The sequence below is a fragment of the Tubulanus polymorphus genome, chromosome 7, assembly GCF_964204645.1.
Source record: "Tubulanus polymorphus chromosome 7, tnTubPoly1.2, whole genome shotgun sequence".
Classification (NCBI taxonomy): Eukaryota; Metazoa; Nemertea; class Palaeonemertea; order Tubulaniformes; family Tubulanidae; genus Tubulanus; species Tubulanus polymorphus.
Window position 1 is genome coordinate 6,281,996 of NC_134031.1, and position 141,140 is coordinate 6,423,135.

Consider the following 141,140-nt stretch of genomic DNA (forward strand, 5'->3'; position numbering starts at 1 on the left):
AAAGAAAAAATAACAACATGAAATTGTATCAAATTTCGCAAAATCTTGACCCAAATCATTTTGACACTGACTCTGATGAAGGGCGCTTTAAAAATTTTAGGGGGTTCGTTCGCTACCCCCGAACCCCCACTCGGCACGGGCTTGAGTATACTACTCGGTAAAAGATTTCTACCGCCGCAGTGACTGCAAGAATCGAAAGGAATCTCCGAACGCGCCAGCATTCGAAAGAGAAAGTACGCCATTCCTCTTTTGAAAAAATTACAATCGAAAAAGGCCTTGTCCATTAGTTTTCGATAGGGTATCGTTTCTTTATAGGTTTGCCGAGATTTTACATTGTCAAAGTCGTTTGAATGTCGTCGTGAATAAACTAAACATACAGTCCATTCTTCTTGTTAATATATTCAACTCGTTTTGTGAAATGACTGTTTTGTAATAGTAGATGTTTTATATACATTTGATATAATGCTATATTTCAATACAATTTCATATTAACGAGTTTCGTCTGATTTTTTCTATGATCGCGTATAGACTGCACCCTAGGTGGCCAGACAGCATTCACGTCACTTTTATATGAAGAAAAATGCTTACGTAAAGAATCGTTCCTTTTCATTCTTGCATATTATCTTAGCTTTAGCATGGAGATATGAAATAAAATTCTATACACGCGCTTTACTGAGTGAGGAGCCCGCGTTTCGGTGGAAAGATTTAAAGTTTATCAGTAATTGTGTTATCATGACTAATCAGGGCCGTACCTAGCATTTGAATGGGGACAGAAAAACCCGAAAAAGGACAGTTACCTAAAGTCTAAAACCGATATAGCGATTCTCCTGATCAGTCCTAAAGAGAACTCTGTTAGGCCTATAATACTATCATGCCTGTCAGTCCCAACTGAAGGATTGGGCATTAAACTTCTATTGGAGATAAAACAAATGCAAAAAGGGCACTTTTCAATTTTCGAGGGGCAACTGTCCCCCGCTGTGTACGGACCGGCTAATGGAACTTCAAGTCATCCCGAGTCCATTTCACAGAACGACTCCGACGATTCATTAGACATGAAAAAAGAATACTAATGGAACGTTAGTTAATGCCAATTAAAAGTCGCGAGTTATTTTGTTACATGTCATGCATATCGGTGGAACAGTAATTCGCAAATAACATATGTACCGCATTTCGTGAAATTATGGCTTGCAACCAAATGTAAATAGATCTGAATTCGACCGCGATTGAAGATCGAATTTTCAATTGTTCCTTAAGACATGGTTTGAAATGGTCTTTATCATTTTACATTTCGTCGCCCAATAAAATCTGGCAGATTGATTCATCAGGGCTAATAAAATACGTTATCATTTTGATGACGCTCTAAGCAGTCGATGTCCCGCCCATTCGCCTTTTGTCGGCACGTCAATAACGTGCTACCGATTTTGACTGCGTTGTGGAGATGTTCCCGTCACGTGCCTGTCCGTATCCGGCACGCGCCCGTACGGGCCGGTTTCCGTATATAAGCGAAATGCGGCGATACGATGGATGGAGAGATACGACGCGGCCACGATGATGATGATGATGGAATCGACGTCCGCCCAAGGAGCGACTCCAGAACGGGTCATATCTCAAGAATTATTGAAACATTTCCTCTATGGGAAACGGAGTCCGAAAATCGATTACGAATTTAGTGGTGAGTTTTTTAAATTCAGTGAGGGTGATTTAATGGGAATTTTTGCAGTTCATTTTAGAGCATTAAATTGTGTGCGCTGCTGTTGGTAAAAATACGCCATTTTAACTGAAAAGTGAAATGAACTATAAGTTTCAAATTGATGTGGAAAAAATCCCGAAGTTATTTGACGTTTTCGAAGTGAGAACCCGTATAGAATATTCGAATTCAACGCACTCGAAAATCTCTAGAAGAATATTTTCATTATAACATTGAAACATTGATTTATAATTGACTTCACCGAACGATTAACGAACAAGATGGGGAATATTAATTGAAATGGATGATGTCAAAACAGCCCAATTCCTAGGGCTGGGGAGGGGGTCCGGGGTAGCGAACGAATCCCCTAGAATTAAGAATAAGTGCCCTTGAAAAAATGTCAGTTAAAAAAAAATTCGGGTGAAGAATTTTTGAAAATTTGATCAATTTTCGTGTTATTTTTGGAAAATGAAAAGTGGTTATTCCGTAAAAGTATTTAATTACGTGTAAACATATCTAAGGTCATATTTAAGATATATACTTTTTCAATAGGAAAGTGCCCCTTTTCACGGTGAAAAAGTGCCATTTTTCTTGAAGTAGCACTGCCCCTTGAAACATTTCGGCACTCTTCTGCAAAATGACATCAAGTAGTCAATATCGTTCGGTATACTCCATTCTATGTGGATCAAGAATACATAACGTAATTTAATTTTTCAATCTAATTTAATATCAATCGTGTATCTTTATAAGATGCTGTAACCAAGCAAAGCGATCCAGTAAATAAGATAAAAACCCGCTATAGAGATCAAAAGTTAAAGATTTAAAAATCGACGTGATGATGATCTGTAGTGTGAGATCGAAACGTCGTGTCATTTCATTATTTTTTGGAATAAATTCTCGATTTTCAAAACTTTTAATCTGTATATGGGTTTATATCTTGTTATTTGTTCTCCACGTTTGAGTGTGGTTATTCTACTAATAATAGTCAATTTATCAATTGATAGTCATGTGGCGATTCGACATTTTGACCATTTCCCTATATTCCCGGTGAAACAAAAGGGCTATTTCCTTTACTTTTCTTAATCATTGCAGCTTCTGTACCGCCGGTAGTCTGTCCACCCCAGGTTCGAATTTCGCAGTCGTCTCAACCAGGGCAAAAGTGGGGAATGTTCAGCACGGTATGGATGAAAGAAGGCACCGAGATGGGACCGTTCCTCGGCACAGTTATCCCCGCTGCTAACATTGATAGAAATGTGCTTCACAACGAACCTATTTGGGAGGTAGGCATTAGTTAGCGATATTCATCAAAGCTTACTCATTTGAATGATTAATTTTCATTTTTGATTTGTGTGCGCCTTACAAATTCACCACGCACCTACCAGCAATGAAACAGGGCAGTTTCCTTTTAGCATAAATCAATATTTTTCAACCTCTTTCATCAATTTAGCAAATTAGCACCAATTATGTTTCTTTCAGTTGTTCGACGAGCAAGGAGAAGTGACGTCAATGGTGACGGGCAGCCCCACTTGTTGGCTTTCGTACGTGAATTGCGCAAGACACACGAATGAACAGAATCTCGATATCATTCAAGTTCATTCTTCAAATTTATCGGAAGAAATCTATTTCAGAGTGACAAAGGTGAGGAATGAATCCGGACGCGGATGTTTCTTATAGTAACATCTTATCAAATTGCTTATCTTAATCAACTGACAATAAAACCATTAGAATCTCCCGTAAAAACTAAGCCTTCTCAATATTTTTCTTCATCCGTAGCCGATATCGCCGGGACAGGAGCTGTTGGTTTGGTATGGCAAACAGCATAATCTATTCTTCGGAATACCGATTCCAACTATCTCGAATCCAGATGATTTGGACGTTCGATGTACGTATAAATATCTCTATATATCGAGATAATACGGTTGCTTATACTATTTCAAAACGTTTTAAGACTGAGAAAATAAGATTAAGCAGTGGGTGTTTTTCTAACGTAGATTTGTAATTTCATGTTTCAGTGACCGAGTCGGCGACTTTGGACAATAAGCCTAATAATGCGTGTAAGCTCCGCTGCGTCATTTGTCATCGCGGCTTCAATTCGAAAAGCAACCTACGATCGCACATGCGCATTCACACTCAAGAAAAACCGTTTATTTGCCGGTTCTGTAAGCGAAGTTTCAGCCAATCGTCGACGCTCAGAAATCACGTTCGTCTACACACTGGTACGTATAGGTCTATATCAATATAACCAGATCTTAGATACAATACAATGCAATGCAATGCAATAGCAAAAAATGAGTAACGATCAATAACGCCATTTTTTATCATTAGTTGGTTTACGGATCCGCCGCAAGATTTTTCCAATTCAGGTATAACAAGAAGATTTTATTTTTATTATTTTTCCGCCGCCCCCTTATTTTCAAGCATACATATGGAAATAAAAAGAAACATTTATAGTTTCTTTCCACTACCATAACATCTTTTGATATCCCACACAAAAAATCTCTGTAGACAATTGGTGTCCTAATGGGTATGTTTGTCAGGTTGTTCAGCGTGACTTGCAAGAATGGTGGCGTCAGTTATGTGGGTAGGCAGTATATAGACAATATTCGAGTATTATAATCCCAAAACATCATCCAAAATAAAGCAATTTTTATTCTTTGTCAAATCCCGCCTTCGATCACTAAATCAGTAATGATAGCAATGTTTCGAGAAAGAAATATTTTTTCTTCATTTTCCCGCGGTTTTTATTCATTTTCCCGCCTCTGCAATCATTTCAAGTCCATAAAATCCGTAATCCAACTTACCATAAAAAAACATCCTAAATTACATGTCCAATATATACCTGATTATACTAACCGCACCCATTCCCGAATTGACTGTATAATTTAGGCTAGGTTTTGTAATGGTGGCTGAACCTTTTGATATATATATATGTACAGTGTGGACATTCTTTTTTATTTCTTTTTCTCTAAGTAATGTGCCTTCGTCTTTACGGTGCGTGACGTTTAATGTCTCAATCCATTCAATCTTTTGGTTCATGAAGCAAGGTCACGCGTGAAATGTGCTGAATTATGTCTCGGTATGAAATGAAAAAAACAAGGGCGCCTTTTTCATTCTCGTAAACGTTTTTGTGATGTCGAACACGTTGTTACTCAACATTACATGTACTTTCGACGGAGTTACTTCGTAAATCACGACATCGATTAGCTCCAATCGAATCCATTCGAATTATTTCAGCCCGAATTTGGCGCGAATAGAATCGTAAATAAGAACAATTGTTAGTTATTCTTTCACGTGCGGTTGGGTTTATTTAGTTTTCCATAAAATACCAGTAAAGACGTTTTATACGATGCGGGTGTAGAAGTTTGTTTTCGTGCGGTTTCAATTCAAAGAGAAAGAATTAGGTTATTTTTGTAGCCTTGTTAAGAATACGCGACGGCCTACTTAAAAACATGTATTTAGCTGTCTGTGCGAAGGAAGTGTATTCTTTATCGATTTGATCGAACAAAGGTCGTAATTTCTCCTTTCAGGCGAGCGCCCATATCGATGTACGTATTGCCAATGCGCGTATTCCCAACTAGCTGGATTACGCGCCCACCAGAAAAGCGCCCGGCACAAGCCCTACGTTCAACAGCAAACGCCAACTGCCGAGAAGCACCGTCTTATCCACCAACAACCTTCATCATCTGCTTCGTATCACCAACGACAGATTTGAATTGTTTAGCATCATCTAAATATCAAAGCATTTACTGTGATCATTCTCAAGCAATTTGTGTATATACATGATATTCGTATTCGTTTTTTGTCTATAAATAAACTCCAAGCTTTACTTCTATAATGATAGAATAATGTTATTGAAATAACTATGTAACGAGGCAGAATTTACTGAGATCTTGGGCTATTCATTTTCCAAGGCTTCCTAGAACCGGTTGGACATTCCTTGACGTAGGATCGTTGTTTTTCTGAATGGAAAACTGCGAAAATCAACCATGAACTCCGAAGTAAGACGGAATTAGAACGAAAATAACTTACTGGCCGCGAATGATGGATGGCTTTTCATTTGAGAATATTCAGTTGCCCTTGGCTTATACGGACAAAGAATGAAAACAGGTTTGACGTGGCCCTACTTAAAAACCGTAGAAGACTTTCTTTGAAGAATTCTGTTATTAATTGCATTTCTTATTTTCCAAGTATTCCTTATTTCTAAAGTTTGGAGGATACCGTGTGCGTCACGTCGCAAAGACGAAACGGTCAACGAAAGTCGGAGATAAGTAAAAATCCCGCTGCTTAGATAATTAGCAATAATACGACGAGTTCCGCTGATTCGGAATCGGCTGCGCGAGCGCGTGTCAACGCTGGTCAGTAATACGCGGGGGGCACGAAAATGGAACGGGCGAAAGTGGCCTCGGGGTATATCAATGGACCAAGGTAAAATGACAATTGTAAAACGATCTCGATCGCACAATAGTTGGTCATCTCGAAGTGTCAAACTCGCTGATAATTAGCCGAGAAATGCGACAAATACACCGTTTAACGGTCATTGTAAATCACGTGTAAATTGACACTTGAAATTATAATTGCTTCGACAAATAGATTGATATTTGCATACCAGACATCCGTCCGGTTGCGAGGCGGCGATGTCCGGGCGAATTCGATTTGGACGTATTCCAATATCAAATAGTTCCGTGTGATCGATTAAGAGGTCTTCTGCACATGGGTCAGAGCTATAACTTAAGAAGGCGTATTGCGTGTATATGTATATATATATATATAGCATTTTAGCGAGTTCGCTCCCTGGTACGAGACCGAAAAAAGAACCAAGGAGATATGTTTTATCTTTGGTAGAGAGTTCAAATTGTTGAAAATCCATAGAAGCAAAAACAGTACAAATCTCATTTTCTAATGAGTATATGAATTTATTCTAGCAAACGTTTTCGGGAGTTACATTTTGCCCTCTTGAGGCATAGCACAAGTAATTAGATTGTCATATACCGGCATCTATATCAAATAAGACAAAGCTTATTAGAAACAACATCGAATTACTGACAGACAGATAATTAGATTAAGAATAAAAGGTAATTAATTACATATTATCTAATTTACTGAGTGACGAAACTTGACTAGTAGTTTTTTTTAACATTTATTCTTTATTGCTTCAAATTGTACATAATTTTTCGAGCACAAAAACAACAGTAATATACATAGATATAAAAGTTTACATAATATTTTAACATAAACTGCAAGTTTTCTTATCACATTTCTATCATTTGTGTTGAATAATTTCCTAAATTTGTAGGTAGTTGGGTTTACTGTGAAAAATTGGGGTATATAGTATACATGAAGAAAGAATCCTGGCCCGTGATTAATGATTGTTGATTGAGGAAGGGCTGTTGAGCTTTGATAAAAAGTGCTTTTCTAGTTTTGCAAACTAAATCAGAAGATATTTTAAAAGGAGTGTTGATAGTTGAATGGTTGGACAGAGTTATCGGTTACAACCCTAAAGAAAACGCCCAATGGAAAATAACGTATTTACTAAGAGCGGATTAACGAGCCCCAACAAGCTATAATTTACGAGCAGATTAACGCATTGTATACGCTATAAAAATAATGATCCGCGATATCCAGAATTCGTATTGTATTGCACGCGAAAGGTCATTTTGCGTGTATACAAACAAACAACTAAATGTCTGTTAATTCGTCCTCTTGAGTTCAAAAGTCGACCGTTTCGGGTAATTAATTGATCATGCGATGGTAATAAAACGAGATTTGTGTTAGTTCAGCATAAGGTGCCACGTCACGCTCTTAAGTTAGACATAACCGCAAATAAGTACATTAACTTTCATGGTCAATGAACGGCCGATAGAAATATCACATGACTCTTGGTTCATGACCCGCAGCCTTCATTTATAACACAAAAGATCAAAATTATGGAATTTTATTGAATTGTCAAGTTCAAGTTCAAGTTTATTTTCCATATATATATGTATATATATGATTAACAAATAACAAAGTATACATTATATAAATATAAATTTTTATCAATGTCTAAAGCGACAATGAATTGAAGAATTATTATTCAATAATACGATAATTTCATTTCAATTGATTTCAATAAGAGGAAATTGTGATTTTCTTAAATCTATTTATCATTGTTTTGATGCTTGGAGAACTTCTCAAGGTGTCTGTGCTGTTTTGCCGTATCATTGGTACATTTTTCATAAAGGATCTATTGTATAAACTTGTGTTATGTAGGCCTATTCTGGGATAGTTTCTTTGGCGGGTGTTATAATTATGAGTAAATGAATTTCTATTAAATATATCTAGGACCGGTGCCGGTAGTTTGGATTTGCAGAAGTTATACGCAGTTTTTAACATTTCAAGATTGATTAGATCATATAGCTTTAATATATTTAATGATTTGAATGCGGGGACGATGGTGAGCAAATATCTGAATTTTTGATCAAACGTACTGCTCTTTTTTGAAGGATGAATATTTTGTCCAGAGTAGATGTGGTAATTAGAGGAGCCCATAAGTTTAGGCAATATGTTAGGTGGCTTTGGATATAACTGAAGTATAGGATTCTTTTGGTACAGGTTGGAACAAAATTTTTAAGTGTTTTAATCATGTATAGATTTTTATTGATTTTGTGAATTACGGTTTGGGCATGTTCTTCAAAGGACAAATTTTCACTTATATTAAGACCAAGATTGAAATTTTTAACATTTTTTACGGACTGATTGCCAAATTTCAGATTGATTTCATTATGATTAACTTTAAATGAATAAGGCTTAAATAACATATATGCTGTTTTAGTAAGGTTAAGGGTAAGCTTATTGGCTTTAAACCAATCGATAACAACATTTAGGTCATTTTTCATATTAGAAACTAGAACTTTAAGATTAGTTACAAATAGTGTACTGTCGTCCGCAAAGAGAACAGCTTTACAATTTCTTTTGAATTTAGGGTCAAGTTGTTGGTATAAATGATAAAAAGCAGAGGCTCTAATATTGAGCCCTGTGGTATTCCATATTCGATGCTTCTCAACTCTGAATTATGATTTTTATATTGCACAAACATATTTCGATCTGTAAGATAGCTTTTAAACCAATTTAAAGTTATTCCACGAACACCATAATAATTTGATTTTTTGATAAGAATATTAATATCGAGTGAGTCGAAAGCTTTAGAAAGATGTAAATTGTAGATTTTTTTTCCAATGTTTTGTACTCTGCCTTGGTTACATTCGATAACCTATGGCAATGTTCAACTCAAACAAGGTGAACATGCTTAAACCATGGGCTAAATCTCTTTTTACCAGGCTTCGTATCTTTATCTTTTGAAACCAACTTGTTTAACAAATCTTCGATACACCACAAAGACAGACACTTTCATCGCCTTCTATCGTTTTTATATCTGATAACGCGAGCGCGATGGCGAATCTAATCATCTATCCACGTATCCATGAAGTGTCCTAAGAAGGCGCATGTGTTTCCACGAGAAGAATATTTTTCTCGTGGCATTTTCGTGAATATTGTTCTATTTGCCGAGCATAGGTCGAGCGCGGTCACGTTCGTTAAACAATGAAGGAATCATGACCGATACCGTTCGTTATCAGTAGCAGATTCGAACACGTCGGGGGGTATTTATTGACCAGTGCGCGAAAGATGAACGCGGGTATATGCCCGTAGCGAGCATAGCGCAGTCCAGCTTCTCCAAGTTCATAGATACACTACGGGACGTATCAAATCCATTATTCTAATCTGATATCATTTATTTAAGCTTGGACTGTAAAACGTTCACGAGTCCGTGGATAAAGTTTGCTTCTTATTGACATGTCATGGACATTTTGTCAGTTATGTAACATAGTTCAGAAAGTAGAAGACATTGAGACCACAGCGAAGAAAAGCTCTCTGAGAATATTGGACATTTTGGACATTTTATCATTTCTGTAGCCCATTAAATCAGAAAAAAATGAGGTAGACCACAACGCCAACAAAAAGCTCTCTAATAACATTCGGTATGAGTGGATATGGATTTGGTACTTGAACTTGGTATTAACAGCTAGATTACTTGGAACTTTTATTGCCTCATATATATAACCTTATACACAAAGGATTGAACATGCAATCACACACATTGCAATATATCACACAACTATACTTCTATGAATATTATATAACATTCGAAATATTCAATTCATACGAAAATACTCCGTGGCATCTTGACCGGGACTCGAGCCCGATGGTATCGCGAGACTACGGTAGCAGTCACATGGTCATCAGGTTCGAATCCCCATTGAGGAAGGACAAAAAGAGTCCAGAATAACAGAAGGGAGTATATTGCAAACCATGTATATACTATATACACGGTTATACTATGATAGTGTAACGCATTTTTAGAAAATAATGTATATCTAATGAAAATCTCAGTTTCTGTGGATATCATTGTAACAGCGTACATAGGGCTTCAAATGAATCCCTCTTTTTCTTTCGTTCTGAATTCAGCCCGTTTCAGTTTAAAAAGCGGAGCAAATTAGATCGACCGAAAAGAACCGATCCCGGTCCGTTCTAAATTCTAACTTATGCAAGAGTCGAATGTTTTGATGAATGTTTTGATGAATGGTTTAATGTTGCCGGTGATTATGCATTAAGAGATTAACCCACGACACGATTGGACAAGAAAACGTTCAAAATGTAAAACGCTGATAAGGGGACGGCAATGCCAATACGAGCAAAAATAATTGAGCTCATATTGATGGTAAAAATGCACGCCCTTCAAAATCCTCGGCTATTCAAAACTACACTTTCAACTTATGAGCTGTTGGCGTAGTTCACATAATTTTTGAGGAATAAGTCTGCACATTGTTGGGCCTTGTTGGGTGAAAATTAGACCTCACTGCCGTTTCTCGTAATTTCTATAGCGAAAATTATAGGTTACACATGTACTACACAGCGCCCGACCGTATGCGAGAAAACAAACTGTTCTCTTAGTGAGGAATTCCTGTATTCCCGAGGCGATGAGAACGAAGAATTTTGTTTCGTAAGAAAACAATCATTTGTCGGGTTTTCCGCCTCGGGAAGGTTATAGACATTTTTTTCACAAATCGGAAAAAATATCTGTTGAGGCAGTCCGAAATGTTATGTTACTATATTACCGGAATCAATAACAATATAGTTTTTTTGCTATAAGTTGGTTTCCTATTTCCAGTAATTTGGAAAAAAGTAAGATTCGGCCGCGTGGAGCGCACGACCGACATGGCTTTTTATCGAGGCGCTAAGCGCGCTAATTGATACAAACGCGGGCACCGGTTTCGAAATTCGTATATTGTGGGCATTTTCCCTTTGACGAGCTCCCTTTACACGCTTGTAAAATCACGGATGGGCTTGGAGATGTAAACGTGTTCGTCGGAGTCGCTCCCTTCAGTTTTGATTGACAGGGGAAAAGCTAACACCGTTGGTAGATCTATTTTCTGTTTTGGACATTTTCGCTTCCTGAGAGATCTTTGAATCGCAACCATGGAGATGTGCTCTGTTGACCTGTGACATCCTTCGGCCATGTGTTCGTTCGACCGTGCGTATTGCGACGATATATATATGAGTAATTGGCGTCGCCAGCCGTTAGTGATCAGAGTAGCGCAACGCACGAACGTAGTCTCGTCTAGCGCTAATTCGAACCGGTTGAATCGTAGATTTCTTTGATATCGTTTAACCAAAACGCACAACTTTCGTCAACATCCAGGATGAATGTGATTTTGTTCGTCGCAGTCGCCATTGCTAGTTTGAGGTTCGACTTCACGGATGCGGCAGCTGCGGGTATGTAAAACATTTAAACCAATCGGTCATCGTTATTTTCGAATGTGGAACTAATCATATTTACCGTATACATAAACTACAATAAACTCTACATGAAATATGTATAATGTTAGTAAGAATTATTTTCAAAAATGAAATGCGGTTTGAAAAAATGGGAAATCACCAAACAATGATATTGCTCACCTCGACGTTTTTAAAAAAATCTATGATTATATCCTCTAGTCTGCAGGATTCTATAGTTCTCGTAACATGATTGTGTAAACTATTTAAGTTAAAAAAGTTCCAATTCCTTGTTCATCATTTCAGGCCTACATAAAATACCAAGTACTATACATAGTAAGATATGAAATAGTTCGAACAACTATTTGCCATTGATATTTACTATTGGAACGTAAATGTCTGGTCGAAGTGGCCGTACTAATAGATAAGATATCGATATTCTGTGAAATTCATTTCAAACATTTCGCTATCGCAAATGTCTCGACGTAACTTAAGAAATTCTATGATTAGAACTTCACCGTCAATAGAACTATCGAGGATCGGGCGCCAGCACAGTTGACTTTTCAGCGAAGTCGAACACGTATACGCTACTTTACTTTCATTTGTATAAATCATTTCTACGAATTTCGAAACAATGAAAAACTTGTCTTTTCAGGACAATGGACGTTCGAACCTGGTCCAAATGGTAGGTAGTGATTGTAAACCACTCCGAAATGTCTTGTCCTTTTTTTCTCGCTACGCTTTCTGTGGATTTACATGTAACAACCGTTTATAATTCATAGGGCCGTCTAAATGGAAGGACGATTACCCTCTATGCGACCCACTGTTGAATACCAGACAGTCGCCCATCGAGCTCCGAGGCGCAAGGATGGTACATGACCCAACGCTGAAACCCCTTGTCTTCAAAAACTTCGACTCTTCGCCTACCGAACCATTTACCATGCGTAACAACGGCAAATCCGGTACGCAATATGTCTCATGATCCTCGCCATAAACCATTTTTAGTAAATTTATGACAGCATAGCGCGAATTTCATTCTATAAAAATGGAGCTGGTTTTATCAAAAGATCCGTACTTTTTATATACTAGTTTTCGAGGCAATTGTCGTCAATATAATCATATAAAAATTTCTAATATATCTTTGATTAACAAATAGCAATATTCCATACAGGCCAACGATTTCTTCATCGATTCCGCGAATGTGTATCTAAGAAGGACTGTGATTAATACATTATTGATATAGTTGTCGTTATTGAATTTCAGCTATCATAGATCACTTGCCATCAAAGGATGAACTGGCTGGGGGCAATCTCGAGAACACTTACATTCTGAAGCAGATTCATTTCCACCACGGCAGCAGTACAAGCGTCGGCGCTGAACATACAATTCTAGGCAAGCGATATCCTACAGAGGTAATTAATGTCGAAAGAATGGAGATGATGCTGACGATGATGATGATGATGATGATGATGATGATGATGATGATGATGAACTTTTTCATCTTATCATCTATTATCAAATGTTCACAACCGAAGATTGTCTAAACATTTTTTTGACGGCGTAAAAACCGTCACAATAATGTTGGACATTGATACCTTGCGATAATTAAGGGGTTCGGTGCGAGTCGGATGTGGACTACGTCATCAATATTGGCATTTCAAAATAAAATGAAAATGTGGATTTTGGTTTTTATTTCTTAGTTAAATATATTTCATTACATATTGTTTTATTTTTGATAGATTTGATAATTGTTATTGAGAGCACTACGTCATCAATATATCGGGGCTAGACTGGTTGCCGGTCAATTCAATTCAGTAATCGGTATGCTCTAATCCAAAATAACTTAATTGACCCTTATCATATATGATTTATATTAGATAAATCATTGTCGACAATATTACGCAATACATTTGTTATTTTTTGAGGCGTCAAGCTAATTTTCTTGTTGACATTTTTGCGATGTAATGACGTTTACATATTTGTTACCGTCTTCGTCATCGGCAAAAAACGGCCTTATACACAACAAACACAAGTTTTAGAAAATTACCGCGAATCATTCTGATACCTGATTCTGTACGGAAATATTCAGAAAATGAATGCGAATGTTTTGATGTTATTCAGCCTTTTCAAAATAATGCATGTTCTTCACCAACGGCAAAAAGTAGCCGCATATTTACGAAAATCAAACGGTTCTTAAAATAGCCACGAATACAATTCTCCGTCTATTGATTCGTTATTGAAAATTCATATAATTTCAGTTGCATTTCGTGCATTACAACCAGAAATACGGCAATTTCAGCAACGCCATGAATTCCGTCGATGGACTCGCCGTTGTAGGAATATTACTGGATGTAAGTGTCTTTTTTCAGCGAACTTCATTTTCCTGAAATTCCATTTAAGCCATGTTCCGCTGTTGTCGCTCCACAGTAGCGATCAGTGGCTCTTCAATTCGGTTTTACGTGGGTCCCATAATCTTTAATTACCGATTGAAACAATGAAATTAAATCCATATAATACACGTGGAATGTTTTCCATGTTCAACCGGTCGTGGCGGGGTTGTTTGTCCGTAGCGCGCGGTTGTTCAATCCGACCAAGTGATCCGGAAAACGTAGTAGAGTGTGCGCTGAATAGTTCACACATTCTGTTATGAAGAATGGGCAGGATTGAATAGCTTGACCTTGACTTCTGGAACACTCGAGCCCGGGTGGAGATAATGAAAGACACCGTTGAACCACTACGAAAATAAAATGCCCCAATTTCAACCCCATTTACGAGACCAATTTTCTGGATGTATGGTCTCTAATGGCTAAATCGAAGAAAATTCCACGATTAGAAAGAACATGCATTTCATCAATAAGTTTCATTCAGCTTTGAAAATGGCTCATGCAGTCGAGTCGAATCGCCACTTATCGCGCGCATATAATATTTCTAATTGTGTCTTTAACTTATATTTTATAACGAAATATAGACAGTTACCTATCTTATGGTGATTTATCTTTTTTAAGGATACTGGTAACCATGACAACACTGCCTATTCACCGATAACAGATAACTTACACAAAGTCGTCAATTATGGTAACTATATACTCGCATTCATGAAATAAGATAATGCGATTGAAATATTAACCTATTCAAGGAGCTTTTACTTGATTATGAAGAATAGGTCTCGCCGAACAAAAATATACGCATTCTTGATACAAAGATTCCTGCACGGAGAAATACATTTGGGTTTGTTCTCGGCGGCGAGAATCACTGGTTTCCGATGATTTATCGCTGCTGCGTGGAATAAATAACTTCGTGAAGCAAGAATAAACTTGTTTCATAATATATTCGAAATGAGTTTTACGCGTGGCATGAGAGAAGTGTATGAAAAATTGAAGATCGTCCTAAAGGCTGGTTTTCATGAGCGGTTTCCAGTTGCCTTTTCCAGCTAAGTGAAATTGACTTCAGCGGCACGCATTTTCATGAAGCTGGTAGCAGCTAGCTGTTTCCCGCGGCAGCTGGAAACCGCTCTCGTAAAAACCAGCCGTTAAGTTACCGTCTGATCGGTGGATCGGCCATTGGTATCGACTTGCGGTTTTACGCTATAGGCTTCTGCACGATTCAAGAAATTGAACGTCATGTTTCCTATAGACGCTGATATTGCATTTACTCATATGCAGAAGCAAAAATACACTTCATGTTTTTGTGGCAATAGGCAAAAAGACCGGACGAACCACTTCCTAGTAGCCCTAGATTAATTTGAAAGCCGACTGATTTTACACACTAGCTTCAAAAACCACTTGCAAACCTGAGGCGCATTTGTTCAAAATCGGTTTGCAGAAACCGTTTCGGTTTGTAGGAAAATGGTGTTTGTTCACCAGTTTGCATAAACCGGCGTCTTTGTTCAGGCGTCAACCTAAACTGTTTGCGCAATCCGACTAAACCGCTCTACGAGCGGTTTGCAACATCAAACCGACTTTTCCAACATGGCCGAATAAGGAAATTTCCGCGGTCAGCTGACTCAAACCGACTTTTCGTTCTGTCGCATTTGTTCACTCAACGGCAAACCGGTTTGTGACGCAATAAACCGATATAAACCGGTTTATGCAAACCGATTTCAAACAAATGCGCCTCTGTCTCTGCAAAATGCCGTAGTTCGCCTATAATTCAGTCTCGTGCCGCCACCTATATTGCTCTGGAGGGAATCGCTAGCTTGATTAATTCGATCCTATTTGATTGATATGTACGGCATTATTTTTGTAGAATCGACAGTGGACATTTCTGGATTCAACATGGCATCGTTATTACCCAAGCATCGACACTACTTCTTCTACGAAGGTGGATTGACCACACCTCCGTGTACTGGTTCAGTGCTGTGGTTTCTTTTCAAGGATCCCGTTGTCCTCTCCAAGTCACAGGTATAAATCTAGTTTGACTGGCGTTTCTTAAACAGCTACCATAATTTGTCGATAAAATCAACACCAAAAACAAGACCAAACACGAAATACACAGCTAGGTTCTTTGGATTCAAGCGATGCTCTGTTATCATGTTATGAAAAGGCGTGTTGCTACTAAGTTAGGACATAAGCAATAACGAACAAAGATTCGTGATCTCTGCATTACTATCGATTTGTGCGTGTGATATATTGATTTAGAAGTTATGAAATATCTAGACATCGACTCTGATAGCCCGTCTCAAAGACACCTGGCAAACTTCATCATCCAGGCAAACCATTTAAGGAACTCTAACGCCATCTAACAGTGTATTGAAATAGAACACTTTGATACGCCACATAGGTCAGACTCTGGCCGGTCGGTTTAGTTTTTTTTTCTCCTCACATATAAATGTAAACGAACCCAGTTGCGCACTAAAATCAATGAAAAGAATAATATGAAATCTATCGAAATTGATCTAATTCCAACTGCGTAGCCCCCTGAAAAAACGATAATATTGGAGGATGCGTTTATGAGAAACCATAGATACGAGAGGGCATTTTTTGACTGAATTTATAGAATCATTTTCGTCGAATATTGATTTTTTAGATGAGCAAATTCTGGCTGCTGTTGAAGTCCAAAGCTAACGAAACCGCGGTGCCGATGTTGAACACTTTCCGTCCAGTGATGCCTCTCGGCCGCCGAATCATCTTCAGTTCGGACCCCGAGGAAGGAGTCCCTACCTTGAACAAAGCCTCTGGTTTGCAATGCGGTTTTCTGCTGTTCTTAGTTGCTAGTACTGTGTCTGCTTTTCTCTCATACAACTAAAATAGCAAATGGGGACGTAGAATCATTGCAATTCGTTTACATTCACTGTCTGATAATTAGTTAATCATTACAAGCTTCTGAAATATTGATCTCGTATATTATGGATAGATTTTCATTAGTTTATCGTCTTTCATTTCATCAAATAAGTGATTTGGTTAAATATAACCAAACTCAGGGTCTAAAATGGTTGATTGTATAGTTTTGTAAGTGTATAGTGTTAAATCGAGTGCAGTGAAATTGTTAATTGAAAGTCATGGTGATATTGATAAGTTTCAACACGCTTTTACGTATTTCTTCAAACCTTAAATAACCCTTGATTGTGATAATATTATACATGTATTTTTTTTCTAAAAATTTTGTCGAATAAATTTGAGTTTACATGAATTTTGTCTCGGTATGGGGCGCCGTCTGGTTTATTTCTAGGGTATTTATTTCCCGTCACGAGTCTTTAGGTCCTTTCCAAAGATTTTTCCCATTACTTCTACTTCGGAGACTGGCGTGACTTGGCGACTCCATCAAGAAAGGCGTCGCGAGCAATCGACTGGTCAACTATACGAATCCGGTATAATTTAGAATGTCCCAGGGGCGAACCCAGGCGGAAAGACAGGGAGGCAATTTTCCTTCGCCCTTTTGAAAATACAATGGCAATATTTTTCAGGGCACTTTTTCCACCCGCAAATCATAAGCACCACAGCGAGATTTAGCTTACATACTGTTAAATGTTCATTCAAGAAATTGTATGAAAATGCACTAAATTCTCCAGACGGTTGTTTTGGCTGCATTTCGGATACTTAGACCTCTTTCAATATATGATATGCCCTTTGAATTCTTTGGTGCAATTGTCAAAGTCTGCCCCTGGATTCACCCCTGTTTTCGAAAGACATGGAAGCATACGAAAAAGGACAAATTAGAAACTAGAAATTAACAAATGCGCATTATGTGCCGTAAAAGTGGAACGAATGGCACAGTCGTTTACTTTGATAGTATCACTTGATTCGGACGGCCACTGATTAATTCAAACATGGATTGTTTAATTTTGTTATGATTTTCGGTTTACGTCAAAAATACCGTAGGTAGACAACCCGATTCGATATGGGCCATATTTGTATCCGGTAGCTAGACAATGGTAGTTCTTCTAAAATGAACTCTAGGTAGGTACCTACGTAGACTATGTGGTGTACAAATGAAAGAGAAATCCATATACTACATAGTATGATGAGAACAAAGCATGCGTTAGACGATATAACCCACATCAGCTCAGATACAAATCAACATCTTCGCTCAAATATACATCGTTCAATTTCATATGCAACTTAATCCAACTTACTTTGACAAATCCTAATTTACCTCTCTCAAAACTAGCCCACAACCTGAATAGAATTTAAGGCCAACTACTAATCTGTCTCAGAACTATCTTACCTCAAGCGTAAGCCCATACATAAACGAGTTGTTTAACAGTCGTTTCTTTCCATTTCATCGCGTTAATAGACCCAGTGAGTTCAACATTCTAGACTATATCAATTTGTAGATTCTGAGTTCCTGTTGGTGGTTTTATAGAACAATTTTTTTAGAACTCTGACTTTAGTGCCATGTACACGTTCAGGTTTAAGAGAATCTGAATAGTTGGCCCCAGAGTGAGTTTCAAGATCGTGTCGATCATTCTATCCTTTCCAGCGTAACTGATAGCGATAGAGTTGTCAAGATAACGGACACGATTTCATGACCAAGTGACGACGTCGAGTATTCTTATCAGATTTTTTTGCAATCGTTGGTTCAGTGCTATGATAATGGTACCGTGCATCATAGGTGGCGACAGATGGAATTTTGACACAGGCCTACCAGGAATATAAAAACATTTTTCTAAATTGGTATCAGCTAGTAGTCGTTTGAGCGTGAGTGATATGCTGGTGGGTTAATCTCCAATTTGCTTGGAACTAAGAAAAAAAAATGAAAATTGGCTGCTCAGATGGTCGGCGCCTGAGTGATGTCCGGCGTGGTGGACTGTATTTGAAATGTCGGACAAATTTGATATATTATATTCTAAATGCAAAACGTACTTATGAAAAACATTTTTGTTTATTCATATATGAAAGCGAGAAAGGTAGACTTCTTTGTCCAAGCGTTCGCGTATACCGATACCTGCTCTTGGATATCTTGGTAGGGATCGATTCGTCGCGTTTCAAATAAGTTCTGGTAGGGGACAATTCTACGTGTGTCGCGTAAATGTTGTGGCGCTGTTACAGAAAGCTTTCAGACAGCACCGCAGATGTGAGAAAATGAGCGTCGTTAAAACGCTTGTCCTGTTCGCGTGCGCTCACTTCAATTTCCAATCATCAGAAGCAGCCGTCAAAGGTAGGATATAAAAGAGTAAAATTACAAAAAAAAGATCTTGAACGGATGGGTCGAAAACGCCAATTTTAGATTCACTCGCAAATGTTTAAATGTCTGGATATATATTGAGTTAATGCCTCAGTTTCCTGGCTCATGGCCTTCATCAGATTTCGAAGGATCAACGTTTGATGCAGAATCATTGCCCTGGTTTAAGGCTATTGTTCCTCCAACGTACTAGCTCTAATTCTACATTATCATGCCAACATTCATATTATCGAAAAGTAATGATAACCAATGAAAATATATATCCATCCCACTTAAAAAGAACGTATTTCCTGACAAATGTGTTAGCTTATTCTCAAGATGTCCCATCATTGCACATCGTTGGTATTTGAAATCTGTAATTCCCTTTTCCCTTATTATAGGAAATTGGACTTTTGAACCAGGCATTAATGGTAAGTTATCAAATACGCCTTATCAACATAAAGGAATGATCAGGAATTTGCAAGACTTTCTTGGAGTTCCTTGCGAATAACCATAGAATATTGCGAATGTTATGTCAATCCTTCGAATTAGACCTCTTGATAACTTTCTACGGTTAAATACTACGGTTTGTTCCTGCAAATCCTGCTTGCTCGGGTAATACGGTTGTGACAACGAATGTGTATACACTTATGGGATTTTCTAACAGTTCACAAAAGCCAATAACCATACATAATTGAATCGATTAGAACACTGATAATTGATATTGAAAATATACTCGAAGGCCTATTGAAAAGATCGGAAAAAACTTAAGTGTAAAAACACTTTTTATGTTTATAAAACACTCGTGATGGTTTTCAGATACTGTATTCAAGAAATCGGTTTTTTATGTAGTGCAAAATGGGTAAAATTTCGTTTCAGCGCGATTGTCAATGATTAAAAAGCATACAACAACATTTTCTTTATTAGAAATCGACCAATTTTTTGCATCGATTTGTTCAAAATTTGACAAGGTAAACGTGAACGCAACGTGTGACATCCGGTGAGAAACATGAAGGTCATCAAACCAAACTGCATTAAAAGTTATTTTGACTTCATATGAAAGCTTTCAATTCTTATATGAATTTGTATACCAATTTCCAGGGACCGTTTAGTCATCAATAACTGTATAAGATCTCAAATCATACGGTACGATTGTGACAGGTGACAAGCTTGTCTAAAAATCAATAAATTTTGACAAAATACAAATTCTCGGAAACATAAAAAAGATATCATTGAAAGTTGTTCAAATAAATTTTTCGTAAAGCAAATCAATTCAACTCAAGTCAACAAACATACGTAATATGACAATATAGAAAAAATACATTTCATAATCGTCCAGTTTTTTAAACGCTCGAAAAAGTAAAAATGATAAAAACTGCACTACAGAATGGAAGTGACTGTAATGAATGTCCCCGGTGAATTTTTGTGATGATACCGTATATATCGACTGGAATGCCAACACATCGCGTAAACCTACAAAAGCTACCACTTGATCTTTTGCGCTGAAATCTGAGCAAACACTAAAAACAGACATACTATCCACATCGGATAAACATTGTTATTTCTCATTGAAAATAACGAAATTATATTCTAGGTACTGACTATGACATAACTCATCGTAGAGAGAACTATATCTGTGTATCCTGTTTAAAAGGAATAACCTAAGAATTTTTGAAAGCTATATAGCTCAGTTAAAAAACCGTTCACCTTTTCATGGAGAAAAACGTGTGTTTTTGTTTGAATTTTTCGGTGACCTTTGTTACGATGCAGCCATCGTCGCATACATATAAATATGAATTTTCATCCTAGTTGTTTTGTTGAAATAATTTCATATTTATAAATCCAATCGTTTATGTAGCACACAAAAATATCCAGATATCAATTATTTTAGTTAAGTTGAAATTACCGAATAAGATCAAAATCAAAATCTAATCCTCAATCCGGATGATAAATTGATATAAATACAGGCCCGAATTTCGAAAGTAAAACCAGTGTTCGCAAGAGTCTGGAAGAGCCTTGCAAAGTCCTGCAGAGTTCAGAAAAAGCTCTATGGTGGGGAACAGTATTAGATTGGTAGCTGCAGTGGAAAGAAAGAAAAGATGTCGAGAGATTAAAACAATATTCTAAATGCAAAATGCTATATTCTAAAGACTTCTCCTTGGGTTTGCTTTACTGGTTTGATCTGATTCGGAAAGTACATCGAAACGAGTGATGTTACATGAACCATTGGTATTAACTAGTGGTTATACGCTTGGTTCTATACGATTAAAGAAAATGAACGTCATGTTTCTTGGAGGTTAACTTTCCTTGGATTGCTTTACTGGTCTGATCTGATTCGGGAATGAAATGAGTGATGTCACAACCTCGTTCATATTGTACCGACGGGGAGTTTCGTCTTCCGAGTCATTGCTTCGAGAAAGTATGTAAGCCATTTATCCTAGTCAAGAACTTGAATGATTTTTAGGTCCTAGTAATTGGAAATATAAGCATCCACTATGCGACCCCTTACTGAATACCAGGCAGTCGCCTATAGAGCTGATAGCAACCAGAACAGTACACGACAAAACATTAAAACCGCTCATCTTCAAAAACTTCGATTCTACACCAATCGAGCCGTTTACCTTGCGTAACAATGGGAAATCCGGTAAGTTATTAGATATCAACTGATCGAGGTTGATGTGTTTATTTGGCGTATGCATAACTTAGGTAAATACATTGACAGATGAAGATGAACCCTTAAGCTCGTCATAAAAAGATCTTATCAATTCTAGAGTAAAATCTAAAATTGCAAGAGCATGTCAAATATATCAAAGTTTTGGATTGGAAATATTTAAAAAAATGTTGGAAACAGTTTTACATCAAAATCTGGCGTTCATTATATAAATTCAATAGAAATTACTTGAGGTTAAGTTCAAAAGCAGATTATAAATCATTCTATACACCAAACCCCTTCATAAACTGGCATGCTCTTTTCATTTATGATCTTAGATGTATTCTCGTTCAAGCTATCATTGATCATCTCCCAGTTCGGGATGAATTAGCCGGCGGTAACCTAGAAAACGTGTACATCCTCGAACAAATTCATTTTCACCACGGCAGCCGTCAGAGTTACGGGGCGGAACATACGATGCATAATAAGCGATACCCCACCGAGGTAGGCCTATAACAATCTAATAAAGTAAAGTCATTTTGAGAAAAAAGATGCGACTTTTGTGATTAAAATGAAATTGTCCTGTGTACTTTGTGTTTCGATCTGCTGATATTTGTTAGTTGCCATTCCAAGTAGTCTAACACCGAACTAGTTTAACACCGAATTACTACTCACAATCAAAAGATAAAGTATAACACTTGAAAACTGGCAGTTTTCGCGGGAAGTGACGTTTCAACACGACGTGTCCTACATGACAATATGACATATGGGAATTGTGCCGTAACGTCACCACTATACGCTTAGCTTTTGAAGTTGTGGGGTTTTCTACCATAGACGTTAAGAAATAAATACAGTTACAGTTGTACATTGTATTTTGTTCATTTTCAACTCATTGAGTCGAATTAGAACTCATAAGTGTGAATCCGAGTCCTGATTCTATAACTATAGTAGCTGTTTTGATTATTTTGTGCCGATATCTTACGTCGTCTAAACGGCCATATAGTAATTCATTATCATTTCAGTTGCATTTCGCGAAATGAATAAAAAAAGAATGTTTTAACGGTTTTAGCTTTCCGAAATCAACGGAAAAATAGGAGTCGTATACTTGCAAAAATCTAACATTTCGTATTATTTCATTACGATTCTCACATAATTTTAAATTGTATGATTAACAGTATCGAATGCCTTTGAAACGTCCAAGAATAATCACACAGTACTGTGATATCCACGATGATAATTCTCCGTATATTTCAGTATTGAAAATTCATATAATTTCAGTTGCATTTCGTGCATTACAACCAGAAATACGGCAATTTCAGCAACGCCGTGAATTCCGTCGATGGACTCGCCGTGGTAGGAATATTACTCGACGTAAGTTTGAGCGGAGCAGACTCCTCGGCTTAATTTTGTCGGATCAATTAAATTTCTTCTAAGTGATGATTCGATCAATGATAAATCATTACAAATTGCTGGTGTTCTTTTACGTATCCTAATCATGAACATATCTTTTAGAAAAACTTACGTTTTGAAATATTTGTTCTTTGGTTCCTTGAGTTTTTATTTTAACTATATTTCAATGGGAATTCAAATAACGGGAATCATCATATTGTACTGTGCTATATAAGGAAATGCGCTACGATTTTCAGGATACTGGTACGGCCGATAATCTAGCGTACAAACCCATCACCGACAACCTGCATCGTATTGTTTATTACCGTACGTATTTACAGTTAACATCTCTCTAACAGGGCATCCAATTTATAGCGCGACGAGTCAGAAAACGTCTTATTGTTACATTTCAATTTTCAAAGCTTGTATACTTGATTCATCATATCGACATGCGGATATGTATGGGGAAAGGGTCACCCGGGCGACCAGCACCTCAATTCTTGAAAATTATCTGGCATCATAATAATGACAAAACTGGGATTTATGCTCAATCAGTCAATACCACGACCCCAGTTGTTGAGTTGAAATTGACCAAGTTGTATCGTTGAAATTGAAAAGAAAATCGACCGATTCAACTCCAAAGTCAATTTCAACCAGAATCATTAACAGAAAGAAAACGGGAATATTCATAATGTGGTGATGAGTCCGAGGACTTACTTATAAATTACTCATTATTTGCTTATTCTCAGAATCGTCGGTGAATATTTCCGGATTCAATATGGCATCGTTACTGCCCAAACAGCGACATTATTTCTTCTACGAAGGCGGACTGACCACACCTCCGTGTACCGGTTCCGTGTTGTGGTTCATTTTCAAAGAGCCGGTGGTCCTATCAAAAATCCAGGTAAAAACGACGCATCCGCCCGAGAGATTCAAAAGAAATCACCACACAGAAACGGGTGTCAGACATTTGTCACCCGTATCAAATATTCGTGATTAATCTACTTTACCAACTGCGACACTGTAATACAAGATTTCGGAAAAGGTTCGAGACCTCCGACTTAGCCAGAGATAAACATTTCTAGTATTCTATTCTTTTCGGTTATCCGGTTTTTCGAGAAAAATCTGACGACATTTTTCATACATTTCTTTTTCGATTCAGATGAGCGAATTCTGGCAACTGAAAAAGACTACCAACGGCACAATACCCGTAGTTCCTATGTTGAACAATTTCCGTCCTACGCTTCGGCTCGGTAGGCGTATCATATTTAGTTCAAACGCCGAAGCGGATATCCCAACACTAGGCGCAGCTTCTCCGCTAGAATACAGATCGTTTCTCGTGATCTTAGGCGTTATGTCTGTTTCGCTATTATCACTCGTTATTTAGTACTGCAGCGGGGGCGAATTCAAGGGGACTTTTGAGACAAGTCCATCGAATTCTTTTGAGTGAACTTTTTATTCAGTCAACAAAGATTATCGGTGCATTTCAGTGCGGGAGTACACCTACCTAATATTGCCTCTTTGGACATTTAAGTGCTCTCTCTTTACGGATGTGACAAGGCCTTCAAAAACGCCTCTGGATCCGCCCCTGCTATAGCGATGAACTCAGAGACTATAAATCTTAGAGTTGTATCTACGCATAGTTACAGTTTCGGCGCTACAAATTTTCTCAATTCTAACTACCAGGTATATCGAGAGAAATCCGACAATAAATCAGCGAAAGATGTTAAGTTTTAGTAGTTCACGAGGATATGTTTAGAGCAACGATAGTTCAGTATGACTGATGATGGCTAATAGGTTTTTAGCCTAAACGTTACTCTAAATATATTCTCACCAACTATAAATCTTAGAGTTGTATCTACGCATAGTTACAGTTTCGGCGCTACAAATTTTCTCAATTCTAACTATATCGAGAGAAATCCGACAATAAATCAGCGAAAGATGTTAAGTTTTAGTAGTTCACGAGGATATGTTTAGAGCAACGATAGTTCAGTATGACTGATGATGGCTAATAGGTTTTTAGCCTAAACGTTACTCTAAATATATTCTCACCAACTACTGAAATTGAGCATCTTTCGCTGATTTATTGTCGGATTTCTATCGTTTATTCATCTTACACGGTTATCGTGTATCATCTCGACTTATCTAATCTATATATATATAACCTTAAGTTATTAGCATCAGTTCTGAATGAATGAACTTCATAATACTAAGATTTCATGGCTACTATATACGCTGTATATATATCTTTTACATTAAGCGATAAATTGTATTCAAGAAAATGTCACATAATCATGGTCATTTTGAAAGGTCAATCGTTGTACAATGGAAGGTGATCTCGTTATTTTGATTTGATGGATAGACGTACTACAAAATGTATTGTATATATGATATATTGATCTTGTCTCACTGTGACCGTCCTGTTCTGATCGTAAAGAGCATCGGCCACAAAAAAATGTACAAAATTAGTGAAATTTACTGAAATTTCTGGGAGAAGTCAGAATTGTGGGTCATTCTAAATGTTGTTTAATAACACGCGTTACATCACTGGGCGAAGCTACTACTGCTTTAAAAAACGCTTACCGACGAAATATAGCCTTAGGAGAATATAAGAGCGTAAGATCAAGCGATCTATAAGTCTGACATCTTGAGATCGATGTTTTGACCAACTTGTATTTTGGACGTCACAACAGCCGACACAAATTATCGATCGATTCGTGAACGCGGTAAATTTCGTCTGCTATTGATGCTAAGCTTTATGACAGGATTTCCTATGACATTCGCGACAGCAAAATTGCACAAGCAGAAGATGTAGAAATTCATAAGAGCATAACATCCTTATTAATCATGTCTTCGATGAAATTCTCCTCCTTCCATTAACGACGCCTGCAGTTATGCTGAAACTCTCCTTAATAGCAATGCTTTGAATTCTTTTCTTTCAAATGAATCCGTTCGCGTCGATTCTACCCAGATGGGTACTTGATTAAAATACAAAAGCTTAATAACAAAGAATTGGTTATCGGTGGTTTCCAAATTAGTTCATCCCTATATTCAATCACTATCATACGACATGAATTCTGTTTTGCGGGGCCGACTGAAGCATTGGCCAGGTCTAGATCACATATAATGTCCCCGGACGATTTGTGGTCGTCCATTCTATATTGTAATTTCTTATATGCATAATAAAATTTCAATGATCACAAAAAGAAATTGACCCGGCTTATATCCGAGCGCTGGATTCTATATATTATATAAATCCTTTCTTCTAAATGGAAGCAATTCAAGACTCTAGGGTTATTTTTGAGACCCTAGCTATCGTGCAACATTTTACAGAGACCGGAACAGGCCAAGCGAATTTCGAATAGCCTTCAGACAACAATATCATCTGCAAAATTATTGGCCAAAGGATGAAATGCCTACCCTTATTCATGCTCACCTTACAACAGATCTCAGGATTGAGGGTTTTGGTTGTAGCGGGACCATTATGATCCTCCACTTAATCCGTCAATAAGGGGGCATCTGATCCTACGACACTGGCGTATCATTAGCCAAAGCGCCCCGGCTGCTCCGGCTACGCCGATCCTGTTTTGAAAACTAATATAAGAACGTGACCTTGACAAAGCAAGTGGAAAACACATTTCTAACGAAAGAGTAAGAATTACACTATTACCTGATGGACTGATCGCACGTGAAGTGGTCGTTTTTGACCTTGCTTAAACATAACAAAATATGATATGGGGTTTTTAGTAACAAACGAAGCCTATAATGTAAATGGCTCCTACCTTCTGATCAGAAAGTTTTACTACAGTAAACCACGCCTAACTCGGACTAACTGGGACCGGCAAAATTGGTCCGAGGTTAGCAAAGTCTGAGTTGAGGGATCGGAAAATACGTTAGGGAATCCGAAAAAATATTCGTTGCTGACGGGTTTGTAAAAATTCCGAGTAAGGCGCGGTTTATACTGTATATATAGTCTGATGTCCTTTAGTCGAGTGGAGGGTACATTTCTATGCAAACTCAAATATTCATAGTGCTCTGACTTTCTGTCTTTTTAGTATTAAAATGAAATTTCTTACTGAATTTCTTACTGCTGTTTGATGGCAAAGAAGCCGTTTTTGCTATATTTTACACGTACGTATGTTTGCGACCCGACCGTTTGCGAAATATCAAATGAGTAATGCCGACTCATGGTATTTCTCAGCACTAGCGTCAGTACCCCCGGGATTAAAACCACATCGGATTAACTGATTATCGGATCAGTCGAAGATTCCGTACACGATTCATTAATTCTTGATTAATTAATTAGAATCGGATAATTCGGTATGTTACTCGACCAGAAATGTATGTCTGCGGTCGATTGTTGAAAATCATCGGAGAATACGGCTCGGATATACATAGGCCCTCTTCGGATCTTGATCAGACCATATTTTACTAGAAGTAATATTGTTCTTGTTTCAACCTCCAATTGTAATTGTTTGTATTTCTTTAAAATTCGCTGATGAAGATTGAGATTTTTTTCAATTCAAACCACTGAAATACTATTTGTTAACAATATTTTTCTTCGTGTGTAAGTTCGGGAAAACGTCTAACACTAACCTTCACCTATGGTCATATTCGATATAACATGAAGATATTTCTGCATGAATCAAATTTTCTAGGATCCAGGATCCGGTTCCACAGTCGCGAGTCAGTAAACCCTCATTTGAAATTAGGTCATTTTCAATGAGTTAACTCTGAGTCATTATCTTAACTCACCAACCGTGGAACTGGGTCCAGTTCAACAATTGAGAATTAAATTTAATCAAGTATATGGATCAATTATAGTTTGATGTGAATTAACTGGTGTTGAAATAACTACGCACGGATCGGATACGCTGAGATAATAAGTAACACAAATTGTAATTAAGATATCCATGCGCGATTGGTGACCGATAAAAATGGGACGAGCAAGTTAACATTTTTAGACCGTTTTATGTAGTAGTTCGGTAATAGGATACTTTTTTTTGTCCAATCAACGAATATCAAACCGTCTGCGAACTCGCAGTTGGTACTCGCGCGAGCGCGCGTGTGTGCCTGTTGTGTCACACGTTAACACGGGACTCGTCCTGTAGCATTCAGTCCATTATTCTATTACTTAAGTCAGCATGGCACCGACAGAGAAATTTACAACGGCTCTGTCTATCGTTTCGGTGACGTTGATTTTTTACTTATCACCAGACTGTACAGCTATTAAAGGTAAGCTGGTATTCATGTCAATTTTTCTTATCATCTGTAAATGTACATGCGTGTTGTTCTTCGAGCGTTGAAATGTATCTAAAACCTAATCAGAAATGTTGGTGATTTCATTTAAAGGCATTCGCTACATTTTAATCATTGTTCAAGATTTTGTGCTTCGTCAAAGATATATGATTGTTGCGATTTGTTTTTCTTCAAAACCCCGCCGAAATAATGCTTCAATGATATAAAACAATAATACATCTTCAACAATGACTTCAGTAAGAAAAATTCAATACCTCAACACACGGAGTGCTTTGTATTCGAGTTTCGTTTGAAAAAATCGCCTCGCTCGTGCCGTTGCTACACGAATTCCGTTTTAACGAAACACTTAAAGAGTATATGTCGATCGTTCCGCAATTTTAAGTGTTAGCGGTGAAAACTGATGAAACGGCGGCTTTAGGAACATTTCCCCCCGAAGACGAACGGGCTTTTTAAGGCTCAATCGATTTACGGTTCATACCTGCCTCCATGAAAATGTGAACAAATACAAAATCGATAGGGAATGTCTTTTTGCGACGCATGGCGTATATACATATCCGCTATTGCCAACTATATGACATAGATATCGTATGAGATGTGGATGAAAATAAAATAACGTTAATTATAGCGCATAGCTGCAAGTTGTTGTTGTATGGATGGATACGCGGGCATTATCACGTTCGTTTCTTAGGGCCACCAGCGACCACGTATCTTTTCGGGTATAAAAATAGGCGGGTGATATTTTGCCAATGCGGCACTATTCCTGTTAGCGCATTTTTGCCAATGGCTCGTTTCGATAGGCTAATTTACACCGCGCATGCGCACTACTAGCGTAGCGTCTCTACACCAGACCACCGAGGATCGATGGAATCCCACTGAATGTTCTAACTACATATAGCACTCAACCTTACCCTTACGCTATCGCTAGCTGTAAAACGGACCCTAAACCTCACCCTCTGGATCCAGGCCCTAACCCTAGCGAGACGCTAACCCTCAACCTAATAAAATGATTTAATGGTTATTTTCATTAGTTGATCCTACTATACATGTATATCAATAGGCAAAAAGCGTTAAACGCCGCATTGGCAAAATATCCACTTCCATAGGAATAAGGTATTAGGCACACTCTTCCGATATCGACGGCTAGAACCGGGAAAGAGTGCGGCCTATAACCATAATATCAAGGTCCAAGATCGCCAATTGATCTCAGAACAAAATAAACCTCAAAGAAACTCGTCGAATCTCTATAGATAATTTATGCATTTATCCATTCGATTTCTGTATTTTCATGAATATCGTTTTTTAATTCGTATATGTTTATCGTATGTGCATGCGGCCGTTACTAACCACTACGTAGGATGCAACCTAACTAAGATCTACCATCGATATGTAAATAAATTCTCCGAGATCGCCGTCGACCAGAAGTTGAAGTATGTCCCAGGAGTATAGAGGAACGTTTAGGTCAGCGACTTCGAGGAGAACGGTTGCTAACTTGAAGTTCTTCGCGTAATTAGTGACCAATTCAACACGGCATTCGAATAGATGAAATGCAGAATGCTGGTTTTGAAATGTGATTATGCAAATGCAGCGGTCGGGTTCAAAATATGCTTAACACGAATTCTATTAAGTCAAGTCCATGAAAAACCTCCGGTGTCGAACGTTCTGAGTATTTGAAACTAGATGTTTTTATCACAGCAATCCTTGCCAATTAGTTGATTGAATTTGAGTAGTATTTGAAATTAGATTTTACGCCAAACTTGCCCGACTGATAAGCAAGCATGAAACTGAATAAAGCGACTGAAATTAGGCCGAAGGATCTCCCGTCGGAATGATATGCATCTCAGCGAAATTCAACCGATGTTGATAGCCTACGATTTCTAAATTCAAACCAAAAGAAAACCGTCGGTTATCAAATATCAAGTCACCACCTTTTACTCGATATCTGAATGTTGTATCGTTATTTTGTCTCACGTTTAAGTTATATTTGTGGGATTTATTTCCATTCGATTACTGCACAAACCTGTGTTTTTAGTTCATTGCATTATCTGTAGTCTAGCGTACTCATGAGCATGCTTCATATTCATCTTCGTTGTCAGTAAGTTTTGCAAATCGCACTTCCAATCATTGTGAGCGCTGAGCCTATCATCTATAGAAACTATAACTATGATATGATATGATATTACTTATTTTCATGTAAGTTTTACAGAATCAACGAATAAACAAATTCATTGAAAATGTTATAATATTAAATAATCAGTAACTATCAGTAAATAAATTCAATTTATAAGAAATGAAAAGAAATAAAAGGACGAAGAGAATAAAATTGTTCAATAAAAATAATAAGTATCGTTATCAAAGGGATTTGTCAATTTGATACGATAATATGCATAAAATATTGATAATAATGTTAAACAGCAGAAAATTATGCGAATATTTCATTTCAGGACCGATTATAATAGAAGACGCAAAAGGTTATCGTACGGAACCGATCCGTAAGTCTAATGATATGCAATGTATATGATGCACTCGTCCTTATTTGCCAGGGTCAACTTTCGTTTGTATCGTTTGAAACCAGCAATGGGGCACCGGCACTCCCTAGGGCCACAAAACACTGGATCATTCGTTTCAAATTTCAATTATTCGTGAAAAAACGGTTTATTTTCAATGAAATTTGAACTTTTTAAACTGGCTTCCACATTCGAAAATTATCAAACAAGTCATCGAATAGATATAGGGTCCACTTTCTCACTTATTTTTTGGTACAGACTTCACTGAAAGTCGATTTACTAATAAGAAAAGTTGACTCAAATGTAATTGAAATGTAAATGCACGGAAACCCAGTGCCACTAGCGAACCAGGCCGAATCCCCGCTTGCCATAGTAGCGTTGCTGATACCCCATTGTTTTCGGAGTTGATCCCGGCCAGTAAGGAACATTGTTGTTCCTACGGCCTATTCATATTCTAATTCATATCGACAAATATGGCAGACATATTGACGAACATATCTATTTCTTCTTGTCGATAGATTCTTAAAAAAATAGTTCATATATTTCTAAGCTACGCAATAAAGGAGATAACCTCTTCTATATGCTACAATGATATATACATCTTATACAAATAAAATAAGACTACAGTAACCACAAAATTGAAACGAAGAATTGGAAACTAAAGTTGATGTTTTAGTCACGAATTCGCGCATATTAAATCGGTTTCGAGAGTATTCGAATCTAATTTGGAAGCACTCGCAACTATTCGTCATCTGCACAATTTATGTTCTGCGTGTATTAAATTTTCGCACATTCTGCCTCAAATTCTGCACCGAAAGCGCGCATAACGTTTTACTGATTGATGTTAGGACCGTTTGGAAAACACGTCGTGGGAATAACAAGAGATGCTCCTTATCGAATTATGCCGCGTTTTATATATTTACGTAAGACATGCACTTGAGAAAGTCGGCGACGCACGATGGGACGAATCCCTCCGAAGAAATTATTTTTTCATCCTCGCGGCGTATCTAAATAAAATGTAGCCGTTGTTATCACTGTTTTGTCAGTTGGGTCAATTTGAATATCTGATTTAACGACGAGAAGTAAGTGAAACCACCAATTAGCCCAATATGAATCAGGCAAATTTCGGGTAGACTTCAACTGTACATGTAGGCCTATATACACAATATGACAGTGGAATATATATATGTATAGATTCGCGTAGCCATTATTTTTATGAACATTTTACGGAAGCCCCTAGGTGACATACGAGATGACTTATTCACAATTTCGACTTATTATGTCGAATTTCGACTTATTATCTCGAAATTCTACATAATAAGTCAAATTTCGACTTACCATGTCGAATTTCGACATAATAAGTCGAAATTGTGAAAAGATTATCTCGTTTGTCACCAAGGGGCTTCCGTAGCATTTTCTACCTTAGTACGTCCTCTACTCTACGTACTAGAAGCGAATCAGGGAGAATATCTATCCGGCTATCATCTTAGTATTTGTTTAAGTTATTACCTACCGATCGTGTGAGCGCTATGGCCATCATCTGTCCGCGATAATAAAAAGTGATTCGCTTTCACTCGCGCTGACATGCAATAATGCGATTATTATCACCCTCTAGCCTTTCTCAGCCGTATAAATAACTAATTGATTTTCTGTGTGTTCTTAATACGGCCAATGCGAGGTGACGATAAAACACATTAGAGGAAATTATGACGTTTTTGCCCGTAATTAGACACTCGACTGTCTGTGTGTTACTACTGTACTGTACCTTTACAAGTACCTTTAGTAATTATCGGTTAATAGCGTTGTAGATCCCCTATAATAAATTCAATACTGGAGATATAATCACAACATAGGTATCCCACCAGGATAGTGTGACTACTAAATTCATAATTCATTTTAAATCGACTTTGAAGATCCGAACCAAATATCACACACCAGCCACCGAGGTATCTCTAGAGTAATACTAGTAATACTAGGTATTTATGGAGAATTTTTCTAGAATACTAAGTATTTTTCGAGTAAACGTTTTTTTTATAGTCTAAAAACCCTAAAATCCATTGAGAATTTCGATGACATCTTAAGCGAATTGTTATTTCAGTAGCGTATAATATCAAATTCATTAAGATCATTACATACGTCCCCAGATCGTTCAAAAAGGCGAATCATAATCCACGTATTCATTCTAACATTGCAGTTACGACGCGCTACGAGATATTCTACAACCGACATGGATTCCCCGTAGGAGACCCTAAAATCCGTTATAATCTACGGGGCCATTTTTCACGTGCTATGATTACCGATTTTATTTAGGAGATTATAAAAGACCAATTTTTCAGTTCATAGCGGATAACGTTAGGTTCGGTTTTATTATAGTTCGGGTTTTATCCTTCAGCGGTTCGGGCCGCGGCAGACGAGCGTGTTTAATGCGTAATCTATTATTTTCTATAGTGTTTAGCGATTCAGGATGCGTCCGCGCGGTGCTGATGGTATTGACATGCTATTTACTGTCCGATAATACTGCAACATCCTTCGATAAATATATCGGTTTGTTCAGTAGCTATAGTCGCCTAAGTGCGGCGCAAGAGTAACACGAACCACTCATTCTCAGAGAGAATAAAAAAACTATAAATTCGAATATTCGTTCATTAGATTTTTTGAAACCACGACAGGGCAAAATCAAAAATACATACCACATTCTCGGCTGATGATACCTAATAGTATTTAGCCGAAACGTTGCTCGAAATATGTACCATTCGACTATAGAACCTTTAATTTTTGGCCGCATTTATTGTGAGATTTCTCTCGTTATTCATCTCACACGGATATTGTGTATCCTTTCGACTCACCATATTCTTCTGCTAGAATTCTCTCTAAAACCGATATTCAAACGTGGACCGCTTATCATGCTAGGCATTTCCTTTTTATCAATGGCTCTCTAAACATGGTTACTGGTAGCATTTTACTAATTGCACTCTAAGATGTGGAATTTGATATCAGATCTAAAATCTTTTATTTCCAATAAACGTGTGTGTAAGTCGGTTTCCTACGTTAATGCGTATGAACACGTATACGTACAAAAAATATATACACGCAAGTAATTCGCAACAATCTGCTGATGATGATTTTTAAAGTCTACTCACTCTCGAGTACTTTCTCACAATCACACAGAACATGCGCACAATTCGAGTGGGACTTTTGTGGAGATGATGGTGGTCGATACGTTGCTACACTACTATCAAATATCGGAAGCTAGTTCAGCGGCAATACGGAGCACGAAAATGTTATTTTGTCTTGCTGATGTTGACAGCCGATTAAAACTGGCAACCACCCTCCGCATCAAACATTTCGTCCGGAGGAGTTTGGCTGGAAGATTGTGCGACTGATTCGGGCCATATCTAAAGAACAACAGGCGTTTCAATTACACTGGCTAAGTCCCTTATATAACGCCATCGTTTTTAATGCCACCATGCTCACTTAACGCCGACATTTACAAATCTGCTCAATATATATAACTCAAATTCAATGAAAATGCTATTCTTTAAAACGCCATATTCGTTATAACGCCATGTTTCCATTGGTCTCAACAGTGGCGTTATAACGGACTTTGACTGTAGTTCATGTCGGTGGTAATGTTGAATGCTCATTCAGTGGCGAATATGTTAATTCATTCGGCCACAAGAAAGAGATACGCATATACCAACCAGAAGAGAAAAAGTAGATCGACTGGAACTGCAGTTCTTGTGATCATAATATCGAAATTGGCCGATGCGAAATTGATCCGATTTCAGCGGGGATATAATAGCTGGAGCAATTTAACTGGCAAATATTCGGTATCGTATCGAGAAAGCTTGTTTCGTGCGTCAAAAATATTGATTCGAGTAGACAAATTTAACGTGAAGCAATTTAACAAATCCCAGCAGAACTTGTAGGGCGCGAAGATTAGTGTTTATAACAGTGTAGTAATTAATATTTGGTTGAAAATTGGTTCAGGTATTGTAGCTGTTTTACTTTATCAGGTGCCTACGTAGGCCTCCAATAACAATCAAATGATTCATCATAGATATCATTAGCATTAATTTGTGCAAAATTCTGCTGCTATCGTTTGAGCTCATTTGGTGCTGCTCCAAACGATCACACCAATCATTGAACCTTACGCCATATCAAGATACCGAGGAATTGAAACGTGTTTTAATGGTGCAGGCTTCTGTGTAGTCGGGATGGAAAAAGTCAGCTCGTTTTCCATAATGCGGACCTTTACGGATGCCAATTAGTGCCAGACAATGCGTTTCGATGGCAAATACGCTCGCAATATTAGACTACTTTGGATTTCAAGGCCAGTCCTACATCCCTATAGGCCTTTTTGACCAGGTGTACAAAGGACATGCCTACGATTTTATTCAATTTCTGAAAAGTGGAACTTTTTTCAGTTCTTTGGTAGTTTGTCGAAACCACCTTAATCCCCATCTACGGGCCTGTATGTTATATTTGCAAACACAGTTAAGAGATATTCTTGACCATCGTGTACTTTTCGTCCAAAATGTTTTCCAATAGCATCCACAGACTTTATCTCCTTTTTTCATGCCATATTCGAAGACTCATCCCGGGACAGGCGATGCGAACCGATGTTTCCTATACGATATCGAGTGACAATTAACAGGAAAAAACATGTTTGACTTCGGAATCATACGGAGTAGAATAACAGATCGTTCCCGGATCAAGTGATTGATACCACGGCGCTTGGGGGAAATCAATCAATTTTCAGTGACTGATCGAAAACGTAGCTTTGTTGCGTTACAGCCGACGATATGACGAATTGCTGCGTCTATCTTGTCTGATATGACTGACGTGCGCTCCTCTTAGACTTTTATCTTCGAACACATTTCCATTCTTGATGAAATGAATGTGCGTATATACCTAAATGTTGAGCAATGCGATAATATCAATGCTTGCAATGCTAAAATGAACAAGTTAAAGCACTACAGTGTTCTTTTTATTTTGCAGGACTGTTTTGGTAAAACATCCTACCGGGATTCGAACCTGATGGTATCGAGATGGCACGGTACGAAACCTTGCCTCACTAAACCGAGTGCGAAGCTTTGATGTTGTCATCATTAGCCAATCAGATATCCCGTCTCATTTAGCCCGGGTTTCCCATTTATAGTTCTTCCGTGAAATCTACCTCAGCGATTATACAGCGCGCAATCTGATTGGTACCACAAGTTTTTTATTTCGGCAAAGCTGCGCATGTACCTGCGCGCCCAGTCTACTGTGGTGGTGTAGGGTTTCATGCCGTGCCTGAGTGTAGCGATGCCATCAGGTTCGAATCTATGGGCGGCCATCCCCGGCATGAGCGTCACTGCAGTTTCTATTAGGTCCGAATCCCACAAAATATTGACCCTTATTTCAAATTGATGACCACAATGTCGCTGATTTATTTTATTAGCAGTGCTATTAATCCCAAAAATTATTCATAGATGTGAGTCTCGATTTGACTCTTTTTTGCTCACAACTGCGGACAGACCAGGATCAGGCATTCTTCGTTTTTTGTCAATAATTGCTTAAGAAGATCTTTCGTATTTTTGGATAACGGGTTATGTCTTGCAGGCTAAAAATTTGAGATATATAGCGGTGTATGAATAAATCCTAATATATTTTTCTATTACACAATTTCGGGATTCGAACCTAATAGCACATACGAATAGATACTGGGGCCTTCAAAGTTTATTATTTTATATTTGAGATACGAAACCTTTTACGCGGCAAACAAAGTAAACCAGCGATACTTCATAATTTGCGGGATTCGAACCTAATACGCAGAAACCTATTTAAGTTACCATGTCATGACGCCTGCGCACAACTGAACATATTTGTGATCGACTGGCACGCCATCTGGTGACATTATAGGTTTATCTTTGATGACGTGAGTTGATCCTTCACGTCATGACGTTATCCTTCACGTTATGAGTTTATCCTTCACGTTGCTACATTATACTTCACGTTATAGGTTTATCCTTCACGAGATGACTTAAGTGTCTGTTTGGCGGGGATGCCCGCCCATACGAATCCCTGCCGAGGGAGGATGAGGTAAACGCATTGCGATCGGTTGTGACAATATCGTTGTACATTATGTCATCATCCTACATAAATGATGATAGCCATTTATTTCACACCCTGTATCCAGATGGGTGAATGGCAGACATTCGTCAAAGTCAATATCAGCGCTTTCTAGATGCGCATTTAAGTCTCCAGGATAATCTTTGAAGACGCCACTTCTATCTTGAAGATGAGAGTGTTTTTACGAATCCCAAAAGTTCTACTCATCATCACTAGAGAAATCTGTTCGATCGGATTCAAAGCTGTTAAATTGCCCTTTCGGTCTTAAATGATTTCTGGCCCGAATTGCTAGGCCCGTAGCTCCTCTACAGTTTGACGTGCAATATACATTCTGCGGCCAAGACTGGCATAGTTTGTAAAGCAGTTTATTAATCCCCTTCTTACGCAATCGGTGACGATTTTCATCTCGCCAGTCATTGTCCACTGATGGTTAGACACATTTCAGATGTTCAGTTTTTTGATGCATACTTTATGGTATTCAAGATATCGCCACACCGTCATATCTCGTGTATATTTCGATCCATCCATTATCTTGTTTTGTCCACTACGGGCACTTAATGTAGATGCCAATGCATATTTTATAATCGTATTTGCCAATTTGTAGGCCATAACATGATCTATGATATGGCGAGTGAAAGGCCATTGATTTCCGTATGCCATGTTATCAGTCATTGGCATTAACAGATAATTGGTAATGAGCGGTAACTTTGTAACCTCAATAGATGATTTTTTTTCATAGATTTCTAGAATAGATAATCTCTAAAGCCCACCACACACTTTTCGTCTGCCGTTCGGGCTGACAAGTGAATCGACTCGACGCTTAACGGTCTGCGCGACAATCCTCATTATATGTAAATCATATCCATTTTCGTCATCCCATTTCTGTGAATTGTCTGCAAGAGCATACATATACATCGTCGTATCTTAAAATGCATCTGATGCCAGTTTCCAAGGCAAACTTAAATGTAGCTTTAACATTTCTTTGGAAGAACTGGCGATGGGTGCGAGATTTTAATCCTCGGGATTACTGTAATGTTTTCGCGTGAACACTCCACATGGTAATTCGTCAAGATTATGACTTCTGCGACACCACGCGCTCGGTCTGTTTTAAATGATCCGCTGGTTTGTCACTTCGTTAAAACCAAAATCCTTCGTGGCTATATTTTTCTCTGATGAGATTCACTGCAAATCTAATGTGAGCTAACGTTTTCGACGTCGGCAGTTACAAACGAATGTAGCACAATATTCTCCAAACTGTCGCTGAAGTGTTTGCATTGGAAAAATGCGTGTGGCCGTGGTACCGTGGTAAACGTCACCAGTTTCTAGGCGCCATATATGCCATCGGGAAAGAGATATTCAAAAGATTCGAACGCAGATCCAAAAAGCAATTAATTTTCTTTAATTTCTGGAAAAATGAGGAACGTAAGTTTTACGGATTCTACGTTTATCTTAAGATGAATTAAATTCGCAAATTCCTGACACGCGGTATGATATGTGGCCTTGATTTTACATATCATCACAACCCTTAATTGTTGCGTTCAAAACAACAGATTTCATTTCCTTTAAAATGATGTATAAATAATGTTTATCGAACGAGGGACTGTAGAGCGCTGATTGATATTCAATCAAAACGCACGTATGTTTCGAAAAGACCGAAAATTATCGCAAAAATGGGGACCTCGGGAACCGCCACAAAATGGCGCGCCCAGGAACTGGTAATCTCAATAAGAACTTTCGACATTCAAAATGATGTTTAGATCGATTAACTATCCACCGTTGTCAACTAGAACCAGTTTCGCATTTTTTTCGATTGGGTTGTGTCCCTAGAATCAAAACCCAGCTCCGAGTTAAATTTACTGAGAATTGTGAAACCAGACCCCAACCGGGCTAGTTGTCAGATCTCTTTAAGAATAACAGGAATTAGGAAAGTAATTGTGTTGTTGTGTTATCAATTTATCTGTAGAGCTGACCGGCTACGTACAAAGATATGGTGACTGCACTGGTAATGACTTGGCTTTCGCCTACCAGGGCATCTCTGAGCAGGAGTGCAGGAAGTACTGCGACAGAACTGACTGCTGCGTGGGATTTCATTACAAAGAGAAAACGATATCGGAATGTTTTCTGAAATCTCAGTCGTGCAACGACACCGTCTACTCGGATTATAGAGTATTTAGCATGTACGATAAAATAGGTAAATATGTAGTAACCTTCGAAAACATTTTTTGATTCATTCTACCATTTAGCTAATGTTTGATACAGTTAGCAAATTTCCAACCAATGGTGGCTGATTCGGGCAATCTTGAAAATTGTTGGGTATGCAAAATGAATCTCCAAGGCGGAATGCTAATACGTAAATCTCTAAAAAGTACCCCTAAATTTACCAAATAATTCTGTAATTATTCGGTAAATGTTGGGTGTTTTTTTGTAGGTTGAAGTATCACATGTAGTTTTTCATTTTGGTTCCTAAAATTTCCATACCGAATAAATGTTCACAATGGTCAAAATCAACCACCGTATGACGACGTGGTTTGGCTCGGTAAATTGCCAACAACGAAATCCTGGGGATTTACAGTCATAACTAGTGTTTCATTTCTAGGACAGACGAATTTCGCTCTGCGGAAACCGACAAGTCACAGCGGAAATCGGGGAAGCGCTGAAAACTCGGCTAAAAAGGCTGTGGATGGTAAACGGAACGGAACCAATGCCCTGAAGACATGTTCATTTATGGCATTTGATGGAAATATTCAGTGGTGGAGAGTAGATTTACAACAGGATATATATGTTACTCGTCTGATAATTGCAAGTAGAACTGATTCCTGTTGCCGTGAGTAATTTCTTCCCATACCATAGAATTAGACTACATTTATGTACCATTTCTTCCCAGAAATGCATTATTCCTCTTTGGCTCAAATTGACAATATGTTTATGCTTTTTACACAAGAGACAAATTAGCAACAGCAACACGTTTTGATTCATCTTTTCACGCAAATCCTGATTTCAATAGTGTATGTCATCGTTCTCTTCAAATGTTTCACCTGAAACATTGTGTTTGCAGTGAATCGTCTAGAAAACTTCAACATATTCGTGACCGACGTACCATATTTACCGGCTTCCAATGATACGAGATTTATTTGCCATGCATATCGTGGTATTTACCCTAATGGCGTCTGGTACATTAGTTGTGACAGACCCTTGTTGGGTAGATATGTTACTATAGCCACTCTAGACCTAGGCATTCTGGAATTTGTCTTGTGCGAGGTCGAAGTATACGGGATCAAACAAGAAGGCAAGCCTCTGTTTTCTCATTTTTCTGTTGTTCCGTTCGAAATTATTTTCTAAAGAAATGAGTCAGTTTCATTTGTAAGTTATCATGCTTTTCCGAGCATTGATACCACATATTTTACTTAGCTTCAGAACGGACGATACAGTATTCAATCAGAGAACTGTTAACTGGTCTTCACTACCCCATTCGTGGATAGGACGTTGAACAAAAATCTCTTTCGTTTCAGACCTGAACACGGAAAAAGTAAAACCAAGCAAGAAGGATAGAAAGATAGTCAACCCAGCCGTTATAATGGACAACGACCTACAAACGTGCGGAAAGTTCAACAAAAATAACCCAGTCAGAATCAACCTAGCCGGTATCCGCCCGCGCGCTAGGCATCGTGCGCCGTTGGCCCTAGTCGCCCATGTACCGGAAGAATCGTCGTGTAGTTACGCGCTGGAAAGTGACGTGAACGTGTTTTTTCCGGTAGGTGGCAGAACGGCCGAATCGTGTCGCTATTGGCAACGCTGCGTATTTCTGAATCATTACGTGGAAGGACGGGTGAGGCGATGCGAATTCATTTGCGAACATGCAGATAATAAAAAAGTGCCTATCAAAGAACTGATGGTTTACTCCAAAGGAAAACTATGCGAAATAAGCCTCGGATCATGTTAAAACGTGTTTTCCATAGATTAACACACACACAAAAAAACCATTTCTGAATAAAGCTTTGATTTTAGTATTTAGGCACAGTTACTGCCTCCCATCCTTAAATGTTTTGTCTCATAGCATATTCCCACAAATTTCAAAGGGCATAATAGTCGTTAATGTTTGTTGCAGGGCCGGGTTTATTAGAGTCAAACTGTTACAGGGTAAAAATGCAGTGACATTTTAAAAAAGCTATAATATGACAATATTTCTGTTGTGGATCAGTATTCATTTCTGTCGAGATAAAGCTCGTGTTTTTATATGTTATGTCGTTTCAAGCATATTTTTCTTCTTAACTCGTGTACCGTAACGTCCTTCGATGTTTCCATTCAAATAAAAGCAACTGACAATTTTCGATGAACTCGTAGAAGTTCGTGTGTTTTTCTATCAATCGAGCGCCGGGTGATTCCTCAACCCCGGCTAGAATTATGCTTTCCCTCCTGCCAGGCATTAGTTCATTATCTCGTTGATTAATTTGGAGTAAAAATATACCGCTTGCACGATACCGACGTCGGTTCCAAATTTATCAGACGATTATCGCATGTTGCCGCCAAGAAGTGATAAGTTTCCTAGCTTTTCGCTTGTAAAAAAAACCGAGGACTTCATGTGAATCTATGTTTTTTGTCGACCGAGGAAGGACAAGGCAGTAGAAACGTCTACTAGCTAAGCTGGGATTGATTGAAAAGATTAGATTGAAATTGTAAGGTGAGTTGGTTAGCTGCGTAGTGGCATAGCACGCACATTTACCCTTCAAAATGTATCGGGTGCATGCAGTGCAATTATGAACACAAAAAATGTATGTAGCATCATTACATAAAGATATCTGTAAAAATGAATCAAGGAAGCTGACCAATAAGGTTACAATTTAATACAATAATGTTCTATTGCAACTTCCAAAATAAATCTTCGAAATTCGTAATCAAATCAGCATTAAACTTAACTGTATCATTATTCCTCTTGTGAATTGTTAAAAAGTGAAATAAGTCATATTAGGTGAAATGAAAACGAACAAAGTTGCAGCAGCGCTTTTGGAGGTGCATCAATCAGGAGAGGAGGTTTCAACGTCAGCCGATCTTACAACTCATCAATGGGACAAAGCTATCCACGAAGCAGTCATCACCGGAGGTGATGGAAACCGCAAAGGATTGATTAACTTATTCAAAGCGTCCGACCCGAGCTCTAAAAAGGGTATTAAAGAACTTTTTAAGAATTCAGTGTGAATACATTGGAATCTCCGTAGGCTCAGTTACTTCTGGACTATTGAATCAGCAAATGCCTTCTGGGTGCTTGTGTATCTAAATATCTTCCAGTTGGAGATACAATTTACTATGGTGGCTGATTTTGGCCATACTAAAAAACTTTCTGTATGGCTAGAGGAACGAAAAAAAACATTTTCACATTGGCAGTTATTTGGTTTTCTCGCGCGAGAATTGAAAACTCTTGGTTTTCTCGCGCGAACATTTTGGTTTTCTCAAGTTTGGTTTTTTTTTCGCGCGAGAATGTGTGTGCAATTGGTTTTCTCGCGCGAGAATTCAAAAGTCTTGAGTTCTCGTGCGAGAAAGCCAAAAAACGGGCCAATGTGAAAAAGTTCTTATCGTAGCTCTAGCCCTACAGAAAATATTTGACTATGGCTCGAATCAGCCACCATATTGTACGGCATTTTACAATCAAAGTTTTTATGTTTATAGAATGCAATAAAATCTCTAGGCCTATCACCGGAACAGGCTTATATTTACAATGAGGAAGCAACACACAATTAGTGCGTGTGTTCTGATTTATGCATCTTAATATTCCAGGAAAGCGAATACAAATGTTTAAACTTCTGTTCCTGACAATGATACCGATATTTACACTATGCGTGCTGACAATTCTGGACATGGCTGTCATAAATAGAAACAACATCATAAAAGGGTATGTTTTGTGTGCGTAGACGTTTCAGTGTTCTAATTTCAATCCTTATTCTGATAGAACAGAATATATACGATATGCACATTTTTCTCCAGTCAAGGTAATTTAGGATTTTTTGTAAGTGATAATTGTTTGTTAGCCCGTTTTCTTCATTGGTTCCATCCTGAATACCTAATCAGAAATCCAGAAAAAATCTAAAATTTCCTTTTCATGTACATGTTAATATCTATATTCATATTCATTTGTTTCTCAGCATGATACGGGACGTGATCAAATTTAGTACCGAAGCTGGTACGCTGGTTCACCAATTGCAAAAAGAACGGGATATGACGACACTCCATCTGAGCACGCTGGGCTCAGAAACGCGTATGTTTCTGAAAGAAGTTTACCCGCAGGTCGACATGGCCGTCAGCAAAATGTCTAAATGGCAAGGTAACACGAAGAAGGACGGCGCGCATTTCCGAACTAAGTTCGAGTTCCAGCAGCTGCTCATGGAGCACAGACTACGGCTGAAACCAGAAAATACGAACGTCTACAAAGAAATTGATTTCTACACGCGAACGATCGCCGTGTTCATCGACTGGATGTACGACGCCATTCAAGAATCACGTGACGGGGACGTATGGCGCACCCTGGTGGCGTACCAATTACTGGTAATGGCAAAGGAAGACCTAGGAATCGAAAGAACCTTAGGTGGATTGTACTACAGCAAAGGGCGTTTTTCAAGTTATAAAGATTATCTCTGGTGGCTGGAAAGACATCATGCTGGTACGTAGGCCAATCTCCTTCCCTAAGAATATTCATTGCCAGGAATGCAGTACCCTCCATCTAAAAAGTTTATAAATGCTTTTTGGACTAATTCAGTAACCGATGATTTTGACGTTCCTTTCTCTTGATCAGGTATTGGTAATTTGGAAACCGCTATTCAGTTCAGCGGTTTCGTCGCTAAAATCATGGAGGAGGAAAAGAATTCACACCGCAAGAATTTCACTTTGTCCATTACGAGCATGCGAGAAGAAATTAGTCGTAACGATTACATGTCGACAAACGCCTCCCTCGAAATGAGCACTTGGTGGTTTGATAACATGACCATCTACATGGATATGTATTTCAAAGTTCAAGTTAAACTGGCCGATTACATCATGGAGCGTCTCGGGGCCTCTATCCTCCGAGATGTCAAAGATATATCAGTCGGTATAGGGCTATTCATGATAGTTTTAGTAATATGTCCGGTGATCATCGTATCGGTCAGGGCTATTATGAACGACGTTCAGCGCTACGCCTTCGCCCTGGTCGACCGCTCGCACGACTTAAACGTGGAGCGTCAGCGCACGAATCAGCTCTTGTACCAGTTGCTGCCGAAACCGGTGGCTGCCCAGCTAAAGCGCAATAAACACGTAGCCGCTGAAGTTTACGACGACGCCACCGTATTTTTTTCCGATATCGTAGGATTTACGAAAATCTGTTCTAATTGCAGCCCGATGCAGGTACCCTCTTCTATTGAGAGATAACTACAATACGACGATTGATAAACCCATAAACGAAAATAATCTTAAACCAGCACTACCAATATTTGCATCTATCATCACTTAAATCTAGCGATAGAGTTCTTACTTTCCGAAATATGTTTTCTCTAACTGCATTTTAAATTCTAATCAATTCTAGGTCATCGATATGTTAAACAACATATACAGCTTGTTCGATGGCCGCATAGAACTCTACAACGTCTACAAGGTTGAAACAATCGGCGATGGATACATGGTCGTTTCTGGTAAGTTCGTGCGCCTATATTCATTAGTCCAAATTCGGTCATGTACATGAACAATGAAGCGTGGCTGAGATAATGCGGTAAAAACTACAAAAATAACTATCAAAACCACCTCCTTTTTAAGATGAATTCGTAGTCTTAACGGCAGGAATAACTCGCGAGGACAAAATTTGCAATCTAATGGGGCATTCTGACATTGATCTCATTAAGCATGACATACGGAAATATTTCTCGAAACTTTATTTTCTCATTCCTGTTTACCTTTGATTGATAAGCCAACACGAGTGACTTGTGACTCTACGTCTTTAATAGATAAAATATCTTGTAACGATTTGCAAAATATTCAAAAATCTGGGTTTGTTACAACCGATATAGAATCGTAGCTTCATTTCAAACTCGTTTGTTAGTCGTCGCGCTGTTTTTGTTGTAGGTGTGCCCAAACGGAACGGCAATAAACACGTCTATGAAATCTGCATGATGTCGCTCGACCTGATGCACCACATTACTCATATAATCATTCCGCATCTGCCCGGATTGAAAATGAAACTACGAATCGGTGTCAACACAGGTAAAAAGTAGATATACCACGGTGAATAGTTCTGTCGTTTTATAGAATGTTAAAATAAACGCAGGGTTTTAGCGTAACACATTATTTTCATTGAGTCGAGATGATACACAATATCCTCGTAAGATGAATAACGAGAGAAATCCCACATTAGGTTCAGCCAAAAAATGAAAAGTTCTATAGTAAAATGGTTTATACTTCGAGCAAAGATATGACACGGCTGATGATGGCTAAAAGTACTTAGCCGTAACGTTACTCGAAATATATACCATTTTACTATAGCAATTCTCATTTTTGGCTGAATTTATATAAAAGATATATAATAATATATAATACTGCGATTTCGTTGTTATAATTTTCGATGATAGGATCCTGTGTGGCGGGTGTCGTCGGATTCAAGATGCCCAGGTACTGCTTATTCGGGAACACGGTGACGACGGCTTCTATTCTGGAGCAAACAAGTTTGCGTAAGTTTATGTCACGTTATTCAAAATGAACTAGGTGGAACTTTAGGTCCGTGCATAAATATCCTTACCCTGAAATACTGGCTCTATTTCCACGTCAGATAAGAGAATATCTGGGAATCTAGGCTTCAACATAGATTCCTGAAAACTAGAATGTTTTTGATAGTTGAAATTTTGTCATGTGCACCACTACTGATTTTGATATCTTTTGAACAGCAAACAAAATTCAGATGAGTCGTTCTAGTAAATTGTTACTGGATAGTGTAGATGACGATTTCATCACCAATAAAAGAATGTCAGAAGAATCAGAGTTGAAGGTAAATTTTTCAGACGTATGTAATAAGTGTACAATAGCTGTGGTCTTTCAGAAAAACAGAAGATCTATTATCCTTCAAATTCGATTAAATTGCAGGAACTCGGATGCACGGAAACATTTTGGCTGGACGGAAAGAAAGGATTCGAAGATAGGCTGCCGTGTTTCCCTGCGTGCCAAGTCGTATCTCCATTAATGCCGGGTGACCATTCTGCCAGTGCTCTCCCATCGTGGATTACGTCATCTCCCGTATCGATGGCGGAATCGTTTGTCACGCCGCTGAGAGGTTGGTATGCATGATTTATAGAGGTGTAAAATTGTCGCGCATCAATCGCTTCTTCAGCGGTAAATACACCGTTTATCACACATCGGTCTTCACTTATATTTTTAGCGATCACTCCTCCAACGTAAGCGAAAACGGTCGAAGTTCCCCAGGTACGGTAGACTCGTTCGAATGCTCTCAAAACGAAATTCTCTTGACGTATATACTTATTATTTTCAATTTGGAAGTTGGAAGTGTACATTACGAGGTGCATTTGGTATTGATGGTTTTTCTAGATTATTTACTGAAAGATACATTCACTATTCTCATTCTCTGTGTCCTAGATGATATGTTGATGGGATCAGCTATCTTGATTAAATTCCACTTTTTCTAAACTTTATAATCTCCGATTAGGATGAATAAAATCCAGTACGCGGTCCCAGTTTGCGTAAGCCGCGGGTGCAGAGTATCACCGTGAAATGGATCATATTATGTTCGGACTGATATCATTATTGGGATTAAATCTACTATTTATTTTTCAAGCAGGAACCAATTCTTTCGTGTCATCGGACGCAGCACAGAGGAGTTTCTTAAGTATGCAGGATGAATTGGACTCGGAAATAAAGCTACCCCGGACGGACAGTCTTTGACGGTGTTAACGAAACGTTCCATGATCTATCTACGAAATAAAATGTAGTTCACACTTTCAATCACAATCATATACATCATAAAACATTAGTGTATATGTTAGATGTTGAAGGATGTAAATTTAAATACATGTATACGTTAGACACCAAGAACTAAAAGTATTATATGTATTTTGAAATGAATGTACACATTATAGTTGCTATAGTTTATAGATGTTCATCAGAATATATAAGACGTGTATAACTCTGACATCTGAATTGTATTTCCGAATTTAATTCATCACGATGGCTATCGCGTTCGAAATGTCCAAACGGAATAACAAAAGATTAGTTTCTTCCGATCCACCCATTCCCATTACCAAAACAGGAACTCGCAGTTTTGAGAAAAAAATGGGAACTAATGGAAAAAAGATACATCGTTTCTCATGGCCGTCCAGGTAGCTAAAATCCGTGAAACAAAAAACGGAGAAGAAAAATCAATTTGATAAAAAATCCGGCCGAATCAGTTCCGTGACATTTTCATTATTTCTATAAAATACATAAACAGCCGGGTGGGTGTAGAAAAGTCTGGGTCATGTTTAGGGCTAAACGTTCTTTGTGAAAGTTGGTATCTTTTCTAGTGGTACAGGGTAGTGCTTTAACCATTTCGGTCCCACGTGAACGTCTGAAGTTGTGTCGTCTGTCCAGCTTCCTGACGGTACATAAATATCTCGCATTGTTGCATCCTTGTCCAGAATTGGTGCTACGAGAATTTCGTCGCCAACGACAAATTGCGAGTCTATCGTGTGACAGACAGAATCAGTCGGATCAATCCACCACAAAGGTCGTAGAATAGGGCTTCCTGTAATAAAGATACATATATTTGCTCAAAGCTCACAACATCATCATCAATAATTTGGCCATAGTGCGAATTTTGTGACCATTTCCTTCATCGACAACCGATGAATAGATCTAAATCTTTAATGCGCTCTACAGTAGACTATGCACAAGTCGGATCTAGTTGGATTGTAAAAATGTGTCCGACTTGAGTGATATCCGAGTTGGATGTTATGCATTTCATACTGTCACAGAAATACAGTAGAACCCGCTTGGTTCGGATCATTTGGGACCAACGAAATTAATCCACTTTACGGGAACTCCGAATTAAAATTTATTTTCCTATGATTTTAATGAACAAATGGACAGCAAAAATTAGGCTGATCGGGATTATGCGGATTTGACTTATTTCAAATAACATCCGAGTTGATCCGATCCGACTTGGACAGAGTCCGCTGTACAAGGAACCCTTGTATTGTGTAAAAAGTGCATGTTCATTTGGCTTAATTCTTACCATCGACAGCAGTCGTCTGGGCGGCTCTGACTATAGCTGGGTAGACAATCTGGTCGTGGATCTCCACCAGATGTTTACATACAGCGACGACCTGATGGTCGTATTGCCAGGGCGCGATGGAGAACTGCATTGCCGGAAAATACGCCGTAACCTGGGCCCATCGAACGAATAATTCTCTATCGGGTATTTTCCCCACATCGGACCCGTTGTAAGCATTGCCACCTATCATATCCGGTAGCACAAATGGATATCCAAGCAGTCCGAAGAGTAACGCTTTCGGGATAAGCGATCTTAAACCGTTGTCGTACCCCCACTTGGAATCCAAGTCCATGATTCTCACGAATAAACCGTGACGTTGCGTCCGGTAGCCGCTCCGTACCTCGACCAAATTACCAAATATGGACGCCATGTCAACGAACAGTGTAGTATAGTTTGAAATATCATCCTTAATTTCGTCCGTAGAGCTAAATTTTGGAAGGATCGGTAAAAAGTTCGCTTCTCCGGCATCGAACTTAAACGAATCGATTTTATACTGCTTTTGAAATGCAGTCAACCGCGAGACGAACCAGTCGAACGCAGCGGGGTTGGTGACGTCCAATATGGCCGCGTTTTCCCCTTGCCACCAAGCCACGTGACCGGGATTATCGCCCATTTCATTCTGAACCCAAAACCGATGACGACGACCATCGTCGTACGCGGCGGAATCACAATTAGCAAATGGATGTACCCAAACTGTAACGAGGAATCCATTTTCGTGGAGCTTCTCGACCATACCGGATGCATCTGGAAATTTTGCCGCGTCGAAGTCGAATTCACCATATTCACTAGAGTATTTATCATCAATTTCTAACTGACTGAAGAGGAAGTTGTGTTCGAGTATTTCGAGCGAGAATTGTAGTACTTTTTCCTGATCGATATCCGCTTTAAAGCGAGCCCAGGTCGACCAAATAGGCCGCCGAATCATAGACGTATGGGGAATACTTTTTGGCCATCCGAGGAACCTTTTCTGCGCAAACTGATGAACGCTTTTGATACTATTTCCGATTAATATCGTGTAAGACAGATGTAATGGTTCTGAAACGTGTTCGTATCGTTCCTTATTGTCGGCTCGGAGACGGAGCCGACCATCTCGATTCTGATTTAAACTTACATAAAGCGGCACGCCGGGGTCAACTACGACGGCAAACCCGCTAGTCGAGACCCAATAACGTTCCTGTACCGATCCATGCCCGGGTACGAAGTTGAACGGATCTTTCGTTATATACGCGCTCATACCGTGCATCTGTTCGTTGATCGGCCAACGTTGCTCGTAGATCTCAGCACCTCCAAACCAAAACGCGTCGTCCAGCACGATGGCATCTTCTAGTGGAAGGTTCGGGCGCGTGGCTTCCCGACGGATTTGTATCCGACATGGATCACCACCTCGAACATGATCTTCCGTTATTTGTAGTGTAGCGTCGTCAGAGACGTACCGATGCGTGTTGGCATTACCCCGGTCCTCGGTCTTAGATCTTGTAAACGATCCACCTAGTGATTCTATTTTCAGTATTTGCCTCTCGCCTCTGCGGATCGTCAACTCATTATTAACTACTTCGAATTCTACAACCATTGCACTGTCTAATGGATACGCACCAATAAATGAACGTAATATCAAGTAAACCTGCGTATACTTACAGATACATTTTTCAACAAAATTTTTTGTATGTACGGATATACTGCTGCTACACTACGGCTGTTGTACAAAGCGCAGTGCGAGCCCGATCGATAAACCCGCTACCCGTACTCGATATACGGCGATAACGGTTGTCAGAATGTGTAGACTGGTTGTCGGTCTCTATTTTCGAATGCAGGTGGCCTATGTGCAGGTGGGAAGTGTTCACCAGATGGCGCGAACGATAGTCATCTGAAATAATCTAATGGAAAAAATCTAATCTAATGAAATTTTCAAACCTTCATTTAGACAGAGCTGATAGAATATGCCCCACTTGTAATACTTTAGGTGATCAAGCCCATTTTCTGTTTGACTGTACCTTACTTAACGAACCCCGCAAAAACTATTTGAATTTGAATACCTTTAATACCCTTGATATTCTGAAAAACCCAACGGTCCAATTAGCTAAATTCATTAAGACCGGCTTAGATGTATATAGATCCCTCCAATAGTATATGTAGTACAGTAAGTAGTTGATGTATATATATTTTGTTACGTTTTCATTCTCTAAATTTTAATCACTCCAGTGTTGTTTTGTAAATACATGTATTTGTATATACATGTGTAATAGTTATCCTCCATATACCATGGAAATGGTTGGAGTGTAAATAAAATCGTAATCGTAATCGTAATCGTTTGGTACGAATCCAAATACATGTAAGCGTTAAGTCCTACTCATTCTAAATCCTCCTCAAAAAGATGGAAATAAACGCATGAATTCAAAAAATTATTTTCAAATTTATTTCATACAATTTGGCGTAGGGTACGAAAGACGTACCAACATGATAAGCGTGTATAAGTATTTAAACGAATTGATGTATCACCTCCTCATCAAAATCCTCCTAAATATGGCAATAAACGCATTAATTTAGAAAAAATAGGTTTTTATTTATATGAAAACTAGAAAAACTTGGCGTACCTATACACGCTAGTATGTAGAGTAGCCTATAAACGAATCTATGTTTAAGTAAAAAAAGTTGATGGCCCCTTATTTTACCGGTTGTTATGAAGCCTACATTAATTTATTACAAATCTACATTGTCTACACTGCGTATTTCACGCTCTATAAGCATCTAAAAGATCTCATTTCTTTCTTTATTTCTATTTCAACAATATCACTCTTCATCATTGAACAATTCGTCCGGTATATATCATTTGGACGGAGGTTAACTACAAATCAAAGTATATATAATTGAAGTTTCGTCGATTATCTTATAGGATACCAATCAATGTCTTCGTGCTGATTTTAGGAGATAACCCGAATTCATATTCGTTCCAGCTTTCGAACAAGATTTCCAAATAAGACTAGAGATCAATATCATCGGCGTGAGTCCACGGTTCAGAAAACTAAGCAGAAAAGCGATATGATCAAACCGAATGTCACACTAAAAGACGTCGTTGGACCCAGCGAAAGTGGAGAGAACGCTGCGTTTGATCCTGAAACATAACAAATTCGTAAATGAATTCAATTTGCCAACGTCGTATTGATAATCTTTGTAAACAAGTAGACAACGCATGACGGGTGACGTATCATTTCCTCAAAAATGCATATTTTCAATCCATTTTCAAAGCCAAAACTCTCAGAATCTTAACAAAGTTATGAAAACCATTGAATTAGTCCAGGTGGGTCGGTTGCATAGTCATAAAGCTTAGACTTAAGACCAGTATAAGACCAACTAAGTTCTATAGCCAATCTAAAAACTTAAAACCACTTTTAAACCCACTTTTGGACTTAAATCACGACTATGCAACTGGCCCTTGTCAGGAGTCATTATTGGTTCTATCGTAGATCTAGCAGGAACGAAACATTTACTAAATCATAGCATTTCACTTAGACTACTTTCTTCGAATGGTATATATTGTTATAATGAGACTGCGGATGAACTATGAACAAACCTTTTAACAGTTTTTCAGCGGTGTTGGATGTCGGCCGTACGTCGACTTCTCCCTTCGGCGAAATACCAGGGGCGGTCTGCTGATCCTTTTCATCATTCCTAACAACTATGCTGGCGATGCCTTCCGAGTTAACTTGTATCGCGCCCGATATCGAATGGAAGACGATTCTACCGACATTGTCGACGACATTACCGACGGACCGTTTGCGTCGCACTCCGCACGTGCGATCGCATTGGGGCGTTTTCTCGTCGCTTTTGCACACGTACGAGTCGCAGTGGATGTACACGTAATCGTAATTACCCCAGAACTTAAACGTCTGAAATCTGAACGCGTAAACCGTGTCGTTCACGGGCATGTACGTCAGCTTATCGTACGACTTGCACCTGCAACGCAAAAAGATACAAAAGATGCAGTTTTAAACCGGGACATGAGATGAATAAGCTATAAGGTAAAGAGTATTGAAATTCTCTCTTTTTGGATGATCATCTGAAGAAATTACTTTTAGCCTTTTTGTGAGCGAGTTGTAAAATGTGAATAGGGTAAGCTATTTTGGAGAGGGAATGTTTGATGTGCTTGATTTCGGATTCTAGATATTGAGGGTGACATATCTTGTTAGCTCTGAGGAAGAGATTCACAGTATTATGGATAAGTATAAGGTATAAGGCAGTTGAACAAGGACGGTTGAACAAGCACAGCTCAAATCCGTAGACAAATTTAACATCTAAAATAAGAAGATTAGATTTGAATCTTTATTGGTCAGGGTCTTTAGGGCAAGAAATCTTTCAGTATGCCTTCATCCCCAATTATTTTGAAAACAAATTCTACCTTTCAAGTAGACTATATTATTTACTTTGGCTATCTCATACGAATATTGAAAACACGTGCGCTTACTTGTACTGAATCAGATCAAATCTTGGCGCCTTATTCGGGTCCGGAGTCGTCGTGGCGAAACATTTAGGAACGATCAATTTAAGCTTTTTATCGGCTGCACTTAAGTGCAATCCAACCGACAACCAATTTCCGAGCTTAATCTTCACGGGAAACTGCGTAAAAACCGCCGATAAGTTATGTTCAAACAGGAATATCGACACGACATATTTGTGAGCGGCTTCGATCGGGCCAACGTTTCTGGGATCCGGGTTGACCTCGGATGCCGTGTTGTTGTACTCGCGAGGGAATGCGCACGTAGCGGTGATGTCCCACTGCGGCTGTAGCGTAATACCGTTCCGTGGAGGAATGTCCTGTACGATGACGTTTCTGTATAGAATGTGCGTTGTGTTCGTCTGGAAAGTAAAACAGTTTTTTACAGTCTTTTTTCTGTGACGATCGACGTCTTATCCCGTCTTTAATAGCCGATGTATGAGAAAGAATTGCTCGAAAAAAAACCAAAAGCGTTATAGATCAAAAAAGATCATGTAATATATGGATAACTTTTTCTTCTATTCCATAACATACTCGTCGTCTGGTACGAATATGTGAAAAATACGCAAAATCGGACAATGCGACTTCTACGAACTCGGCGGAAATGTCATCAATAATCAAAAGTGCAATTGTTGCCATGATAATGTAAGTCTGATTCATACACCCCAGAACGTACTCTACCCCATGTAAAAATTTCAGCCATATATCATTTCTGGTAAACGAAATGGCATTTTAAGAGCCCTTCAAGTTTACATGTTTACGCGTATACAGCAGTACATTGATATTCGTTTACAATTTGCATATTTTTGTCTATGGCCTATATATAGTCGCTTTGTGTAGTTTCTTCGCAAAATTCGTGATAGAATGTTACAGCAATATTGTTCCTGGAAAATGCCACTGGCTTGTCAATGCTTTCATATCACGAATCGCCCACTGAACTTACCAGTCGCACCGTATCACAGCTAGTAATGGGCACGTAAGCAGTGACTAGTTGACTCGTTTGGTTACTAATGAATCCGCAATTCGTTGTAACGGTTTTATTGGTCAATCTGACGTGAGAAGCGTCGATTCCCGGGTCGTGCGTGCGATTGAACTCGACGATGATCAATTGGTCGGTACATCTGATGTTCGGTTGCGGCACTGAAAGAACAATGAGTATTCAAAAAAGGATCGCATACTAGAACATCAAGGAGTCCGAGACTTTTGGAGGGGCCCGTCCCAAAGAAGATAGTCACGATAACAAAACACTACTGATACTCTAAGGAAGCTACAAGTTGTCTGTGAAACAGCCTAAATTCCTGAACCAGCCCCCTGTCGCCTGTAGTTCCGTGTGACATTAGATTCGATGAATTTCTACTTACGCGGTGGAGGAGTTGGATCCAGTGGGCTACATATAACACCGGCATCTTCAATGTGGTTCGGATTACAGTTGCTGTTCCCCCAACCTCTATGAGGGCATCTTGATAAGTCAAGTTCATTTCCGACGCAATTAACTTCGTCGAGCCAGATCGGACCACTCCCAGTTCCGAACACGCCTCCGGAAACGGCTTGACCATATGCCGGACTAGAAAATAAAGAGATTCCTATATTATGGTCGAACTAAAGCCCAACGCGCACAACGCACTGAAACAGGAAACATAGAAACATGGAATCAAACATGTTCGATTTCGGAAACATTGCTGCGCGCTTTGTGCGTTGGACTGAACACGCGCAATGGCGGCTCTGCATTTTCCGTCCGTGTCATTTTTCGAGGATTGTTCGCAAACAATTATTCATTTCAAACAATAATATTCAACATTACTAGTTCATATAAACATATTTTTCGTTAAGTTGCAGGATGGAACTCAATCGTATTAACTAATACGTATTACCTCGAGACTGGGATCTTCCAAACTAAAGCATTAAGATAACGAAAACAAAAAATTTCCAAAATATGAAAAATATAAAATTTTGAATTTTGCAATAAGATATGCCCGATATCATATATTCTTATACTGAAAACGGAAAATGTAAACTTACTTGAAGCATAGCATTCTGCAGACAACTTGCGCATCGCTGTTACCCCAGAGATCATCGCAAACGGTTCCCCATTGATTATTGTAAAATATTTCCACTCTACCTTCGTAGATATTGCTACCGTTAACGAGTCGAACGTTCTTGTTCGGATTAGAACCTGTGAATACAAGTAATGCAAGTTCAAAATATATACAAGATGAACGGCTAATGTGGAACAACTGCTGTCAATCTAAAGTCCAAGAGCATGCTGTGAATATTATATCAATTCATAAGAATATAGGATTTTACAATAGCGTCCTTAGGACGTATCTACAAAAGAAAAGATTTTTGGAGGTTAATTCCGAGTTTGTAACTAAGTCACTACGTCAACTAAATCCACTGGTTAACTCTAACCAACTTTTGAGCAACTGGTCCCACGTCGCTTCCTTTTAATTTATCAAATATACTTACACGTAACGAGGGGTAATGTAACCATACTGGGCGGGGTCGTGGTCGGAGTGGGTTGATTTATCTTTCTACCCGTGCATTTCACGCCGATATCCTGCGCGTGCGTACAAGTGGAAGTCTGCCCGAATCCGTTGTGTTGACAGTTGGCTAAAGTTCGAGCGTTATTTGAACAATCCAATTGCGTCATCCAAATAGGGACATTCGCGCCAGCGTCGGTCACACTCCCGGGAGCGATGTATTCTGCTTTTGCGGTATCGCTAAAAATGATTAAAAGACTTTCAACTATATTCTTCTCCAGCACGTTTTTGTAGAGCTTTTCACATCATCAAGTCTTTATATGTGATTGATTATCAGTTCGTCTATCCGTCTGTTTCGTAAACCTTCGGTGTTGATAGGTCGTAAAAAATTAGGTTTCTCAATGTGCGTTTTAACAACTTGAGACAAATGAATATGCTTCATGCTTCTTTCAAAACGAATTTGAAGCGAACAAATACCTACGATGACCTTACGATTTTGCGCGTTTTCGGGGAGAACAAAAAAAAATTTTTACATGTCCCGAATCAGCCACCATAGTGTCTCTATGTTTCTTTGATTTGAAAAGCCCAGCATTCGTGGATGGATTCATAATCGCTATACACTTTCAGTTAAACTGGTTAGAAAAAAAATGGAAGAACTTACTCGTACTGCATCATGCGACATACGACAGTCGCAACGACATTGGGATTTCGTAGATCACTACAGACGGTTCCCCACTGTCCACTGTTGACGAGATTTGGTCCTGTTACTTGGATCTCAACGCGTCCGCTCTCCGATCCAGCCGTTGATATACCTCCAACCAATCTCACATCGGTTATAGTATTCTCTGTCATTATTCAAGAAATGTAACAATAATCGATTATTTTAGAATATTTGGAATGGGATTTTTTTTACTTTATAATATGGTATATTCAAGAATTCAAATGTGTGGTTGTTTGTTTCGTAATACTTACGGCCATGGGACGTCACTATCAGACAACTGACCACAATGGCAGTGATAGTGCAGATTACACCAGGAACCATTGCGATAATATCAGACTTCAACGAAAAATTTGCTCTATAAGGGAATAAGTAATATATGTAAAAAAACAACATCAAAATAGCAACTTTTTAAGTACCACATTTCGGAAGTCATCGATTGGGATTTAAAAGGAAGCCTTCTGTGTTTATGTACCAATGGATGGATAGTTTGATTTCTTTAAATTTATAAAAAAGAACATAAAGAACATAAATGAGTACGTCGATATTCGTGCATATCACGTAACAGTGTCTGCTATAGTTAGCCAACAAAATACCTATCTGGACATAGACTTGCATTTATTCACGTAGGCCTATAATATACGACCGTTTTTAATGAATCTCTAAACATCAGCCGGTTTGAGTCTGAGATGATACATAATATCCGTGTAAAGATGAATAAACGAGAGAAATCCCACAATAATTCAGCCACAAAGATTTTAGGTTCTTGAGTAAAAGGTTTATATATTTGAGCAACGTTTCGGCTAAAGACTATTTGTCATCGTACGCCTGTTGATGGCTAATAGTCTTTAGCCGAAATTTGCTCAAATGTTTTACACTCTATTCGAGAACATTTCATATCGTTGGCTGAATTTTGTGGGATTTCCCTCGTTTACTTTACTGCTATACTTTAATCAGCCAGTTTATTTACGAATCATTATATACACATTTAGATATCATTCCAGGAATATAGACCAACTGCTTAAATACGTTAAATTGAACTACACCCCCGCGATTAATTAATTCCCATTCTATTCTACTTATTCAGTTTCGTGACGAACGCCATAAAATCACCTGAACACAATACTTACTAAACTGTGTACGTATATAAAATGAGTTTTACGATGTGTTACCACAGCAAATCTTACCTTATCTACGGAACATTAGTCCATTAGTCATATACTGTTCATATCTGAAATATTGTGGAAAATAAGACGATTTTTACCCACACGTATTCCCTATAGACTATAATGGTATATTTGATACGTACCGACTACGCGCGGTCGGAACGCTGTAACTATGACAACGACGACAAACAACGCGACACGAAAAAAGGGCGGGTGCTGTCAACAACTCGTACGCTGTGTCACTAGTGCTGATATCAGGAACGAACTGGAATCGATTTATATCTATTATCATTGAAGATAATGCATTGAACACCGCAAACCAGGTATTGAAGCACCGGTAGGCCTATAGACGTCAAATATTCGAGAATTCCTTTGCGCTCGTTTTCCTTCGCTTTTGTTTCAATGGAAGCCGTTCCAAATGACGGACTATACTGAATGGAAATAACTAGGCCACCAACAGCGCAGACGTTTTATATTCTAAAAAAAAACTACCGATTCAGTTCAGGTAAGTGATATTTATAGACTCGCTGCTAAGCAGTACTGTTAGAGAGATTAGCGCTGTAACGTATTGCCTAATACACAGCTGAGCATCAAAATCAGCGCCGACGGATTGTCTTAATCAATGTAATTAGCGATTCGATATAAACCGGTAACTCTATACGTGTGACTACATTATCAGGTATGTCGTTATTAGTATATCTCTTGCTGCGCTAGGTTCAGATATTTACGTCGCCCATATCTTTTGCAACGGATTGTCTCGGCAAAGGAAAGGCATGGCCGTGTATCAGTCTTTTGCAACGGATTGTCTCGGCAAAGGAAAGGCATGGCCGTGTATCAGTGAAAAAGCCGAGAGGGAGTGCGAAGATCGGTAAATAAAATCAGCACCACCACCGATCATAAAGAGCCTATTGCTGATCGAATATTTGAACTGCGAAAAAGCTAATATCTTGACGATGCTAATTAATCAATCTATGAATTTATTCATACGTTCGAACACTGAATAGCGAGATTCATCAGTAATTATTCCAAAAGAAGCCGTCGTTATTAAAGCAGGTCGAATTTGCATCCACTTAAGAATGCGTTAGGTCCATTGATATAGAAATAAGGCGAAATAAGAATTTTTTGTCTAGAATTAGCCTAAACAGAAAACTAAAACGTAAAACATTTTTAAAAATCTAACATTTTTGGCCCATCTGTGGTTAATTAGAAAAGATGAGCATAGATATTGTATAGTATCAGCAGATGAACTTGGTACGAACCAAATTAGATTTTAATGTTTGCAAACCTAAAGACACGTACATTCATTTAGAAATAAGCCATTTAGGCTATGTATATATAACTATAGTAAATGGTAGACCTACTGTATGCTGAAAGCGTTAAAAACAAACTGGTTGGTGACCCGGACCGGTATCCTCGGCCTATAGGACATACATTCTCTTAGTTGTTTAAATCATTTCTACTCTGATATCGCATTTACGTATGTAAATAGATACCATGCATATTTATGTGCATGTTATTCAAACAGATACGGTTTGCAATACAGACCGCGAAAATGATGATCTAAGGTTTTAAAAATGTTTGCGGACAAAGTATTTCAATAGATTATATAAATTAAAAATACTTAGCTGAGTATTTCATTGCCCGTGGACAAACACTTTTGTAGAAGGTATAATAACATTTATAGAGGTTACGTATACTAACCTCTCGATGAAAGGTCAAGTATAGTGTATTGCATAGATTGAGGGGTATTCTACCTAATTGAAGCTTTTCTTCAAGATGTCTAAAATAATTGCTGGCCAACAATCGTGGCCGTTGTGTTCATGACCCTAAAAAGACCTTAGAAAGCCCACTCATGCATGCTGCACTTTCGTTATGTTTTAGGTTTATATTCAGTGTGAAATGAAACCATGAAATATTCTCTATTCTTTCTGACAATTTCGTTTGTTGGATTAGAGCTTCTACCGTTGACAAACCAGCAAGGTAAGTGAAATATGCGCGTTTTTTTGGGTTAAAATGCAACAGTTGTGGTTTCACAATGAATGAACTTCAATAGTTTATACTCCATCATTCAATGCATTATGTAATGATTATCTGAGAATCGGCTTATTTCCTCCTAATACAACATTGACCAATAAGCCTTTTTACAGTTTCCAGGCGCCACATGTTTGGGTAACCGCCGGGTCTGCATTGTTGAATTTTTCGTCCCTATTTCTCTCCGGTTTAATTTTTTTATTCCGTTCATATCTCTGGATTGGATTAAGATAGAAACAAAGTAAAAGTATCGATGAACTCAGCTGACAATTAAACGTCTGTTTTGCTTTTCCAGCCACCTGTCCACCAGGAATATTTGGTCCACGGTGTGAGTTGCAGTGCCATTGTTCTGGAGGCAGTGTTGAAGATTGTACTCCGGATGGCCGTTGCATTAGTATGTTGTGCGACTTTGGATGGGGAGACCCACCATATTGTCAAAAACGTAGGTATTTTGTTTCAGAAGTATGCGCCCGCTCTTGTCTATTACATTTGCACCTCATACTACGATGTCCGTGGGGAAATTTAAATTCATCGCACTCGTATGAGGCCTCGAAATTAACCATTTGATAAAAACAATTCCATATTTACTTAAACATATTAAAAGACACCCAATAGAGAAGTTAATTGCACTTGTGGTCAACGCCACCACACAATAGATAGCTCAGACGATGCATAGATAATGTGGACGAATTCAACTTTTAAAAAGTGGGAAATCATTATCGACCAACGTACTAAGCGTATTTATTCACTATAGATATGAATAGGAAATCGTACATTTTACATCATATTACCGGGAGTTTCGTATTAACGTTATCGAACTAATCAGACATTTCTGTGTGGAAAATGCTACAAGAAAAGCTGGGAATTTTTAGATTCAACGCATAACTGAGTTTTGCGTTGTAAGCAGAATCGTACTAATGAGGTCCGACCATACACCGTGTCCTGGAGCGTGGGTCGTGTATGCGTTAGTCTTCACAAGACTCTCGTACGCCATCGGACGCTAAGGTTTTTGGTGAAGTTCATCACGTCATCATTCATCTATAGAAATCTTTCATTTTCGTATGTTTTCGCACGACTGATTTCTAGCTTAGTAAATCCCTATTATATCATCTCATAATATCATACGAATTTCTGTATAGTACCACATTAGTTTCACCTGTTCGACCGCTCCTGGTGTAAATCCTCGATTCATTCTATTTCATTCTTGATTCTGTTGTGTTTCAGCTTGCGATCAAGGCTGGTTCGGAGAGAGCTGTTTACTAGAATGTCATTGTCCAACCGGCGATAACTGCTCGAAGATAAACGGTCTTTGCGATTCCGGAAAATGTAACCCAAATTTTGGTGGTGCAGGTTGTCAAATACGTACGTATATGTTCTGTTGAAACGCAACGACGTATAAGTTACTGTATCAAAATGTACCAAATCAGGTCATTGATTTTTTCATTTATTTCAATCATATTATTGTAATTAAAAAGGAAAAAAGTGAACACAAGGCTAAAGAATTGATACCTTGTTTAACCGCACTGCTGAGCTTAAAAGTTGACCCGGCCGGCCGCCTATCTACCATGTATATTACTTTCTTAAAAATCGTGATCAATTTTACCAAAACAGACCCGGCAGCTATAGAAGTGAAGTGATTACAAATTTTATTGTATTTTACAAAAATTATGCGGACGCTGCAGAGAAACAAGTTATCATTTTTATTAAGCCCGAATTATCAATTCTAGCTTCGTTGTAGTAGGTGTTTTTACAATTCTTAGATCTGCCGAAGATGGAAATCCCTCCGACGGTGGCCAATATAACCTGTGATACTGTGTGGCTCACGTGGAGAAAATGGAACGACGCTCTCGACATGGGAGACAAACCGGTCGGCTGGTATCAGTATGTATAGTCAGAATAAATAGGCTCGAAAATCTAACTAGGCCTATAGGTTATAGACTCGACTCACATTTCGAGAAGTGAGAACGAGACGAGTGAGAGTTTGATCAACAATTAAACCCCGGAGTGACCCCCGAGTGATTGGACTCGCCGAGCTAGGTGCAAACTTGGAGTAATCAGACTGAAGTCTGATTACTTCAAGGTGCAAAGAAGCACGTTAATTCGACTAGTAGAGGGATCGAAATGGATGAAATACCGTACAATTTAAAACGATGAATTACCAACAAAATACATCCCCGAAGTCTTCCTAGCTGTCGAACGAAAGCCTTTGACATTTTCACGGAAGTCCTGTAATGAGCAAAACAAGATAGATCTATTATATGTTAGATGCTTTTTAGCCCACAGCGGGCTATTGCGTTCACTTTTCGTCCGTCGTCCGTCCGTTCGTCCGTAGACGGAATCAAGTTATTTTGGGAAGTTTTGAAGACGCTTCAAGGTAAATGTCTTGATATTTGGTCTATACATGTATCTACCCTAGACACATCTTCAGGCCAAAAACTGGCCCTATCAGAATCAAGATGGCTATTCAGTATTTCTATATTATATTTGTACCAATACATATTTTGTTACCCCAATCAATTACAAAGTTGTAGCTCATGACATCGTCTATGATTGTGGTGAGTTTTAAGGAAATTAGTTATTCTATATGGTCACCAGGAGGTAGTGAATAGTAAGTAGAATAACCTTAGTATTTCCTTATTATATTGGTACCTAGGCATATTTTGTTACCATGATCAATTGCAAAGTTGTAATTCATGACATGTTCTATGATTGTGGTGAGTTTCAAGGTCATTGGGTTTTGAATATGGTCACCAGGGGGCGTAGAATAGTAGAATAACTTAGAAGTATTTCCATATTAAATTCGTAACAAGGCATATTTTGTTATCACAATCAATTACAAAATCGTAGCTGCTGACATGTTCTATGATTGTGGTGAGTTTCAAGGTCATTGGCTTTTGTATATGGTCACCAGGGGGTGTTGAATATTGAAATTGTTAGATTGTTGAGCATTTGAAACCACTTTCCAAGTGGGCATGGTGTCCCTGGACCCCTAGTTTAAGAAGAGTTTTCTAAGAAAGAAGGAAAACTGAATATTTGCAACGCATTTCTAAATAAGAATTATAGATACGTCATATATGTTTATCACGATAAAATGAATTATCGCAAAAATTTCAATTTTGATCAGTAAATAGACGGAGTATGACGCAACAAAGAAAATATGACCTGTGATAAGAAAGAATTAATCTATGACGTTTATCATAATACTTCATCAAAACATTTGACATTTTTTCGGCTTTAAATATTTGAACTGTCTAAATGATATATGCACGCAAAATATGAATGGATTTATATATCTCCATTGATTCCCAAACTGACGAAAAGTATTCCCTTTGGTCACGATGACTCGCCTCGGCTCAAAAATAAAATATATTTTCGATCGAATTACCTCATTTTCTGAAAGTTCCCTGAAATTCTGGATCCAGCTCCACAGTCGTGAGTTAGAATCAACTCCGAGTTAGAATTTTTTCATTTTCAATTAGTTAACTTTTAATGAGTCAAATCCTAATTCTGTGGAACGTAGACTTACGAATATGCAAACGATATGATAAATTATACGTTATTCTATGATAACGGTTCTTGTTAGGGAATCTATCTAGCTGAAAACGAAATTCATTTACGGTTGTTCTTGTAGGATTCTTTATTCGGATTCGGTTGATACAACCATTCGCTCCAGCAGTATGATTCCAGAACCGACATTGCAGAACGTCACCTGGTCAACAAACGGACTGATCAAGGGCCGACGATACACGTTCCAGATAAAGGTTTTCAGGAAAGATTTCGGCAAAGCTTTTCCAGGTTTGATCGGCCCAAAAACGGATGAGATTTTGCCCCAATGCCCGGGTAGATATTGATTTTTACTTTAAAAACATAACACGAAGATCATACATTCATTAATCATTAATTTCAAGATTTAAAAAAGATGCTTCGAACACTTTTGTATCGCTATGGCGTTTCTTTTAAAGAAATGAAATATGATTTTCCCATACAAATTCATAATGGAGATTAAAATATGAAAGAATTGCCTGCCTTGATTTGGTGATTTAATGAAGAAATTTCTCCCATGAACCTTTATCGTAGCTCAAGAGCCTGGAGTGGTCAATTCGGCAACTTATCAACAAATACCGCCAGACACCGCTAGAATCACTTGGTCTGCTCCAACACTGCACCCAGAAGATGTTATCGGATACACAATTAAATATTACAGACACGGTAAATGAAGATTCTAAGAACGACTCAATAAGTTCCATATGAGATCAGAATTCGAATCACTCTTATCCGCATGAACTGTAGATGAATTAAGAACTCCCGCAATAGGACTTATTACAATAAAATCTTATCGTATCGAAACCTAAACGAACGAAGGATACAATAACATATGATTTGCCATTTTATTCTTGGACAATTATACCTAAATGATAATAAGACAAGGGACAGCCATTGGTTGAGATACGAAATACATGGAAAATGGACATCGTAATATTGCGAAATTCTTATGTGGGATTCCTAATTCTTCATGTGAAATGTTTAGTTCCTACTACTTATACATTTAAGGGTTTTTTGACTCGTATGAGTTGCATATCTGAACTGATCTCAAGTCATGTCTTAATCCTTAAATCAAAGCGGTGTCCTTCATTTTCGCTTTGCTTAAGTAACAAATCTTAAGTAACGCATTATTCTTCCATATATTCTAAATATCGATAGTCGTTGGAACCTGCAACACTTCCTATCCTGGTCGAGTGCTCTTCGTGAACACATTACCGACTGCAAGCGCAGCGAATCTAACAAACCTGCAACCGTGGAGCACGTATCACGTCGAAATTTTCGCTCAAGGCCGCGATGGTTTAAAAGGTGCTTCGACAAATATCAGCATCACTACTGACAAAGCAGGTACTTCGTAATTTCCTGTTGAATACCAGTGTTTTTTTCAAATAAGGAAAGAATCATGTGTCTGAAGTTAGATCTAACGCATATCAGGTTTTCTTTTTTTTTGATTTTGTCATTGTTGAAGTCATTTGCTTGCATATCTGATAAGCTTAAAACACCTATGCTTTTCCTTCCAGCGCCCACCGGTCGAGTAAGAAACCTCCGTACACAACAGAAATCCAGTTCTACCATTACTATCACATGGGATCGCCCGGAATGTATAGAAAGAAACGGGCCGTTCTCAAACTATCAAATCAAAGCATCGCATGCCACAGTGATGGTGGTAAATATTAGTTTTCTTTCATAGGGCTTTGACTAAATGGAAAATGCATTTTATAGGGGCTTGGAGAAAGAAAAACGGAGGTTATTTGTATTCAGAGGAAGTGCTCAGTACTAGGTTTGATATGTAGCCTGTATGAATCTGACTTAAATTTCTGAGTTGGGATTGTGCGTGTTTTCATTTCAGATAGTAACGAGTCAGTCTTTCATGTATCAAAACCTACAACCGAGTACTGACTATACATTCTCAGTGCGTTACGTGAATGCCGTGGGTCCTGGGCCTTTTAACAGCATTACCGAAAGATCGAGTGCCGATAGTAAGTGGATTTTATAGTTAGTAGGCTAAGGGATATTATATTCGATGAAATGAAAAGATTCGTAGAGGAGCCATTTTAACACGATGTCGAATCAGTAAAACGTAGTGACAGGGGGTAGGTTTTATGAGTGAATAAGTCAGCAAATGACCCGATGAAGCTGCCATGCAGTAGTAGCGAAAAAAATGTTAAATCTTGAATAAACTAGTTAATCTATCAGGGCCGTACGTAGCATTTGAATTTTAGGGAGGGAGGCAGAGAAATCTGAAAAAGGGTATCTATAGGATAATAATATTCGCAAAAAGGCACTTTTCCAATATTTCTGGAGGCAACAGCCCCTTTGCCTGCTAAATGCGGTCCTACCTACGAATTACTAGCTGTCTCTACGCTGTGATGAAAGAAATTAATGCAATCAGGATGAGTTAGTTACATGTTGCTTCTCTTTTACGCGTACCCTCTATCAGCTTCTACGGAGAATCATTTCTCTCTCGCCTTTCAATTTCAGCCTCAGCTCCCGGACCTGTATCAAACATTCAAGCGGCATCACCAACCAGTAACTCTGTCAGTATTTCGTGGGATAAACCTGTCAAACAAGGAAACACTGTGACCAGTTACACCATACAATATACCAAAATTAGTAAGTTCATATTTATTCAAGCAAATTTATTTTATAAGTGGTACCTTTTACAAATCCGTATATTGTACGTATATATTGTGCGAAATATCCGTATATTTACTTAGGCAATAGATATTTATTATCGATGATCAAATCAGCTTAGATACTCGAAAAACCTGCATAACATTGACACGTTGATTGAAGAGAATTGAAACAAAACCCCGGGCCCAGTTCCACAGTTGTGAGTTAGAGTTAACTCTGAGTTAAAATTAGTTCATTTTCAATGAATTAACTCCGAGTCAAATCATAACTCCTGGTCTAATCTCCCACGTTCGCTCGCTTGGCTTAATCCATAATTGAAAACCCAAAAATACGCGTAATATAACGTACAGTGAACTAAAATATAGGTTATTTCCAAGTTTCATTTTAGTTAACTCAAGAAATGCAATAGGCTCGTGGACTGTATGTTAATTGACGTATTTTATTTTAGGTACAGGTAATTGCGACACCACACCCGGCCCGCTGCAAACAACTAAATCTGCTAGTAATATGCTAGTCGCATCGTTAACTGGTTTGAAACCCTGGTCGACTTATAAAGTGCAGGTATTCGCTATTGGTGTAAACAATCAAGCAGGGACTGCTACGGAACTATTGCCATCTCCGAAGACACTTCCTGCAGGTACGTTGATCCAAGATATTAGCTTACGTACTTTATTGTATGAATCCTTGACCTTGAAATATTGATGATCGTCTATGCAGTGAATTAAATATTTGCGCGGTTTCATATTTCGGATGATCCGAAAATAAGATTTAATGACAATAGTATTGAAATACTATGCTGCATAAGTATATAGAAACACAATTTGGCCTAAGATGAAAATAAGGAAAATAATTGTTCATTAAAGCTCTATCAAATTTAACACAGTAAGCCAACGCAGACACACTCGATTAAGAATACCGTATCAAAGAAAATAATTATTTTCATTATTACAGTACCAGCGACGGGAGTGACCAATATAAGATCGACCGGTACGACTAATTCACAATTGAATATCGCATGGGATGACCCACCATGCGCGGATAGAAACGGTGCTTTCCGACGATACAAGGTAACATGGTCTGGTTTCTCAAGAGGTCAAACTCAATGTTTTCATTGGGAAAAATTAAAACTAAGTGGTTTTGGAAGCCATCCAAGTGAATGATCGATTATCAAAAAATGAACATTGAACTAGTCGGCTTACCATCTGCAGCGATTAGAATAGCGACGTTATATGACAAGAATTTGTAAACGCCAGTATCAGTTGGCAATCGACCAGCAACATTGCTATTATCATTATTGTTTATTTTCTGAAAATTATAGCAATTTATAACGAATAATATACAATAAATAGACTATGATGTTGTTGTACTATTTCAATATGAATTATGACATAATCTATCAGAGGGGAAGATATCTGAATAGTAACCTACTGCAAACTTCATAGATACGCGGATCGTCAAAAAATTTGTATACATCAAACATCAAATCAATAGGAAAAAAAGCAATTCGTCATTCAAATGCGTTTTAAACGATTTTGATGGATGGCAGGGTTTTTAAATGTAGCATAAAATATAAACCATTACAAATTTTGGGATCATTTACTTTTAAGAAGATCTTTTTTAAGTCGATTTAAACTGTTCATATCGAATATTTCTACCGTCGTCGGTTTCTTGTGAGGTTACCTTTTGCTCATCTCTAGAAATTAAATATTTTCAGTTAATGATAAAACGTGGAGCGTCTCTGATCGTAGATGAATTTGTACAGATAAAACAGAAAATACAACCTGGTTTGCAAGCCTATACTGATTACATCATCCAAGTTGCTTACGTTAACGAAATTGGCGTGGGTCCTTTCAGTGAACAAATCCTAAAAACAGCCCAAGGAGGTAAGAGTGTGTTTTACAGCGTTGTACAGTGGAACCTCGTTATAGCGAACTTCACACCGGGATAAGAAAATATATTCGTTATAACCGATAGTTCGTTATATCCAGTGTGTATTTAATCAAATTATTCTACTTGAGACGAAATTCAATATTCGTTATATATATCCGCTGAATCGTTGTATATCATAGTTCGTTTAACGAGGTTCTATTTTATTTCTTAGTTTTACCCATGTTTATGAGAGACAAACTTACTTATTCTTCCGCAAGGCCTACATGGAACAGCTCTTAAAACCCATCGCTTTCGTTGGCAGACCCCATTGTTTTTTTACGCAACGGAATAAAGGTCTATTAATGTTTGTTTTCACCAATATTTTTAATTTTTCTCGTTAATTTCAGTACCATCTCCACCGCAGAATGTGCGCGCACGGGCTATCGGTGCCAGTAGAATCCGAGTAGATTGGACGGCGCCAAAAAATCCCAATGGCGTTCTGAAAACCTACAGCATCATCGTAAATGATGGCAATCAAGTCGTTCAGAATAATCCGGTTGCTGCAACGGTTACAAACAGCATTATCACCAATTTGCAACCGTTAACAACGTACACTATAACGGTAAGGTTTCAAAAATATTACTGAACAGCTGAAGGTTTCAAAAGGTTCACAACTTTTAAGATTTTGTTAAATTTATATGGCATATGCATCTAAGAAAAAGCGACGTCTGTTCTTCAAATACGATAGAGAAATTCCACATTATAATTCAGCCAAAGACGAAAAGTTCTTGAATAAAAATGTACATATTTTGAGCAAAGTTTCGGTTATAGACTATTAGTCGTCATCAGACGTACGATAGCTAATAGTCTTTGGCCGAAATGTTGCTCAAAAGGCTTCAACCTTTTATTCAAGGACTTTACATGTTTGGCCAATTATTGTCGGATTTCTCTCTATATTCACTTTACGGATATTATGAATCATCTTGACTTAAATGCTCTTCGTGAAGTGAAAATTATTCAAATGGATATTTTGCGTTCACCGGTATATGATATGATACACATATTGTGTGTGACGGGTGTTTTTGGTGGGGTAGACGACGATAACATATTCGATCACGTCTAAAAAGAATGTTAAAAAAACCACATTCAGTGACATTATCTAAAATCTATTACATCCCGTCATGGACACAAATCATAATCAAAGTTAACAAATAATCAAAGCTACGTGATTATATTCCTGATAGTGCAATTTTTTGTACATTTTACGCGTGCAGATGACAGCTGCCACAGATTTTGGAACAAGTATAGTTAGCAACGCAGCACAAGCAACCACATTGGCAACAGGCGCCCCTTCCATGCCTACCGGGATCAAGATGATCAGCCGAACCGCGACCGCTATAACGATAGGTTGGAGTGAACCGATTAGCCCAAACGGTGTCATACAAAGCTACCAGGTATATGAATTATCATGAAACCATTCGTTCAAATGAAATGTTTTCTTATCATGTGTACAGAATGACGCCCACCACGAGATATGCACTTAGTCAGTAGAAGTCTATATCGTTCCTTACTGCATTTTTGAATATCGATCCCGGCAAAGAATTCGCAAGTTATTTTGTAAGATGCTGTATGGGAAATAGTATAGAACCTTGTGTTCTTCTGTCAATTTAGTTTTGATACTATGCATTACAATCCATTGATACTATGCACGGATTACATGTATTTCGATAAGTTTTCAGTTAGCTTTAGCGGGGTGGATCTGGATTTTCAAAGTGGGGATGTCCTTCTGGTGATCCCCGAGAAAATCCTTAAAATTATTCTAATTTCATGCATTTTGATCGAGCTTTTTTAGGCACTGCTTGATCATTTTGTATGACAGTACACTTTGAAATGTAGTGTTGATAAACTAAAAATAGAAATCACGAAGGAAATTTTCCAAAGAAGGGATGCTCTAGCGCCTAAAGCACCCCCTCAATCGAAGCCTGTGATATTGCGGTTGTATGACAGAATGTTTTACGGTACCTATTTTACACTAGGATAAAACTCAACGATGACTTCAACATGTCTCTTGTGAGTTTTAAGAGTGTAAAGATGTTTCTGAAAATTCCATTTATTCATTCATTTCTAGGTTAATGTAACTTACGTTCAAACGAAATCAACAACTGGGCAGGCATCGTCGACGATAAGCATAGATTTACCCGCCGATGCCAGAAGGAGAATTGTGGACGGATTACACCAAGCTACCTTGTATAAGTTCGCCGTCACGGCCAGAACGACCTCATTCGGGCAATCGGCGTTAGTGGAACTCTGGACCGAAGTCGGTAGCCCGCCGGTACCCGACACACCCGAACAGATCGGCGTTACCGCGACGAATATTACGCTGCGTATCAAACCGGTGCTAGCCACAAACGGGCCGATAACGTCTTACCGAATAATGGTCGAGGAAGTGGCGAGCAGACGGCGTCGAGCCACGCCCCGGGTCGCCGCCGAACTGTTACCCGATTTCTTCGCCGGCAACCCTTCCCGAACTTTCGTGGTAGGGGACGACTCGACTTATAACGGCTACCAGAACGCGGCGCTTAAACCGGCGACTAAATACAAAATAGGGTATTCGGCTGTCAGTTCGAACGACGGCTCGACGAAAGAAACGACAGTGTGGATGGCTCCGGTGACTAGCGAATCGATCACCGCGACAAACAACGATTGGATATGGATCGTCATCGTGGTCATCGTCATACTCATCATCATTATCATCATAATCGTCATCGTCGTATTGTGCCTGCGAAAGAAGAGAAAGTCGCACGATTTCAACAAGACCTGGTTGAATAACTACAGCATGAATCAGGATAAGTTCGACACGATGTCGCTGAACATTCGGCCGTACGGCAAATGGAGCGACGTCACGAACCTAGGCGAACCGAGGCACGTCGTCCACATGAAAGATCCGATTAAAAATCCGGATCCCAACATAATTCCGCTCGAGAGCGAGTATCACAAACTGCCCACAGATCCGAAGGGAACGTTGCACGTGGCGTCGAGACCGGAGAACAGGATTAAAAATCGCTTTCAGGAATTTCTTCCGTACGACCACAGTCGCGTGAAGGTGGTCGACCCTCATCATCGATCCGACTATTTCAACGCCAACTACGTCGACGGTTACCGAAGACAACAGGCTTACATCGCGGCGCAGAGCCCTTTCAACGGCGATACGATCAACGACTTCTGGAAACTCGTCTACCAAGATAACGTGGCGAAAATCGTGCTCATGTGCGAGCCGATGGAGTACAACGTTTTCAAGTGCGAGAAATACTGGCCGGACGAGGGCACGCACACGTACGGCGCTTGCGTCGTGCACGTCGTTAACAGCCAACAGTTCGCGCATTACATCGTCAAGACGTTCGAAGTGTTTCCGCAAGGGCAGACGAAGAAAACCGTCCACCATTACCAGTTCACCGGCTGGCCGCCCAGATCGATACCGTCCGATCCGATTCCGTTTTTAGAATTCGTCCAGAAAGTCCGTTCTCACGCCAGTGAAGATATCGGCATCGAGCCGATCCTGGTGCACGGCGGGACAGGGGTCAGCCGATCGGCCGTGTTCATCGCGGTCGACGCAATGCTCGACAAGGCCGCCAACGAAAACGGCGAGATAAACTTGTTCAGATTTTGTTGCAAAATGCGCGAGCAGCGTTTCGGGATGGTGCGCACTTTGAAGCATTATTTGTTCATTTACGACGCGCTTTTCGAAGCGCTGATTACCTCGCCGACTTTCATAGACATCGACATGCGAGCCGCCTATAAAACGCTGGTCAGACGAAATCACGAGAACGGACATTCGTATTTACAAGAACAATACAAAGTGCTGTGCTATTACACTCCGGAATTAAGCGAAGAACAGTGCAAAGTGGCCGTGCGGGCTCAAAATAGGAGCAAAAACCGCTACGACGCGATAATTCCGCCCGATGCATACCGACCGGTGTTGAAAACGCCGGGCGGGGTCAATCGCACCGATTACATCAACGCGTTGGTAATCGATAGCTTCCTTGTACCGATGGGATTTATCATAACGCAGACACCTCTAGCCGCAACCGTCATCGACTTCTGGAAGTTGGTGTACGATTATAACGTAAGAACGATAGTGACCATGCACGATCACACCTTCAAAGACGATACGGTCGTCGACTACTGGCCCAGCGCCGTCGACACCGCCGAGCGACAAGGACCGTTTTTCGTCAGCGTGAAAACGATCGTCAAAGAAAAAGAGTTCGTCTTCTCGCGGCGGATGAATCTCACGAATTCTCTGAAACCGAACGCGAAAGCGCGCGAAATTAAGCAATTCCAGTTTTCCGGTGAGTGGCACATGTACGACAAGGTGCCCAGGGACAGGGAGGCGATGGTACAACTGCTAGAGACTGTCATTCAGCACAGAACGCATCACTCGATCGGGCCCGTTTTGGTGCATTGCGTCGATGGCGCCGGGCGAAGCGGTATGTTCTGTTCGCTGATGAATCTGATCGAAAAGATGAGAAATGACGAATACGCTGATGTATTCCATACGATAAAACACATCAAGAGACGAAGGCCTCAAGTGGTCAATGACTACGTAAGTATCAAGGGCATATATCATCCGGTGTATAGGTATTGAACTTACCTGAAACAATACGTGGCTGTGATCTACGTTCCACTGCTGCAAACTTCGGTTATCGGACGTTAGTCGACTATTTGCAAACTAAGTGAAACCGAACGTTGGTTTTGGTCGGAAGGATAGTCAGGAAATAGCGAACTACGAGCACGCTGATACCAGACCTAGCATGCCTAGATAATTCGAATTGCCTATAATAAAACAGTGTAACAGTATATAGTAAATGAACAGCAATATTCACGTTATACGTATTATCTTTGCAGGAAATGTACAAGTTTGTTTTCAAGACTTTGTGGGACTACATCAATCTCCACATGCGAGACGCCCTTATCAGTAACAGTGGCTACGTGGCAAGCAACAGTAATTACCGACTGTCCTCGACGAATTCGGTCGATTACACGCTGTCGAACGGTCGCTATCCCAGTCGCCTGTCGAATTCCATCATCGGCTATGACGAACCGGACAGGTTCGGCAGCAAAAACCGGCTGTCGACTTTGGGAACTACGGCCAATTCGGCGAACTTCGATTCGTCGTCGTCGCACGGGGGCGGTAGATACGGCAGCAAGAGTCGCCTAGTTCCGCCGTCGAATACTTCGCGATTGAGCGATCGCTTTTCGTCGTCGAATTCGTTGAACATTCACTCACCAGCTAAAGCTAATTATTACGCCTAAACTAGATGGAAGTGAACTTTTTTAATCACGTTATTCATATATTTCCATCATATATAATATAAGTATGATTTTTCTAAATTCCTGACTCTGGGGAAGTATTAATCCAGAGTAAATGTTCGACTAAAATTCGATTTTGCGTGATATTTATATTTCCAAATGGCTCTTGATAAATTCTATACGTATTTACCCCGGCTTATAGCGCTCAAAACCTATGCCGTTTTGATACAAATTTATATACTCGATAGGGTAGTTAATTTGGAGAGCTATTTAATAATTATCAAGTAAGATGAGGTGATTTTTGTAGGCATCCGACTGTATATTGTATATTATATTTAACGATTTCGATTCTTGAAATGACATTTTAGAAAATTTGCATATGTATGTACTGTGCTTAGATATAATATGTCTTCCAATGGATGGTGGGTGGTTTTAGCCCCAAAGGGCTGTTGCACTCGCTTTCGTCTGCCCGTCCGTAGAGACAGAAACACATTTTTTAGGAAGTTTTCAACGTTCTCTGACGGATTGCATTGACATTTGGTTTCTTACCATTTGTGTATTGATATGAAATATATTTTTATAAGAAAAGTTTAATTCGTTTAAGATTTAAAATGAAAAATCTAGTTATATAGTAACTTGATATTTGTATCGTAAAAAGAATTCGTAAAAAGCGGTGAAAACGACTATAAACAATTCCTTAGCACTTGGTGAAAATGAAGAAGACCAACCTGTGCCTAAAGGTCACTCGCAAGTTTGAAAAGCGAGGTTTGGTATCGGAACTTTATTTCATCGTCTTTTACGTAAAAAGTATTGCATCTCTGTCTCACAGCCAGTTGGTATGAATTGTGGCCATAAACCTGGGCAGACGTTTGACCTGTTGTGATTCCGGGGCACACAAATCTTAACATTTATGATATCAAAAGTTAATAGATTTATTTTTTGTAACATGTAAAATCCATATTATTGTGTACTTATTTATTGAATTTGAAAATTTTAATGGCATTTCGTCGTCAGGGGAATGTTGTATTAAGAACTCCAAACGTTGCTAGTAGTTTCTGAAAGCATAGCCAGGATAATAAACTACTTATCGCATCGGGATTCCTGCATACCATTTTAGTCTCTTTGTAGCGTTAGAAATAAAGTTACATTCTAAATTTTCAATATTTACCCTTCCGACTTCGTGTAGACTTCATACTTCTTTTTTGCCGTTTGAATAAGGTCTCGAGCTTTATTTGATCATTTTCAGGGGCCGGTTTCACAAAGCGTATAATTAACCCTTAATTATGATTAAATCACTAATCACGATTAAATCATCATGATTAAATCAAGTTAGGTGTTTCACAAGACGTAATTAACTTTAATCATAATTAAGTTAATTATGCTTTGTGAAACCGGCCCCTGGCAATCAACGAGCAGCGTAATGCTATGATCGTCAATGAACTCAGGAAAGTTATCTCGGCGGATGCAGGTGGTACAGAATACGACAGGCAACCAGTTTAAAGCGCATCTTCGCCTGTGCTTGGAGTAATCATTTGACAAATGATTACTCCAAGGCCTGTGTCACATCCTCTCTTGCCTCCAGTCGAGGCTCTACCACAAACAGTCCATAAAGCCTAGCGCACATCGTCACTACGATTGGAGACAACTAGTTGCTACCGAACGATTACCCCACGCACATCGAAATCTAGTTACAACCGGTCAGTTGCAGCAACTGCATGGCGCGTGTCGATCGTCGAGATCCAGAGCGCGCACATCGACGGATATGACTGCGATTGAGTACAACCAGTTGCTCAAAAGCAAAACATGGGCAACTGGCTGGAACTGGAGATAGATCGACGCTTACCAATCGTAAGCTCGCTCACATCGACACATTCAAGCAACTGATCGTATCCAGCCAGTTCCTCTCATGCGCCGAAAACTGCCTTGCAACTAGTTGTCTCCAATCGCAGTGTCGATGTGCGCTAGGCTTAACATGGTTTGTAGAGAAATCAAGTGTAATCTAATATCTTATCTTAATCTAACAGCACCTCGCCATTTTGATGTGGCATGCGAGAGGAAACCAGATATTTGTCTAGGTCAGTACTAGTTCGTTTTAGATAAATAATCTCTATATTCTAGGTGAAAGTTTTAATCGAGGGGGATTTGCTTTTTAAAAACTTTTTTTCAAACCATTTTTAATAGAACTCTTTTCTCAGCGAATGTATATAGCACCCAGTGAAGCGGCAGAGTCGCATGCCATGGCGTATTGAATTTTATACGAAGATTTTCAGACCTATTAATCTACGGAAGCGTCCTGGGGACATCTATTTGAAAAACATTTTCGAGGTTAATTCCGAGTTTGTAACTCGGAATAAACTTAACTCCAAAATCAAATTTAACTGAGAAAACAATCTATTCCGAGTCATAAACTCGGAATTAACCTCGAAGAATCTTTTTTAATAGATATGTCCCCAGGACGCATCCGTATGAATCTATATTCCACTGATGCATTTCGAGAATAATTATTTGAAATTACATAACCAGTTTAACAGTTGCCCGATCAGATCTCGCGGGACTAATACATTTCACTTGTCATTATTCATCAGGGCTGCCAACCTTTCAAAATTCCATTTAGGGATGAATGGCAGATTAATTAGGAATATTGAAGGTTTCAATAGGAATATATCGAAACCGAAGAAATTGTGACTTTTCCAAGTAGGAATATTTTGCTTTCAATTAGGAATACCTTTCACGTGTAATATATGAAAGCTGGATATGAAAATATGGAATTATTAGCAAAATAAAAAATCAGCAAATTCTACAGAATGTATTTTTTCTTTATTATTTTATGAAAGATAAAAATCAACAGTGTTTATCAAAAATATACAATAGACTAAAAAATAAGAACATAAAACTGGCATAAATTGTCAAACGAATTACATAACACTATACAGCTGTCATGCGAATATATCCATTTCCAGTATCAATTCCACGATACTGTCCAAGAGAGACTCCACGTACAGAACTGAAAGATACAAACAGTAAAAAGTCTCTAAATCTACATGCTACTCGATGGTGCTGCCATCTGCCAAATATGCGAACTAAAAGTTTACTTTGAGATGCACTGCTCAAAAGCATCTTAAATTATCTTTTTAAATCAAACTAACACAAGAGTGACAACATTAAGGTTCAAACTAGCAAAGCAATTGCTTACCGAAACATTTCAAAGAGTCCACACGTTGAAATCTAACCCGGATCTTCGAATGCTAATCGCGCTGCGAAAACGAGCTAATTACCGCAGTAAACCGATTCTTCTCCGAAACGATGCGGAGCAATTTGACAATAACAATCACATTTTGCCACATGTCATAATATTTTCACAAAAATGATTGAAAACAACGTATTTTAAAACGAATGAACTTTATTTTTATTCTTGAAACAAATTAAAAAGCTGCTCTCCTACTACGAAATAATCGTACGCCATGCGTAGATAAAATCAATAACACAGCTACTCTCATACACACACACGCACGCACGCGCGCGCTAGTAAGCGCTGTTTATCGCCTGACCCACGTACACAGTATATAGCCACGCACTCATCCACCGCGGGCGTGCATATAAATTCCCCACCTATTCAATTCTGTTCTACCAAATCATCATATTGTGTTACAACGCGCTGGCGGGTGGAAAATCGGACATCGCCGAAAAAGAAAAAAAAGTCGGAATTTTGTATACCCGATCGTATCGTCGGAATTTCTTCACGCAAATCGGGAGGATTCCGAATAATTCGGGAGGGTTGGCAGCCCTGATTCATGAACGTCCTTTCTAACTTGTCTTTTGAAGTAGTTATTCCGGAACTTAGTGCTACGAGCAATCGTCTCAACTTGAGATGATTGCCCGTCGGTTAATATTTATGCTAATGCACTGATCGACTCGTATCAGCGAATCCTGTGACAAAATCTTTTCAGATAAACTAAAAAAGTAGGGCTTTTCGGCACTTTTTTCAGATATTTTTGTGAAAGCACAAAGTTTTTCAAACCAAAAAGTAGCACTAAGAAACTCTAGTAGAAGCACTAAGTACGCATCAAAATTAGAATACCCCCTTCACATAGATCAAAATAAAACCACAAAAATGATATTTGCTACTATCGTAAAGTTGTACATGTACCGTTAATCGTTTTATTAAATAAATCTCTCATGAGTCAAATAAATGGACAATATCAATATGAGGAACTAAGATATTAAGAAGTATAGTAAGCCGTAAACCAGTGAAGTAACAGAAAAGGACAGCAGAAAAATTACCAGTATTTGTAATTAAGTAAATAATTTTTAAGAAAATTATGTTGTAACGCCAGTAAATGAGAAACAATAGAGAATTAGAGATTGTCGGGCACAGCAGAAAATATTATCAACTGTCATTCAACATACTTTTACAGTAGAACTCGCATAATTCAGATTTTTCAATCCGGATTTCCATTTCATTCGGATGAAATAATTGGTGCATTTAACCCGGAACCGTGTAAAATATTATTCATAATTCGGATTTTACTTAATTCGGATTAATCTTGGCACAGCTCCTATTCATAACCGAATTAAGTGAGTTCTACTGTACTAAGTTAGAGGTTATAAATATTTACAATTATTCATATATTCAAAAGAGCTGCATACGTGAAATACTCAGTCATACTGATCGAGTGCTTATAATTCGGTATTGCCTATCAATGCACGAACTGGGAGAGATATCCTTGAGCTAGCGAGTTATGTTGATTAATTCATTTGATAAGTGAAAAGATAATCCCGTATTATTTATCAGTTCTGGAATCATTTACTGGTATACATAATTAAACAATTCAGGAATAATCTATTCATAAATCATTTGCTGGTATACGTAATTAAACGATTCAGAAATACTCGGTAATCTATTCCAGTCTGTGCCTCCAGATTGTGACCAGTAAATGATTCCAAAATTGCTTGCTAGTGAAGACGTGGCAAATGATTAGTATGGCACGGCAATGATTTGATAACCAGCTACTAAAGGATCATGTCATTGCGCAATGCGTTGATAGCTCTCGCCATCTATTATTGCTCTTGTCATGGAATAAGCATTCCTTACGTATCATTTTTTCAGTTAGGTTTTCGCGATTCGAATACAGTGTTTCATGAATGTTTAAGACTCTGATTCATCAATTAAATTTACACTCTCAATCGGAATACAATGTTTTATGTACATCTAGGACTTTGCCTGCGTCAACAGCTCGCGCGAAATGATCAATCTCTGAATTTGTGCAGTTCCTTCGTAGATCTGAAATTACAAAGGATGACAATCAATTATCAAGATATGTTCACTAAAATCCTTCCACAGTTCCACAGTTGTGAGTTAGAGTTAACTCTGAGTTAAAGTTAGTTCATTTTCAATGAGTTAACTCAGGGGTAAATCTTAACTCACAACTGTGGAACTGGACCCTTATGTACATGTATCATCAGGACAGGACAATAGCCCCTAGAAAATGTTCATTGTAGTCCTATAAGCACATCTACACTAGCTCTAGAGAAAATGCAGAGTTTTACGGGATGGCAGGTTCAATGTGGAGAGTAACCTTCTTTTTCAAGAAGCCTATCTAAGACCAGGGAACGAGAAGCAAGTGTAGACGTAGCTTTAAAGTATGAATGGACGCAAGTGAAATTCAATTTCTTTCGGTTCCACAGTTCAGAGTCAGTGAAGATTTCAATAGGGTTAAACAGTTGGAAATGAACTTGTCTGAACTCGATATAGACAAACCTCGTTAAGATTACAGAACTATGGACTGTGGTCCAGACCGCAATTCAAGATATACGAGTCAGAATTGACTTTGAGGTAAAATAAGTTCACTCGACATTAATATCTAACTTGGAAGTCAAACTTGAATGAAGATTGGCAGAACTGGGTGGTAGTAAGAGTTATCAAATTCAAGTGAAACATGCAAGTTTTGCAAAGTATTTCCGGTGCCTGAAATTAACCTCTCAATCGATCAAATAATCACCTGATAAATTTTGGCATCTCGCATGAGTTTTTCCACTGGATATTCAGTATTAAATCCATTTCCACCAAACACCTTGAAAATGTAGAGAAATCTTTAAATAATCAACAATTTTCATTAAAAACAAACTTATTTTTACTTTCCGTTGAAGCTCACCTTCACTTCTGCTGTCAATGATGAACTTTCGTTATAATGTACATTTAATTACAATTTTTGCCTTTAAAGGACAACATCACCTCTATAATAATTATGTGATGTTAAAAAGACATACCTGTACAGCATCAGTGGCGCACTTGTTGGCAACATCACCCGCAAGAGCCTTGGCAATGGACGCGTAGTAGGTATTACGCCTTCCTTGGTCGATTTCCCATGCAGATTTCTGCCAAGCCAATCGAGAAGTTTCGACTCCAATAGCCATGTCAGCCAACAGGAATGCAATCGCTTGATGCTTAAAAATAGTAAAGAAGAAATTAATTGACTTTTCCATAACTGAACATTTTAGCCTGAGGAAGTTTGTTTCAATTGGCTTCATTTCAGATAGTATGTTAGATACCAACATATTTCAATATAAAGGGTACCCTAGAAACTAAGCAAATTGGGAAAAATAAACAAATTTGACTATTTTGAAAAAAACCGTTCGAATCTGTGGGAGGAGCTACAAGGAGGACGGTAATAGGCAGACAAATAAAATATTTCCGAATAAACGATTTCCACCGACGGAAAGAAATCACTGCTCCAGCTACTTTTACCTGGGCAATAAGATGACCCATAGTTTTTCGCTCTAATGCATATTTTGTAGCTTCATCGAGTGCGCGTTGAGCCAAGCCCGCAGCACCAGCAGCGACCTTAAAAACAAACATTCGAGTTTATACATTAGTTTTATGCAAGCAACAACATCCTACAGGTACAAACTTTTTTTATCAAAGATCTCGTAAGAACACAAAATTCCTACCCCTCTCATCACCCGCAATAATGCCACAAGGTAAATTTTTCAATAATATCAAAAAGGTCAGCGATAAGATTTTGATGTTAATACTCTTACATTTCAATTGGTGAGAATTGGTTATCTAACCATCGTTTCTTAAATCGTTTCAAATAAAACATGTATTGAATGATTTCAGGTTTCAGGATTTTTTTGAAATCCCTGACAGTCCTGCTTTATACTGTAAATCTTCCTAGTTAGTTTTAACAAAATTTTGTAAGTTGCAAGACTGTCGAAATAAAGAAATGAAACCTAGTCCAGTAATTATGCCGAAAAAAGAAACGCGCTCTGAGGAACGAATGCTTTTGTTTCCATACTTACCGGTGGTCGAGTTTTGTCAAAAGCTCCCATAGCAATTTTAAAGCCCATTCCTTCCGCTCCCAAAACATTCTGTAAGAAAAGGAACCATTTCAAATATTTTGCATAAAAAAAATCTTAAATTGTTGCTTATTTTTCAAGTACGACGTCATACCTCAGCAGGAACTCTGACATCTTCGAACGTAATTCCTCTGGTATCAGATGCGCGCTGACCCATGTTCCATTCCTAAAAGCCGCAAGCGGCGTCATAAAATTGATCAATTCATCATTTAGGGATGAACATGTTATGCCAGTTATGATGAATTCATGTATATCAAATACACTTATGGGTACGAAGCACGAGAAATGCCCCAGTGAAGCTAAATTTCCTTCAAACCATGTCTACTACAGATAGCTGCGCCATGCAACCACTCGCTCCTAATCTCATTCGTACCACCCTACTGGCAAAACCACTCACCAACAACCAATTATGAAATATTTTCTTTCCCGTACCCACCACTACAGGGTAAGGCGGAGTTTACTGTTTTACCAAGGAACTAGGGCAGAAGTAATGACAGTGTAATACAGTGACATACCTTGCGACCACGGGTAATACCAGGAGTGTCTCCTTCTACTACAAACCCTGTGAACGCTTTACCAGCCGGACATTTTGGATCGGGGTTCGTTCTGGCGAGGACGAAAAACCAATTCGCGTGTCCGCCATTCGTAATCCACATCTTCTGTCCGTTGATGACGTATTCGTCGCCTTTCTTTTCCGCTTTCGTTTTTATTGCGGCGACATCAGAACCGGCCCCCGGTTCGGTAACGGCATACGACTAGAAACATTTATGATTACTATCAGCGATTTTAGATACAGTAAACAGGGTCCCTGCACGTCAGTCATTCCTGGGTATATAGGGAGTTTTCAACGAGCTTTAGAGAAAATATCGAGGAAGTGTAATACATCACGTTCATATCCCAATTAGTAAATGGTAAATTAGGCGGTCTTCAGTGTTTTCAAGAAGAGCCAGGTCCCAGACCCGTCTGTCGCTTGCAAAGGACCTGCCTGTTTTTTCAAACCAGCTTTCATTTCCGGGACTGTGACATATTATGGGACCCTCCTGTTTTCAAAGGGACCTGGCTTGTTAATTTCTTATTGAAATCACTGGTCTTACGCATAGGTTTTTATCCTTAACACTACTAAACTCAGTTTCTAATTTGATAAATGCCTAATAGGGTAACAAACAGATCCTGCTTCAAGCTGTACTGACTTAGGCCTCAGTCTAATGTACACATCTTAAGTATTTAATTGTCCCTTTCTCAAAACTGAAGAAGTTTTAAAGGAGTTTCTGACATTTTGCTCAAATTAAAGGAGTTTTAAGCACCTTTAAAAGCATTTTCCATATAGAATGAGTTTTTATCAGGAATCAAGGAATCAGGGACCCTGTACAGTCAGCTTGCCCTGGACGATATCTTAAACATTTTCCCAAGGGTAAGCCATTGTTTCTCTGACTGCCCCCTTGAATTTGTATGCCTCAGAGAAATCAAATTACTTACGCACATCAGCGGCTCTTCGGTCATTCGCGTCAGAAATCGCTTTTTCTGTTCGTCATTTCCGGCAATAATGACTGGCATTTGCTAGAGAGACACATTTTAAAATGTTTGAATAGAAATTGCGTTTGATAAATGATCCGATGAAGATAATTTTATTATCAATCGCGCATACTTACACCAAGAGAGTTGGCTTCGATAGCCGTTTGAATACCCGTGCATCCGTACGCAAGCTCTTCAGTCATCATACACGCATCGAATATTCCCAATCCAAGACCACCTACATAGTAAAACAGTTATTCATTAGACACGCAGCCGGTTCGGATTGAGAGAACTCTGTCCAAGGGTGAAAATCTAACAAAGCAGGGACATTTTTCTCTTGCAACAAAAAACTTCACTCATATGATCAATGCTGTTGTGATATTTTCTTTTAACACTCATGTAAAACAGATTCAAAATAGCAATCATCTTAAATGAACACCGCTGAATATGGAAGAAAATGTTAGATAATCTCAAAAAGATATACTAACCGTATTCTTTGGGAATGTGTGAATTGACCAATCCGAGTTCCCATGCTTTCTTTATAACAGGCCAGGGAAACTAGAAAAAGAGGAAATAAGACTAATAGATTCATACAAAATTAGGGGTCTTATTTACTGTATATCCAGACTAGTTCATTGTTATGAATTAAAGATTTACATGAAGATGAAATTGAAAGCGCTCTAGGTATGGGGCGAGATTTGTGTGACGGACTGATACAAGGGGTCAGTTGCCGAATAGTTTGTTAATGATAACCGGCGGATAGATACAATAGCAACAATGAACTTTTAATTCTGACTTTTGATGTCAACTACGCACTGGTCAACTCTTAACAACTATTAACCCTTTCAGTGCGTCTACACCACAGTACGGTGTATTGATGTAATTAGTAATTAGTTTTTATCTCTATTGAAAGAGGCAGCACCTGTCAAACATAGTAAATAACAATACACCGTGCCGCGGTTTAGACGCACTATAATTTTCTTAGTGGTATTCCCGTTATTCAACACACTAGGGTGGAATTATTCAAAATTTTCTCCAGTACTATAGGGTATTAATTAGTCAGCAACAGGTTAAGCAACTGACTGGTCAACTATAAATAACTATTAAGTAACTGGCCCCAGGGTGACAATTGCAATGCTTCCACTCTTATTAACTTCCACTTATTTTTGTACTTATAGCACCACGACAAAGACTAATCAAGTCTTTATGACACGCTCTCTTATGACACGTATCCCAATCACTTCAGACTCATCCTAAATCGGTACTGTTTATCTCAGTAAACTGTTAATTCGGTGACTTAGTACTAAGCAAATATAATCCATTACACTAACTAGATTCGGTTTCTAATTCCGTAACTGCCTAAACCATTTAATTTGGACGAATCTGTGGGTATTAGGCCTATGACTACTAACTAGGCCTAAAACCTAAAAATTTTCAAATATACAATTTTTCAAAATTCAAGGAGTCTTCAAGGAATTGAACAACATGTTTGGTTTAGGAGTTTTCAATAACAAGGAATCAAGGAGTCAAGGGACCCTTTAAGAGAATATTCTCTGACCATGAAGATAACATCTTTATTCAGACTTTGAAACACTTACTTCTCCAGATTTATCATAATCAGGAGCTACCGGAATGATTTCCTCCCTGGCAAACTTACGCGCCAGCGACTGAAATTGCTTTTGTTCCTCCGTTAGTTCTGAAAGCAAACGAAAACATTTGACCTCAAAAGCATGTTCCCGCAAGAAATTTTTTGTTGCCATCACCCATTTATTTAATACGTAATGCTTAAAATTAGACTTTTTCAACCCCCCCTTCCCCCAGTACCGGTACTCAATAATATCCGCCATTTTTTATATATACATTAAGCATGAACAGTATACAATTGCACCGGCCCGACCCCTTCCATAATGCGTATGTTAATAAATGCTCGCTGGTTCAGATAGTCTGAATACCAGTCGTTGTTAAGGGTTCCCTACAACCTTGTTCGTAGAACGACGGCTAGGTACTAGACTACGGTTCAGACTGGTTGGAAGATTGTTTGAATGATCCGTAACCGAAAAATCTGTTAAAAAATCAGTCGAACGCAGATCACACAATCATTAATATCTGCACTTCGATGTACGATTTCAAAATCAAACCCCCTGTTTCGCTCCTGGCAGGTTCGGTGGGTCTGTAAGGGACACTCAATCAAAAATTTACCAACCAAATAAATAACAGGGAAATCCTTATTTCAAGATAAAACTAGGGGTCCAGGGACACCATGCCCACTTGGGAAGGCTTGCAATGCTCAACAATCTAATAATTTCAATATTCAACGCCCCTGGTGACCATATACAAAAACCAATGACCTTGAAACTCACTACAATCATAGAACATGTCAGCTGCTACGATTTTGTAATTGATTGTGATAACAAAATATGCCTCGTTACCAATCTAATATGGAAATACTAAGTAATTCTACTATTCTATGCCCCTGGTGACCATAGGCAAAACCCAATGACCTTGAAACTCACCACAATAATAGAACTTTGCGATTGATCATGGTAACAAAATATGCCTAGGTACCAATCTAATAAGGAAATACTAAGTTATTCTACTATTCAACGCCCCCTGGTGACCATATAGAATAACTAATGTCCTTAAAACTCACCACAATCATAGACAATGTCATGAGCTACAACTTTGCAATTGATTGTGGTAACAAAATATGCAAAATAGGTATCAATATAATCTGGAAAAACTTTTTCCCACCTACGAATGAGTACTGATGATACCCTGAAGATGTATGCCAATTACGTCATAATTGGCCGATCAAAAATTCCTGGCTCAGGTATAAAACATCCCTTTCCAAAGAATACCCTTCACAAATTGCAATGAGGAATGGCAAACCAGTAGGAAGCTGCAGGACTAAGAATTTGGGCCAAAATTGACATTTTTGGTCATAGGATGGCCATCTTGAGTCCGATTGACCCAATTTTTCCTATGGTGATGGGCCCTTGGGGGATTCAAATATATATATGAAAGATCAAGGTAATTGATTTAAGCGTCTTCAAAATTTCCCTAAAAAAAGTGTAAAAAGTGCTGATTTTGACAAACAACAATGGCTGCCAGTCGGCCATCTTGATTGTGACAGGGCCAGTTTTTGGGCTGAAGATGTATCTAGGGTAGATACATGTATAAACCAAATATCAAGACATTACCTTGAAGCATCTTCAAAACTTCCCAAAATAACTGGATTCCGTCTACGGATGGACGGATGAAAAGTGAACGCAATAGCCTGCTGTGCTGGGACTTAAGTCCCAAGTGGGCTAAAAATAAATGAATGATCCCCATTGAAAAAAACATTTCATTACCGAAACAATAGCCGAATGATCCGCCAGCAGTAGCCTGCGCGGCTTCAGCAGTAGAGTAGCATCGACGACGTATCCCAGCAAAAGCCGATGATGAGCGAATAACCTGCCGAACACCCTAGCAGTAAAAAAAGAGAGAAATTGAATACATTTTTCTAGGAAAGGAAAAGTTATCACTCAATCATACTAGACTGGCTTAGTAGCAAAGCCTTTTTTAGTGGTGTAACTTTTGGCTTCTTTGCCATTTGGTTAAATTTAGCCCGGTGGGTGCGGTGTGCAATCTACTGCCTATTAAAAAATCTTTGTAAGTATCAGAAAGTCAATTAATCGCCACCCACTAAAAGAGTCTTACTCACTTTAGCACAAACGGACAGCATCATGAAGCAACAATACTAGGAATCTAACCCGTACAACTAGAAATGACAAGTTCAACTGAATAAGTAGGTCAGATTATATAAATATTTACCACTGATTATTTTGTTACTCAACAGCGGTATTAAATATGGGAATACGTAAAGTATGGAACCGACTTAGGGATGGTCCTCGCTTGCCAGGGTTTGGTCGATAGGAAAACGGGTGCAAAATTCCGTAAGATAAGATGCCTGCAATAAGGATACTAAGAAAATCCCACAATAATAACGAGATAATAAAGTTAAGACCGAAAATATTTCCTTGAGCTCACAGGGGCCCGACATAATAAGTTATAGACCCCAATAGGTCACAGTACTACTAATTAGTTCAGATTCCCGCTCCAGTCTGGTAGGTACTGCCAGCGGGACAGCGTGGTGAAACCTGTTACCAACAGCACAAAGAAAGCGGTCCTATACTTAATCCTTACCAATATGGGCTCATTAAAGCAGAATTGATATCGAGACTTCGCCAGTGGGCTGGAAAAAGTTGTGGTGGTAGTGTGCCTGAAAGTGAAACGCCTTCAGTCATAGGAAAATCAAGCTCTCAGTAGCTCAGTGACATAAGGCGTGATGCTGTTGCATCCACTATCAGTACTGAGTGACAAGTGGGTTCGAATCCTACTTGCTGCTTATAGTGTGCGGGCAAAACTTCAAAGGCCGGCGTCCAGTCGAAGTCACTAATAAGCTTGAATAAGGTTAGTCTTGGGGAACCACACTTCAAGCGACGTAAAGCCAAAAATCAAACAAACTTATGACACCTAAATACTATAGTGGATTCTTCTTACGCACTATGCATGAATCAAATCTAAACAGCATTCACTAATAATATATTTATATAGATTTATTGTTTTTGCTACAAAAAATTCATCGAAAAATCACGTTTCCGCATCAAGCCTTTGCCTTGCTAAGTCGACTATTTCATCTTGTAATTCTGGTTTCAGAAGATCCTTCGACTAGAATGAAAATGATAGGAAGGAAAATTCATGACGATACATAGCAAAGGGGACACATTCTTAACCAAGCAACTGACAAATTGAACATTATCGATTACAATGATTAAAGAGTTTCTATAGCTTGAAAACAAACCATATCCATACATTGTACCAATAATTGGAACTTGGATATGGTTTTGTGAATTTTGAAGGCAGCATAATTAAATATACCACCTGAACACACCACTAAAGACATCAGACCATTCCATCACTGTTCCAATAAGTACTTGTACAGACTTTACATGTTAACGAATTCACCTTAGACATTTTCGTTTGAATGTCAAATCACAAATGAACGCCTGACCCAATGATGGCCAGATTTCTCCGAGTTAAGTAAGATCAGAATTATGAATAATATTTTACATGTTCCAGATTAAATGGACCAAATATTTCATCCGAATTAAGCGAGTTTTACTGTACCAGCAGTTTGGGTTCAGGCCTAAAAATTACGAACATTCACAATGCGATACTCACGGGAAACGCAAGTGAAGCTTCGTAAGTGTACAGGATAATAGTGTCAAAAAGCATCATTCTATTAGCAGCCAATGCTAAAATACAATTCCTCAGGCGCGCCATAACTTCTCTGTCCACACGAGCAACAGGCTGGAAAATGAATAAACTAACAATCAGCATATGACCCTCTAAAAATGGCAGAGAATGGAGGAGATAAATGTTAATTGGACATGCAAAATTTGAACTTGATAAGTAATTAACTTTCAGGTTTTATGGGGTAAAAAGTAACCACAGCAATTTGATTCTAAAAAATCTTTCGAGATGAATAGAAGAATGCTGCACTTAATGACATAACAGTAAGCTCTGCCTTATTCAGAATCATTCATGATTCATTATTTATTAGGAATCGACAAACTAGACGATTCCACCAATTCGCCGATCTCTTCATTTCATTTGATATTTTACCTCTAAATTTTGTATGAATCCACCAGTGTTATCGGTATCTTCGTTCACGGTCGGCGATATCCACACATAGCCATTATTCCCCAAGATGATGCTGGCGCCGCACGTCAAATTGTGGAAATGAGTTTTACGACGTTTGATTAAACTGGGCGACACGTGCAACAAAATGCCTTGACCTAGCTGAAAGTGAATAGGATAATTTCATCCTTCGATCGAACAGAGGTAGATGGTGCATCTAGTATAACACCGCAGAAACTATAGTAGACTTCACTGACGGTGGTAGTGCAAGGACCAGCAAAGTCTTACCACTACAGATAAATGCCAGTATATGGATTTTCGTATTTTTTCACATTGACAATATTAGGAAGGACAGAAAATCTTTTTCTTCTTATTCTAATGGTTTGAACGGAATAGACCGGTACCACTTTAGGTGGAGTCCACTGTAGCTTCCAAATTGCGTAAAATGTCAATATGTTTTAAGTTATGTTATTCAGACCAGGAGGTCAAAGCCTGACTAGCAATTCATAGTTGATTACATCATCTTGCTAGCCTTCGAAACCTCACCTTTCCATATTTTAGACTTCGTGTGTGCAATGATAATGAGCCATCATGAAACACGGACTGCACTTCAGCCTGATAACAATCCGTTAAAGAAAATCATAGTTACATCCAGATTAAACCATTATTTGTACCATAAACAAGTGGAGTTAACTGAAATGACTTATTTATTGATAAAAAGATACACTGATTAGGTCCCCTTCAGCTAGATAATCACGCATCAGTCGTTCATCTTCCTCAGATCTTCTTCGCTTTAAAAAACAACAAATACAAATCAAACTTGGGTCAGATTTGTTAGTTTGCTCACGTATGCACTCCCCTATTGATAAACCTGAGATGTTGAAGATCCCTTTCCATTTCATTTCATTTATTGTAACTTTGTACATAGTACAGTATACAAATATCGTTCATGTAATGCATAATATAATATAGTGGCAATACATACATACATATAAATATATAGTGTAGTATTTAGTAATTTAGGGGGATACATCATGGAGGTTCAAAGGCTGCTTTCAGAAACTTACATAATTTGACTAGAGTATTTTTTGGGGAGTTGAAAAGGGTTGTCAGTTTATAATGACTAGGTCTTGTTAAACAGAATTGTGGTAAGCACTATGATCTTAGAATTGTATATTCTGGACATTCAAATAAAAAGTGATATTCATTTCCAATTACATTTTGGTTGCATTTTAAACAAAATCTCACCAAAGTGTACCCATCGCAAATTCTATTGTTAATACACAGTTAACCTCGAAGTCATCATTGTATTGTGATAACTTACAATGAGTCATCACATTACTTAAGTCGCCCAGTCCTTACTTTGGAATCCCAATTTGCATTTCTAATTCAATCTATTTATTTTCTAATTCAATCATCATTTGGATAAGTCGTCAACATAACAACAAGTCGCAACTACAACAAATTAAGTTTGACCGTGTAACAAACCGTGTTAAGGCTTACGAATTCAGACCAAAGACAGACACCTTTTTGCGACACAAAAAAAATTTTTAACTTACCAATTCACCACCAGGTAGATTCACACTCGACAGCAACAATACTGAGTGAAGTTTTGAATGAGTTTCAACTTTCCATCTTTTCTGTCCGACTTCAATAACACGGCCAACAATAACATCTCCTATTTCACCATTATACCTACAGGGATTACAATCAAAGCAGCCTATCACAGATGTGAGACAGAACTTTCAAATACATGTTTCTAATATGCGAACATCCCCTGCCCGTATATTCCAAAGAATGGGTGAAAAAATTCTTGCAAGGCTTTACAAAATTATGAAACCTTGTTTTTCCTCATCGACTGGGTCACTTTTGTATACTGCAATAAAATTTGTAATCAGTTCACTTCTATAGCTGCCAGGTCTGTTTCGGTTACTCCGATTATGATTCTTTTAAAAGCAATGTACAGGGTAGGCGGCCACCCGGGTAAACTTATAAGCACAGCAGAAAGGAGTAACAAGGTTTAAATTTTTTTAGCCTAACATGAAGATAGAGATATTTCTGTCATATTAATTGCTGCCGGAGATAGGAAAATTTGCCTTGGTTAGGCCATTGGCGTATTCATTCAGAATTTCGAAGTAATTCATTAAGGGCCATTTATATGTTCACTTGCATGACTGAACTATTCACATTCTTAGGCGTAAAAATGTTTGAATTTGAATAAATACATCAAGACGCAAAGCTTGTATGTAGACCTACCTCGTTTTCAGGGGAGTTACACAAATCAACTTGTTCACTCGTTCAACAACTCCAGCGACTGATGCATGCAAGTTTTCATCTTGAAGATATGTTCCATGACCTCTACAATGAAAACAAAAATTATTAAAAAATGCAGATCTCCTCCTTCGCCTATTCTTTCCAAATTTTGACAAAAAAGCGCACATTCCTATGTAGTTAAAACATTTGATTGGTTTTCAGTGAGCTGGGTGGTCTAGTGGTATGATGCTGATATGATGTATGATAATTTACTGGCCCGGGTTCGAGTCTCGCTCTATCCGCTCTATTTTCTCTAACTCTGTTCTCCACACTTGCCGTGAATTTTCGCGCACCCTAGTGCGCATACGCAACATGAATTGGCCAATCAGAATGAAACGTCGTAAATATAGCTAAATTCTATGTATTTTTGATTGTCCACATTCTTTTTGGGATATTTCGCAATCAAAAATAAATAGACTGGGACTTTAGTGTCGTCCGTCTACGGCGTTGTAAAAATAGCCAAAGCGTATAAAATGCTTACCACCAATGATTTAAGGTAACAACTAACCAAACCTAGTCAGTAAACTGTCTGTGGTTTAGTTTCACGATCGGATATTTTCACAAACCACAAAGTATGGTATAAGCCCATCCGATAATAAAAAGCTTAACACCAACGATTAGGCAACTAACGTTAAAACTAACTAAACCATGAGTATGACAGACATGAGTTTTTGAACTGCTGAAATTGATTTGAATTGAATCACGTAAGCGCAACATTTACTGTGAAATTCGGACCTCATGAAGCCAGTATCAGTCGTGATTACATCTCCTGGAGTTACCAGATGTAACGGTTCCTCTAATTCCTCGCCAACTGCCTTTTTACGGCGGTTTCCGAAAAAACGTACGTCCACCATATCGATAATACTTGAAAATGTGTGATAATCGACTGAACTACCGCCTGGTGAGTTATTTTGGAGTTAGTCAATTCAATGCGTTCAATTTTATTTTCATAAGTAAACGGCGGGATCTTATGAAAACTATAGTTTAACGAACATATGTAAGGACTTTTTAGAAATTATTTTGAGTACGGATCCGCCTCTCAGAATTCTGCAAAAACCAACAAATTAAAAACATTTTTAGTCTTCCTTCGCGTTTTCATCATTAGTGTTTGTTGGCTTAGGCGTCGTGGTCTTGCCGGACTACCCTATTGGATTATTAATTTAACCTCACGACGGGACGGCCTTTGAAGTGTTGCCCACACACTGTAAAGCAGCCGGGACTCGATCCCACATGGTCACTCAGCACAGATAGTGGACTGATACAAAAGCATCACGCCTGATCTCAGCTACCCGCGAGGCCGCAATTAACAAAAAAAAACTAGTTTTTTTTTGCTATGTCCCTCATCATTATTTCCAATCTAGGAACTTGCAAAAGTTTTGTTAATCTCAATTTTCAGTGATTTGCAAAAAACGTTAAAGTTGCTTTCATTTTCCCATAATTTTAATCAATTTTAATGTGAGGTGAGCGGGTCTTACAGTCGTGTTGGGTTCGATTATTCGTTGCGGGACGACTGCCGTATTCGAATATGGAAGTGTGTTTGTATACTTTTGCCCGGTTTTTTTTGTGGAACGGAGGCCTGTGACAACAGAATTTAACTTGCTGACAGACGGTCAGCAAGTGGCCAGGAACAAATCTGAACAGTACCCGCTCGATTTCTTTTCCGCCCTCGGTCGTTTCGTGTTGGTTTTGTCGCGTTGCAAGTCAGATACTCCAAGTAAGGACAACGGACAGGAGAACCCATCAAAAATCTCGTAACGGCGAAAACTACGGCGAGATCGAGGAAGCTGTTACGTTATCTCCTTTTTAAACTGTTTCTACAGTTCTCCCGAGATTCCGAGGGTAATGCCGGCAAGGCTGGCGCTTTCTTCCGAGACAGGAGTGAGTGCATTCGCAGTGATCTCCATCAATGATCTGTGTATCAAACCCGCATTTAGAATTTATAGTTGGGTTTACAATCTAGTCATTATTTGCTACATTCTTCCTCCCAACCATAACTTTAATACTTTGCTGGCCGGGCCGTTTGAACATTCCCACTAGTATATTCCGAAACTTTACATAAACAGCACATAAACAAAAAAGTTCAAGAAAGAATCGTTTACTGATATTATAGAGCAAACTTCCTCATTGGCATTATCCATTCTCTGCGGTCTCGCGCCCGTCTGTCAATACATTGCAAATAATAAACAACAAAACAATGATCATAACTGTAGTGGTCGCTCGTGATGACGATTTAGATCCTTTTTTCAATGGCGCCAATTTTGTGCGATCTGAGTCTGGTGGCTTTCATAGAGAATGGGAAAATTAGCAATCATAAGGGCTAACATTGGACCAAACGACACTGCAACATAATACCTAGATCTAGTTGCAGGTGGAGCGGGTTTTCTTATATGGTGGATTTCCAGCGACCCGTCGCATTTGTTGGGCTTGTATCCCAAAGTCGTTTGGCTGCGAATAATCCCGTGGTATCTCCAGATCACCGATATTAAGAAAATAATTACAAAGGCGTAAATTTCGTTTTAGTGATCCGATGGCGCACAAAAAGGGAACATACAAATAGATCACTCTGTCGGTAGATATTGCAGGAATGAACATTACCCCTGAATTGCAAAGATGTTCCATATGCATTCGTAATGTCGGTATGTAAAATCCGGGGTAGACATGCAATCCTTCCATTCTCAACGCCAATTCTCCCTTTAAAATATAGTACGACGCAAACCTTACAGTAAAGTAGAAAAACGAACACAACAAGTATAGAATATCAGCTGCGGTGTTAGATTAAAAGACGAAGTAAATTGAAACAGGAATTTGCGACACTACTTCTATGTCACGTTTTAAAAGACGGTAACCGTATTCAATCTAAATATGTACGTCTTTTGCATGTACAATAATTATTTCAGAAAGCGTCCGATGGTAAACATATCCGATGGTAGATGATACATGGGATGAGAGTTCTTAATCCTGCGTAAGGAATGTAAAGACAATTGCGATTACTCTTTCTCGACACAGGTCGGTTTTTAGGAAAGCACTCCATGCAGTAACTGATTCCGCCAAACGAAATGCGACACTCTCGCCACTGAGAGGTTTAGCCCTCTGCACAACTTCCAGCTTATGACAGACTAGGTGACGCAGTTGACACTTTAAGACAGATTCGCCGACCAATATGATCAGATGAATGTATTTTTTCGCCGAATGTTCGCCAATATAACGATTCATCGCGGGCGAATATGAAATCCGAAAGGTCGGTGTTGACATCCACATTTCATCTATTTCATTGTTCTATCCGAAAAATAAAACATTCTATCGTGTGTGTTGTTCAGGATTTCTGTCGAAATCGTTAGTTAATTCTCCTCTCCTATAGTTTTGGACTTTCATTGGGCCCCCGATCCGTTCGGTGGCAACAATCGTGACAATGACGCCGTCTACATTCATGGTCGCTTCGATCAACTCTTTTCGGGATTTCCGTCCGGTGAAACAGCACAGCCAGAAATTGATTCACGTACATCAACATCGCTGAAATAGCTTGGACCAGAATCGAAAACTGTTCAAAATCGAGTTGTCGGTATACAGTAAACGGGAGTAGTATAGTCAGAGGGGGGTTCTGGCACAGCTAACTTTTGGGCTAACTGTGCTAATGTGAGCTAACTTTGAGCTAATGTAAGCTAACTTTTGAGCTAATCTGAGCTAACTTTTGAGCTAATCTGAGCTAATGTCGGTTAACATCTGAGCAAACTTTTGAGCTAATCTGAGCTAATGTTGGTTAACATCTGAGCTAATCTGAGCAAACTGTTGAGCTAATGTGAGCTAATATCGGTTAACATCTGAGCTAATTTGAGCTAATGTCGGTTAACATCTGAGCTAATCTGAGCTAACATTGAGCTAATGTGAGTGAATGAATGTTAATACCGAGCTAATGTGAACTAGTTATCGGGCTAATGTCTATGTGTTATATGGAGCTAATGTGGGTTAACTATTGAGTTAGCTATTGAGCTAATGTGTGTTAATGTTGTGCTGATGAGGGTTAACAGCGGGTTGTTTATACTATTTCTGGTATATGAGTAAATTTCTGAAAGTATTGTGAAAGGGGGTACAGTAAAATCTGATAGAACAAAGTATATGTTATAAGTATGGTATGATGATGTAATTATTTCGAGTGTTAATTAAACAGGGGAGACAAAACTATAAGTATAGCAAGATATTTTTTATTGAATGTGTCTGAAATGAATTCAACAGACAGGTGTGGATGTGATGGTGAATGTAGTCGAATAACAATAGGGGCTAACATGATAGTTGGGATATGCATCGAACCCAGATGACCTGTTAATGAGAATACAGAACAATAACACTCCGGTGTAATTTCGAGAGTTCCCACCGACGGTAATGGCATTTTTTCTCTTTATAATCTTCATTATGAATACTGGGTTCAATGTGATTTATTAGGTTTTGCTTCCGAGAATACTATCATAAATGAATTTATCGTCGGACATCTGTATTGAAACTCCCTGTTCTTTTCAAAAAGTAATGTGTTCAGAAGGTATTATCTGTTTGTTTTATTCGTTTCTGTTGATGACTGTTTGACTGAATAGATAGTAATATAGATTTTCTACTCTGATGACCATCCCGGTGGTAAACCGTGAGAAAGTTTGAATATTCTCTTAACAGGGGGGTAAAACAGACATAGGTGGAGTGACAGTATTTAAAGAAACAATGAAGATCAATCACGTGATTTAAAGTAGACCAATGGTATGATTCTGTGGTAACTTAAAAATTACGTTGATTGGTAAATTTTAACATCCTATTGTTGATCGAACATTTAAAAATGCCGACTACCGCAGCACGGTCTTTTTCGTTCCAACGCGCCGAAGTATCCAACAACGCAGAACCACGCTATCGTCATCATCATCATCATCATCGACATTATCGTCACCAAAGGAGACTAAGGAAAGAAAACTCATTTACTAAGGTAAGCTACGTATTATTTTCCTTAATTCTACATAATTCTTTTGTTTAGATATTCTCAATGTGAAATATGTATACTCGTTATCGAAATTTTTGCATTGTATCGAAAAATATTTTACAATTTTTATCAATTTTTTAAGATGAAATTTACATTCTAATGAAATACTTGCTAACAAATTGTTTAACATAATAATCATTATACTCGTAATCAGTTTTACTAAAACTACTGAATATCTCGGGAAAACACATACCGTGTGAGAGAAGAGTTACAAAATATATGCAATAATATCCGCAATTCGTACTAAACAAACTTTGTACTCTAACTCGAGAATAATCCCAGTAATGACAGTGTGTATCTAAATAGTTTCTTAATATAATATTATAGAATTGCGGTTGTTGTCCGTAACTATCTAGGAAATAACCTTGTTTATTTGCAAATATTATAAAACAAATCCAATGTTCTCCGCTCTTATCACTATTTTGAGAGTTTACAATGAAAATACTGGGATACTCAGGAGGTTCGGGTAAACGATCAGCTGCGTAGACACCTTTAAACAATTTGTTCGCACAAGTATCTTCGCGCAAAATATTAATTAATTGATCGGTATACAACATCTTTTTAAAAATCTGTGACAACAGTGCGGTCTTTTGTAATTTCCAACACTTCATCAAAGTTGGCGTATAATAGTAAATTAATATTTTCTGGTAGAGGTTTTGAAAATTCCAATTCCACGCGAAGGGAACCCTTTTTACTGATAGCCAGGTCACTGAATCCGAAATCCGGTGTCAGATCGAATGCGGTTAGGAAATATCCGTTAGCATAATCTTTTCTGGTTATTCCAATTGTCTTATCTTGATATAAAATACCGGTGCCAGTGAACAATGAGAAATATCCTTCACTCAAGTCTTTCGACTCGAAATTTATTGCCGACGCTTCAACTTGCGACCCATTGATGGACACCGCAATTCTAGTGATATCATAGTGTTTAAAGTCGAACGGGTTTTTATCGTAACTTCCACTCAGCGATTCGTCCGAGCAGAATCCGATAATTATATTCCTCGGTAAATTTCCAATTATCAGATTATCTCTTATAACACTGCGTACTCCACGTGGTATATTCACCGGAAAAATGCTTGTTTTTACAAAATGGTATTTGGCATTACTAGTAGCCAATGCTTTCTCATGCGCTAACTGAACTGACGGGCTTAGTTGTACTCGTCGCACATTTAATGTAGCGTTTTCAATTTTCACTTTGAACTTTACGTCTGGATTCGGGGACATTAAACAAAATGCATCCTTACTTCTGATTAACTTAACTTTAACCGTTACATTCGAGAGAAGTAGTTTATCTAGTCCGAACGCATCGCTGTGTAATCGAAGTTGCGCTTTTACGAGATTGTTCGGCTTTTTCAGTAAATCATAACGTTCTTTGAGACCCGAGTTACAATTCGCGCTTCTAGGATCTGTATCGTTCATACGCCCGGCTTCGTCTTTATATATCATAGCACTTTCCATCCATCCCGGTTTCGTAGATGATTGACAAAATATCAAGTTCTCAATAGCGGCTCTAATCGGGTGTAAGTCCATTCCATTACTAATTAATTTGTCGTTGAATCGTACCTCGACGTCACTGAATAGTGACTGAGCGTAATTAATAAGGGTAGCTACGGGATCATCTGCTTTGTCATTGTTCATCGGACTGCCATCGCCCTTTACAATTTTAAACGTTGCATCTAACCACGTGTGGTTTAAATCTAGATAATGTTGTGAGTTACCGGTTATAAGAAAATCGATATTTCCGCTATCCGTAATTGTAGCTAACGGTTGATATTTAGCATAATGTGCGGACTCCATAGTGATATTAGTCATCGGCAGTGAAAAGATGTCCAATTCACTCTTGAGTGCAGGGTGCGAGTCTTTGTGTACTTTCAAACCCATGTTATATCAGTGTTGATGTTGGCGATAACAATGAAGATGTTAACAATGATAACGATCAGTTAATTAATATGCTTCCAGGCTTTCGATTGTTCCACGTTGACGTTTCACCCGACGTCTATTCGACTTCGATTTTACTTTACGTTTTCTCTGATTATTCGGGGCTTTTAATACATTTCGAACGGCTGTTTTACCGTTATTCAATAACGATTCTCCTAGATCTCTTCCACCAATGACGTCACCTATTGTGTTGACACCGGCTTTAACTATATGTGGTGCTGCTTTCTTTGCAATTGTCTTAAACAAAGGGATCGCTCCCCTGAATAATCCTCCCAGAATAGATCCGATTCCTGCTCCTTTTTGTATCGGTCTACCGTGATAGAAATCATTCCCGCCACCCGCCTGCCGTAAATAATAATTACAGCAAGCGTCTTGATCTATGATACATTCGGTTTTCATAGTAACAACTTTCGTCTAAAATGTAACACGAGGGATACTTTGCCCCTTTTAAAGATGGGCGGAGTACCACTGTCCTTAAACATATAGATTTCAATAACGTCCAGTCGATTACTCCTGAGCGGAAGATAATAAGGTCGTCTAAATTCACGATCTATAACTGTTTGATTTATATCGTTTACACCTACAATCCTTAACAAAGGTGCGCTATCGTGTCCAACTTGTTGATGTTGAATTAACTCTGAATAGATTAAGATGTTATGATTATCGGCCATAAGGTCGACCGGTCTAGACGCTATGACCTCGACGTAGCCGAAGTTATCGGATGAACTTGCTTTTCCTATGATTTTAGTTTCGGTAATATCATCACTAAAAATGTCGGCGTCGACTACATGCATCGAAGGGAAGCCCAACACCCAGGCTAATTCCTTCCTGAACTTAATTTTCGCGTTAGCGGATAATCTAATCGAAACTCGTTGGCTTATCTCATTATACATTAGTTGTATTTTATTCGCTGCCGGTGATCGCGTTATAACCGAGTTCACATGTTCTATCAATGTTTCGATATTTCTATACACACCGCCTGGCACGCTATACGCGTCACTCCATTGTCCATCACCAGAGTCCACATAAAATTCTCCAGTAATTACGTTGTCGAATTCGCAATTGAAATTTATGTGAACTAACGCGACTTCCCAATTACCTTCTAGGTTAATCGTCCCTCTCAATTTAACTTTAAACTTTTCTTGAGAGTTTCCTGGAAATTCATCCACGCTTCCATCGCTCAATAATGTTAGATAAAAGTCATGCATTCTTCTTCTTTAGTTCTCGTGCCGGAATCCACGAATTGAATTTCGTCGGGTATCCCAACCACTTCACGAGCAACTCGCGGTTTCTTCCTCGACCGCGTCTTCTTATAATCTTCTCCACTCGGTAAACATCGTCGTTTTTAATTACTTTTTGTAATTCGTGACGATAGAATTGTCCCTGAACCTGCTCACCCATTTGATCTATAACGTTATATGTCGGTGGGTTGTGCGGGATCTGTTTTGAAACCGAGAATATTTCGTGCGACCATCCGGGTAAATAACCCTTGTCGAAATCTTTCTTATATCTTGCGATTCTGACGGTATCCCCAATAGAAAACTTGTACTGTTTGTTCATAAGAGACTCTTTTCCGTATAGGTTTTCCCACACCAACTTCTCATTATTTTCACTAACTTGAGACGGGTTCATTTTTATCGACCTATGATACGAATTGTTGTAGGCATTTATAATCTTAGGAAGAACATCTATATAGGTTTTCGTCTTGTACGCGGTCATATAGCGGAATAATCTTCCCTTTAACGTTCTGATGAATCGCTCGACAATACTACATTTCACTGTATCCTCGCTCGTAAAGTGATGAATGTTATACTTCTTTGTTATCTTACTAAAATATGCATTCAAAAATTCTTTGCCCTTATCACTTTGAACTTTTTTCATACGACTTTTAATCGCTATACCTTCGAATGCGCTACTAACTTCTCCACCATTTTTCGACTTTAGGGGTATGGCGTAAGCGAATTTAGAAAAAACGTCGATCGAAACCAGTAGATATTTAATTCCTTTATTATACTTAGATATATTCGATAAATCACACAAATCGATTTGATGCTGTTGATTGATACCGGATACTATTGTTCTATTCCTCTTGAAACGCACGCGAGTAGGACGATGAAGCGTATATGCCTCTTGCGATTTCAGAAAGTCTCTAATAACGTCTATACCAATTTCATTTCCGGACAGCTTCGCGGCGCGATGTAATGCATTCAAACCACCGAATGCGCTTGGGTTTTCTGGGTTGTAGTACAGGTTGTTCAGTATCTTTTTCAAGTCCGAGGTCAGGCGAGTCGACATCGTCTTTCACTTTTGACTGTTGCACACAACACGAAATGTTGAATTTTTTACAATTAATGTTAATGAGCGATTGCGGTAAACAATCAGACTTCATCATTTCGTTATCCCGATTATTCACACATATGCATATTGAACAACACATGCGGCAACACCGAAATCATCTGCTTTAAAGATTTACACCCGCTAATAATCACACATCCCTTATGTTGTATTATAAATGTAACATTTCCACAGCGAGATATGAGGCTGGGGGTGATCTCCGGATCATATCGCCCACCTAATAACGTGTGTAGTTGGGATAAGTTAACTTTAATTCCCGTTCTCGCAACACCTGTCATTGTTTGAATTTTAAATTCTGTCAATCTAACGGCGGCAGTGGTATTAATCTTTTGTATCAATCTAGCAAATCGTCGCACACTGGTATAACTCTCGCTGGATGACTTTGCTCCGTTACATACTATTCTCCCGCTTGCGAATAATAGACACGTGCCCCTGATGCGCTTATTCCTAAGAATTAATGCGTTAAATTTACGAGGGTTGTACACTACGTTTGACATTGTCCTAGACAACTCCTCTAGATTGAGCTTACAATTAAGATTTGCAGTCGCTACTACATTAACAACGTCGATCATTTCTGATGTTACCATTACGAGAACTAGATACTAAATGAACTTGGATAAAATGAGATAGAATCTAAATTTTCTCCATTCATTCTCTTTCAGATATAGATCACTCGACGACAACGACGACGACGACGTATATTAGAATTTCAAACTTACATTAGATTCATCAAAACGTATCAAGACAATCGAATAAAAAAGGTAATCCGATGATAAATTAGCTTTATCATTATTATTATTATTACTATTATTATTATCATTATATTCTACAAATACACTAAACAAAAATATGTTCACATATAAATCCAATTTTCGAAATCTATATCTTTAGAATTTTTAGATGGCGTAGTCATCCTCCTCCTCTTCGTCATCTTTGCTTCGAATTCATTCTTAACGTTCGGGCGATTGTTAATTAATTTATTTCTAACGAATTTATTCGGGATAAACGTCTGTGGAACGGACATATCTTGTAATGCCTTGATGAAATCGTCGAGTCCGTTCATTTGTTGAGACTTGTTAGGTGTCATGCAGAGATTGATTAAATCGACGATATTACTATCATCTCTTTTGACACCTTTTACTATTATCTCCCCCTTATCGGTCCATGACAATATTTCGGAATATCGCTTTATTCGCTCCAATAACATTTCCGATTTCTTTCTATAGTTTTTCGGTACGTTATTCAAAATTTCCTGGTCGAATTCACTTTTAGTTTCGGTAGTTCGTTTTAAATCACGATCGGTATTCAATGCACTGCTTTTACTTACTATGTTAGAATTAGTGATCGTCGACTCCTTTGAATGTTTTTCGATTTGCATTAGTTTATTCAACGCGTCGTTATACATCTTCAATTTCACGTCGTCCTTCACATCATTATCCATTTGAAGGATATCGGACATTTGACTTTCTATATTTTTCACGCGATTCGTTTCACCACTCGAAGATTCTCGCTTGTCATCGGTTGATGTGATTTTTTCAATCATGGGAATAAATGATCCCGGAACAACGTAAAGTTTTTCAACGTTCTTCATTCCATAAACCCGAGTAGTCGACCGATTCCTTTCAGTATCAGTCCAAGGAAACCGCCTTTTTGCACGATTAATGATTTTTTCGATTTAATCGGTACTCGTCTATTAGCGAGAATTCGAATCCACTTCTTATGTCGCTTCAATTTCTTTTTATCCGATTCGCTGTGTTTGATATTCCCTCTTAATGAATTTATACAGACTTCGCAAATAACTTTCACTAATCTGTTCGACGATGATGACAGAATCGCATCGCGCATATTTTTCTTTCCATCGCATAAAAGTCTTAAGTGAGGAGCGAATTCCTTCAAATGCAAGTGGTTCCTCATTTTATCAATTGACGATGTTCGCGTGAAATTACATTATTTAATACTTTTTATCTTATAATAAATATGATATCCCTCGCTGGGAAATATTCGTGTGCGTAATCTCCATTTGTCCGACGTTTGTGGTTTGAAATCACAAAATAGATATCCACGCGGTGAAATTGAGGTCGCATCTGTAAACGCCTCCTCGAGCGATTTACCTAACCCGGACTGCATCGCTAAAGTCTTTACTTGGAGTCGATCCCTCGGATGCTTGAATAGAACTATATAATGCGTGTTTAACGATATTGTCCGAAAATGAGGTCCTCTCGGGAAAAGGGTTTGCGATATTAGAATCACTTGAAGTTTTCTATGATGACTACCACGTGTAAAAATGGTCTCCAATAATTTGGGGTCGCACTCGTTCAATACATCATCCAAAATAAGTAGTTTTGTTGTCTCTGAACCTGACAAACTTTCGTACAATTCCTCTGTTAAACCCTTAATAAACTCAACTCCCTCTGTATCGTGATAGATTTCCTGATCTTCGGCGTACACCCAAACTATACGATCGGGAAATGGATCGAACATTCTTTCTTCAATCAATCTTTTAGTAAAGACTGTCTTCCCGATACCAGTCATTCCATTGATAATCGACGTGAACCATCCTTGCAATTTAGTCGGCGGTAAATCAGCTATTTCCATTGCCCCCTTTTACCACAGATTAACAGAATCAAAATTAACAGCGATCTATCCAAAACACGTTCATTTTAAAGATTATTATCCACACATTATATTTATTTCTGTCTTCCTTTCTTTTTCTTTAGATGGCACAGAAACAAGTATCAGAACGACTCAGCTTAGGACCAGTCGCCCTACCCAAGCGGTATGGGTGCACAATGTGCGAGCTGGTGTTCGCACACGCCAGCTCGAGATCCCGGCACATTAACCGGGTGCACAAAAAGAGTAAACCGCTTTGTGCCAAATGCGGGGAGGGGTTTAGCACGACGGCCTACCGGGACAGGCACCAATCACGTTGTGCGAGACCCCTCCCAATCCCAGCGGCACGACGGCGACTGGTCCTTGAAGCACCGGCACCGCCAGCAGCAGCAGTAGGGGCGCCGCCAGCAGCAGCAGTGCCAGCAGCAGCAGTAGGGGCGCCGCCAGCAGCATCAGTGCCAGCAGCAGCAGTGCCAGCAGCAGTATTGCCAGCAGCAGCAGTAGGGGCGCCACCAGCAGCATCAGTGCCAGCAGCAGTATTGCCAGCAGCAGCAGTAGGGGCCCCACCAGCAGCAGCAGCAGTGCCAGCAGCAGCAGTGCCAGCAGTAGTAGGGGCACCACCAGCAGCAGCAGGGGCACCACCAGCAGCGGCAGCAGCAGCAGCAGCAGCAGCAGCAGCAGCAGCAGCAGGAGGGGCACCACTGGAATGGGAATGGGAAGAGTTACCGGATCTTGATGAGGAAACTCTTGCCCTCATCGGGATCCGGCAAGGTGGCGCCTTAGAGGGGTATGTACGAAAATACGAGTTCCCATCCACTGAAAACAACAAGTTTGATTTAATTAAATTTTATAACGATATCAAACCGCATCTCATCCGACTGCTTAAAGATGATTTAAGTAGATTGGGTGGGATAAAATGGTTTACCAGCATTCATATAATTTTAGAAAAAGATATCGATGGTGTCCATCAACAAAGGACTGTGTATTTTACTAGCCACACTCGAAGTGCTTTCAATGGTGAACAATTTGACGAGCTCTTGGATCAGGCTAAGAATAAAATGATCCAATTATTGGAACAATACAATACTGAGGGTACTGGTTGGAGGTTTGATTATGTCGAAGTGTTCGATCTACACGTCGGCATATATGAACCATTAGGTGGAGGTTCGTATATACCCTCTCCTCGTGTAATCGTTTCACGAGGAGGGGTTATAAATATCCAAAATTTCGACAATATGTGCTTTCTTTGGTCTATACTCGCCCACCTCCACCGAATGGACACGAACCCCCAACGAGTATCTAAGTATTTACGGTACAGAGACGAATTGAATATGAACAATATCAATTATCCAGTAACCGTAGAACAAATACCCATTTTCGAACAGCAAAACGATATATCAGTTAACGTATTTGCCTATGAGGATGGAAATATTTTTGTTCGTCGTTTGAGTGATAATCCACGCGCAAATCATGTTAATTTATTATTACTAGTTGATAACGATAACGCCCATTATTGTTTGATAAATGACCTTAGTAAATTCCTTTTCCATCTAAACAAAAAGAAAGCCAAATGTTTTTGGTGTTTTAAGTGCATGCACTCTTTTTTATCGCAAGAAAATCTTGATGTTCATACTCGGTACTGTATTCAAGGAATACAAAAGACAATCATGCCACCGACAGATGAGAATGTCTTGAAATTTGTTAATGTCACAAAACAGCACAAACTGCCATATGTGATATATGCTGACTTCGAAATGTTTTTAGAACCGATTGAGGGGTGTAAATTGAACCAGAATCAATCTTGGACATATCGTTATCAGGTTCATGAACCGTGTGGATTTTGTTTTAAAGTCGTTGGCCCTGACACCAGACATTCCCATCCGACAGTCCTTTATAGAGGAGACGATGTTATGAAGAAATTCTTAACATCCCTCCTCGAAAAAGCAGAGGAAATATTAAAGGAATACAAAAATCCTCAACCTTTGGTTATGAACGACGTCGATGAAACACACTTCAAATCAACTGATATTTGTCATATATGTAAGGAAACCATAAATGGTAAGAAATGTCGGGATCACGATCATATAACCGGCAAATACAGAGGCCCAGCTTGTAATTCATGTAATCTGAGTTATAGGGTTCCTAATTTCATACCTGTGATATTTCATAACTTGAAAAGTTATGACAGTCATGAAATTATTAGATCATTGGGCTTGGTTGAATTTAGGGGGTATAGAATTTCAGTGATCCCGACGAACACTGAAAAGTTTATCGGATTTACACTTGGTCCCCTACGCTTCATCGACTCGTTGGCATTTCTCAATACCTCTCTCAGTACTCTTACAGAAAATTTGGTCAATTCGGGTAGAGAGAAATTCATTCATTTAAACTCGGAGTTCCCCGCCAATAAACTTGATCTTTTATTACGTAAAGGTGTTTACCCATACGACTACATGACAGGTTCGGAGAAATTTAATGAGACAAGTCTCCCTCCTAAGGAGGCATTTACCAACACCCTGACGAACACTGAAATTTCGGTAGATGACTACAAACATGCACAGAATATTTGGTCGCAGTTTAACATGGCAAACATGGGCGAGTATCACGATCTCTATCTTAGAACCGACGTATTGCTACTTTCAGATATTTTCGAGGAATTCCGCAAGTTCGCTCATAAGAGCTACGGATTAGATCCTTGTCATTACTACACTCTACCCGGCTACTCATGGGATGCCTGCTTGAAACTGACAAAAGTCGAACTTCAATTGTTCACTGAAGTCGATATGTATTTGTTCATAGAACAGGGGATACGCGGCGGAATATCTGTTATTACCCATCGATATTTCGAGGCTAATAACAAGTATTTCGCCGATTACGACGAGGCCAAGGAGTCATCTTATATCATGTATTTAGATGCTAATAATCTGTATGGGTGGGCAATGTCTCAGGCATTGCCTGTTGGTGAATTTAGGTGGTTAGAAACAGAAAACGATCCCCTTTGGCCCGACGCTCAGGATATTTTAACGATGACGGACGACGCCCATTTCGGCATGATACTCGAAGTGGACCTTGAATACGGTGCCGAGTTACACGATCTACATAACGATTTACCGTTAGCTCCGGAGCGCATGTTAGTCAACGAAGATTTAATGTTATCTCCGTATCAAAAGCTTCTATTTCAGACTTTGAAACTATCGTCCAGCAAGATACACAAGCTTATCCCTAATCTTTACAATAAAACTCGGTATATTGTTCATTATAGGAATTTGAGGCTTTACATGAAACTTGGTATGAAATTAACAAAGATTCATCGTGTTCTCCATTTTCGACAATCAGCCTGGATGTCACCGTACATTGCTTTGAATACCGAATTCCGAAAAAATGCGAAATCCAATTTTGAGAAAGATATGTACAAATTACTGAATAATGCAAGTTTTGGCAAGACAATGGAGAACATTAGGAATCGAATCAACTACCAAATTATTAACGAACCGGGGAAATTGAGAAAAGCTCTAGCGAAGCCATCTACGATTTCATGGAACATTATTTCGGAGAATGTTGTGGGGGTAAAAAAACAGCAGATTTCGATCAAGTTGGATAAGCCTGTGTATCTTGGCTTTTCAATTTTAGACATAAGCAAAACGTTAATGTATGATTTTCATTATAACACCATCAAGGCAGGATACGGGGATAACGCTAAACTTCTTTTTACAGATACGGATAGTTTAACGTACGCTATTCGCAGCAACGATTTGTACACGGATATGGCGGGGATTTCCGACCAGTTCGACTTTTCAGCCTATCCCACCGGCCATCCTTTATTCTCGGACAAAAATAAGAAAGTACTAGGCAAATTTAAGGATGAGACCAATTCTTTTCCCGTTAAAGTGTTCTGCGGTTTACGGAGTAAGATGTATTCAATGACATATCTTTCTCCGGATAACAACGGAACACTTGTGGAAAAGAAAACTGCAAAAGGTGTTGCGAAGTACGTCGTTAAGCAGTCCGTATCCCATAATAACTACGTTGATTGCTTGCGTAATCAATCACGTATGATGGCTAACATGCGGTCTATCCGGAGCTTCAATCATAAGTTACATTCAGTTAATTTAAATAAAGTCGGATTATCACCATACGACGACAAACGTTATATACTAGATGATGGTGTAAGCACATATGCTTATGGTCATCATAAAATTCCGGAGATAAATCATCATTAAAAGAACAAGTCGTTATACTTAATATATATTTGCATATCTTTATTTATTCATAGTTATAAACATTGATTTATTTACACTCACTTATACATGCGTTTATGTTTTCAGTTTTACTTTAAACTATTTAACTAATATATATATTTATTTATTTATCTTATCTATTTATTTAAGATTATATGAAAGTTGGTAAACCATTGGTTTAATATCGTTATAAGTGTTTTCTATATTTCTTTTTATTTCAGGGATGGGATCTAACTCGTACCCCCTCTAAGCGCACCTTTTCCCGTTTTTTTTTTTTTCTTCCTTTTCTACTTTTTTATGCCAATTTCCCTATAATTCTTTTTTAAAATAAATAAAGAAAAAACCAGCATTTGATTATTAACATAATTCATGACTTTAGTTTTTGATATTTATCTATATATGGATTGAGGATACAGGAGATACATATATTCATTAATCATCGATTTGGAATACAGGATGAGGATTACAGTAAACACACTGGAGAGCACCCATCTGATTCTGATGATCATCATTGAACATACACGCTTTCATCCCAACGAGTTCAGGTTCCAAATCAACGAAAGAAATATTCATCAGTTTCTCCCACTGTTTTTCAGATAGTTCTATCCCGGTTTTCGTATGAACTCGTTGTTCCGTTGCAGCTATATAACAAAAATATCTAATGTCGATTATAACCTTATTGAAACGTTTGAACACGGTCACGTATCGGTTCCTACCGACGTGTAATCGAAAATCCTCTATGATATTATTGTTATTGTTGCTTTCATTAAACGAATTGATGGCGGAATTTATGGAATCTCTATGCCAGTCGAGATTAGCCCATTCTTGCAGGTGTAGGCTAATGCCGCGTTTCGTTGGAAATAATCGAAGGTCATCACTGAGTTCATAAGTTCGTATGTCAACACGTTTAACATCCTGCCACTCGCTGACACACGCAAACACTAAATTGCCCAGATAATGACGTTTCACATCCGCTTTCGCATAGACGTATTCTTCTTTAGACTCACTCAGTTTTATATCCGTTTGTACACAAGCATTCTCTTTAACAACCGTATCTATGACAAAAGAAAAGATAATATGGTTACATTACAAGTGAAACAATAAATAACTCAAAGGAGGAGAGGATGTTTTACAAACAAACAAATTAATTACACATACATACCAGGCTTAGCAGCGTTAATATCTAGCTTTAAATTCTTGAAATTCAGTCTTCGAGGCCTCTTTTTTGGAGCATCAGGTTCAGACATGTTTCGTTTCAACACGGGAGTTGTGTGCGTATCCATGATCAACTCAACGAATGAAATCACCTTTGGAGAACACACGTTATATACCCCTCATGACGTCAGATATTTTTCAGAACGAGGATCGTAATCATCGAAACAATTGATAATTTGCATATGTTTATATTCATCCAGATCTAACCATATTCAAATGATCTCGTTTATAAATTTCACACACACCAGCTCAATAGATTACCATAAAAACCGGTAACTAAATACCTAACTCAATAGTTAACCCACATTAGCTCCATATAACACATAGACATTAGCCCGATAACTAGTTCACATTAGCTCGGTATTAACATTCATTCACTCACATTAGCTCAATGTTAGCTCAGATTAGCTCAGATGTTAACCGACATTAGCTCAAATTAGCTCAGATGTTAACCGATATTAGCTCAGATTAGCTCAACAGTTTGCTCAGATTAGCTCAGATGTTAACCAACATTAGCTCAGATTAGCTCAAAAGTTTGCTCAGATGTTAACCGACATTAGCTCAGATTAGCTCAAAAGTTAGCTCAGATTAGCTCAAAAGTTAGCTTACATTAGCTCAAAGTTAGCTCACATTAGCACAGTTAGCCCAAAAGTTAGCTGTGCCAGAACCCCCCTCTGACTATACTACTAACGGGAATGACGGAACAAAGAAAATGAAATTCGTTGTCACAAGCATTGAGGTGATACTGCTGGTGACGGCTGATGTCTGTGATTGTCTGTCTGCGAGACTCGGCTCGTTTTAGAAAGTAGATGATGATGGCGTTGGAGATGAGAAGTACCGCGAATGGCGCTGCACTGACTATACCTAGATGTATGTTAAACCAATACCGGGTCCAGAAAACCGAATAGACCCCTTCCCGTATGTGGCAGGAAAGAAATCCACAAAAATATGTAATTTGATGGCAAATATTAGAACAATGAGTACTACAGAAGCGTAGATCATTCTAGCGCGCATCGGAGCGACGACCGACACGCATCATGATTAATATCATGAAGGGAAAACCCACAATATATTCAAAACAACTGCTCTGGTTTTTTCCCAGACGTTTCCATCCTCCCGTGGCAGGGTTCGAACCTGATGGCATCGCTACACTCAGCCACGGCACGAACCGTGGCAATCACGATGCCATCAGGTTCGAATCCCTGCCGCGGGAGGATGGGACATTTCCGGTGTTCGGGTGGATTACTTCCGCCCATCTTCAGAGTTTATTTCAAATTTCAAATAAACTCTGAACATGCGGTAGCAAGTATTCAACCGGAAACGTTAGAAAAGAAAACAAGAGCTGTGGGTTTTTTCTCTTCATGACCGCTCCGTGTGTGTTTAATCTTAGTCGTTTATCACTTATTTCTCCTTTCTCTCAATTTTGGTCTTTTGTCATTGTTATAAACGACAGCACCGTTCAATCATGATAAGATTACCTTTTATTTCTTGTTCATATTTGTTTCGGAGATTCGTCAACGGGGAATAACTATAATAATGGGCAGTGATTTAGTGATGTATGAAAGCAACTTTTCACAAATCAAACTTATTCGTGTATTTAGAATTCGCGCGTTGGTTCGGGATAAAAGCGATTTGACGACGAATCAATTCGTAACACAAATTGTAGAACCACTGAGTGGGCAAACATCGAAATGCATCATCAAACAGGACAGTTGTTGCTTTATTCATCGAATGAAAGCCCATCTGAAAAATCATTTTCAACCGCGTTTTTATAATCGGGAAGTCCGGCGCGTCAGTGTTGTCAGTTGTCGATGAGCCCACAACTGAAACGCGCGTATCTTCGGAACGAGGACCATAACGGAACAACCAGGAAAAGTGCAGACTTTGATACTAATACCATCGACTAAACATTCATTGAGAATTGAACTACACATTACAGTCAGACTTTGACGGGGCAATACTCGAAATGAACAATTCAACCGAAGAAATAGGAGTGATGCTCGTAGTTTACGGAGCGCCGTTTGTGCTATTATTCGGAATAGTTGGAAATACGTTGATAATCGTAACATTCAGTGGTAAACGACTTCGTTATAAAAGCTACGCTTGGTTGTTCATTTGTTTATCAGTTTCAGACTCAGGATTTTTGGCTACCAGTCTGGTGAGGCGATGGGCCTTCTTCTATTATCGTTTGGAATACGATTTTTGCGTGGTGCACGTCTATCTCACTTATTTATTCTTGCACGCTTCGCCTTGGATGTTGGTTTTGATCACGATCGAAAGATGCGTATCGGTCGTCGCTCCGATGCGCGCTAGCCGAAAGCGAATGATTTACGCTTCTTTAGCGGTCATTTTTATAGTACTTGCCATCAACTCGCATATGTTTTATGGAATACGGATTGGAAATGGTGTCCCGCGGTGGGCTCTGTCACGAACGTGACGGAGTCTAGTCAGTTTTCTGGAACTGGTATTGGTTGCCCATAGACTTAGTTATAGCCAGCGCAGCGCCATTCGCGGTACTTCTCGTCTGTAACGTTGTCATCATTTACTTTCTAAAACGAGCCGAGTCTCGTAGACAAACTCAGACATCAGCCGTCAACAACACCTCGAAAAACCAACACCATCACCTTAATGTCGCGACGAATTTCATATTCGTCGTGACGTCATTTCCGTTCAGCGTGGTCCTACAACTAGACCTTAATCAGGTTTCGATTCTGGCCCACGCAATCTTAGCAATGTTGATGTACCTGAATTATGCCATTAATTTCTGGCTGTACTGTTTCACCGGAAGGAAGTTCAGAGAGGAATTGATGATTTTATGCGGCTTTTGCAGTCGAAAGAATCGGGGGCCCACCGCGTACAGTACTACGAGTCTAGAACTAGGAGAATCCTCCGTACGATTTTAGAAAAACATCACTTCACCACATGATTAATGTCTTATTTTTGGCCATACTACATCGAAGTCGGATATATTTGCATACGTAGATATACACAAATACATATCTTATCTTATATCTCGGCTCTTCGGAGAATGAACATCAGGGCCCGGTTTCACGAAACAGTTTAAGCCTAAAACAGTTATGTTTTAATTGTTGTCCTCATTGAAAACATGAAGTAACCAATGGCAATTACACCAAAAATTTGAGTTGAACTTGTTTGTGAAACTGGGCCCAGGGATGATTTGTGAAAACAGTTCGTTTTCCTGGCCCGAACACATACTAGGGGGGGGGGGGATGCTTGGAGAAAAAGGGAAATATCACCAAAACAAAAAGTCACCTAAGATTGTGACATGGTGGTGGCCGGATTGGGCGATCGCCACGGGAGCGAAGCACGATGAAGGGGGTCGGGAAGTTGTAATATTTTGATTGTTTTTAGACCGATTTCCTGCAATCTGGACCAAAAAAATTGGCCTTTAGCCCCTGTGTATGGGTCTGGTCAAACCGGAGAGTATTAGAAATGATGCTTTTTATTCTAGGATCAATACACGTTGGTTGATTAAAACAATTTTACGACCAATCAATCATTTGCATTGTGGTCACATTAACGATAACAAAGGCAAAACCTTAAAGATTCATTATCAAATGGACGACTGGGAATACAATGTCATCACGACGCCATCAACTAAAGACAATAAAGTTATTATTTCAGTAAAAATGTTAAACGGGATTGTCACGTCGACAGACGAGTCTGTGAGTTCACAACAAGCAGAAGCTTTGAGAGTGAATAACGTGCAGTAGTAAAATCCCACGTTGGCACGAATATCAACCGCTTAAGGATAATGTACGAATTAACTGCAGCCGGTGAGTTTGGGAGGACGGTCGTAGTTTATGGAGCACCGTTTGTGTTGTTATTCGGAATAGTTGAAAATACTTTGATTATCGTAACATTCAGCTGTAAGCGTCTTCGTTATAAGAGCTACGCTTGGTTGTTCATCTGTTTATCAGTTTCAGACTCCGGACTTTTAGCAACTCGTCTGGTTGGTCGATGGACCTATTTCTATTACCGTTTTGAATACGATTTCCGCGGTGAAAACTCTGTATTGTGCGTGGCGTCTCCATTTCTTGGTCATTTCTTCGCGCACGCTTCGCCTTGGATGTTGGTTTTGATCACGATCGAAAGATGCGTATCGGTCGTCGCTCCGATGCGCGCTAAAATAATCTGTTCCCGTAAACGAATGAACTCCGCTTCTTCAGTTGTTATTTGTCTAATATTTGCCATCAACTCGCATATGTTTTATGGAATACGTATCGCTCAAAGCGGCCACTGCCGCGAACGTGAGGGGGTCTATTCAGTTTTCTGGACCCGGTATTGGTTGCACATAGATCTAGTTATAGCCAGTGCAGCGCCATTCGCGGTACTTCTCATCTGTAACGCCATCATCATCTACTTTCTGAAACGAGCCGAGTCTCGCAGACAAATCGAAACATCAACCGTCAACAACCCCTCGAAAAAACCGGTCACCAACAGCATCACCTTAATGCTTGTGACGACAAATTTCACTTTTCTCGTGACGTCATTCCCATTTACCGTTTGCCTACAACTAAGCGGTGAGATTTCGACACTGGCCCACGCTATTTCAGCAATGTTGATGTACGTGAATTATGCCATTAGTTTCTGGCTGTACTGTTTCACCGGACGAAAGTTCCGAAAAGAGTTGGTCGTTTTATGCGGCTGTTGTCACCGAAAAGATCGGATGCCCACTGCTTACAATGTTACACGACCAGAACTAGGAGAATCAAACGTACGATTTTAACATCATCTAGAAATAAAAAACACTTGATTAAACATCTAATTTTTCGTGAACTTTTTTAACCACTAGCTCGAATATACTCATTGGGATATAAAAGCATTTCACTCAACTATCGGAACCGATAAATCGTCAGCTTTCATTCGATTCAAAAATAAGCCATCTGAAGATAGCGAACACGATTAATCTACTGGAGGTAAAACGATATACAAATGGGGAAGACATCCATATTCACAAACAGTCTGGTTTGGTTTAGCTGTAATGTTAAAATGAAACTAACATTCGAAGATCAAATCATCATCGAATCATGTGTCAACGTTGTGAATAAATACAGCAACACCATATTGAGAGATATGTTTATGTCTTTTTTTTTTGCTTGGCATTGAAAAGGTCGGCGAGCCGTTACGTTTTACTACACTTCTGGCTAATGACCAAATTGACTGATTTTTGAGAACCGTAATGGGGCTTACAAGTTAGTTACTGGACCGTTGTGGCCCACCATTCTGAAAGAAACATTTTACTTTGTTGAATAAGATTGTTTGGCACGTACGTAATAATTTGCACATCACAACACTTCATTTCACGTGGAGAGCTCACTATGTCAGACGGGTTTTGGAGTGATTATTTAAATGGTACAGTAATCGTGACATTAGACTCTTTGGTGCTAGCCTAGTATATATGACTTATTTCAGCTTACGCATCAATAAATTTCTTAATTCCCCAATTTACTCATGCTACACATTGAACTATTGCTGTATATCGGACTTGGGCCGGTCGTTTTATACTCCACGGTTTACTTTATTGACTCGAAATTGTTCCATCACAGTTATACCGACAACTGCTGACAAGTTTGCGTCGGAACACTCTCAGCGTCGTTGCATATATAAAGAAATTCATGCAGAATACGAAATGACGAGGAATCATCAATGTTTTGGATAGAAATGGCCACAGCATTGTTGTATAGAAGTGAATGATGGGGGTTTTACTTTCGTGAATTTCTAAATTGTTAATTCGATGCACTAACAAGAAAATCAAACTTCCCAAATTATTCCAACATTCGCAAAAAGCGTATGGCATCACGAGTACCAGATAGACAATAACTATCAGAAGTAGAGTTTTACTGGCCTCGGTTTTATGGCGACTATTGCGAACCGAAACATCAATACGTGTTTTACCGCGGCGAATTTTAGCAGTTGCCACTGATGCTACAACTACAACTAAAGCCGGGACTATATCCCGAACAAATACTGCAACAGATCTATACGTATGAAAAATAGCACGAGCTCCACGAAAACCTCTACAATAAAAGAACGGATACGTTTGGTTGGTGATGCTATGTTGTCCAATAAGTATCTTACGAATTGGCAAATCCCAGTTAACAGTCATTGCAAACATAACAGCAATAACGATGACGCATCTACGTCGAGAAAGTGTGAAATGTTTTATGTGATAAAAAGGAAAACGAACGGAGACAAATCTTTCGATAGAAATCACAACAACGATATAATTAGACACAGTAATGGCTTGATCTTTAAACAAATTTTCCAAGAAACAAATCGGAATTGTTCGTTCTAACAAACTATGGAAATAGTACCAATAATAGTAAATTGACGGACACACTTTATCCCCTTTACCCACGAAGGCGATCCAACCTTTACATTGAGGATATGATCCTAGTTCATAGATGACGTAGGTCATCATGGTGTTGGCGAATTTTCTCAAACTGAACATTACAACAAGTTGATCTGAAAACGCGAGAGTTATGAGATACGGGAACGTGTAACGAACTGACTGATATCTGCGACACCGGATAAGTAGATAGATGGTAAGAAAGTTCAAAACGCTTCCAATCGGATACATGAACAATTCTTCGGTGAACTGAAAGCGTCTATAAACTTTGTAATTTCGAATGAATTGAGAAAAGGCCCAGATAAACGGTAGCGGTGGTATGAATATTCCAGGAGGTCTGGATGTAAGGTTTCTCATCTTCACTCACGGGTACACGTATATATTCCAAAATGTTCGTACAACCGATTTGACTGAAGGCTTTCTACAATATAATGACAGTGCAGGTCGACAGGTCTTCTCGATGCACGCTCATATAAATACCAGGTCCGAATGCAGTATGAAATATGATACTTTTAATCATGCATTATTTTTGTAGCTAAGAAAACTAGAAATATCGACCAAGCTAACGTTGCATTCCAACAATTACTTATTTCATTCGATTTTATCATGATATTATCAAAATATAACGAATCGTTTTCAACGGATCATACTCGAAACAAACCTAACAAAGAATAGGTACGTCTAGTAACTGTGAAACGTTTCGTGTGCAAAAACTGAACAATAGACGAGACTAGACTTAGAGATAGAGATAGAAATCACAAAAACTATTCAAACAATGTAATTTTCATCCATTAATGATTATAGAAATCTACATCATATATAAATACAGAATGTCTTATACATAATAGACTAAGCTTATAACGGGTAATTGAATTATTCAGAGAATGGTCTTCTTATTTAATTAAAAAGAGCACTTTAAAAGGCATTAAGATGAATAAATTATTTGTTTTGTTCATCGTATCAGTTCACAGAAGTAGAAAGATACACACAGATTCGGAAAGAAATTGAAAGAAAAAACAAAAATATTACAAAAAATTACAATGATTACAAAAAAAACCCAAAAACCAGATACCATAATCACACAATCAATACAAAAAGACAAACAATTTTACCTTAACACTCTTATCAGACATAAATATTCTATGACCATCAATGTTACAGTCGTTCGATTCATATCTTACATAGGTCGAGGAAATCTCGAATACGTGTAGCAGATTGTGATACATTATAATTCCATCATTAGAAGTAAGGAAGGATACAGTATATCATTTCTATTCAGGTTAAATTCATAACAGAGTTATTTGCGTCAGAGTATTTCCTGTCGGGGAATTACTGCCGGAAATTAGAACTTTACTGAGGGTTTGAAGGACAATATTATTGCTGTCACACACAAGGGCTTACAAAAATCTATTGTGTAGCTGTAGTCGAATTGGGAGATCATCACAAATACCGTGCAAACAATTATAGTGAGTGCGATAGGGCAAGTTACCAGTTTGCGAGTTAAACTCTTCGAGGGACTTAAAATAACAACATCATCCGCATATGCAAACGTACTCATAGATAAACCAACGATCTTACAATCAAAAACAGACCAGATTTAGACAGTTGATGAATAATTCGTCAATATAGATTTAAAATAACAAGGATGCGAAATAGCCCCTTGTTTAACGCCGTGGCTATTACCCTCAAGCCTATCTCTTATTCATTTTTCCTGGAACTATGAATTTTCTTTGAATTCCTCAATGACCGTGGCCTTGTAATATTTTGACCAAAGATATATCACTACCTAGTCGTTTTACGAGCCAATGGGGAACCCGCCAAATCAGTTATTCCACCAGATGGCGTGACGAACAGTAGGTCGTCCATTAGTCTCAAAATTAGTTAATTTATCAATGAACTTTGAACGGAATTTCTAGACTCCCGAATCCATATGATAACACCCAGGACGTACCCAATATAAGATGAATTCACTTTTCTATTCAGATATCGGTATGAATGATTGATTCATTTAAGCGATAGGTTCACTCGCAATCAGAAGAATTCGAATGCGGAATACCAACTACCTACTAGCAAACCTCGTAGATCCTCGCCTGCCATAAGTGGAATCGCCACAGAAGCACGGAAATCCCATTGATTGCCCATGCTTATAGCCAGGAATTCATTGAGATACAAATTCTGACTACAAAAACGAATTGAATTTGTGCAAACATTTCCCAAACCCTTTCAGATGCTTAACGTTTACCATTGGTTTTTGATTCATTTACATCTATGTTTGACAAATAAATTCGCTCTCGTTAAAACTAAGTAGGTTGTGTCAGATTTCTAAGAACTAGAGTTTCATTTGATGCGAACAATATTGTAAGCGTCAAAACATACTCTAATTTGCATCAGTCCAATTCAGTGAGACAGCCAGCTTACACTTCAATACATGTAGTTAATCATCACGCATCATGAATTCAACTCACATTCAAATTGGCCGCACACATCCAGCCTTTACACCAAACTCATGATTCCCGTGAACCGATCTGCAATCGACGACACCGTGTCAACAGTTGATTATCGTGAATCATGAATTCAACACAAATTCAAGTAGGTCGAACTTATAACAGTAACATCGTTCTCATGTCCGTAGTGAACTCGTCTAGATTCTACCGCACCGTGTTACTGGCCATTCTACCTATCATGTTCCTGTTAGGAGCATTTGGCAATCCAGCTACCTTCCTAACGATGATAACTCGCAGATTCCGCGGTTTGTCTTACGCTAACTATCTTATCGTTTTGTCTCTCTTTGATTTCATTTTCTGTATCGATTTAACTCTGATGCCTGTTTTACAGTTTGTTCTCTTGAATCTTAACACCGGTCCTATATATATGATGAATTCACTGATCAGTTGTCAGATCCATGAAATGTTGATGGGAGTTGCCGCTACAAACAGCTCGTGGTTAATAGTAGCAATAACTCTAGAACGTGTGGCAGTTGTGCTCTTCCCGTTCACATCTCGTTTGATATGTACACCGAGATTCGCTAGATCTGTTATATTGATAATGACCATAGTGAATACACTGGCTATGATTATCCTTCCCAAGTCAGTGCATTTTAAAGACAGGTTTTTCGGATGTTACTTTGAATTAGTTGACCAAAAGGAATTTCTTGCTCCACTTGGCGTCTACGTTTTTATTTTCCCTCTTTCTTTGATTTTAGTATCAAATTCTGTAATAATAATTCAGTTATTAAGACGTTCAAAAATAGTTTCGTCTCATCATAAAACTACAGAATCAAAGCGTACAACAATAATGCTTATAACGGTGTCACTCGTATTTGCAATGTTCACGCTTCCAAACACACTTGCTGCAATCTTACCAATTCACACGGAGCAGAAAGAATTTTTATATTTCATATTTGCACAAATGCGAGTGTGCAACTATGTGATAAATTTCTATATATATCTTTTACTGGGAAAGGAATTTCGTAAATATTTCTGCATGAAAATCCGCTGTAAAAGTTCTGTGTATTAACCATTGATTTCAAGTTTGATTTGCTAGACACAGCTTTATCTCTCATTTACTGTGAACTGGTTACGATGACATTTAGTAAATCCAACAATAAAACTTTGTGGACTTTTCTAATTTCACTTTTCATTGGACTCACAAAATTACAAATTCACTTTTGTAACATAAGTCGATTTCTATTATTACAAGTTCATTCTATTATTACTAGTTCACTGTAAATGAAAGAGAAACCGTTTTGAGCTTTCTTATTATTACTAGATTCCATATTGGACCTACCAATTATAAAATGACAGTAATTATTAACAATTGATGTAGATTCTGATATCATTCAACTGAAAATGGAAAGGTGCTCCCACACTACAAGTAGCCAACACTCCAATGGTGACAGGTCACGTGTCTCCTCTGAGCGGTCCTGGGTTCTTCGAACCTGCTACCGACCACATTGTCGGAACCAACGGGCCGAGACAAGCTGTGGAAAACTATTAAGTTGATGACGAAGGGCGGAATGGGAGTCCTCATCTGCCGAGTAACAGCACCCTAAATAGAACAAGGAATACTGAATAAATGATTATCACTTTATTTTACAAATGCTGCCTTTCTATTCCGGTTCCTTTCCAAAACGGAAGTGTTACCACAAAATTACAATAGAGAGGGCGCCACAATACAGCATCAACATACAGAAAACACCCTACCGAAATTCGAATTTATATTCAACGACAAATTAGTGGAAGTAGTGGACCAATATATGTATCTTTGAATCATAATCCAGCGCAACGGAAACTTTCATTAAGCGAGAAAACATCTATGCGATAAAGCACGAAGAGCCATGTTCAGCCTCATTAACAAGAGCCGAACTCTGAAGCTGCCCATAGATATACAGCTCAAACTTTTCGACGCGACGAAAGTTCCCATACTCCTCTACGGTACGAGGTATGGGACTACGAAGATATAAAACCTCTTGAGACGATCCATCTACAATTTCTTAAACACGCGCTAGGTGTCATAAGGACCACACCATCGGTGATAGGTTATGGTGAGACCGGCAGATTCCCGCTTACCATAAACATCAAAATGAGAATGCTTAGCTATTGGTGTTGTCATTCAAATAATCAAAGCGAACAAAAAATCAGCCGAATTCTTCATAGAATAACATACGCTTTGCTAAAACAAAATCAATATTGTGGGAACTGGCATACATTTATCCAACAAACATTGAACAACTGTCCTGGACTAGCATATCTCTGGAACGAGCCATGGCAGAACTTCAACCATGAATTGATGATCGGAACGGTTAGACGAATCCTAGAGGACCAGTTCTTGCGCCAAGGAAAAACAAATTAATGAGAATTAGAGATGAAACTAACTACTGATATTTTAATAAAAACATTCGGCTTTGAATTCAATGATATTATATATTTTTCATGGGGCTTAAAATTAAATCAAAATCGGTATAATGAGTTAAGAAATTTGATGAACGTACATTTCATTTCATAACATATAATGGATATCTCAAGAAGTGGCATGCAAGTGGTCAATGGATAAACTTAATAGTGGTAATCAATAAATTAACTCATGAATATTTCAAAATATCAAAATAAGCTATTAGGGCACAGACGGTCAGCAAAGGTAAATAAATGCATAGACATTGTGTGGTGATTTATATAAAAACATATCTTCAAACTTTGCTCAATGCAAAAAGTAGTTAACCGTTTCCTTCGTCATATCCTTGGACTCCATAACAGATCACCTATTCTACCTCTCCTTGGAGATCTTAGCCAATTTCCCATACTCATTGAAATAATTTTATCTTCTGTGAAATATTGGTTAAATTGCATGAAAAATAATCAAAACTCCCTGCTCTATCTTTGTTTGTTAGATATGCATGAATCCTCGTCCCGAGACTCTCGTTTTAATTTTGTTTCTTGTATAAAAAAAATTCTATTAGACTGTAATCTTAACCATATATGGGAAAATTTAAGGCACAATCCAAATATAACCAGATCAACTAGAATTGTATGTAAATATATGCAGCAGGGTTTTCTTATTTTTTGGAATTCAGAGATCAATGATCCAACTCACAGCCGGTATAACTTTTATAGAACTATGAAATCTAAATTTCAGCTAGAACCATATTTATTATTTTTAAAAGACCACTCTCTAAAATCAGCAATAGCAAAACTTCGAATGTCATGTCATAACCTTATAATTGAAAAAGGAAGGAGACTCGGCATCGCTCAACCAAATCGTATTTGCCCTCACTGTAACGCTGTCGGCGATGAATCCCATTTTCTTTTTTATTGTAAACTGCAGGATAATTTAGGAACTAAATATGATATTGTAAATCTAAACCTAGACACTTTTCTTTCGGCCTTTACTAATCCCAATAAACCAATCTTCTTAAATATTGCGAAATTCATATATCATGGGCTTGTAAATATCACTTAAATAATATTGTATATATATATATATATATATATATATGTTAGACATTGTATTCTCTCTCCTTATATTATTTTTCTGTTAGTGCACATCTTTGTGTCACACATTTTTGTTTTTTGTCTGTTTGTTATTATTGTTGTTTTCTTCATTCACAATCTTATACTTTGGATTTATGATGAATAAATTGAAATTGAAATTGAAATTGAATATATAGCAAACTTGTGCAGTGTCTATGGTGGCTGATTCGGGCCATACTAAAAAATGTTTCTGTACGGCTGAAGCAACGATAAAAACATTTCTACGTTCTCGCGCGCTAAAAACTGGCCAAAGTGAAAATTTTGTTATCGTTGCTTTAGCCGTACGGAAAAATTTTTTAGTATGGCCCAATTCAGCCACCATAAGTGTCTGATAACATCAAGGTGAGACAATCATCGTAGACTTACCTAAACTATTTCATGAATTGGTCTAATAATCCCAACAAGCAAACCAATCATCCTTGGCCTTTGATAGTCTCCCTCGATATACCATGGAAATGGTTGGGGAGTTAATAAAATCCTGAATACTAAAACATACCTTAGTAAATGTATTTGGAAGTGTTAGCATTCTGCTACGAACATTCTACATAGTTTACTCCTGCTCGGTATTGCAGTCCTAAGTTCCAATCGAATCAAGTAATCATACTTTATAAGATGATAACTAAAGGAAAAAACAACATTCTATTTTCAAGGATAATATGTGATTAAGACTCTTAGTTGTGACCCCCCTAAAAATGACCGCACTCTTTATTGAAAATAAGAATATATAATGAGCTTGCCCAATGTTCGATTGTATCAGTACAATTTAGTTGGTTTGAAAGGATGAAGAGTTTAAAGTTCACTCATTACAAAAACTCAAAGTTTCAGATTAATTACCATATCATCGATGCTATTATTACAGTTTTCCATCTTTACTTAGGCCTATCATCATAAAGTACATCCAGATAGATATGTTCAATTTTGTGGAAAGTTGGGACAAATTATGTTTTATCATAATAACCACCAAAATACCTCATTCTTAGTTTGTTCCTAAAAGAGGCGTCACAATCGAAAGATGGCGTTACCACTTTTTGAATGCTTGCCAAGGGCCTGTTTTCTGTGAAACAGCAGAAACCCCTAATACTGATTCGAAAAAAATTGTATGAAGTGAATCAAACTGTTATTTGACTGAATTTCTGCACTGGATTTTCATACAGAAATATTCACGAATCTCTCGTCCGAGTAAAAGATATATATAAAAATTTACAACATAGTTACACGATAAAAACTGATTAAAAATGTCATATAGAAATTCGCTTCGTTCCTGTGAGATTGGTAAAAATGTAATGGCAGTGTTTGGAAGTGTAAACAGTGCAAATGCGAGTGAAACTGTTACAAGCATAATTGTTGTACGTTTTGATTTTGTAGTTTTCTGACCAGACGAAACCATTTTTGAACCTCTGAATAACTGAATTATTATAACACAATTTAATGTAATGATCAAAGTTAAAGGTAGGAGATAGACGTGGACAACAATGATGGTGAAATATGTTATTTGGTCAGATAATTCATAATAACATCCGAAAAATCTGTCGGTTAAATATAGCGACAAAGTTGGTAGAAGAATGAGAACCAGTACATTCACTGCAGTAATTATCAATATAGCAAATCTAGCGAATCTCGGCGCACATATCAAACGAGATGTGAACGGGAAGAGCACAACTGCCGCACGTTCTAGAGATATTGCTACTATTAACCACGAGCTATTGATGGCTGCAAGGTTCATTAGAAATTCATAGATTTGACAACTGATCAGTGAATTCATCATAAATATTGGACCTGTTTTGAAATGCATGAAAACAAACTGTAAAACGGGCATCAGTGTATAGGCCTTATTGATACAGAACGTGGTATCACTAAGAGACAAAATGATAAGATAGTTAGCGTAAGATAAACTGCGGAGTCTGCAACTTATCATTATCAGGAAAGTAGCTGAATTTCCAAACGCTCCAAACAGGAACAAGATAGGCAGCATGACCAGTGACGCAGTACGGTAGACTCCAGATCTATTATTCACAACAGACATGAGAACGATGTAGCTGTTATTAGTTCTACCGATCAACATCTGAGTAGAATTCATGATTCAGGAGGATGAAATGTCTGAGTGGGTACTGACTGACTGATAGTCTATTGACTCTTTGAGAATGTTCTGGAACTGACCGTGTCTTCTCGCGTATTGGAAAATTAATTTAACTTTAATGTAAAGATATCAAAGTCTTTATTGCTGCTACTAAAATTCATTTGTAAGATGTATTGTTAACAGCGAATATCAAATCTCACAAATCTAACATAATTTACTCAGATTTGTGAATTTTTTTTTCATTGTGTGAAATATAAACGTTTCTGAATTAAGTACGAATATTTACCGTACAAGAATTAATCGGAAATGGTAAAATAGCTTATAGTAAAACATATGAACAGGTCGGAAAATGTCTATCAGTTCTATACAAGGAAAACACAGGTCAAAATAGCAACAGTTCATTATTCAATCACATTAATATATAGGACAGTAAGACAGTAGCGGATACATGAACAATTTTTCGGTGAATTAAAAGCATCTATAAACTGTGTAATTTTGGGGGTATTGAGAAGAAGCCCAGATAAATGTTAGTGGTGGTATGAATATCGTATGATGTCTTATCTTCTATTCACGATCGGATACACGTATTCCAAGATTTTCACTTTATCTGATTCAGCAAGTATTGCTATAAAATATTGGCAGATCCAAGTTCAAAATTGTAGCAAATCTAGCTACTATTTTAGCATCTACGGCGATTTACTGTGAAGTGCTGCGTGTGTATTAAAGGAAAACGAACGTCGTAACGTATTTGGATAACTTACCATTTAATCACGCGATTTAAGAAGTGCTTATACGAATTTTAACGTATAGTCCGCAGATTTCAACTAGCGATTTTTATCATAGAATGATCAATACGATATCGATGCAACCTTTAGTTACAAAGCCATCCCAATTTTATACATTCCTCTGTCCGGTTTTGTAGATTCATAATCAGAGTGCAAAAACTAGGAAAAAGGGGATCGATTAAAAATCAAGTAAACGCTCTCAGTAAGGTGGTGACTGCACAGGAAGGTGACAGGTAGATACCCTACACACCAGTAAGGTGATAACTGTAGGCCCGTTACGTCAGTAAGATTCCGTGGACGCGTATAACAATCATCTTTTCTTCTGTTTCGAGGACCTCGTTTACCTAATCAATTATTCCCAAAAATCGATTAATATTATATTCTATTTATTATACTATCATGCAGTCTATCTATTTGTCTGACATCGATCTTTTGAATTCTCGCGTGAGAAAACCAAACTTTTTGAATTGTCGTGTGAGAAAACCAAAATGTTTGTTTTCTCGCGTGAGAAAACCAAAAGTTTGGAATTCTCCACGAGAAAACAAAAAAAGACGGTCAATGCATACAGATAAATTTAGTATGGCCCGAATCCAGCCATCACAGATTTTAGATAGACAAAGACGGTAAAAAGCAACCAAAAGAATAGAATCTCAGCTAAGCTATAACTTCACGCTTGAATCAACAATCGTTCATTAATAAGAGTACTCGATTTTTGACTGCTGTATAACTTAGCGAATACTACTCGACCAGCATAACTGATTTCTGTGGACAATCATAGAAGATGCAGCTTCGAAGATAAAATCAACAGACATCAAAACTGTTTGAATTCATGCCGGCGCACGGAGACCGATTTTAATTTGTCGAAGTAATCGGTATTCGTTTAACGGGATTTAAAACGCCTAATTAGCCGTTAGATTTATCGAGGACGTCACTCGGCCGTCATCACCATCGCGTTTCACGCACACATCGAATTTAATTGGTTGTTACGGTTTTTGAAAGGTGTCGTGAATATTACGGTTCGACTGGAACTTGATCGCGCTATCGTGGGATGTTCGATGAAAACATTACTCGCGCGAATACTGCCTCGTTGAGCGATCAACTCAGCTATTGCCAGAGCGTTCAAACTCGCCCTTTCGTATGGTACAACAAACTCAGGGTTTTAACGTATTTAACCTGGTATCTATCGGCGTCAGTGCTGGGTATAATGTTCAACGCATTCACGTTGTTAGTTCTAAAACAGTTCAGATCTGACATTTATTTTCTCATCAAAACACTCGCTGTAAATGATCTCTTGTTTATGATCGCTGCATTCATTCTTTATCCTCTGAGAACTGCGTACCTCTACGCGGTTTTGGGGAATCTTCTATTTTACACACATGACTGGAATTTAGGTTGGATTTTTATCTCAGCCGCTGTGCCGTTTTTCTACATATTTCAGATGACACGTAACTGGTGCACTGTACTGCTCAGTCTAGAGCGGTTAATCGTCATATTTTTTCCGATAAAATCTCGTAGATTCCCTAAAAAGTTGGTATCAAAATGTGCAATGGCATTTACTTTGCTGCTAAGTTTTTGTGGTCATTTTATTCAATTTTTACCAGAAACTCGGCTTGAATTTATCAACTGCCCTGTCGATTGGCCGTATATTACGATACGTTCTAGGAGATACTATCGCTATCCCACGTGGTTTAGACATGGCAAGTGGCTTTATAACATTTCCAGCCTAATTATCTTCATGTATTTAACCGTTATAATCCCAATTTGCCTTCTTATCTCCATCAACGTTATACTTATATCGGTGATATTTGTGCGTCGGGTTACTCGACGTTCACAGCTCGGTATTACTGATGAATCGTCTAGAAGGGAAATGAGGGTTTTAAGGATGGTTTTATCGGTAGTTTCGTTGTTCATTATTTGCGAAGGTTTTGGTTTTATTGACCGCATTGGTCACATGGGGTATGTGCCTAGGATTCCGCATATAAGAACAATAGCGTTGGGATTTTCAATTACAGATTCGACAGTAAACTTTATCGTCTATTGCGCGACAAATGAACAATTCAGAAAGGTAGCCATTGCTATTCTAAGCGACTGGGCCGTTTCTATCACAAACATATCTCACTACAAACAACGTACTTCGATAAACTTGGCAAAAAATAAAACACCATAAACGTGACTATGCGCTGATTTGCATAATGCAAATATTTTTATCGTATCATCTGGTTTTACATAATATGGGAGATAATTCGGAGACCTCTGAACCATTTTACTCATTGTCTTGGATAAGATTGACATGACGGGTAAAATATTTAAGAGAACATCGAGAAAATGTAAAACATATCTATAATTAGTAAACGTCGTACACGAGATACTCGTATTGTGAATTTCAATGTGGAAAAAATATTCCAACGAAAGTGGTAAAATCATGCTTACTAAATACGAATTGAAGAAATTGCAGTCGCAATTAAATCAATATATAATATAATGATTATTTCGCCATGTATATATGCAGCATCAATGATATACAAATGATAAAAAGTTACATTCATGCGCGGCTGGATGCTTGGAAAGTCGCGTATGGACGTAACTTGTTATCATTTGCAATAATACACGATCAAAGCATTTTTCAACATGATAAGAAACAGCAAGAAAACGACAGGAAACGATAGCCAAGAAATTAAATCGTGTCTATTTCGGCCGAATCCTCGCTTCCCTTGGTAGACTTGCCATTTTACAATTGAAATCTTTTTCTGGTTATGTATCCTTTTTCAGGAATCAGATTTTTGAGTTTACCGTGTTACATATGATGTGGATTTTAATTACGAAATGTTTCCTTTGCTTTTGTTTACTTCCCACAAAATAATTGCAGCAAAATTCCACATTGAAATCACCCCTTCAGTTACGTATCCTCACCTATATTGCACGGTGGCCAAAATCAACAGAGCTCAGAAACTGTTTCGATTCGTTCTGGAGATTGATCTTCGTTTTCCGAAGATATCACCGTCATTCTAAAATTGTTGCTCATTTAATTTCTAAGCAACGCAGCGAAATCTCGCAGAAATCTTCGCTCGAATTTCCAGTAACGTAAATGTAAGAATCAATCAATTGCTATGCGCGTGTGCAATCTAAAATCTTTGCAATTCAGTTAAATTGTTTTGTTTTTTGTTCAGGTAACGAATGAAACTTAAGCCACCACCAGAGCAGTCACGTCTCTCCATCGTAGTCGGCCAGGGGGTGGATTTCACCATCTATGTCAGCTGATGTGACACCTCTTAGCAACAACCCCGTTGAATCTCGTTCGTTGTCTGCTTCATTTTAGAGGACCGCCTAATACCTCTAGATTCCCGTCGAGGAGTGTTAAGATACTTAAAAAAACAGTCTCGTTGGATCCATACGGCACACATGTCTACACCATCGCAGCCGTCTTTTTCCGCAACAGGAGAGATTCATTTCGATGAACAGCACTAATTTTGATGTTATAATCTTTTTTTCGAGTAAATTCTGATATTCAAATTTTGGTTTCATTAATCTCGGCCTCTGTAAGTGCTCAAATTTGTTAGTGACTGCGCGCAAATAATACTGATTGATCCCAATTTTTCTTTTTAATCGAATATTCAGTTTTGCCAGGCTGCAGCAGGAGCAGCGAAAAATAACGGTATTCCGAGTAGAGATGGCTGATTTTGTGTTCAAGCTCAAACTCATTCGTAAATCAAAGCTTCTAATTAAACTCGTTTAAATAATTTTCTCGGTTCTCTTGTTCATACGTTGTCTGAATGAGAATATTTCGTACTTATTCCATTTAACCACGGAAATTCCAGATAAAAATGATTCTCAATTATTTCAACATATTTCAACTATAGCGATTATTATCGTAGAATAATTTCTCGGTATCGATGCAGCGTTTAGTTCCAAACCCATCCCAATTTGATACGAACGGTTCCGTCAAGTATTGTTGAACCACATGTAGAGAGCGCATAAACTGGGGGTCGATTAGAAAATAATCAAACTTTTTCTCAAAAACAGCATATCAATTCAATGTCATTGTTGTTTTACTCATTCATGTGGTTATGACGAGCTTTGAAGACACGAAACAATAAATTATTGAATATTATGCTATATAATCTCTTTTGAATTGTCGAGTTCTTAAGGCTCTAGCATTAGAACTGATAAATGTGAAATATGTTAAATGTTAGATTCTGAGTAAGACTAAGTTTAAGCAGCTTTCATTAACCATTTCAGTAGTGGTTGAATGTGCAAGATAGTTTTATGTTTCATTTCAATCTCTTTTATATTGCCGCGAGTGAATTGAAGAATATATGTCATGTAGAAAAATCGATTTCACGAAGATCAATATGACTTTTCTTGCAGATGGCAAGTATGAATACATTCATATCTGTCGCAGTTGATCTATCGATTTGAAGCTTATTCCCTAACCATGTGTGGAAAAGAAAAATATGGGTTGTAAATCGAAAGAGCATACCTGTAGTCGACGTAAAGAACTCGGCGTAATTACCCGACGATTTCCCAAACACTCTTGAGATTCACGATGCAAAATTTTACTTCTAGCCCACCGAGGATATACATAATACCACGGTCAAAACCGCCGTTTATTCGGGCTCTCTTTCTATTTCTCCGCAATTATGACGTCTACGAACAAGTAAGATTTGCTAAGGAACTGTACATATATCCACTGGGAAGCGTGTTCAACTTTCTGACAATCATCTTACTGGTAAAGTGTCGAAAATATCAGTAGGTTCGTTACACGTTTCCGTATCTCATAACTCCAGCGTTTTTGGATCAACTTGTCGTGCTGTGTTTGGTTTAAGAAAATTTGCCATGATGACGTACATTATGTTCAAATTTGGATATTATCCGAAAGTTGAAGTTGGACCGCGATTGAAGGTAAAAAGGGGCATTGCATTATGTTCATCGATTTACTATTATTGGTATTATTTCTATAGTTTGAATGATGTCCCTGAATTATCCGCCGATACAGTAATACGTACTTGTGTTGTAAAATAATTAAAACTATTTGATATAATCGACTAATGATAATGATTTAAAGCAGTCACTCTTTAAAAGTACTCCAAACGACCTTTATATATACTGTATTCTCACCTCTATAAGATCATTTCATTTAATCTCACTACACGCCCGTACGGTCCTACCATTCCCTCTTAGATGCTTACTCGCTAACAAATTTGGATTGTAGGAAAAATGGCCTAGGAAGAAATGGAAAAAAACGGAGAGAAATTGCCAAGGAAAAAAAATCATGTGAATTTGAGATGAAACTAACTACTGACTATGTTAATAAAACATTAGGCTTTCAATTTAATGACATCATATATTTTTCATGGGGCTTAAAATTGAATCAAAATCGGTATAATTAGTTCAGAAATTTGATGAACTTACATTTCATTTCATTACATATAATGGATATCTCAAGAAGTGGCATGCAAGTGATCAATGGATAAACTTAATAGTGGTAATCAATAAATTAACTAATAAGTATTTCAAAACATCAAAATAAGCTATTAGGGCACAGACTGTCTTAAATCGGCAAAGGTAAATGCATAGAAATTGTGTGGTGATTTATATAGCAAACTGGTGCAGTGTCTGATGACAACAAGGTGAGATAATCATCGTAGATTTACCTAAACTATTTCATGAATTGGACTAATAATCCCAAAAAGCAAACCAATCTTCCCTGGCCTTTGATAGTCTCGCTCGATATACCATGGAAATGGTTGAAGTGTAAATAAAATCCTGAATCCTAAAACATACCTTAGTAAATGTATTTGGAAATGATAGCATTCTGCTACGAACGTTCTACAGTTTACGCCTGCTCGTCATTGCAGTCCGAAGTTCCAATCGAATCAAATAATCATACTTAAAAAGATGATAACTAAAGGAAAAAACAACATTATATTTTCAAGGATAAAACGTTATTAAGACTCTTAGTTGTGACCCCCTTAAAATGACCGCACTCTTTATTGAAAATAAGAATATACAATGAGCTTGTCCAATGTTCGATTGAATCAGTATAATTTAGTTGGTTTGAAAGGATGGAGAGTTTAAAGTTCGCTCGTAAAAAAACTTTCAGAAAAGTTCAAAAAAGTTTCAGATTAATTAACATATCATCGATGCTATTATTACAGTTTTCTATCTTAGGCCTACTATCATAAAGTACATCCAGATAGATATGTTCAATTGTGTGGAAAGTTGGGACGAATTATGTTTTATCATAATAACTATCAAAAAACCTCATTCTTAGTATGTTCCTAAAAGGCGTCACAATCGAAAGATGGCGTTACCACTTTTTCAATGCTTGCCAAGGGCCTGTTTTCTGTGAAACAGCAGAAAACCCAAATATTGAGTCGAAAAAAAGTTGTATGAGGTGAATCAACTGTTATTTGACTGAATTTCTGCAGCGGATTTTCATACAGAAATATTCACGAATCTCTCGTCCCAGTAAAAGATATATGTGAAAATTGACCACTTAGTTACACAATAAGAACTGATTGAAAATGTCATATAGAAATTCGCTTCGTTCCGGTGAGATTGGTAAAAATGTAATGGTGGTGTTTGGAAGTGTACATATTGCAAATGCGAGTGAAACTGTTACAAGCATTAATTGTAGTACGTATTGATTTTATAGTTTTCTGACCAGAAGAAACCATTTTTGAACCTCTGAATAACTGAGTTATCATAACAGAATTCAATGTAATGATCAAAGTGGACTACAAAATTGTGTTATTTGATCAAATAATTCATAATAACATCCGAAAAACTGGTTGGAAAAATGTAGCGATAAAGTTGGTAGAAGAATGAAAACCAGTACATTCACTGCAATAATTATCAATATAGCAAGTCTTGCGATATGTTCACATCAAACGAGATGTGAACGGGAAGAGCACAACTGCCGCACGTTCTAGAGATATTGCTACTATTAACCACGAGCTATTGACGGCTGCAAGGTTCATTAGAAATTCAAAGATTTGAAAACTGATCAGTAAATTCATCATAAATATTGGACCTGTTTTGAAATGCACGAAAACAAACTGTAAAACGGTCATCAGTGTATAGGCCTTATTGATACAGAACGTGGTATCACTAAGAGACAAAACGATAAGATAGTTAGCGTAAGATTAACTGCGGAGTCTGCAACTGGTTTATCTTCAGATCTTATAAATTCAACTTTAGCAGATATACTTATTTTTCGGGTATTCTACGTCTCTGTAATTATTTTTATGATATTTTTCATATTTTCTATATGTTTTTTATTTTCTTCTAATGTTCCACCTTTGTAAAATTTAAACTCGATAGCAGATGGTCCAATATCACTTTCAAATGTTTCGGTTATTTCAATATCTTTTTTGTCATCTAATGAATTAGTATAACTTCTAACATTTTCCATATATGGTCTTTTATTGTTTAATTTATTTCTTATTCTTTTAATCATGTTTTGTTTCTTATCATTATCTTTATCAAAATAATCTTCACCTAGTATATCATCATTAATTTTTCTAATATGACTTTTAGATTTTAAATGTTGTTCATAATATCTTTTGTTACTGAATGATTGATTACATGTATCACATTTATATAGTTCTTTTTCATTCTTCAATTCTTCTAATTTAGTTTCTAATATATCATCTTTATAATCTAATTTCAATTTATTTTCTAAGTGTTTTTAAGTTTTATTATGTCTTGCTTTTTGAGATTTATCTATATTAATTTTACATGTTGGACAGTAGTACTTCTTATTTGGTTCCATTTATTGTATACATTTTTTTATAAAAATTGATTTCATACTATTCGAAATCTATATCATGGTGCCCTTTTTCATTCTAACCTTTATATATAAAATAGAAATCACCGGAACATAATTCTTCTAGATCGTGACTCGATGATCTATGAAATCTATCTGGTTAATATTTTCCGGATTTATATTTATTACCTTTTAATCCTTCATATTCTGGATGAATATTAATTTATTACCATATTTATTAGTAGTTGTTTCAATATTTATAATTAAATATTTCTTATAAATTGTTAATTCTGTTAACTGATTTAGCATTTGTAGTAACTTTAATTCTATCTAAGAATGATTTGTTGTTCTCACTGTGTACTTGTTTACTCTCTATTTTAATAACAAATTGTTTATTAAAATTGATTTCATTAATATAATATTCATTTATATGTTATTTATATATATGGAATTACTAGAGTTATTAGATAATAGTTGTTTCAGATTAAAGGTTGAAAGGTTGAGCGAGTAGAATAATAAAAAATTGGAGCTTGCGAGAATTTATCTTTTATCTTTATGAGCTCGACCTTTCAACCTTTGATCTGAAATTATATAAGATTATTTAATTACTCTGGTAATTCCTCTAGTCTATCTATTTGTCTGACATCGATTTTTTGAATTCTCGCGTGAGAAAACCAAACTTTTTTAATTCTCGTGCGAGAAAACCAAAATGTTTTGTTCTCGCGTGAGAAAAATCAAAAGTTATGAATTCTCCACGAGAAAACAAAAAAGACGGGTCAATCTACAGCCATACAGATAATTGTTTAGTATGGCCCGAATCAGCCATCACATATTTTAGATAGACAAAACGGTAAAAAGCAACCAAAAGAGAATCTCAGCTATGGGGCTTTTTAAGCGATCTATGAATAACTTCGCGCTTGAATCAACAATCGTTCATCAATAAGAGTACTCGAAGATGCAGCCTCGAAGATAAAATCAACAGACATCAAAACTGTTTTAATCCATGCAGTTGCACGCAGGCCGATTTTAATTTGTCGAAGTAACCGGTATTCGTTCAAAGGGATTTAAAACGCCTAATTAGCCGTTAGATTTATCGGGAACGTCACTCGGCCCGTCATCACCATCGCGCTTCGTTCATATCGTATTTAATTGGTTGTCACGGTTTTTGAAAGGTGTCGCGAATATTACGATTCGACTGGAAATTGATGGCGCTATCGTGGGATGTTCGTTGAAAACGTTACTGCCTCGTTAAGCGATCAACTCAGCTTTTGTCAGAGAATTCAAACTAACTCTATCAAATGGTCCGATAACAAACTCGTGGTTTTAACGTATTTAACGTGGTATCTATCGGCGTCAGTGATGGGTATGATCTTCAACGCATTCACGTTGTTAGTTCTAAAACAGTTCAGATCTGACATTTATTTTCTCATCAAAACACTCGCTATAAATGATCTGTTATTTATGATCGCTGCATTCATTCTTTATCCCCTGAGAACTGCTTACCTCTACGCGGTGTTGGGGAATATTCTATTTTACATTCATGACTGGAATTTAGGTTGGATTTTTATCTCAGCCGCTGTGCCGTTTTTCTACATATTTCAGATGACACGTAACTGGTGCACTGTACTGCTCAGTCTAGAGCGGTTAATCGTCATATTTTTTCCGATAAAATCTCGTAGATTCCCTAAAAAGTTGGTATCAAAATATGCAATGGCATTTACTTTGCTGCTAAGTTTTTGTGGTCATTTTATTCAATTTTTACCAGAAACTCGGCTTGAATTTATCAACTGCCCTGTCGATTGGCCGTATATTACGATACGCTCTAAGATATATTATCATTATCCCACGTGGTTAAAACATGGCATATGGCTTTATAGCATTTCCGGCACATTTATCTTCATGTATTTAACCGTTACAATCCCAATTTTTCTTTTAATCTTCATCAACGTTATACTTATATCGGTGATATTTGTGCGCCAGGTTACTCGACGTTCACAGCTCGGTATTACTGATGAATCGACTAGAAGGGAAATGAGGGTTTTAAGGATGGTTTTATCGGTGGTTTCGTTGTTTATTATTTGCGAAGGTTTTGGTTTTATCGACCGCATGAGTCTCATGGGGTATGTGCCTAGGATTCCGCATATAATAACAATAGCGTTGGGATTTTCAATTACAGATTCGACAGTAAACTTTATCGTCTATTGCGCGACAAATAAACAGTTCAGAAAAGTAGCCATTACTATTTTAAGCGACTGGGCCATTTCTATCACAAACATTTCTCACTTCAAACAACGTACTTCGATAAACTTTGATAAAACACCATAAACGTGACTAAGCACTGATTTGCATCATGCAAACATTTTTATCGTATCATCTAGTTTTACATAATATGGGACATAATTCGGAGACCTCTGAACCATTTTACTCATTGTCTTGGATAAGATTGACGTGACGGGTAAAATATTAAAGAGAACATCGAGAAAATGTAAAACATATCTACAATGGTAAACGTCGTACACGAGATACTCGTATTGTGAATTTCAATGTGGAAAAAATATTCCATCGAAAGTGGTAAAATCATGCTTACTAAATACGAATTGAAGAAATTGCAGTCGCAATTAAATCGATATATAATATAATGATTATTTCGCCATGTATATATGCAGCATCAATGATATACAAATGATAAAAAGTTACATTCATGCGCGGCTGGATGCTTGGAAAGTCGCGTATGGACGTAACTTGTTATCATTTGCAATAATACACGATCAAAGCATTTTTCAACATGATAAGAAACGATAGCCAAGAAATTATATCGTGTCTATTTCGGCCGAATCCTCGCTTCCCTTGGTAGACTTGCCATTTTACAATTGAAATCTTTTTCTGGTTATGTATCCTTTTTCAGGAATCAGATTTTTGAGTTTACCGTGTTACATATGATGTGGATTTTAATTACGAAATGTTTCCTTTGCTTTTTTGTTTACTTCCCACAAAATAATTGCAGCAAAATTCCACATTGAAATCACCCCTTCAGTTACGTATCCTCACCTATATTGCACGGTGGCCAAAATCAACAGAGCTCAGAAACTGTTTCGATTCGTTCTGGAGATTGATCTTCGTTTTCCGACGATATCACCGTCATTCTAAAATTGTTGCTCATTTAATATCTAAGCAACGCAGCGAAATCTCGCAGAAATCTTCGCTCGAATTTCCAGTAACGTAAATGTAAGAATCAATCAAATGCTATGCGCGTGTGCAATTTAAAATCTTTGCAATTCAGTTAAATTATTTTGTTTTTTGTTCAGGTAACGCATGAAACTTAAGCCACCACCAGGGCAGTCACGTCTCTCCATCGTAAGTCGGCCAGGGGGTGGATTTCACCATCTATGCCAGCTGATGTGACACCTCCAGCGCAACAACCCCTTCGAATCTCGTTCGTTGTCTGCATCTTTTTAGATGACCGCCTACTACCTCGTAGATTCCCTAAAAAGTTGGTATCAAAATGTGCACTACTCTCGTTAACGCTGCGCCAACAGTACTACGAAATTCTCTACCTATTTCACCGAGAGCATCTGAATCCGTTGAAACTTTTCATCGAAATCTTAAAACCTACCTTTATAAAATTGTAACCTTTTTTATGTGTTATCTATTGCTTTTATATTCGTAAAAAGTGCGGCGATCGTTTTTTCAGTTCTGCGCTATATAAATAAACAATTAAATTAACAGCCAATCCCGTCCAGTCATTCCCTCAGCTCATCAGGCTGACATACAGTCTTCGCTTACTATGCCAAGTACTGCGACACGAACTGCGGAATATTGAACGCGTCAGTGGAATATGTTACCTTGTCCTTCATTCAACCCGGTTACTTCAATCTGTGTTTTTAAATCTAAGCTCAAACTCATTCGTAAATCAAAGCTTTTAATTAAACTCGTTTAAATAATTTTCTCGGTTCTCTTATTCATACGTTGTCTGAATGAGACTATTTCGTACTTATTCCATTTAACCACGGAAATTCCAGATAAAATGATTCTCAATTATTTCAGCATATTATAACTATAGCGATTATTATCGTAGAATAATTTCTCGGTATCGATGAGGGCATTTAGTTCCAAACCCATCCCAATTTGATACGAACGGTTCCGTCAAGTATTGTTGAACCACATGTAGAGAGCGCATAAACTGGGGGTCGATTAGAAAATAATCAAAAATCTTCTCAAAAACAGCATATCGATTCAATGTCATTGTTGTTTTACTCATTCATGTGGTTATGACGAGCTTTGAAGACACGAAACAATAAATTATTGAATATCATGCTATATAATCTTCTTTGAATTGTCGAGTTCTTAAGGCTCTAGCATTAGAACAGATGAATGTTAAATATGTTAAATGTTAAATTCTGAGTAAGACTAAGTTTAAGCAGTTTCAGTGGTCGTTAAATGCATGTGCAAGATAGGTTTATGTTCCATTTCAATCTCTTTTATATTGTCGCGAGTGAATCGAATGAATATATGTCATGTAGAAAGATCGATTTCACGAAAATCAATATGACTTTTCTTGCAGATGGCAAGTATATATATATACATTCATATCTGTCGCAGTTGATCTATCGATTTGAAGCTTATTCCCTAACCATGTGTGGAAAAGAAAAATATGGGTTGTAAATCGAAAGAGCATACCTGTAGTCGACGTAAGGAACTCAGCAATTACCCGGCGAGAAAGGGGAGTGCAGATGATACTGTCAGCACAGAACACGATTTCCCAAACACTCTCGAGATTCATGATGCAAAATTTTACTTCTGGACCACGAGGGATATTCATACCACCACGACCACCGCCGTTTATCTGGGCTTTTATTCTATTTCTTCGCAATTATGACGTCTATGATCAAGTTACAGTCGCTAAGGAACTGTACATACATCCACTGGGAAGCGTGTTTAACTTTCTAACAATAATATTACTGGCAAAGTGTCGAAAATATCAGTCAGTTCGTTACACGTTCCCGTATCTCATAACTCTCGCGTTTTCAGATCAACTTGTCGTGCTGTTTGGTTTAAGAAAATTCGCTAACACGATGATGACGTACATAATCTTGAAATTCGAATATTATCCGAAATGTCGAAGTTGGATCGCGTTTGAAGGTAAAGGGGGCATTACATTTTGTCCATCTATTTACTATTATTGGTATTATTTCTATAGTTTAATAGAACAAACGATTCCAATATGTTTCATTGAGAATTTGCTCAAAAATCAAGCCATCACTGTGTCTAATTATATGGTTGTAGTGATTTCTATCGAAAGATTCGTCTCCGTTCGTTTTCCTTTTGTTCACATGCAGCACTTCACTGTAACTCGACGTAGATATGCAATAATAATTGTAGCTAATTTTGCAACTATTTTGAACTTGGATCTACCAATGTTTCATAGAATTATTGTACAAACTAGTGTCAACCGAACATTTTTTTACTGTGGTGGTGAGATAAAATACAATGCCATTACAAATACATACAGATCTATTGCGGTATTTGTACGGGATATAGTCCCAGCTTTAATTGTAGTTATTGCATCAGTGGCAACTGCTAGAATTCGCCGAGGAAGTAACACACGTATTGATGATGTCTCAGTTCGCACCAGTCGTCGTAAGACGGAGGCCAGTAAAACGTTACTTCTAATAGTTATTGTCTATCTGGTACTCGTAATGCCGTACGCTATCTGTGATTGTTGGAACAAACTTGGAACATTGGTTTCATCGTTATTAGGTCGAAAAACAAGTAAAAATCCAGTCATCATATTTTTTACTAAGAGCGTGTGGTATTTTCTCCACAATATATTGACAATTCCTCGCCAGCTTACGTTCTGTGTAAATTTCTTTATATATATGACAACACTGAAAATCTTCAAGCTGAAACTAGTCAGTGGTTTCCGTTGTAGGAAATATCCAAAGCAATAAAAAGTATAATTCTTTATATTAACCACGAAATCTTACATAGGAATGATTCTCAATTATTCACTCAATGTAGTCCGCATATTTCAAAGTGCAATGTTGTATCGTAGAATGATTCCACCAGTTGTGTTTGATTTCTTCCACAAAAGGAACTCCAAAACGATTTATTTCTTCAACTTCTCAGTCAAATCCACATGGCTCTTCATAAAATTTCCAGGATGTGTTCAGCTTGTTAAATTGCACAAATGACATGTTGGAATTCTCGATAGGTCCCTCTTTGCATCCGCTAAGGGGCATTATACATGATCAAACGTCAGAGGTCCAAAAGTGATTGTATGAGAAAATTTTCTATTTCCAATTCCATGATTTCAACGTAACGTCAGCGGGAAAGTCGTGGCTTACGACCTGCATTCAATTTTGTCCGCGGTGGCGCTTTTCTGGAATCGACCGTTTTAAAGCAAAAATATGGGAACCCCGTTTTCAGAGAATTAGGTTAATTAATGATAATAATAGCTCGGTTCTAGCTCCTTGATTATAACAAAGGTGTCATCGCGTGGAATGTTTTTGTAGTAAAAGCATCCCCCGGCAGGGATTCGAACCCGATGGTATCGAGATTGCCCCGGTACGAAACCCTGCCACACTAGACCGAGTGCCATCAGGTTCGAATCCCTGCCGTGGGAGGATGTAGTAAAAGATGCTTCAATTTATCGTTTAACTTAGTACCCTTAGGAAGAGATTTGAATTCATCAAATTCAATCGGAATTATCAGTTTTACTAATATAAGATACTTGTATGTAGATACGGTATTTCAGATGTCTACTTCGACGAGTACTTGGTTGCTTTCCGTAATGAGTATTGATCGCTATATCGCAATTAGATTTCCACTTTCGGCGAGACAATGCTCTACAATAAATGTTGCACGAAGTGTTACAGGTCTATTTTTCCACAATCTTATTCGATGTCCCAACTTGGTGGGACTTAGAAACAACTCGGATAAACTCAGGTGAAGCGTGCGAACGCGTCGGCCTGAGATGGCTACTGCTATTAAACAAAATTTACTTGCTCTAATACGATTTCCTTTTCGTTGTGCTGAAGTTAATACCTGGTTTTATCGTTCTTGCATGCAATGTGCACATGTTCATATTGGTACGAAAGGTAGCCCGGGATCGGTGTCAAAATTACCCAGCAAAGTTGAACAACAGGATGCAACAAGCAGCAAACAAGGCGACAAATTACATTCATGATTATAGCGCTTTATGATATTCTTCATCGAATACGCATTGGCGTTAATAAACACGATATTGCCGGCATTTTTTTGAATCTGGATATTGCCCACAAACTTACTCGCCACATTTGATAGTTTGTCATTTCAACACGATCGGGAAACCAAAGGCCACAGAATGAAATTTCAATTAAGTGTATAATAGTAAAGAAATGAAACATGCATAAGATCTGTTAAGTAGTTGGCCAAATTTCAGTGTAAATCAATGGTCTATCAGTTGCCCGTGTTTTCGAAACATTGTCTTATTCTAAAATCTAAAATGCATTATACAAAACATTTTGCTACGCACTTCCTGTTATCGACAAGCATGGAAATTTCCAATAATACAAACACGAATAGTACAGTAGACTACCAGACAACTTGACGGGTGGAAAATATTCATGCAGCTCAATTCGAAATTCTCACTGAACTGAAGAGTTTCCAAAACCAAACACAATACGCATGTAGATACGGTATTTCAGATGTTTTCTTGACGAGTTATTGATTGCTTTTCGTAATGAGTATTGGTTGCTTTAGATCTTGCTATCAAATTTCCATATTTGTCGAGACGATCCTCTGAAATAATGTTGCAGTCTGAATGTATTTCATATTCGTATACGTTTGTAAGAGTTTTAAAAATTGATGAGATACACGTTACAGTATTATGGATTGTGTATATATTATATCTAATCATCACGAGCTCATCCTATATAAATATAGTGTCTTTAGTGGCTTGATTAAGATCTACGAGTTGAGACGAATTGTTCGTAATTCAGATATACGATGTGAATGCGATGATCATTCAGTTTTACCAATGGATCTATTATTTTTCAGCGATAAAACGCGTGATGGATGGAAAACATATTAACGCGATAAATCACACCAAGCGTTTTTTTCTCACGTCAAGGATATCAACTAATAGCCAGATTTTAGAGACATTAATGAAAGACATTTAGATATATTGACAATTCCTCGTCAGTTTTATTCTGTGTAAATTTCTTTACATATATAACACTGAAAATCTTCAAGCTGAAACTAGTAAGTGGGTTCAGTTGTAGATGTCTTAGGAAGTATTCAAACCAATAAAAAAAGTATTATTTTCCATTTGCAACATTTTCCATTTACAATCTCACATTATTAGAAATTATTCTCAATTACTAACTCAATGTAGTCCGCAGATTTCAATGCGCAATTTTTTATCGTAGAATGATTCCACGACATCAACGAAACTTTTAGTTCGACTATTTCAAAATCCAACACGATTTTGTACATTCCTACCGGTCAGATATATTGTAGAAATAGTTCTTCATGTAAACCACGCTCAACAGCTGAATCAGTACAAAAAAAAACGATTTCTCAAACACTCGTGAGATTTACATTGCGATTACAATCTTACTTCTAGACTTCCAAAGATATTCATGCAACCTCAATTAACACCGCTGCCGTTTTCCCGGGTATTTTTTCAAAATATATCTTCGCCGAAAGATATTGTGTCTATGAAAAGGTTCGATTTGCCGAGGAATTGTCAACATTACTTACCCACCGGAGAGTAATGTTACCGCGTGTTTAACGACTTTTTAATCGGAGTTTTACTCTAGTTGTACTCTTTGACTTAAGCATCAGTGGCAACTGCTAAGATTCGCCAATGAAGTAAAACACATATTGATGTCTTAGTTCGCGCCAGTCATCATAAAACGAAGACTAGTAAAACTGTCGGCTTACCGTAGGCCGGAGTAGAACATGGGCAACTACCCGGATACGGCCGTCGCAAGCCAACTTACGTCGAACGGGGTAACAGGTAAAATTCCCCACGCAAAATTTGCCCTGGTAAAATTTCCCCCGGTAAATATCCCCCTAGGTTAAAAAAATCCCCCTGGTAAAAATCCCCCAAAATTTGATTTCACAGCAAAATTCAATAAAATACTTCAATATTCTTATGTTGAAAAACTTGAATAAATTTCAAAAATGTCAAATTTTCCGTGGTATTTTTCACATTATTCACCTTAGATAATCTGCGACTTTTACCAAGCTACGTGCATAGAAATTATTCCGTGACTTTAAGATACCAACATGTATAAAAAAAAATACATTATCGTAGTTTTGAAAATTTCTACAAAGAAATCTAGTTTGTAATAGTAAAATATCTACGTAGGCCTACCCTAAGTATTAATGTAAAACGTATTATCTGTTTTCATTTAGGTTCTATACTTAAGTTTGATAGAAAACTGAACTTGGGGGATTTCTACCGGGGAGGGGGATTCTCACCTGAGGGATTTTTACCGTGTGGGATTTTTACCGGGGGGATTTTTACCAGGGTTTTTTTACCTACAATCGTCGAACGGATATGACGGTAACTGGTGGCCTATCGTAGGCTGCCAGTTGCTGATAGTCGGCGAAAAACGTAGTTGCGTCGGTTGGCGTCGAGACGCTTGTCGACATAAGCCAGCTTTTATGAATTAGAGCATTGATAATTTTAGCCAATTTTCAGAAACTTTTTAATGTTGCTTTTCAGTTGTATTTTTTTTTTCTTCCACACAATGAACTTCAAAACGATTCATTTCTCCAACTCCTCAGTCAAGTCCGCACGGTTCTTCATAAAATGTCAGTATGTGTTCAGCTTGTTAAATTGCACGACATGTTGGAATTCTCGATAGGTCATTCGTTTCGTCCGCTAAGGGGCATTATACATCAAACATCAGGTCCAAAAGTAATTATGTGAAGAACAATTTTATTTTCGAGATTTCAACCTGATGTCAGCGGGAAACTTGTGGCATACAACCTGAATTTATTTTTTGTCCGTGGTTGCGCCATTCTGGGATCGACCGTTTTAAAGCAAAAATATGGGAACCCCGATTTCAGAAAATTTGGTTCTTTCGGTCCTAGCTCCTAAACTATAACAAAAGGTGTCCTCACGGGGAATTTTTTTGTAGTACTAGAAAAGACGCTTCAAATGATCTATCGTTTGACATAGCACCCTTTCTTGTTCTTTGGTAGGGTCACCTAGAAATATATCAATAGCAAGGACAATGGGAACGACAACGCGATGTTAAGGCTTCATTCAGTAATAAATTCAACAAAGTGTGTAGTGTGAAAGGATTGCTGAAAATTGTTGCGGCAGGAGCTGTAGCTGTAGTTTTCCTCGTGAAATTATATTCTAGTGTTCGAGCTTTGTTGAGGCGTGTCAGATTCTTGATATACATGTATACGCAATAAATAACCACCCTCTGCACTGTAATCATTCTTCTTCCACCACCGTGAGTCAAAATCCATCGGCATACAATCATCACTCACGTGAATAGTAAAGATGTCGAGTTAAAGCTATGAATGAAACGATTATCTGTTGCGGTCGTTGCAATGGCGAAGTTGCTACATACTCGTACGGAGCCATAATGGGTATAGTTCGAGCCTCGATATACCTTATCGGTATAGCCGCCAACATCTTTTCATTAACGGTACTGAACGTCATGCAGCTTCAAGGAATAAGCAGCATGTTCTATCTAAAGGCTCTCGCAGTAGCCGATCTCATAAACTGTTTAACTGGAGCATTTGGAAGGGAGTTGATGATGCTCGGAGAAGAGGTTTCATTTGAATTCATAAAATTCAACCGGAGTTATCAGTTTTACTATCGTAGCATATACCTGTATGTAGATACGGTATTTCAGATGTCTACTTCGACGAGTTCTTGGTTGCTTTTCGTAATGAGTATTGATCGCTATATCGCTATTAGATTTCCATTTTCGGTGAGAAAAATCTCTACAATAAATGTTGCACGACGTGTTACAGGTTTTACCTATTTTTTCACAGTTTTATTCGATTTTCCAACTTTGTGGGACTTAGAAACAACTCGGATAAACCCAGGCGAAGCGTGCGAACGCGTCGGCCTGAGATGGCTACTGCTATTCAACAAAAATTACTTGCTCTATTACGATTTCCTTTTCGGTACTGTTGTGCTGAAGTTAATTCCTGGTTTTATCGTTCTTATAAGTAATGTACACATGTTCATATTAGTCCGAAAGGCAGCCCGGGATCGGCATAACATCAGCCAGCAAGGTGAACAACAAGATGCAACAAACAGCAAACGAGGCCGACAAATTACATTCATGATTTTAGCGCTTAATCTGATATTTTTCATCGAATATGCATTTGCGTTAATAAAC

General features: G+C 38.2%; 12 protein-coding genes across 14 annotated transcripts; 7 read left to right on the forward strand and 5 right to left on the reverse strand.

The window, feature by feature from the left end:
* The first annotated feature begins 1,524 nt into the window (after positions 1–1,524).
* Positions 1,525–5,399, forward strand: LOC141908564 (PR domain zinc finger protein 12-like). The gene is made up of 6 exons (XM_074798661.1): positions 1,525–1,672; positions 2,780–2,967; positions 3,164–3,325; positions 3,461–3,569; positions 3,700–3,903; positions 5,215–5,399. The coding sequence occupies exons 1-6, from the start codon at positions 1,525–1,527 to the stop codon at positions 5,397–5,399; spliced, it is 996 nt and encodes a 331-aa protein (XP_074654762.1).
* Positions 5,400–11,317: 5,918 nt separating this feature from the next.
* Positions 11,318–17,123, forward strand: LOC141908059 (carbonic anhydrase 7-like). Its single transcript, XM_074797862.1, has 8 exons — positions 11,318–11,497; positions 12,153–12,182; positions 12,280–12,459; positions 12,761–12,909; positions 13,756–13,848; positions 14,503–14,572; positions 15,743–15,897; positions 16,523–17,123. The coding sequence occupies exons 1-8, from the start codon at positions 11,425–11,427 to the stop codon at positions 16,739–16,741; spliced, it is 969 nt and encodes a 322-aa protein (XP_074653963.1). The 5' UTR covers positions 11,318–11,424; the 3' UTR covers positions 16,742–17,123.
* A 1,894-nt stretch (positions 17,124–19,017) lies between these two features.
* LOC141908565 (carbonic anhydrase 7-like) lies at positions 19,018–24,522 on the forward strand. The gene is made up of 6 exons (XM_074798662.1): positions 19,018–19,093; positions 22,102–22,250; positions 23,025–23,117; positions 23,393–23,462; positions 23,885–24,039; positions 24,298–24,522. The coding sequence occupies exons 1-6, from the start codon at positions 19,018–19,020 to the stop codon at positions 24,520–24,522; spliced, it is 768 nt and encodes a 255-aa protein (XP_074654763.1).
* Positions 24,523–39,154: 14,632 nt separating this feature from the next.
* On the forward strand, positions 39,155–41,285 carry LOC141908061 (uncharacterized). Its single transcript, XM_074797864.1, has 4 exons — positions 39,155–39,203; positions 39,609–39,836; positions 40,068–40,298; positions 40,522–41,285. The coding sequence occupies exons 1-4, from the start codon at positions 39,188–39,190 to the stop codon at positions 40,950–40,952; spliced, it is 906 nt and encodes a 301-aa protein (XP_074653965.1). The 5' UTR covers positions 39,155–39,187; the 3' UTR covers positions 40,953–41,285.
* Positions 41,286–41,983: 698 nt separating this feature from the next.
* Positions 41,984–46,414, forward strand: LOC141908568 (uncharacterized). The gene is made up of 10 exons (XM_074798664.1): positions 41,984–42,173; positions 42,782–42,896; positions 43,147–43,661; positions 43,794–44,380; positions 44,559–44,664; positions 45,092–45,229; positions 45,595–45,693; positions 45,907–46,007; positions 46,103–46,289; positions 46,395–46,414. Exons 1-10 carry the CDS (start codon positions 41,984–41,986, stop codon positions 46,412–46,414), a joined length of 2,058 nt encoding a protein of 685 aa, XP_074654765.1.
* A 946-nt stretch (positions 46,415–47,360) lies between these two features.
* Positions 47,361–49,962, reverse strand: LOC141908053 (myogenesis-regulating glycosidase-like). The gene is made up of 2 exons (XM_074797852.1): positions 48,243–49,962; positions 47,361–47,753 (listed from the first exon to the last, which is right to left on the reverse strand). The coding sequence occupies exons 1-2, from the start codon at positions 49,849–49,851 to the stop codon at positions 47,497–47,499; spliced, it is 1,866 nt and encodes a 621-aa protein (XP_074653953.1). The 5' UTR covers positions 49,852–49,962; the 3' UTR covers positions 47,361–47,496.
* Positions 49,963–50,712: 750 nt separating this feature from the next.
* On the reverse strand, positions 50,713–57,412 carry LOC141908052 (uncharacterized). Of its 2 annotated transcripts, XM_074797849.1 has the most exons (11): positions 57,278–57,412; positions 57,156–57,199; positions 56,223–56,326; positions 55,912–56,095; positions 55,237–55,490; positions 54,790–54,943; positions 54,132–54,334; positions 53,714–53,910; positions 52,741–53,132; positions 51,850–52,232; positions 50,713–51,390 (listed from the first exon to the last, which is right to left on the reverse strand). In XM_074797849.1, the coding sequence occupies exons 3-11, from the start codon at positions 56,290–56,292 to the stop codon at positions 51,293–51,295; spliced, it is 1,935 nt and encodes a 644-aa protein (XP_074653950.1). In that variant the 5' UTR covers positions 56,293–56,326; positions 57,156–57,199; positions 57,278–57,412; the 3' UTR covers positions 50,713–51,292. The 2 variants fall into 2 exon arrangements, with proteins under 2 accessions (XP_074653950.1, XP_074653951.1); XM_074797850.1 differs by lacking the exons at positions 57,156–57,199; positions 57,278–57,412 and adding an exon at positions 56,585–56,822.
* A 14-nt stretch (positions 57,413–57,426) lies between these two features.
* Positions 57,427–73,642, forward strand: LOC141908044 (receptor-type tyrosine-protein phosphatase S-like). 2 transcript variants are annotated; one of them, XM_074797835.1, is made up of 18 exons: positions 57,427–57,639; positions 59,016–59,114; positions 59,461–59,607; positions 60,390–60,527; positions 60,926–61,046; positions 62,797–63,005; positions 63,243–63,374; positions 63,867–64,052; positions 64,226–64,371; positions 64,555–64,684; positions 65,187–65,318; positions 65,788–65,976; positions 66,291–66,406; positions 67,054–67,222; positions 67,616–67,830; positions 68,483–68,662; positions 69,337–71,808; positions 72,111–73,642. In XM_074797835.1, exons 2-18 carry the CDS (start codon positions 59,042–59,044, stop codon positions 72,516–72,518), a joined length of 5,163 nt encoding a protein of 1,720 aa, XP_074653936.1. In that variant the 5' UTR covers positions 57,427–57,639; positions 59,016–59,041; the 3' UTR covers positions 72,519–73,642. The 2 variants fall into 2 exon arrangements, with proteins under 2 accessions (XP_074653936.1, XP_074653937.1); XM_074797836.1 differs by lacking the exon at positions 57,427–57,639 and adding an exon at positions 57,688–57,813.
* A 2,255-nt stretch (positions 73,643–75,897) lies between these two features.
* On the reverse strand, positions 75,898–85,217 carry LOC141908057 (medium-chain specific acyl-CoA dehydrogenase, mitochondrial-like). Its single transcript, XM_074797857.1, has 13 exons — positions 85,090–85,217; positions 84,737–84,851; positions 82,982–83,079; positions 81,872–81,941; positions 81,521–81,621; positions 81,348–81,428; positions 80,387–80,626; positions 79,966–80,037; positions 79,815–79,883; positions 79,261–79,356; positions 78,783–78,959; positions 78,515–78,586; positions 75,898–77,796 (listed from the first exon to the last, which is right to left on the reverse strand). The coding sequence occupies exons 1-13, from the start codon at positions 85,111–85,113 to the stop codon at positions 77,725–77,727; spliced, it is 1,287 nt and encodes a 428-aa protein (XP_074653958.1). The 5' UTR covers positions 85,114–85,217; the 3' UTR covers positions 75,898–77,724.
* A 759-nt stretch (positions 85,218–85,976) lies between these two features.
* Positions 85,977–90,258, reverse strand: LOC141908063 (exosome complex component RRP4-like). Its single transcript, XM_074797865.1, has 8 exons — positions 90,117–90,258; positions 89,325–89,426; positions 88,628–88,763; positions 87,794–87,859; positions 87,615–87,683; positions 87,054–87,230; positions 86,610–86,738; positions 85,977–86,096 (listed from the first exon to the last, which is right to left on the reverse strand). Exons 1-8 carry the CDS (start codon positions 90,233–90,235, stop codon positions 86,019–86,021), a joined length of 876 nt encoding a protein of 291 aa, XP_074653966.1. The 5' UTR covers positions 90,236–90,258; the 3' UTR covers positions 85,977–86,018.
* A 4,698-nt stretch (positions 90,259–94,956) lies between these two features.
* Positions 94,957–96,276, reverse strand: LOC141908569 (uncharacterized protein F54H12.2-like). Its single transcript, XM_074798665.1, has one exon. The coding sequence runs from the start codon at positions 96,274–96,276 to the stop codon at positions 94,957–94,959; it is 1,320 nt and encodes a 439-aa protein (XP_074654766.1).
* A 12,441-nt stretch (positions 96,277–108,717) lies between these two features.
* Positions 108,718–109,654, forward strand: LOC141908571 (uncharacterized). Its single transcript, XM_074798667.1, has 2 exons — positions 108,718–109,156; positions 109,233–109,654. The coding sequence occupies exons 1-2, from the start codon at positions 108,718–108,720 to the stop codon at positions 109,652–109,654; spliced, it is 861 nt and encodes a 286-aa protein (XP_074654768.1).
* The last annotated feature ends 31,486 nt before the right edge of the window (positions 109,655–141,140 follow it).

Coding starts and splice junctions, on each gene's coding strand:
- LOC141908564 (XM_074798661.1), top strand. CDS start 1,525: ATGGAGAGATACGACGCGGCCACGATGATGATGATGATGGAATCGACG. Junction 2,968..3,163: donor ACAACGAACCTATTTGGGAG/GTAGGCATTAGT, acceptor TGTTTCTTTCAG/TTGTTCGACGAGCAAGGAGA. Junction 3,570..3,699: donor AGATGATTTGGACGTTCGAT/GTACGTATAAAT, acceptor TTCATGTTTCAG/TGACCGAGTCGGCGACTTTG.
- LOC141908059 (XM_074797862.1), top strand. CDS start 11,425: ATGAATGTGATTTTGTTCGTCGCAGTCGCCATTGCTAGTTTGAGGTTC. Junction 12,910..13,755: donor GCAAGCGATATCCTACAGAG/GTAATTAATGTC, acceptor ATATAATTTCAG/TTGCATTTCGTGCATTACAA. Junction 13,849..14,502: donor TTGTAGGAATATTACTGGAT/GTAAGTGTCTTT, acceptor ATCTTTTTTAAG/GATACTGGTAACCATGACAA.
- LOC141908565 (XM_074798662.1), top strand. CDS start 19,018: ATGAGCGTCGTTAAAACGCTTGTCCTGTTCGCGTGCGCTCACTTCAAT. Junction 23,118..23,392: donor TGGTAGGAATATTACTCGAC/GTAAGTTTGAGC, acceptor TACGATTTTCAG/GATACTGGTACGGCCGATAA. Junction 23,463..23,884: donor GCATCGTATTGTTTATTACC/GTACGTATTTAC, acceptor GCTTATTCTCAG/AATCGTCGGTGAATATTTCC.
- LOC141908061 (XM_074797864.1), top strand. Junction 39,837..40,067: donor TAGAACTGATTCCTGTTGCC/GTGAGTAATTTC, acceptor TTGTGTTTGCAG/TGAATCGTCTAGAAAACTTC. Junction 40,299..40,521: donor ATACGGGATCAAACAAGAAG/GCAAGCCTCTGT, acceptor CTTTCGTTTCAG/ACCTGAACACGGAAAAAGTA.
- LOC141908568 (XM_074798664.1), top strand. CDS start 41,984: ATGAAAACGAACAAAGTTGCAGCAGCGCTTTTGGAGGTGCATCAATCA. Junction 42,897..43,146: donor AGAAACAACATCATAAAAGG/GTATGTTTTGTG, acceptor TTTGTTTCTCAG/CATGATACGGGACGTGATCA. Junction 45,230..45,594: donor ACGAATCGGTGTCAACACAG/GTAAAAAGTAGA, acceptor TTTCGATGATAG/GATCCTGTGTGGCGGGTGTC.
- LOC141908053 (XM_074797852.1), bottom strand. CDS start 49,851: ATGGTTGTAGAATTCGAAGTAGTTAATAATGAGTTGACGATCCGCAGA. Junction 47,754..48,242: donor CCAGACGACTGCTGTCGATG/GTAAGAATTAAG, acceptor TCTTTATTACAG/GAAGCCCTATTCTACGACCT.
- LOC141908052 (XM_074797849.1), bottom strand. CDS start 56,292: ATGGTTCCTGGTGTAATCTGCACTATCACTGCCATTGTGGTCAGTTGT. Junction 54,944..55,236: donor TACATTACCCCTCGTTACGT/GTAAGTATATTT, acceptor TTGTATTCACAG/GTTCTAATCCGAACAAGAAC. Junction 53,911..54,131: donor GGATCCAACTCCTCCACCGC/GTAAGTAGAAAT, acceptor TTGTTCTTTCAG/TGCCGCAACCGAACATCAGA.
- LOC141908044 (XM_074797835.1), top strand. CDS start 59,042: ATGAAATATTCTCTATTCTTTCTGACAATTTCGTTTGTTGGATTAGAG. Junction 64,053..64,225: donor CATCACTACTGACAAAGCAG/GTACTTCGTAAT, acceptor TTTTCCTTCCAG/CGCCCACCGGTCGAGTAAGA. Junction 71,809..72,110: donor CTCAAGTGGTCAATGACTAC/GTAAGTATCAAG, acceptor TTATCTTTGCAG/GAAATGTACAAGTTTGTTTT.
- LOC141908057 (XM_074797857.1), bottom strand. CDS start 85,113: ATGATGCTGTCCGTTTGTGCTAAA. Junction 84,852..85,089: donor TGCTGTCCGTTTGTGCTAAA/GTGAGTAAGACT, acceptor TTTTACTGCTAG/GGTGTTCGGCAGGTTATTCG. Junction 80,038..80,386: donor GTATTACCCGTGGTCGCAAG/GTATGTCACTGT, acceptor TGCGGCTTTTAG/GAATGGAACATGGGTCAGCG.
- LOC141908063 (XM_074797865.1), bottom strand. CDS start 90,235: ATGGTGGACGTACGTTTTTTCGGAAACCGCCGTAAAAAGGCAGTTGGC. Junction 87,684..87,793: donor CTGAAGGGGACCTAATCAGT/GTATCTTTTTAT, acceptor GATTGTTATCAG/GCTGAAGTGCAGTCCGTGTT. Junction 87,231..87,614: donor GAAGTCTAAAATATGGAAAG/GTGAGGTTTCGA, acceptor ATTCACTTTCAG/CTAGGTCAAGGCATTTTGTT.
- LOC141908569 (XM_074798665.1), bottom strand. CDS start 96,276: ATGGGTTTGAAAGTACACAAAGACTCGCACCCTGCACTCAAGAGTGAA.
- LOC141908571 (XM_074798667.1), top strand. CDS start 108,718: ATGAACAATTCAACCGAAGAAATAGGAGTGATGCTCGTAGTTTACGGA. Junction 109,157..109,232: donor TGGAATACGGATTGGAAATG/GTGTCCCGCGGT, acceptor GGTTGCCCATAG/ACTTAGTTATAGCCAGCGCA.